General features: G+C 41.8%; 1 protein-coding gene across 3 annotated transcripts; it reads right to left on the bottom strand.

Annotated features, from left to right (window-relative positions):
- Window positions 1–27,082: 27,082 nt before the first annotated feature.
- On the bottom strand, window positions 27,083–102,753 carry LOC126499136 (A-kinase anchor protein 7-like). Of its 3 annotated transcripts, XM_050138200.1 has the most exons (8): window positions 101,660–101,794; window positions 94,030–94,107; window positions 91,678–91,809; window positions 86,963–87,102; window positions 76,011–76,147; window positions 72,482–72,642; window positions 48,578–48,690; window positions 27,083–27,259 (listed from the first exon to the last, which is right to left on the bottom strand). In XM_050138200.1, exons 2-8 carry the CDS (start codon window positions 94,064–94,066, stop codon window positions 27,098–27,100), a joined length of 882 nt encoding a protein of 293 aa, XP_049994157.1. In that variant the 5' UTR covers window positions 94,067–94,107; window positions 101,660–101,794; the 3' UTR covers window positions 27,083–27,097. The 3 variants fall into 3 exon arrangements, with proteins under 3 accessions (XP_049994157.1, XP_049994156.1, XP_049994155.1); XM_050138199.1 differs by lacking the exons at window positions 94,030–94,107; window positions 101,660–101,794 and adding an exon at window positions 102,608–102,753; XM_050138198.1 differs by lacking the exon at window positions 94,030–94,107 and having other exon boundaries at window positions 101,660–101,817.
- Between the last annotated feature and the right edge of the window lie 23,818 nt (window positions 102,754–126,571).

Here is a 126,571-nt window from a genome sequence, read left to right as displayed (position 1 = left end):
TAATAAAGAAACTGCCTCGGCCCTCATAGGACAGAAAATTAGGTAGGCGGAGTAGACAGAGGAGAATGCTGGGAAAAAGAAGCTGAGAGTGAGTCGCCATGATGCTCCCACTCCAGACAGACGCAGGTTAAGATCCTCTCTGGTAAGCCAGCTCATGGGCTACACAGAATTTTAGAAATGGGTTAGAACAATATGTAAGAGCTAGCCAATAAGAAACTGGACCTAGCCGGGCCAGGCAGTGTTTGAAAGAATACAGTTTCCGTGTAATTATTTCTGGGTATAAGCTAGCCATGCGGGCGGCCGGGTGCCGGGGACGCAGCCCTGCCGCTCCTATTTCAACACACACACGCTAGAGAGGAACTCCACTTAACACAGACTGGAAGTAGCAAAATGGAGCAGCCTCTAAAACAGAAGAGGATGTGGAAATATGCTGGGAAAACAAGTCTCAAGAATGAACACACCTCTGCTTCCTGACGCCAGCCTCCCTTCCCCCTTCCCCTCCCATGTCTGCTCTTCCCTGGCAGGAAGCTGCCTGCTCCCTTGGCTAGGTGGAAGGAATGCTAATTCTTCTAACTGGAGAGCTCTGTTCTCAGAAGGGCCATTTACACTCTGCTCAATACGACTGATGGAGCATAAACTAATTAATTCTCAGAATGAGAGCATCTCTATCAGGTTTGTCCCAAATAGTAATGAATCATTACCAGCCAAGACCTTAGCATCTGCTCGCTCAATCAATACCCCTCCAGCCGCATGCTATGAATGTCATGGGTGCTGTTGCCTGGCTGCCAGGCAGCTTGCATCCCCTGGCCCCCAGAGGCCCATTAGTTTTCTGAACAGCAGAAGACCTCAGGCCTGGAAGGATGACAGTGTTAGGAGCACACAAGGGTGCAGCTTGTTGGAGGACGGCTGTGGACATGGTGGGAGGAAATGACATATTTCCAATTCTTCTCATCAGAAAACCTCAGAGCTGAAAAGATATTAACGGTGCCCCCAACCTCTTCTTACACACTCGGGATGACAGTGGGCTCACGACCTCACACTATGCTGTTTTTCATGCCTGACTGTTAGGATGAAGTCACTAATATTTGTACAAGATGCATTTTGAATGAAGCCATTCAATAAAAAGAGGTGAAGAGAAGAGCAAATGGACCAAAGGACAGGAATATAATTAAGCAAGGGATATATTTAGTCTGCAGAAAGAAAAAACAGTCCATTCTACAGAACTTCAAATAAAATTCCTTTGTGATCCAAAGGAAAAGGAAGTCATGACCATATCCAAATTCACAACATCAGTAAGTAGAAGATAGAGAAGTAAATACATGCATGTACACAGACATATGCAGGAGGACACATTATGTCATGATTTGGAGAGGGTCTGGGCATGCCCCCCAAGGGTTCAAGTGTTAGGAGATCAGTCCTTGGTGTGGTCATATTAAGAGGGGATGTACCCTTTAAAAGAACAGGACCTAGTGAGGGTTACTTAGGTCAAGAGGGTCCCTGTCTCAAAAGAGAATGCTTCTTTTTTCAAAACTAATGTTAGCCTGCCTTGTATATTTCATTATAATAAGAAAAATAGGCTAGTACACATAAGCATACACATAGATGATAGATGATAGATAGATAAATAGAACACATAAATACACAATTAACATTAAATAACTTCTTAAGTTAATAAGCCTGTTAAGTTAATAAATCTTAAGTTAATAAATATATTCTTCTGAAAGTTTACACTTAGCAGGGTGGTGGTGGTGCACACCTTTAGTCCCAGCACTGAGGAGGCAGAAGTAGGTGGATCTCTGAGAGTTTGAGGCCACCCTGGTCTACAAGATCTAGTTCCAGGACAGGCCCCAAAGCCACGGAGAAACCCTGTCTCAAAAAACCAATAAACAGGGGGCTAGAGAGATGGCTCAGTGGTTAAGAGCATTGCCTGCTCTTCCAAAGGTCCTGAGTTCAATTCCCAGCAACCACATGGTGGCTCACAACCATCTGCAATGAGGTCTGGTGCCCTCTTCTGGCCTGCAGACATACACACAGACAGAATATTGTACACATAATAAATATTTTTAAAAAACAAATAAATAAATAAATTCTTTTTTTGTTTGACTATTTAGCTGTTTGGCTGGGATGGATGGATGGATGGATGGATGGATGGATGGATGGATGGATGACCAACAAATCAGACAGGCAGCCAGCTAGCCAGCCAACCAACCAATTAACTAGATAGCCAACCCATCAACAAACTAGCTAACCAACCAATCCTCCAACCAGTCAACTAATGAGCCAACCAACCAAGCACCCAGCCAGCCAAGCAGCTAGCCAATCAAGCAGCCAACCAACTAACCAGTCAACCAACCAACCAATCAATTTCCATCCATCCATTCAGGAAGTCTTTAATTTCTTTCTTATTTCTGTCTTGAACCAGCAGTCATTTAGTAGAGAGTTGTTCAGTTTCCATGAGTTTTTAGGCTTTCTGTTGCTTCTAAAGGCCAGTTTTATTTTAATCTGTGGTGGTCTGATAGGGTGCTGGGGGTTATTTCAGTTTTCTTATATCCGGTGAGACTTGCTTCATGACCAGGTATATGGTCAGTTTTGGAGAAAGTTCTGTGAAGTGCGGAAAAGAAGGTATATTCTTTGTGTTTAGATAAAATGTTAAAAAATTCAATGAAAATGAATGCACAACATACAAACTTGTGGGACACAATGAAAGCTGTCCTACAAGAAAAGTTCATAGCACTAAGTGCCTACATTAAAAAAAGAGAGAGATCTCATACTAGCAACTTAACAACATACCTGAAAGCTCTAGAAAAAAAAAAAGAAACAAACATACCTAAGAAGAGTAGATGGCCAGAAAAAAATCAAACTCAGCACTGAAATCAACTAAATAGAAACAGAAAGAATAATACAAAGAATCAATGAAACAAAGAGCTGGTTCTTTTATAAAATCAACAAGATAGACAAACGTTTATCCAAACTAACTAAAAGGTGGAGAGATCTAATGTACATGGGATTACATAGAAATAGACCAGCTCTCCTGAGTAAATTGAGAGTGTAGAAATCATGGGAGAGGGTAAAAGGGGAAGAGGGAGGAAGAGAGTGGAGCAGAGAAAAATATACTCTGCTGTTCAATAAAAAAAGATGGAGAGAGAATATCCAAATTAACAAAATCAGAAATGAAAGGGGGCATAACAGCAGATGCCAAGGAAATCCAAAGAATCATTAAGTCATATTTTTAAAACCTGTACTCCACAAAATTGAAAAATCTAAAAGAAATGGACAATTTTCTCAATAGATATTATTTACCAAAGTTAAATCAAGATCGGATAAACAATTAAATAAACCTCTAACCCCTTACAAAATAGAAGCAGCCATTAAGTCTCCCACCAAAAAATAAATTAATTAATTTTATTTAAAAAAAAAAAAAAAAAGCCCAGGGCCAGTTTTAGTGCAGAATTCTACCAGACTTTCAAACAAGAGCTAACACCAATACTCTTCAAATTATTCCATACAATAGCAACAGAAGAAACATTGCCAAATTCATTTAATGAGGCCACAATCACCCTGATACCCAAACCACACACAGACTCAACAAATAAAAAATTTACAGACTAATTTCCCTTATGAACACAGATGCAAAAAATACTCAGTAAAATACTAGCAAACTGAATCTAAGAACACATCAAAAAGATCATCCACCATGACTAAGTAAGCTTCATCCCAGAGATGCAGGGCTGGTTCAACACGAGAAAATCTGGCAATGTAATCTACCATATAAACAAACTGAAAGAAAATAAAAATGATCCTTGAAGCCCAGAAAGTCTTTGACAAAAATCCAACACACTCTACATGATAAGCATCTTGGAGAGAGTAGGGATAAAAGAAACATACCTGAACATAATAAAGATAATTTACAACAAGCTGATAGCCAACATCAAATTAAATGGAGATAAACTCAAAGCAATCCCACTAAAATCAAGAACAAGTTAAGGCTGTCCATTCTTTCTGTGTCTAGTCAATGTAGCACTTGAAGTTCTAGAGCAACAGGACAACTGAAGGAGATCAAGGGGTCACAAACTGGAAAGGAAGGAGTCAAAGTATCATTATTTGCAGATGATAATGATATCATATGTAAGTGACCCAAAAAAATTCTATCAGGGAACTCCTACAGCTGATAAACACTTTCAGTGATGTGCCTGGATGCAAGATTAACTCAAAGAAATCAGTAGCCCTCTTATATACAGATGATAAATGGGCTGAGAAAGAAATCAGAGAAACAGCTCCCTTCATAATAGCCACAAACAACATAAAATATCTTGGGGTAACTCTAACCAAACAAGTGAAAGACCTGTATGACCAGAACTTTAAGTCTTTAAAGAAAGAAACTGAAGATGTTAGAAAATGGAAAGATCTCCCATGCTCTTGAATGGGTAGGAGCAACATAGTAAAAATGACAGTCCTACCAAAAGCAATCTACAGATTCAGTGCAATCCCTATTAAAATCCCATCGCAATTCTTCACAGACCTTGAAAGAACAATACTCAACTTCACATGGAAAAACAAACAAACAAACAAAAAGCAGGCTAGCTAAGACGGTCCTGTACAATACAGGAACTTCCAAAGGCGTCACCATCCCTGACTTGAAGTTCTACTATGGAGCTATAGTAATGAAAACAGCTTAGTATTGGCATAAAAACAGACAGCTGGGCCAATGGAATCGACTGAAGACCCAGACGCAATACACACACCTACGGACACTTGATTTTTGATAAAGAAGCCAGAAAGACACAATGGAGAAAAGAGCATTTTCAACAAATAGTGCTGGCATAACTGGATGCCAGCATGTAGAAGAATGAAAATAGATCCATATTTATTACTCTGAGATTCCATACTACACCTGCCTGAATGGCTAAGATCAATAACACAAGTGACAGCTCATGCTGGAGAGGATGTGGAGGAAGGAGAACACTCCTCCATTGCTGATGGGAGTGTAAACTTTTACAACCTATGGAAATCCACCTTAGTTCATGAGACAGGACCTCTTGCTGAACCTGAAGATTTCCATGACAACTAGACTGACCTGAGAGCTCCTGAGGTCCTCTCCAGAACTCTGCTTTTGTATTACCCCCCTCGTGTGGGGGGGGGGGTAGGGAGGGGCAGAACACTGACAGAGACAGAGACAGCCCTCTTTGCCAATTTGTTTTCATATGCCAATTGTATACGGCTTGGACATATACAATTCCAGACCTCACTTCCTCCCTACTCTCCTATAGAGTCTTACATGGTGCAGTTTTCATGAATCCTAACCCACATTGGTATTATAGGCAGCTAACAAAGCCACCCTTCAAAGCCTTACTCCAGGACACAAGAACCCCAAAACCCCAGCAGATGCTCACTGGACCTCAGGATCAGTCTGTAATGCTGGTTTGGAACTTTCAGGTGATGCAACTGCCCAGGAGTCACCCTTGTCCCTATAAATAACCCCTCCCCCACCGTGATGATTAATTTTAATTGTCAACCTGATAGGATTAGGAATCACCTTGGAAACAGATTTCTGGGTGCGCCTGTAAGGGTTTATCTAGATTAGATTAACTGGGTTGGGAAGACTCACCCTAAATGTGAGTAGTACCATTCCATGGTCTAGAGTCCCAGACCCAATAAAGAAGAGAAAACAAGCTAAACACAGGCACTCATTTCTCCCTGCTTCCTCCATGTGGATGCAATACAGCCAGCTACCTTTTCCTGCTGCCGCCATATCTTGCATACCATGAAGGCATGTATGTCCTAAACTGTGAGCCAAACCAAACCCTTCCAACCATAAGCCGGAGAAAGTAAACAATGCATTGTGATCCTGTAAGTAACCCACCAAAAACTCCTTGGTTCAGGGAGTAGGACTTGGATGGAATCCTTTCTTGGGTTTATTGGTGCTCTGCTTGGGACAAAGAGATGGCTTTTTCGCATTTGCTTTTTTCCTCTCCTAAGGAAAGGCCATGAAATGTATGTCGAGCCCTGAACTGATCACTAGCCAGGAAAATGGTTAGGCCCAGTTTATCTACCTCTCCCAGGAATGGATGAGAGGCTCCATACCTTAAAACCACCTGGTCTGGGATAGTGTTGTTTTTATTTGGGAAGTGTAAGGTTTAAATTCATTGGTCTCAGACTAGCTGTGTAGCTGAGGAAGGCGGTCTTGAACTCTTGATACTTTTAATCCTCCTACCTCTACCTCCCAAGTGCTAAGGTCACAGGTGTGCACCACCATGCCCAGCAAAGAGACCAATGGCTCTTAATAAAGCCAGGACTTTATCTCTTCTTACTCCAAGGGTTCCATGAAGAAAAATATGGATAAAGGAGGGAAGGCTGGGGCTGAGGCCAGGGCATTAAACCTTTCATCCCAGCTGCATTCTTGCCTCAAAGAGATGTGTCATTCTGATGGAAAAGCCAAGGCCATCTGAAAGAACTAGAGGTGCCCGGCTCATGTCTACCAGCAGAAGGCCACAAGCCCCTAGGAAAAGCCCCATTCTCCCCAACCTCCCTAAGCAGCTCATACTCTGGAAGATTAGTCCTGAGATATGGAGGATGCCGTGCAGATAGTACCCTTTCTTTCCTTGCTTTCTCAAGAGCGCAAATAACATTGCCAACGCCCAGACATCACCCTGGAGAGGAAAGACTGAAACTCTGAAAAAGGGAGCATTTATGTGAGGAAACATGGAGAACTCTCAAAGGGGCCCTTCAATCAGTCCTGATAGGAAGGTCAGAAACAAGAGTGAGCAGGAGAAAGGAGTGGTCAGGAGATGGCACAGTGGGTAAAAGCAATTGTAGAAATGAGTTTGATCCCTGGAACCCACATGGCAGAAGGGAGAATCAATTCCTGAAAGCTGTCTTCTGATCTCTCTCTCTCTCTCTCTCTCTCTCTCTCTCTCTCACACACACACACACACACACACACACACACATTTTTAAGCTGAAGAGTGGGAATTCTTTAGCTCTAGGGAACATGTCTTTTGAAATATTAAGAGCTCCCCTATTGGAAGGAGCTGGTGGAGGCTGCTGTTAAAGACTAGGTTGAGGAAACCTACACGTTTCACAGAGATCTCAGGGGAATGTTATTAGTAGTGTTTGCCTGTTTTATGCTCATGTGTGTGTCAAAAAAACACAACGATGTGCCCAGGATCCCAGAGATGCTGAGAGGGTAGCAGAGACACAAGCAAGTACCTGAGCTGCATTCTCTCTGCTGCCCTGAGCCACCTCCACATCCTGCAGCATTTAGACTCTTCCCCCATCATCTCCCTGAGACTGAGCATGCCTTTCTTTTGATGGATGTTACAGGACAACCTAGATCTTCCCTGCTTTCTACCTGCTAAGGGCATATCGTCTCTCAGAGCCAAAAGCCCCAGAATCTACCAGGACCTCACTGGAGCCTCAGTCATCCCAGACTCCCAGCTTCCGATTGCTACTCCATCAGCATGCTAGACCTCACTCCAAATGGCCTCCCAGGGCCTGAAGGAACACAGCCAAACTCCTCAGCTTGGCATTCCAAACACTCCCCATCTGGTGCCCACCTGCCTTTCCTCTCACCCCCACTATTCCTACATTCTTGATGCCAATCAGGCCTGCCTATTCTCTCTCCCTGAACTCCCTGCATGCAACTTCACCTGCCCACACTTGCACTGCATCCCCTCACTCAGGAGGCCCCCAGGGAAAAATCAGTTCATCCACAGTGACTTCTAACCCCTCCAAAGTTCTTTCACTGGGAAATTGTTGCTAGAAGGAGACTTTTGAAAAGCAGATAGAACTGAGTTCAGATATTGCCTACGAATTGATTGGCATTCAGCAAGTCCCATTGTCTAGGATGCCTCAGGGTCACCTGTAAAATGGGCATGGAATTGCTTCCTTGCTAGATTTGCCCATCAGGTCTCTAGCAGACCCTGACACTGAGAGGGTGTCCCAGAAATGTCGCTTCCCTTTGTGTCACGGTTTGAATCTGAAATGTCCCCTCAAAGGTCAAAGGCTTCGCTGCACACTGTCTGTTTCTGTTGTTGTGATAAAAAATTCCCTGACTAAAGCAGCTTCAGGGAGAAAGGGTTTCTCTTGGATTATACTTCCTCATGGCAGGGAAGGCACAGCACCCAGGAGAGCAAAGCCGTTGCCCAGCCAACCCCAGCAAGCAGAAAGAAAACAAAAGTGAGATCAGATCATAAAACCTCAAGGTCTGACTCCCAAGCGACACAAAACTTCCTCCAGCAGCCCTCCACCTCCCAATGGTTCTACCACCCTCACCAACACCACCAGCTGGAGACCAAGTGTTCAAACATTCAAACAATATCAACTGATGGCTCCGCCCCCTGAGTAGATTAATCCATTGGTGGTTTCATGATTTGATTCATTATCGGGAAAGTGGTAGAGACTTAGGAGGCAGAGCCTAGTTGGAGAACATAGGTCACTGGGGTCATGCCTTTGGCGGATCTTAGCCTGGCCTTTACTGCTCTTTTTTCTCTGCTTCCTGAGCACCATGGGGTCCTCACCTTTGATCTCCCATGTCCTTCCACCATGAGGTTCTGCCTCACCACAGTCCAAAAAAATAAATAAGTAAAATGCTGCCAGCTACTCATAACATAAACCTCTGAAGCCATGACCCCAAATAAATCTCTCCTCTTTAAAGCCAGGCTTTTCCCTAAGGTTACACAGTGCCAGTTTAAAGTGACTAACGTACTTTCGCTGTATTCACTACAACCTTGACTAACGTTACCCTCTTGCCCAGGCAGGCAAGAGGCTTTTCTGTATACACGTCTCTCTCATCTGCTCCAGAAGGGTCATTTGTAAAATGTTAATGACTCCATAAAGCAAGGATATCTTTTTAAAGTCTCTGCTTAGAGCCAGATAAATTTGGAATTGAGTCCTAATCAACTGCTTGATCTGTGTGTCACCAGACACATTACTTAACCTCTCTGAGCCTCCGTTTTGTCATATATAAAATGAAGGCAATAGTGGTAACTACTTCAAGGAATCATTCTGAAGATTAAATACTTGGGCAGTTGGCTTAATAGAGTCTGATTAGTGGACCACACATGAAAACAAGTGGTATGCTTTCCTGAGCTCTGGCTTCACCCATGCCTTGATGAGTCTCCCGTTCCTAATTTGTAGGCATATTACAGGGAAAGCAGCCAGCTTTCATTTTTAATATTTAAACTGAAAGTACAGTGTAGTAAGGGGTCACTTGTTTGTTCCCGACTGCTCAGACCCCCAAAATAATCACACAGAAACTGTATTAATTAAATCACTGCTTGGCCCATTAGCTCTAGCTTCTTATTGGCTAGCTTTTACATCTTAATTTAACCCATTTCTATTCATCTGTGTATCACCATGTGGCTGTGGCTTACAAGCAAGGTTCCATCCTGTGTCTGTCTCTGCGGGGCTACATGGCATCTCACTGACTCTGCCTTCTTTCTCCCAGCATTCAGTTTAGTTTTCCCAGCCTACTTCTGCTCTGCCCTATCAACAGGCCAAAGCAGTTTCTTTATTCATTAATGAATAAAAGCAACACATAGGCAGAAGGAACTCCTACATCAGTACAGTCTGCCTTCAAAATTGTAATTACAGATGCAATGGTATACTCTCCCTTCCTCCTTTGTTGGCTAGGTATCTATGATAGCCAACATTGATTCCAACATGGCAGGATTGAGAATCCTCTAAGACACAAAGCTCTGGGCATGTCTGTGAGAAAGTTTCTAGAGTGGGCTAACCGAGGAAGGAACACCCACCCTAACTGTAGGCGGCGCTATTCCACGGGTGGGATCCTGGACTGAGTAAAAGGGAGAAAGTACACGAAGCTTCATGACTGTGGGTATGTGGTCAGTCACTTCACCCTTCTGGCACCATTACCTTCCACCACAATATCCCCAGAACTGTGAGCCAGAAGAAGCCCTTCCTCATTTAAATTGTTTGCTGTCATTTATTTTGCCACAGCAATGAAGTATAACTAAGACAGAAAATCATCCAATCATCTTGTCATTAGGGAGCAATGTGGCCTTTTCTTTCACCTTTCTCTTCTGGGGCCATTTCTCCTCTCGTGCTTTTCAGCAGGGGAACGAGGATACAAAAGATGGAAGTGTGGATTTATAGACATTAGTACTGGTCTATAAACACAGCCAGTTCTAGCTCCTTCTGGGCACATAATGGGATTATATCTTTCTGTTGCCTTGAAGGTTGGTAGAGTCATGTGACTCAATTTAGTAAATGCCGCATAAGCATAGATTCTACTTGGTTGAGCAGAGACAGACAGAGAGCGTGAACAGTGAGTATTATTATGCTCACTGTCATAAAGCACTATGATTTAGGGGCTGTTTGTTACTTAGCATAACCTAATCTATTTAACCCTGGCCTTTTCTTCACCACTTCTAATAGCAGGCTCTGTGGTAGGGTCCAAAACTCATTTTGGAAACCAAGAATGCGCTCTTCAGAAGACTTCTCAAAAAGGGGGACTATCTGCTACCAAAGGAGCCATCCAACTGTACCTCTGAACCCACTCCTTTCCTGCCCTTGGCTGTCTATCTTAAAAAATGTCCTTGTAGTCAATTTCTTGAATAGGCCTCAACACAATAACTCAAGTGATTCCAAAATATTCATTCAACTCATGAGTGGCTCATGCAAGACTTCAATGTCCTCTCTCTACCTCACTATCTCTGTATGAATTTCCCATTGCTGCCAAGACAAATTACCCTACACACAATGGCTTAAGCAGTATAAACTATTACTGTGCGATTTCATTAGTATAAAGTTTGGGAAGATGTAAGCATATCGGGTCACACATAGTCCTCCCTATAACTTTCTCGTAAAGAAGCAGTCTATTTTGTTGAACATCTACTGTGGTCAGGGCCAGGACCCCCAGGAAGAATATGGTTATTTTGAGTCTCGGATCATTTCTCTATTGTTCTTAGCTTCGGGCAATCATTTGCATTTCTTGGATCACAGCTCCCTTCCTCTATCTCCACAACTTGGAGGCTGAGTACTTTCACCCCATCTAATCTCTCCTACTGCTTCATCTTCCCAGCCCTGCTCTCTGATCACAGCCAAGAAAGGTTTAAACTTCCCAGACTTGTAGGCCAGGGTAGATAATCCAGGATAATCTCTCCACCTCAAGCTCCTTAATTTAATAAGATTTGCCAAGTCCCTCTGGCCACAGCATATAAGATAATATCCACAGGTTGTCAGAGTAAGTACTTAGACAGAAAGGTCATTACTCTACTATCTCTCTAATTGCCTTTTGCATATGTTCAACTAAGCACAAAAATTAAGTTGGCCGTTCCCCTGCCTAAGAAATTAAATAAGAAATAACACGTTAATTTTCTTTCACCCAGAATTTCCCCCTTTATTTGTGTCTGGTTTTCTTAGAACCCTTGACTTGAGGTCAGAAACAGACTTCCCTCTAGCCTATCCCATGAGAAATAAGAGGAGCAGAGTTCATTGTACTCTCTAAGGGTTCCCTGTCATAAGAGAAATTTCTTGAATGTTCAAAAACAGTATAGCCCAATAGAAACAGCATACAGCTTTTAGCGACGGCAGACCTACGAGCTCTGCCCAGTGGAGGACAGCAGACAGCGTGGAACTCTCCAGCCTTTTTTCTCCCCAAGCCTCTGAATAAAGTGCTTTGACTCCGAAAAAAAAAAAAAAAAAGAAAGTAAGAAGTGTCTTTTATTCAAAATAGTGGTGAGAAAAAAGATATTAATTAGACCACAAAGCTTAAAGAGAAAGAAGGCCTGCTTTACCCATCTAAATTCTGAGAAAACAAAAACAGAGCCTTAAGAAATATGCATGCCTTTAAAACAAGGGACACCAGGAAGATGGCATGACACAGCAGGTAGCATGCAAGGAAACCACTAAGAAAAAATTGCCAGTTTCGACGGAAATGTAAGCCAGGAGGCTTGGAGGGCTGGGCGACGGTTCAGTTAGCAAAGCACTTGCTGTGCAAGCAAGAGACCTGAGCTCAGATCCCTAGTGTCATGGAAGAGTCGGGCATGGCGGCATGTGCCTGCAGCAGTCCCGGTGTGGCAAGGCAGAGAAAGGCATGTCCCCTCGGGCCCACTGCTGGTCAGTCTGGCCAAATTGGTAAGCTGTAGATCTGTGGCAGACCTTGCCTCAAAAAATGAGGATGACATCCTACCTTGACTTGACCTCTAGTCTACACACACACACACACACACACCATATGTGCCCATGTGCCTGCACACACACGAACACATACATATATACAAACATGTACACACACACATAAATGTTTGATAATTTATTGAAATAAATCACAAACACTAAGATCTCAAAAGACAAGTTATTGGGCCTGAAGAATATTGGGTAACTATATTCAATATTGTATTCTTTGTGTTTGTTTGTTTAGAGACAGGATCACTAGGCCAAGCCTGTCTCCAAATAGCTACAGAGCTAACCATGATGCTGAGCTTTTGATCCTCCTGCCTCCACCTCCCTAAGGCTTTAACCATGGACATGTGCCATAACGCCTGGTTTATATGGTGCTGGGAATGAAACCCAAGTCTTTGTTCATGCTAGGCAAGCACGCTACCATCTGAGCTACATCCAGAGCTTGATTTCTCTAAGTACATGGGAAAAAAAAAAAACTCAAAAGGAACATTTGTCTGTTGCCCAGACCTAAAAGATGCCACTTCTGCATCTTTGCAGTCAATTTGACACCAAACAAAGGTTCTGAATCGACATCACTGGAAACTGATATGCAAAACACTGTCCTCTGGGTCTGTCGGTAGTGGAACGGAAAGGCTCTAATGCTCCAGGAGCTTCTTTCAGTGTCTCTGTACAGGTTTGACCGACACTGACGTCTGGGACTCACTGTCTCGTCATAACTCCCATGGGTGTGACCCAGCACACCCCCCCCCTCGCGCGCAGCACTCTCCTTCTCGAAAGCTAAAAAGAGATAGAAATGTGTAGCAGTAATTACCATGCACTGTGTAATTTTAGCAGTAATCGGAAAGGGATTTTTTTCTGTAAAGCATGGGGAAGGAAAATAGAACATACCATCCAAAGCATATGTGCATTATGGGAAGGGAGAGAAGGAGAAAACTAAGGCTATAAAATAAATCCCTTTATTTGGCTTTTGGTTTGTGCTTTTGATACAAAGTCTCAATCTGTAATGCAGGCCAGCCTTGAACTCCCAGCAATTCTCCGGCCTTAACCTACCAAGTGACTGGATTGTAGGCACGGGCCACCACAGCCAGCCCATTCTTTTCCCATCAATGCACAACAGGTTTCCAAATCTCAGCTAATGAAGTTCCGCTTGGTGTCAATTTCCAAATGTCTCCTCCGTGGTTACCGGCAGTCTGTTCTTTTCTGCAAGTGATGCCCAACTTCAGCCAACACCTGTGGCCAAAGTCTGTTTCTTTGTTGAGAAATAAATTACATGGGGAAATTTACTTCCCAGCTCAGTGGACAGACAGCACCAGCAGTAGAGTAAGGAGGCAGAAGGCGACTGACAATCACAGCAGGCCTGCAACACTCAGCATTTCCAGCACGCAGCCAACAGCGCAGCACACTGAACACAGTCTATGTGCTAATGCGAGGGGCACAGAGGCACTCAGGGTGAAATCAACTTTGAAACCAAGAAGCTCAACCAGAGCAAGTGAGAAAGTCAGGTCCAAAGGTGGGTGAGTCCTACACTTTCAGACACAGACCTAGAAGAGCAAAGGGAAACCCAGAACTCCCAAGGGATGAAGCAATCCCAGCAGTGACTGTCTACAAATGCTGTCCAGTCATGCTGTCTGCAGTCTGTCCTTTGCCAGTCTTAACAATGCAACTGCAAGATATGTTACTAATTCAAGGGCAGGCTAAATGGTTGGGTGTTAAAACTTTCTTTAAAAAGAAAGAAAAGGCATCAAGTATACTCAATCTGTAGGCTAGTACTTATTCTTAGACAAAGCCCAAGAAGACGTTCCCTTGCTTAGTTCCCACGAACTCCATTACAGCCACCGCCACTTTAAACCGTAACTGACCGCCTGACTTTCCACTAGCAAGGCGACTTGAGAGCACAGCTCCTGTTGGCCCATCTTTGATATTCAATACACAACATAATGCCTGGCACACAACACGCTCTAAATTTATCTGCTTAATAAGCTGAATGAGAAGTTATAACAATCCAAACCGGACTGAAGATGTTCTAAATTGAAGGAGTCTTTATATACACAATAGTTTGCAGTGTTTCCGCTGCCTACAGGGAGCTATGAATGAACCATTAATGCAGGCGGAACCAATGAGTACTGAACACAGTCTGCTAGAGTGGCAACCGGAGCCATTTACTCTCCACCACCGTGCCTCGCCCCACTCCTGCTTTAAGGAGAGCAATGCAAGAAAAAAGACCGGAAACTGGATTTTCACCCGGAGCTGGAGAATGAGAATTTTATTTCGCTAGCATTTAATGAGACATGCAGTAATAACCGAAGTCTAGCTGGAACAAAAGCTGCAGTTTTGCACAGAACAGTTGAAGTTTAGATCCTAATCATAGACAGAACTTGATAGGGTGATTCAGGCCTCGGCTTAAACACCAATGGTGCTCTCTCCCGTCGGAAAAGATGGTCAGCAAAGACATTTTACAAATCCCTCAATGCACTGTTTCAGTACCCTGACCCTCCTCTCAGCATCTGTCGTCATCCCTGTGGCGTGTCCTCCCAACAGAGATTAAGAACCCAGGGTTCTTTTTCTCTCACTAACCCTTTCCTCAAGTCCTCTCTGGGCTTAGAAAAGCCACACACACTTGTCACAAAGCAGTAGCTGTAAGCACCAGTCAGCAAGTACAGTGTGGTCAGGCCAGGTGCTAACAGCATCTCCATGACCTTACAGGAGACTTGGGAGGTCACACTACTCTCCTAATCCTATAGATGGTTTGGAGTCCGTAAGCAATGTGCATAAAGCTGGGTTTTGTAGAACAAGGTCTGAGTCTCGAAACCCTCACTGTGTCCTCCCCTCTGCACTTCACTGGCTCCCTGGCCGTCTCTCTGCTCTTAGGTTCTACCACACCTCACTGAGGTGGAAGAGGACTAGTTTAGCTTCACAACCATGTCTCCTGTGATTTCATCTCATCGTCACATTATTTTCAGCAATATATAAATTCGTCAGCTGTATCATGTATACACACATGCATCATGATGGTTACCCATCTTTGTCAGCTTAACTTGGTTTACAATATCCTAGGAGATGTACTTCTGGGTATCTCTGACAGGTGATTCCAGAGAGGATCAACTGAGGAAAGAAGACCTACCCTGAAAGAGTACCATCCCATAGGCTAGGGGCCTTGATGGAATGAAAGGGGAAGAAAGGAGGCTTAGGGAGATGGTGTTCTTATAAAGTGCTGGCTACACAAACATAAACACCTGAATTTGATCTCCAGCCCCCATGTAAAGAAGCAGGGTGCAGTGGCACACAACTGTAATCGCAGCAGTGAGGAGACAGAAACAGGAAGATTCTTGGGGCTTGTCGGCCAGTTGATCTAGTTGAATCTGCAAGATCAGGATTTAGCAAAAGACTGTCTCAACTGCAGAAGACCCTAACATCAGCCTTTGGCCTCTGTGTGCATGCACACACAAGAAAATTAGTTGTTTGGGTTTTCCTTAGAAGAAAAATAGAAAGCCAGATAGCCCAGACTTTCTCTGTTTCTTGGCTGTCGGGATGTGAGCAAACCATCTCACAATCTATCGTCACAGCTGCCATGCCTGCCACCATGCCTTTCCAGCCATGGAGATGTATATGTCCTCAAACTGTGGTCCAAACTAAATCCTTCCCCCACTTGCTAGAAGCTAGATAGAGCAATGAAAAGGGTAACTAATACATATATGCAACATCAAGCATTGCACAGAAACCCATATGTGCATCATTGCTTCTGAAATGCAGGGTGATCGTGAACCAATCTAAGTGAGATCAGGAATAATGCAAGTCTTTAAAAAAGGTGCTCTGTTATTAGAAAACTGAATATGTTTGCAGTAAGCAATCCACTATGACAACATAGTCTTTTTAATACCAGATGTCAGAAACTATATGCCAAGCATTTAGAAAATATTAACAAACAGTAGTTAGGATAGTAAAAATTTTCATTCATAGGCACCATGGTGATACAATGGGCTAGCTCACACTAACTGGTGGCAATACTAATTTTCTATATTCTTTTTATATTTTTAGATACTTTTACAGTTTCACACATGTATGCCCTGCATACAGAGTCCCTCCCCTCCCCACAAATCTCTCTCTGGCACTCATGTCTATTTGTTTCTCTTTCTGACCCAAGTTTAACCAGGACCATCCGTGTGCCTGTAGGGTTGGCCTCCACTGGAGCCTGGTTGACTCAGCATAGGGTCGTAGGGTGCACAACTATAGACGGTCATTTCCCCTATCCAGAGTCTATGGAAAGGCAAGAGTGCGGAGGCAAAGAGTAGAGCCCTGTGAGCCCCTCCCTGCCTTCTCTGACTGAGTGTTGCCAAGGCTCATTTTGTGTAGGCTCTGTGCAGGTTACTACAATCAATGTGAGTTAATGATTACATTCGTTTTGCCAAGTCTAAGGAATGCTCTTTTGCAGCCCCTCAGCTTATCTCCTGGTACTTACATAATTCCCTGTATTGTTTTTTTTTTATTATTCCTTCTTTGAGAATTTCATACATTGATTGTATTTTGATTACATTTACCAACCACGCCCACCCCTTTCCAAAGCCACCTAAATTGTGTTCTTGTTGTTTTGTTTTTAAGTCCGCCAATTCCAGTTTGTGCTGCCCATACACCCTTGGACACACAGCCATCCCATACAGTGTGGTCAGCCTACCTGTGACCACACAAAAAAAAAACTTACTTCCCTCGACCAGAATGCTATTCACATAGTTAATTTTTTTTAACTGGGAGTTCAATATTTAACTGTTTGAAAACACACTAAAAATGGAAGACTCCACAAATAACTCACAAGGTAATTTAATACTGCATCCTTCCGGTCATGGTGCTTACTCTATCAGAAGAGAATTCCCACTTAGCACTGGATTTTTAACACAGGCCCTCCAAGATACCCAATAAACCCAATAAACTGTTGACTCCAGTTAACAGATGAATGGATTTTCAGGATGGCCTGGACCACAGCTGCCATTTTGTGCCAGCATCCAGACTAACATCTGACACCAGCTAAAATACCAGGAGCCTCACTAGGAGTATCTTCTCAGTCACTTGTCTTGAACCTTTGTCTTATGTACAAAAAAAGAAATGAACCAAGAGTTCCAACTTTCAGATGCTTTTCATATGGATGTGGGGCACGTAACAATGGAATCTCGAATTTTCTCTTCTTAGAAAACACAGTCCAGCTGTGTGGTGGTGGTGCACGCCTTTAAACCCAGCACTTGGGAGGCAGAGGCAGGCGGATCTCTGTGAATTCAAGGCCAGCCTGTGCTACAAGCGCTAGTTCCAGGACAGGCTCCAAAGCTACAGAGAAACCCTGTCTCGAATCCCGCCTCCCAAGGAAAGAAAAAAAGAAAGGAAGAAAGGAAGAAGAAAGGAAACATATTTCATCAAAAAGTATATGAGGACAACTGGGCTATAAAAAGGAATGGTCGTGTTTAACATGTCAAAGGTTGGCTTCTTCAACAACATTGTACTTGCTAAAAATAAGGTGATGCGAGTCCCAGCCAAGCCAGGAGAGTCTTGGTTTTCTTCTTTTATCACAGTACAATAGTAAAAGATCCTTCTTTTTCATTTGCACAATATACCATGCGGATGCTAAATAATATAGCCAATCAGATATTTGTGTTACAAAGGAAACAGCTATCTTGTACTGTTGTCATTAAACTATTTGATAATTTTAAACAAAGAAAATATCCAGTTAACTAAAGTTATCAAACAAAAAAATTGGTATACAGTTTCCTAACTCTTCTCTCTTCTAACATGCTTACGATGGGTTCATCTTATTCAGTCTAAGAAGAAGTAGAAGGCTCTTAGCCACTGCCCTATCGGCCTCTGCAAAAATCACAAAACAGACATTCTTAGATTACAGACTATAAATCTCACAAAATGCTTATCTCCTAGAGATTGGTCTCGGAGAGTATGCTGTATTTTGCAGGTGTGACATTTCTACCTCAGAACTTTGAGGTGAAAGTTAAATGGAGAAGAGAAAAAAGAACTGTAGGATTCCCCTCTATATGCTGTGAATACGTTTTATTACCATTGGTTAATAAAGAAGCTGCTTTGGCCTATGGCAGGGCAGAATAAAGCTAGGCAGGAAGTCCAAACAGATACAGGAAGTTAAAAAGGCAGCATCGGGGAGACACCAGAAGCCACTGGAGGAATACGACACCACAGTGTTACCAGTAAGCTATGGGGTACGTGGCAATATACAGATTATTAGAAATGGGTTAATTTATATGTAGAGCTAGCCAGAAAGAAGCCAGAGCCATCGGCCAAACAATTATAATTACTATTAAGCCTCCGAATGATTATTTCTAAGCGGCTGCAGGGACTGGTGGGCAGGAGAGAAACCAGGCCAGCTGGACCAGATAAAGAAAAGAATTCCAGCTACAAAAAAAAAAAAAGACAGAAAACCAAAGTAGTTTATATTCTGATAGAGAGTATCAAATAACCATTAAAATTAGTTTATTTATGCTGGAAACATTGACCAAAATTCTGACAGTTGTCTAAAGACTACCGTCTTCAAGGCTTTTAGACCCATGCACTGCTGCAGGGCCTTTAAAATGCTTTGCCCTAAGGAGTCTTGGGCAATAGAAGATGTTTGACAGTCCCTCCTTCCAAAGAGCTTTTATACAGGCTGTATTTATAAATATTTACTGGATCCAGACAGTCGTGAAGAGCCCTTCATGCTCTTCCCAAACCTGACAAGTGATTTCTTCAAGTTGTGCCTCAGTGGACTTCCCCTTGCCTTTCGGATCCTCGCAGCTGTCTCAGTCCCCCAGGGGATCTTTGCTCCCTGTGTGAGCAGCTGGTCATTTGAGAATACTGATCCACTGAGTTTGGACACCTTCTAGGTTTCAACACAACTTCATTTATGACATCAAAACCCACACCCAACTTGCTAGAAAAGCCGTAAGTGTGGACTGGCAAGGGGCAGGGTAAAGTCTGGGACGCAAAACTGTTCTGTATCTTGACGGTGATGGTCCTTTCACAGGGAATCTACAGGTAAGACCTCCTCAGCTGCATCCCTAGAATGTGTGGGCTTCACATTACACATGAAGAAACACAGTTTTCTAAGTTGTACATGATGTGGTAGATAAAAACAACTGGGGAAACAGCTCATTATCACACGCTACCATCTCAACCTTGTGCACAATTTCCTCTAATAAAAATTGGGGGAATCTGTTAAGCTTTAGGATGCCAGCCAGCTCATGGCAATACAGGTGAGATTTCCAATCTTCTTCTTATACTGGAAGACCAGTGTGCCACAGTATGGCATCTGCGAAGTCAGGGGATGAGTGGGATCCAGGGATGGAACTCAGGACATCAGGCGTGGCAGCAAGCAGCCTGACTCGCTGAGTCATCTCACCAGAGCTAGTTTCCCAAATTCTGCGTCAAAGTCTGCGTTTTATCATCCATAGTAAGTAAGGCCAATTGTTGTACATACCGTGACAAGTCTGCCTCTTTATTTTCAAGAAAGCGTCTGTCAATACCACAGTTTGTCAATTGTTCAAAAGAAACATTTGGGAGGAAAATGGCTTCTGCAGATTGTAACATTCACAATCACTCATGAAATTCTCTTCAAGCCAATCTAATTCGATACTTATCAGAAATGCTTCATGTGAACTTGCGATTTTTGTTACATGAAGTATTAAAATGACAAAGATTAAGGTGAAGTATTAATTTTTAACTACTCAGCAAAAGTATTCTTATATGAACATGCCTTTTTAAAAACAACTGGACTTGGGGTGGCTGGACAGATGTTTCAGTGGATAAAAGTTCTTCCTCTGCAAGCATGAGAACCTGAATTCAGGCGGCCAACACTCATATGGAAAGCTGGGCATGAGTGAGTATGAATATAACTCAGTGCTGCGGGCAGAGATGGGCTTCAAGCCTGGCCAGCGTAGTAAGCTTCTAGCTCAGTGAGACCTGCCTAGAGGTAACACGGCAAAGAACAGCAGAGGATGCTGGGTGCATGCATGGTCTCTGCATGCATGCATATGTGCTAGAACACTCAGTGCATGTACCACACCCTTGCATCTCACACACAGACATGGACACAGACACAGAGACATGCACACGCATGCGCGCACACACACGCACACGCACACACACACACACACACACACACACACACACACACACACACAAAGAGAGAGAGAGAGTTTTCCAAAAACTAACAAATCTTAAAGTGTTTTTAACTGCACTATCCTGGTTCCTCCTAGTCCCTGCACTCTTACTCATCACAGCTTTAGCATAACCAGTGTAACTGTTGACCCAGTGAGAAGGGGAAACAGTGTCTTATATTTTTATAAAAAATAGCTTTGCCTTCAAGGACACCTTTAGAGTATCTAAGAGACCAACTGTGAAGAGCTGGTAAACCAAAAATATTTTTCTAAAGAATTTAAAACCCACAAAGGTATTTAGCCTGGCAAGTTATTAAAACAGTGACTCATCCATAAGATAAAATGAAGTGTATTTTCTCCTGCAGAAAGAAAATGAAGAGAGTCCGCTAAGGTAGTATCTATCAAGGAATTCTCTCCACTGAGTAGACCGTCAGCAGGCATATGGATATGAGTCATACAAACACTGACAAGCTGAACATGCTAAATGTGTTGTTTATCAAACAGCGGCCTAGCCTCAAGGATTCTAGAAAGCTTCCATAGTATTCCTCTATTTTTTTCACCCAATGGGACTAAACAAAACCCACTGATCTTCTTCCTCTCCTCCTTCCTGAAGTACAAACCAGCGGTGAGTCACACTGGCAGCATGACAGGCTTTTTTTTTTTATTTAAAGATTTATTTTTATATTTTTTTAAGATCATTTGCAGGGCTGAGGGTGGGCAGTGTGGGGAGGGAAGGGGAGAAGAGGGAGAGTGCAGACAGAAGAAGGCATCAAATCTCCTGAAGGGGAACTGGAGTTATCCACAGTTGCAAGCCCCATGGGTATGGGGACTGAACTCAGGTCTGGAAGAACAGAAAATGCTCTTAACTGCTGAGCCATCTCTCCACCCCTGGCAGTACACCTTTCGAGAAGGAGAACACACCCTCCCAGCACTCTGTAACTGGATACAAGCCCAACAGGGCAGCTCCCATCTCCAGGGTTCTATCCTGGCCCCCAAGTCAAACAGTGCCGAAGAGGAGGACACTCAAGTCGGAGAGAAGGGTCCCCAGTCAGAAAGGTCCAACTTCACATGCAAAACAAAAGCCCTTCCCTTTAGCTGAACCGTCACCTGGTTCAAGTACTAGAAAAGCCTAGGTAGAACACAGCCAGCCCTTAGACAAACAGGTGCCGGGCTACTAACAGTAAATGTGAACTGTTACTAACAGTGAACAACCAGGTCTCCAGGAGGAGATTCTCAACCAGCAGTACCTCTGCATTAATTCACTGACTCACACAGAATCCTCCTAGGCGTTCAAGCCTACAGTCTGGACCTGGTACTCTGTTGGTCCACAAGCACCAACCAGACTCAACACACTCTATTCTACCCTGCTTTACAATGATGGTTCAACTCCAAGTCTCAACTTAACAATGGAGCAAAAGCAATAGGAAATATACTTTTATATCCGAATTATGATCCCTTCCTGGGCTAGCAATGTGCAGTATGGCTTGTCTCCAGACACTAGGTGGAGCTGCAGCTGTCTGGAGGTCACATGATCATAAGCACAAACAATCAGCACCCTACACACACTGCTGGGTGGCCAGTGCTTTTCGGACACACACATTTAATACATTACATGAGACGCTCAAAATTTTATTAATAGATCTCAACCCTTGGGAGCGAAAGGTAAGAGGATCAGAAGTTCAGGGTCATCTTCGCTATTATTTAATGGCTTCAGAGACTGTCTCAAAGTGGGTGGGATGGGAGGCTGGACAGATAGCTCAGTTGGTAAAGTGCCTGCTGAACAGAGTAAGCCTGAGAACCTGGACTCAGTCACCAGAGCCCACATAAAAATCTGGTGAAAAGTTAGAAAGCAAAAATTAGTCTCTCCAATGAGTCTCGGTGGGTAAGACAGCCGACCTTCCGGATCTCATATTACTTTGCTTATATACTTTAGTTTCTGATTGTGCATGTGTGTGTGTGGGGGGGTGTTTCTTGGGGGTTTGTTTGCTTATCTTTAAAGAAAGAGGGAAAGAAGAAAGGGCATGGAATTGGGTGGATAGGAAGGTGCAAAGGGGCTGGGAGAGTTGGGGAAGAGGAAAAGCGTGATCAAAATATATTTTAAAACTTTTTCAAAAATTAAGACTAAAAACATCTCTGGGGAGACAGTCAGGCTGATCCCTAGGTTTGCTGGCCAGCCAGCTCAGCCTACTCACTGAGTTCCAGGTCAGTTAAAAAAAAACCCTGTCTGAAAAGAAGGTGAACCACTCTTGAAAATGATAGCCAAGGTTGGCCTATGACCGTCACACAAACACAAGCACATACACACACAAGCCTTTGTGTTGGATGATTTTACCCAATTACAGGTTAACCTGCACGCCAAGGGAGGCTAGCCTAAGCTATGATGTTCATTAGATTATATCTACAAATGCATTTTCTACTTCCAATATTTTCAACTTACCATGGGTTTATCAGGCTGCAACCCCATCACAAAATGAGAGGCATCTGCATGACTTGGAGTATTAAACTCAATGTACTCCCTCAACTATTGTCTCCGTTCTCTTCAGAATCCATTCACCGCCTCAGCATGGATAGTCCTACCCGTGCAACTAGCTCAGACATGGAAACCCAGAAAGCTCCAAGCCTACAGCTTCAGCAATACTGACACTGTTGGTATCACTCAAGGTGTTCCCGGCACTCACAGTGCCTCCCGCCAGCGCTTTCCTCCGACTGCTCTCAAAGTCCCCTTACTCCACCAGCCATCCCTTTTGCTCAGTGTCACTCTCCTCTACCTCATCCCCACACTCTCCCAAAAGTAAACTTCCTCCGCGGTGCCCCATAACAAAGCCCTTGTTGTCAGGCGCACACTCTCTTCCTCTACTCTTTTTCCTCTCCATTTCTCGGAAGTTATCTTAGCTGCCAGTAACAGGGCTGGGTCTTATTCTTCTTTCTATCGTGACATCCAAGAGAAGAGTAACACACTGTACTAGTTCACCAAATTAGTGTTTAATAAATTATTAAGCAAAAAATGTGGAGTCACCCCAAAATCATTGTTTCTATCTCTGCTTAGAGAAGTCATACATAATAAATACTGTCTAGAAATAAAACTTCTAGACCTTTCCAGTCTCACCACTGCTACCCATAAAGTATGTCTGGCACGGACAGCAAACTAGTCTTTGAAAGCCCTAAACTGCTCACCGGTCTTACAAAGGGTCAGTTGCCCTCCCTGAGGAAATGTGAATGCAGCACTCACCCTTGCTGCTGAACATTACTAACACACCCACCTCACAGTAAGTGCCCACACAGCCCTAGGGTCCGTGGGCTGAATTTCATTCCTGCCTACATGAGGAAAATGGGTTTCTTACTTTTTCTTAGATTTAAATTTTAGCTGATAACTGAAGTTAGGTTTGCAAGGCGCTCAATGATAAATAGGCATATTATTATGCAAACCTGTATTTATGAGACAAGTAAAATGTATCTTTTCTAACATTGGAGAGCACTGCCTGCACACGAGGGAGCCTGAGAAAGAAAGCTGTACATGTCCTGTGGACTATGGATGGGACAGAGTGCAGACTGTTCTTCCCACAGAAAGGCCTTCTAGAAAGAATCTCATAAACTATGCTAAATGAAGATGCTTAAAAACAAAGACATATAGGAAATGGTCTGACATGCCCACATATTATCTCTGTAAAAGAAAACAAAGACCTTAGCTCTTTTAACGTGACCAAAGATGGTAAGACACAGCACCAGGTGTATTCCTTACTGGACTTGTATTTGCTTAAGTGAACTAAAAAAGTCACCTTATGTTTGCTTGCATTAATAATAAAAATAAAATGTGCTTTGTTTGCATTATTTTTTAGTTTAATTTTTTTTTTTTTTATATATTTTTTATTTTTTTTTTTTTTTTTTGTGTTGTTTTTTTTCTTTTTTTTTTGTGACTTCTTTTTTTTTTTTATTTTTTTTATATTTATTTTTTTGTAATTTATAGATTTGTGTTTTTTTAATTTGTTCTTTGTTTTTTTGTTTCCTTTTTTTTCTTTTTTGATTTTTATTTTTTTTTATTTTTTTCCTGTTATGTTTCTTTTTTTTGTTTTTATTTTGTTTTTTATTTATTTTTTTGTTATAGGTGTTTGAGTTTGTTTATAATAGTTTTTATTTTTTTTGTCATTTAGTTTTTTTTTTTTTTCTTTTTTGTTTTTTTTTTTTATTTTTAAGTTTTCTGGTTTTTTGTTTTCATTTTTTTATTATTATTATTTATTCTTTTTTTTTAAGTTTTTTATATTTTTTTTTCCTTTTTTTTTTTTTTTTTTAGTTTTTTTTTTTTTTTTTTTATTTCTGTATTTTATTGTTTTTTTTGGATTTTTAAATTTTTTTTTTTTTTACATTTGTTTTTATTTTTTTTTTTCTGTTTTTTATTTTTTTGTTCTGTTCTGTTTTTTTGTTTTTTTTTTTTTTCTTTTTTTTATTTTTCTTTTTTTTTTTATCTTTATTTTCTTTTTTTGTTTTCTTTCTTTTTTTTGTTTTTTTTCTTTTTTTTTTTTTTTTTTTTTCTCTTTTGTTTTTTTTATCTGTTTATTTTTTATTGTTTTAATATATTTATTCTTTCTTTTCTATGGTTTTTTTTATATTTTTTTTTTTACATTTTGTTTTATTTTTGTTGTTTATAATTACTTTTTGTTATTTATTTTTATCATTATTTGCTTCTTTTTTTTGTTTTTTTTTATTTTTTTTTCTTATTTTTTTTATTTTTTTATTTTTTTTTTAGTTTTTTTTTATTTCTAAAATTGATTTTTTTCTTTTCTTTTTTTATTTATTTTTTTTCCTCTTTTTTTTCTTTTTTTTTTTTATTTATTTTTGTGTTTTGTTTATTTTTTTTTTTTTTAGCTTTGTTTATTTTTTTTGTTTTCTTTTCTTATTTTTTTATTTTCTTTTTTCATTTTTCTTGTGATTTTTTGGTTTTTTTTTTAGTTTTTTTTTTTTTTTTTGTTATTTTATTTTTGTATTTTTGTTGTTTTTCATTTTTTTGTTTTTTTTGTTTTTTATTTATCTTTTTTTTTTTTTATTTTTTTTTCTTTTTTATTTTATTTTTGATATCTATATTTTTTTTATTTTTGTTTTTATTTTTTTTTTTTTTGTTTGTATTTATTTTAATTATTATTTTTAAAATTTTTTTTTTTTTTGTCTTTTTTTTATTATTTGTTTTTTCATTTTTTTATCTTTTTTAATTCATGTTGGCATCACTAAAGGTGATGGGAAAATTAAAGTGTTTGTAATAAGTAAAGAACACTTTAAGGGGGCGGTGGTGGCGCACGCCTTTAATCCCAACACTCAGGAGGCAAAGGCAGGCGGATCTCCATGAGTTTGAGGCCAGCCTGGTCTACAAGAGGACAGCCAGGGCTGTTACACAGAGAAACCCTGCCTCGAAAAACCAAAAATAAATAAATAAAAGTACAAGAATTCAAAATTTGTTGAGACAGAATAAAATAGTTACTCTGCGTCAGGAGATGATGGGCTGCGCTATGTGGGGCAGATTGGATGAACATTCCCTACAGCAGGGGGAAGTCCGTGAACTGCTGACCAAAGACCAGGAAAGCAGAAATCTGCTGGAGCCCTTTGAAGGAGGGCTGGTGAAACAGCGCCCCCTACTGGCAACTGAGCTGATGCACACGACTAGTTTTATAATGCAAATCTCACAGGATCTTCAGTAAAATCTACATCCCCTAATTTTTCTTAATGGAGCAGGGAAGGGAATGAAGCGCTGTTCCCCCACTCGAGCCTGGTCTAGCAGTTTCACAGGAGACTGGGAGCGCCAGACAAAGTCCACACTACACAGAAGGATCTGCATTTCCCCTGTGGGCAAGCGTTTGGACCTCAACAAAACCTGACGGAAGCATGAAAATCCTCCCCGAAACAGGATTGGAGTGTTTCACAATACAAAACTCAGACTACATCTGAACCTGCTGGTCCAAGTTATCTTCGGTAGGTAAATGATGACTCCCCTAAAGATCTGTAATGAGGATTTCCAAATAAAATTGCCTCTTAAACATTTTTTAAATCTTTCAAAAAGCTTCAGTACATAAGGATTCTTTCAGGATGTAGGTGGGTCCAATACAGGTTTTTTGTATTTTTTTTTTCACCAGAACTGATGTGGAGAGAAATTACTTTGGCTGAAGAACTTGAAATATTTACACACATTTATCTTCTCGCTTCCATGCTACTTTAAAATCATATAAATCGGGCTGTCTTCAAGTTCAGTTCTTTGCAATGGTGTCTCGCTGGGAATAGTACTTTTGGGTCCGACAGAGCAGGCTCCTGTGAAATGCATCCCCCTTCCAGAAGGTGGGAGAAGGCCTGACTGGTTAAGATGACAGCATTCACGGCACGAGCACAGAGCTATCTGGGTGTTGACCTTTATTTTCTCTCCAAGCATGGTTTCTTTACAGAAGAACCAAAGTCTTGAATATCACAGGCCACCCACACTTCACCTTCCTTTAGTGAAGCTGCCAGAGTCGGGTCACTACCCATGATGGTAGCCAGATACCATAACAGTGCCACCGGGGAGCCTATGGCCATGTGGCCCTCCCTAAAGAAAGTGCTTTCCTTGTGTTCATAAAATAAAATTAAACTGAAACAAATTTTCAGCCAACATTTCAAGACCTCATTATGATCATGTTTAAAGCACAGAAGTATAGAAGCTGACAGAGGACAATTCTCTACACATTTTCTACTTTGCCACTACAGTAAATGGGAAAAACACAGAATTCTCGAAAACAAATAACTTGAAATATTTATTTTAAAAGGTGACGTTAAGAAATAAAAACTAAAGATGTTGAACGATGTTTTCAACGGCACTTACCAACCACAATGGAAGCCTCACAGTGGTAGTAACCATTACTTTGCTTTTTCTTCAGCATGGAGCACAGATCTACCCGGTACAGAATTTCTTCTCCAAATCTGTGGTTGATGAATTGTTCATACAATTCGGGCTCTATTTTTTTCACTCCCTTGAAATGACAAAACAAAATCATGTCAATCAATCATCTTGCTGGGGCAGCCAATTCATATTTCTATCAGTCTCTCAGAACCCGAGACTACATTTTGGATTCAGGACTGCCCCTGGCACTTGAAAACAGATACCACAGAATCTCTGACAAGTTGTTTTTCAAGTCTCCACGCCTGGGATGGGCTGATTTAGAGCCATCAATTAAGAGTGTAATTGGATGTGGCAGCACTCGGGACCTCATACATCTTTAAGTTTCAGAACTAAGAACGTGTGTGATGATTCGGTCCCCAGAGCGACCTCTGAAACGACCGAGATGTGAGGGAACGGTCTTAGAATGACGCGTGTCCTGGAATTTCTGGCGAGGACAAAGCTCTAATAACACTAACTCGTATTATTTGAGCCCTTACATAAAAACCACCTGACGACAAACCTGATTTGAGCTGGGACAGTGAAGCCAGTAGCTTTTCTGCATCTTCCTCCACCTGCCTTTCCTCGTCAATACAGCAGAGGCAGCTGGATGCTGAACCATAGGAGGGGCTCTGGGAACTCCCGTCCTCTCCCAGCAGGAAGTAAGAACCCCTCCCCATCATCATGCAGGGTCTGAGACCTCAGCCTGACGCCCAAGACAGTCTACGAGTTTCACTTTTTCACTAGTTTTTACTTTTTAACTAATAAAAATTTCCCCGTTTCGTTTGCTAATAAAAATTTATAGAAAAATTTAAGTCAGGTCAGGAAATCGTGCGATTTTTGTTCTGTTTCATTTTTCCTATGCAAATGAAAATGACATTTTGCTTTTCACCTGAATATGGTTTTATCCTCAGTACTTCTTGAAAACCAGTTCCATTATTTCAGCAAGTATGCCAAGTCAAAAATAACACACAGATTTGCAAAATGCTTTTGCCTCTGTACTCCACTGTATCATGTTATTTATCCAATAGGCTGCTGCCCATATTTAAAACATGCTTGAGTTCTATGTCTACACAGGCCTCCTGTTCTTAACTGCTCCCCCCCACACACACTAACGGCTCTTCCCAACTCTACCTGCACAAGCTGAAAGCTTTGGGGGGTATCCTTGATAAAATCCAATACCCTTAGTTTTGGTGGAACACTCTGTTGATATGTATTAAGTCCATCTGGTTTACGATGTGATTTAACTCCAGACTTTCTTTGGTTAGATCTTTTTTCCAGTTGACCTATATAGAGGTTAGAGTCAGGTATTGAAATTACTCACTATCACTGCGTTGGGATAATGTGTGGCTTTAAAGCTAACAGTGGTTTTGTTTCTTTGTTTATAAGTAAAATTGGGTGTCCCTATTTCTAAAAAAGTTATGAGTAAATGAAACAAATTTTATGTCCTAAATGTGTTTTTCTGTGTGTGTATGCATTCATGTGTGTATGTGTTTGGATGTGCGTGCGTGTGTGTGTGTGTGTGTGTGTTTGCGTGCGTGTGTGTGTATGTATGCATGTGCATGGGTGCTTAGGAAGGTGGAAAGGGAGGGGCAATGGTTCCTTTGCAGACAACAGCAGACAAAGACAGCTCAGCACAGGTTCTTCAGTCCCAAGACCACAATGTCATCACTGAACAACTGTTAGGTTCTCATTTTCATTTTTACAAAGTGCCATTTTATTATGTTATTTACATTTATTCATTTATTTGGAGGGGCACTCCCTAGTGTACATTTGGAGGTCAGAGGGCAGCTCTGAGGAGTTTGTCTTCTCCTTCCCCATGTGGGTCTGGGAATTGAACTCAAGGTTTTGAAAGCACCTTTAGCCACTGATTCATCTCACTGACCCAAAAGAAATAAGAAAAATATAAAAGTGCCCATAAACTAATTTCCTTGGCTAATCAATTTTACAAGTGACAAGCAGCAATTATTTTGCAAGAATTCTTCACAGCTGACTTCTGATATACATTCTAAGGTGTTGGGTTTTATTAGCAAATAACATGGAATTAATTCCATAACTCATAACTTACACAGAAAGTACAGTTCAAAATGCATGATACCTTGGGAGAGCTTGAAGCTCTATCTCTATCAAAATAAAAAATTTAATAAAGAATCTAGAAAGAGATGAGAATATGCTTAATCTTACATATATATCAGAATATTAGCATAATCTTTGCTCTCCAGAGACTGTACTGGATGGCCTCTCTTTTCTAATAAACATGGAATTTATCTCACCATCTAGCTAAAGCAAATGATGTTTTTCTTTGATAATAAATGGACTGGTCTGTGTCAATAAGAAGACCCCATCTCAAAAACTAAATAAGTTAGTAAAGGAAAGTCATCATTCTGAGGAAATTGGTGACTATATCAAAATCAGGCATCACTAGAGGTAATGCTAAGAAGGATTCTATTTTTGTAAGGAACCTATAGGATTTCCAAAATAGCCTCAGAGGCACCACCATCCAAGGCTGCAGCTTCAAGCTGAAGTGACAGGGGTGACGTCATTCTATGCAGGCTCAGGACCACCAACTAACTCAGCTTTCACTGTCACAGGCCGATCCCCCCCTTCCCAAGGCGCCCTGATGTCTAAGGTAGAAGACGGTGTGAACACGTCAGGAAAGCTCGAAGAAAAGCCTCAAATTGCTAATCCAGGAAAACGCAGCCTATGATAAAAATCTGAGTGGAGATTGCTTCAAGTGCAGAAAGTCTCTATGAGGCTATCTCTAACAATTCCACGCTAAGAGTTCTGTGAACTTGGTGCTTTAAGTGAGCTGGATGATAGTCTAATACTCTTGTTAAGGCTATTTTCCTAGATGTTAACAGGGATGGTGTATGTCTTAAGGACTTCAGATATGCAATGGTGCTCAGTATAAGCACCACATTGGTCATGCACTATAACACTGAAAGGAATAATTGAAGTTAAATACAGGTGTTTTGAGGTAGATATGACAAACATGCATTGTTTACATGTATGAAGTTGTCAAAATAAAAAAATATTCTATTAAAAGTACATGCCAGATATTATATTTTGAAGCGATTACCTAGTGGAAATAGATATCAAACCAAAAATTTTCAAGGCTATCTTAATTATCAGAGATGACTCAAGTTTGCTTCCCTTTAGCCTCCTTTGAGCCACAGTTGGAGATGATCAGTGATGGTCAAAGCCATTTGCTGGCCTTTGGTGCAGCCTGCCGTGAAGCTGTGAGCCATCTCACCGGATTGCAGCTTGGCACCCAAACAAGCCAGCTCCTCAGAGATGCCAAGAGAGCCTGGCAAGTACATTTAGAATTATCTGATGGCTGAATCTGAAGATAAATAATGGAGATTATTTACTCTGGAAGCACGCACAACATCATTTACATCAACTCAATGATATGCATAATTTAAATGTGCCACAGGGTGTTCAGGCTCAGATTACCCAGCGTCTAGATCTGTCTTTAATGCAGTTAGGGACGTGGAATGTGAAAATTCACATTAGCTCACAATCTGTGACAAAGTGACCGTGTTCAGAACAAGGAAACAGTCATTTTATTAGGAAGGTTAAGAGAGTGTTTGTAACAGATGGTAACTTCTTATTGTTCTTTGTTATAATAATCACAATTTACACAAACAGCCTGCAGATAAAACAAAGGAGGGCTTTGTCCTACTGACAACAAGCTTAACCTTCAGGGTCTCTGCTATGTTTTTCAACAGTTTATTACTGAATAAAATGAGCTTTCATAGAAATACATGTGACAATTTTAAAAAATCCTGACACAAACCAAAGCTAAGAATGTAAATTAAGAGGCCAAACCAAACTAGTCTAATCCTTTTGGCATTGGCTGGTTAAAAGGCAACCATTGCAACTATACTTCTCAGGAGTAGGAGAAGGCTGGATTGTTAAATACATATGTATATATATAAAACTCAAAATTATAAAGACATTAAAATTACCATAAGGATTTGAAGGAAACCTCGGTTTAAAATTCCCCATCACCCCACCCCTCTTACTATAGCTACAGTTTCTGATGTTTATCCACTGTGTTGCATCTGCACCTTGAGAGGAACCACTTGCTGGTCCCTGGTACCTCCTCAACTTCTTCCATTCAGAACATCCGAGCAAGCTCAGGTTCACCCTAGCTTGTGACTGCCATGAGAAGACATGTGTCTTCATGGCCCCAGTTACTGGCTCAGGACCAGTGAGGGAATTCTGGATCCAGCAAACACAACCAACCACCCTGGGCAAAAATAGCCTTGCTGTCTTTTCTTCCTGTCGCTCTGGGTCAGGCAATGTAGTTAGTCCTCCACCGACCATTCCCATTTCCTGCTTGACCAAGGCCCTGACATCCCGCCTACTAGTACCTGTCAATAAATTCACAAGTGGAAACAGAAGGAGTGATGAAAACAGACAAAATGCTGCTGCTTTATTATTTTAGCTCAGTCTGCAAACAATGGTGCCTCCCGTCACCTAGCAGTAGTAGAAAATATGAACTCAAAAAGTAGCCTCTGACATGGGTAGGGAGAGCACCCCCCACCTGTCTGTTCCCCTCCCCCACCCATCAACACTTGAGGCAGCGGGGAGAGCTGTCCCCATGACTCATCTGTCAGTGGCAGTGTGGGCGGCAGAGAGATTCTCCCTCACCAAAGCCTGAGAAGGGAAGTGGGAAAGCTGTCCCATTATTCACCTGTCAGGAGGGGGCATGAATGGAGGAGAGACCCCACCCTCAGATGGGAGAGCTGGCCCTAAGGGCCTAAGAGCAGGGGAGCTATCCCTGTCCCTCCTCAGTCGCTGTACTCACAAGAGTGGCCCCTCCACCGTGACTGGGCTACACAGTAGAGCTGGCCCTGAAGGTGTAGGTGTGGGAGAGCTCACCCTGAGGGTGTGAAAAGGGCAGAATTGGCCCCAGCCATTACTCATAGCTGCAAGGGGTGAAGTAGCCAGGATACTGCTGGCGAGCTCACCCTGATGGTGAATACAGGGGAGAGCTGGCAGGCTCACCCGCAACTACCTAGGCCCAGAGCCAGGGTTCTGTGTCGGCCCAGCCCAGCAGCCACCCCATCTGTGATCTGCTGGGACCCAGGTTTTGGGGGGGCGGTACAGTCCTGTGGACGCAGCACTATAGGATCTCCCCAAAACATGGCAACAACAGGGTGTCCAGGAAGAGTCCCAGTGAGGGCCCAGTGTTGACAGTGTAGTAGAGACCATGGGTCTTAAACCAAACCAATGACTCTTCAAGATGCACACCTGCATGTAAAGATGTATAGATAAAGGGATTTGCTTTGTGACTCATTGTGTCACACTGCAGCTTCTGGATAACATTTTCCTTTTTTTCTTTTTTCCTTTTATATCTTAAATTTTGTTGGGGGTGGGAGGCGTTGCGGGCACAGGGCAGAAGCAAAGGGACAGGAGATGGGGGGATTGTGATGCATGATGTGAAAGACACAAAAAAAATTAAAAAGAAAGTTTAAAACTACATAATAAACAAACAAAGAAAAAGTAGCCTTTGACATTAGAACAATTATTATCCCAGATAAGGAAGCTATGTCACAGAGAACTAGTCACTTATGAGGGACACACAGAGCCAGCCATCAGGACAAGTGAAAAACACAAACTAAAAAGAACAGGATGATGCCTGAGCTCTATGTTATTTATTCAAGACATTAAAATCCTAAGACTGTTAATCATTCTTGAGAAACAGCTGTATGCAATCAAGACAATGTCAAAATTAGTTTGGGAGCCTCTAGCGTTCTAAAATGGCAGCCTTTAATACGCTGCATTGATATTAGTAGATCAAGTGATAACTATATGCACACAGTAATGATTCTCGTTCACTATGAATAGGAACAAGAGGGTGAAAGAACTTCTAGGGGCTGGCGCTTAAGGCCACTTGCTCCTCCTTCCAGAGGACCTAGTTTGGTTCCCAGCACCCATGTTGATGACTCTTGACCTCTTGTAACTACCATTCCAAGGGACTTGGTCCCCTTTTCTGGCTGCTGTGGGCAGTCACATACATTCGCATTTATTGACATGGACACACACACGCATGCACACATGCATGTACACACATGTAAGTAAAAATTATAAAAATACATATTTTTTAAAAAGAACTCAGATGTTGTTTAAGGATAGAAAAGATATGCAAATGATCAAGTCCCTTAAGAGAACACCTTTCCTGTTGTAAATATCCAAATAAGTAAAATGCCAGCAGAGACTGCCAGAGTTCGGAGTAATGGTTTCTTGAACACATAATAGTTCTCACTTGCTTATTTTATTTTAAGCCTGAGTATTTACATAGTTGGGGTATTTCAGGCATGCCTTCTCCACGAACCCTCTATTTATCAACTTGCTTTTAGCACTCCTGCTTGTCTGACCTCAGCTCTTTAAGGAAAAAAACACAGACCACCTCTACCTATATTATACACAATATCACACATTTGGGAAATAACAGCAGAAACAGCTGCATAGAGGTAGTGTCTTGACCCACTACTGGCATCTCCCTTTCTCTGTCCTAACACCCTGAAAGGAGCCCAGTGCTCCTTGGCAGCATCCAGTGGCAAGTAAAACAGTCCCCGAGGGAAGGTTATACAAATCCTAATGGGAAAAGCCACTACAAAATCACTAGGAACAAAGCACCATGCTTCCTGGTCCTGGCATCGATCAAAAGAGAGGTGCTTGGCTGTCACTCACGTTTATAGTGACTGGGGCTCTTTAAATGGGCCTGGCCATGTTAGTCACGGGTTAACAGGTCACTGGGGTGCACATTCTCACCATTGCAGGCATGACACAATCCATGACAGAACACTAAGGTGCCCTCATCTCCTGCACATTTTCTTCTCATGCATGCTCATGCTTCATCCTCTTAGCCGATCTCAGTTTCCCCTACCAAGACAGACCATACATACATATGCTATGGGCAGATGCCTGGGGATTATGCTTTCACATGGCTTTGTGAACCAAGAAACAAAGGAGGAGGCCCTATAATGTAGGCATCCAAGAACGACTGCCATAGGACAGCTGGAATCTCCACTCCCCAGGATGAACCTCCAGCTGTTTTCTTGGGTTGGAGCAGCCCTGTGGTCGCCTGGATGGAAGCATGCTGCAGCCTCTTCCTACTGTAATATTGAGTTGGAAGTGTCACCCAGGCCTGCCAAGCTCTTGGACTCCACTCCCAGCCTGCAAAGCACTGACTTTGCCCACAGAGTATTTAGGCTTGTGGGGGGTGGGGGGCACGTGGTTTGGGGTTTGCATGTGCGCTCCTTCTGTCTTCCCCTTGCCATGCTCCTGGCCACCCAGGAGCCGTTTATTAAACACGGGCATTTAATTTAGTCTAATCTGGTTTAATTGGAGTTCTTTGTGTCGGCAGAGCAGCTCGTAGTAAGATTTTTCTTAACACCTACCTCATATTTGTCTCCCTAAGGCTTTGCTTGCTCTTTGGTGCATGTTCTGGAGTGACCAACTTACCCATTCACTTCTAAACGCTAAAAATAATATGCCTCCATCAAAAGTCCCCAGCATGGATGCTCTGTAGACTTATAACCCGATCTAATGTGTCCCAGTATGATAGCATTCCCTGCTAATCTGCTTTCCAACATTTCCAACATTAACTTAAAAAATGTCCAGGACCTGAACAGGTAAGTGATCTACAGAAGACTAGAAATAGGTAATGCAAAAAAATCCCAACACATCGTATTTACCTGGTACTGTGACAGTGGCCTACATATTGCAATATAGCTATATGGTAACAAAATGCATTCTGTATTTAGAGGTCAGAAGTTCAGAGTACAGAACCATTCATTCAAATTAGATTCCTATAGACAGAAACCATAGCACAGGCCTAACTTTAGCAGACACAGTTCAAATGAGAGGGGAGTATCCAGAATGCACACAGAAAACAGTGCACACTGACAAATAATTCAAATGCATCTACAGACATCACTCTTGATACCTTGTAATTACGCAAGAAAGATCAGAAACAAATCGCAGCACATCCTGTTCTGTGTACTCGGTGCTCTCTCCCCCTCTTCCCCTCTGAGGAACTATATCAGTTTCCCAGACTCGCACCCATCACCATTCTCCTCCCCCACCACTTCCTTCATCAGCATCCGTCTCAGCAGAACGTCTTACTTCAGCTAACGCATCCTGCTCCAATTCTGCAGGAGAATTCTCTCTGTGCCTTTAGGTCAGAAGCCCCAGTCTGACAGAGGAAGGGCTCCAGCAGCCTGGCTCTCCGAGATCTGGGTGACAACTGGTGGTGTGCAGATGTACACTGCCTGTCCTGAGAGCCAGGAGCCAAAGCACTTGATGCATTGGGCTTTATGATCACATTTGGTTGGAAATATCCCCTAAATAGCACAGTAAACAAAATGAAGTTTGGTATGGGGAGGAAACAGTAGTTAAATATGGAACAGCCATTAAACATCAAATTCAGCTGGGAGGAGAGAAGACAGTTTATATTCTGGCCATCGGCCTGAGGACAGTGTGAAAATTACGTTATGCTCAGGCTTTCAACATGGTGTCATAGATTTTACCAACAGTTAAAAATGCTGTCATCAGGTTGGCTTCAAGAACAAAACTAGGACCCTGGTAGCCAAGAGTTGTTATCTAGTGCCAGGCCAGGCCTTCTTACACAGTGATGGGGACCTAACTCGGGTCCTCACACTTGCACAAGCACGTGACTAAGCTGTCTCCCCAGGACCTAGTGTTCTGTTTTTAAGGTGTCACTTTTCATGAGAATAAGACTCCAGTGAATCATGACAACAAATTGGCTCATATATTTAGGAACGGAAGTATAATGCCAAGGTAAACTAATTATACTTCCATGTTTCAACCTTCATTTCTGCTCCTATCGGGAGGGGGCTCTCAAGAAAAGCAGTGTTTCTTTCATTGTGTGGATAATTATAATTAACAGCAGTTGGTTGGCTGGTGAGGCTGCCCAATCACTCCAGTGATAAACTGACTACCACACAAATAACTTCAGCTGCTTGGCTTACATGGGACTTCTATTAGCTTTCTGGCCATAGGTGCTCCTCTTTCTCCACCTACCATTCACTTACTGTAGAGGCTTGCCAGTTCCCTACAAGATTTTAAGATTCCATTTTGTCTTTTATCCTTGATTAGGAAAATGGAATTAACTCCCAGATGATGCACATTCCAAAATCCCTGAAATGGCTTTTCATGGGAAAAAAAAATGTTTCCTGTCACACATGGTAAAATTTGAAGCAGAACATTTAGATTTTAAAAAGTTAAAGCAAACATAGCCAATTCTAATTAGCTTGAATACTTTGCTATTATATCTTTTTAATGCAAGTTCTAAAATTCTATTTTAAAAATTAGATTTAAACTAGAACTGTCTATGGTTTCAAATATTACTGACCAAATCGTTCAGAAACACCATCTCAGTTAAGCCTAACCTACCGTCACCCTTGCCTCCCAGACTAAGCAGGGGACCTGCCTTAAACTGACACCCTGAGTGTAGTAGGACTCTGGGGATGCTTGGGTTGGAAGCATTCCTCTGCTCTGTGACACGTGACACAATAGAGAATCCTGAGGGGCCACTGGCTACTAACCCACAGTTGGGAAGGTGACTCCAGAGAGACACCAGGGAGGCACAGGAGCTCCAGGCACAAGAAGTTCAAAGCGCATTTAGACTCTTGACCCAAAGCCTTGTGGACATCACCAGCAGCCTGGCCTCAGAGGGATGCTGTTGGTGAACACGCGCTGGAGATGCCAGAGCAAACTCCAAGCCAGAGAAAGCTGGGCTAGTTGATCCCCCAGCACAAATGTACCCTGCTCACTGCCTTACTTCCTCTTGCAGGACCAGGCCAGCAAGTTTCTCTGGCATTTATCCTTATGGACACAGCTCTCTGCTATTCTATAATGTTTGAGTTCAGAGACTTCCAGAAAGTCTCAGCCTATTAGGAAAAATCTAAAACTAATCACTGCCAAAGGCTCACTGAATCATGGCAAAATTCTGGGGAAAAAAAATACTTTTTGACATTGATTTCTCCCCTAATGCTGTGTATGCCCTTTGCTGCGGTGAGCGCACGTTTTGTGGCATGAAGCCTCCTCCCTTCAGGACTGCATGGAAACTATGCTGGACTCTGGAGTTCATGGTAACTAATCTCTCCTAAAATTCGGATTTATACTAACTTCCATCCCCAGTTGCATTATGTCTGCGCTTGAATTGTTTTTCCAGTTGGGTTAGGCTCTCCTCGGGCTCAGTGGCCTGTCAGTCTAACCTAATGGTAAATTCCAGACCAATGAGAGACTCTGTCTCAAGGGAGGTGGATGGCATTTCTAAAGATAACACCCAAGCCTATACTCTGGCCTCCTCATGCACGTACACAAATGTGCATGCTCCCCCCCACATACACACATAAACACACATGCACACAAGTGATAGTGGTGTCAGTGAGAATGGCCCCCATAGGCTCATATATTTAAATGCTTGCTCCCAAGTTGGTGTAACTATTTGAGAAACAGTAGGAGGTGTGGCCTTGTTGGAAGAGTTATATCCCTGGGGAAAGGCGGGCTCTGAGGTTTCAAAAGCTGGCACTATTCCCAGCCACCTCTTCTCTCTGCCTGTGCTTATAGATCAAGATATAAGCTTTCAGCTACTACCTCGGCACCCTGCTTCACCAGGCTTGCATGCCTGCTGCTACGCTCCCCTCTGTGACAGTCATGGGCTCTAACTCTGCAACTGTAAGCCAAGTGAAACCACAGAAACTGAGCTGCCTTGTTAACAGAACTGCATGCACACGCATGCACACATAAGCACCATACTTTTTAAATTCTTAAATGACATTCTACCAAATTCTAGAGCCATAAAATGATCAGAGAAAACAGGACTTGATAGTCAAACAGATTTGAGGACTAATTTGAAAATGACTATACAGTTGTTCAAAATATTCCCTGCAAGGTGAGCCATCAAGCTCTGTGAACTCACGAAACACCACGAGATTTGCTTGGGACAATAAAACATAACCAGGAATGACGCTTGCACTTAGAGGTTTAAGAAACGTTCAGAGGTTAAGAACCCTTCCATTCTCTTCTTTCTGCACAAGACAACAACAAAGCCCCAGCTGAAGGGAGCTCAGTGGAGGTGCTATGTAAAGACAACGAGCAGAGCCATCTTAACCCACGACATGTGCTAACGAACCTGTTGTAAACACGTGACAGTCAATAAATGGCTGAACGGCAAGCTCCTAAGAGTCGATTTACTTTATTTAACACATCATTGTTGACATCTGCTCTGTCACATAATTCTTCAAAACCAGAAGACATCCTGAGGGAAATTTCCAGAAAAGTGCTATGAAAACACTTGTTGTACATCTCCACTCCACTCTGAAGATTTAATATTAGATCAATTGTGTTATTTCTCTCTAATCTAATCAGGACCAACAAGGAGTCAGTCATAATCCTAGTACTGATTAGCCAATTCTTAGACTCTTTCCTTAAAATAACTTAGCTTTCCGTCTACCATCCCCCATGCTTCTGTGGCGATCAGGCTATGCCCTGCTCTAACTTACTCCACATTGTGTGAAACACTCGTTTTCAAGTTCTATCACGCCCAGGGCAACTCCATTTGACAAGCAGCATTTTCTAGACACCAACAAATACCTACCCAGTACCACCCATGAGGCACTCACTCACATACGACATAGTGCACATAGTCCTAAAAGTAAGAAACCATCACCCACAGCTTAGTAGATTGAGGCCGTATGAGCAAATGGACATATTAAAACCATATCAGAAAAACAGGAGAGAAATTTGAAAGATTCAGCTCGAGTGACCCTGGCAAGTCCCACTGTGGGTGGGAGACCTGCGCAAGAAACAGAACATGTCGTGCGAAGGGACATGGGCGTGAAGTTTTGTTAAAATGGGATCTAGAGGGAGGAAGGGGAGAGAGGGAAAGGGAGGCGAGGAGACAGAGAGCTGCCTCTTCAGAACACTGGCAAGGAGAGAGAAAAACCTTGCCTGGAAAGGGAGGGAGTAATTGAGGGTGGGCGGAGCTTGTCTCTTAAAGGGACAGGCTACTGTCTGGGTTCATCCTGCCAGGTGACAGGCAAGGCCAGCATCATCCTAACAGAATTTATCAAACATCAGACCCTCACCTAGACTCCATGAAAAAATCTAAGGCTGAGAAGTCATGTGACCACCTGGGGTGTGTCAAGGGACTGACTGGCAAAGAGCTTCTAACTGTCCTCCAGGCTACAACTCAGCCCCACCCCACTACTGACGCTGTTGCTCATCCCAACCATTCCCCTGTCCTGCCCTTCATCTCTGTAGCCTCCCCAGTCCTACATCTCACCTTTGCTGTTTAACTCGACTCTGACACCCAGCTCCAGCATGACTCTACACGCTGGCTGAGTTTTCAACAACAATTCAATTGGGTTCATCAACCTAATCACTAAAGATACCTGTATCTGCCTCTGTATCAGCTCCCTGCTTCTTTCCCCCTAGATACTGGACATTATTTTTGTTTGTTTGTTTGGGTTTTTTGTGTTTTTTATTGTTTTTTGAGACAGGGTTTCTCTGTAGCTTTGGAGCCTGTCCTGGAACTAGCTCTTGTAGACCAGGCCGGCCTCAAACTCACAGAGATCCACCTGCCTCTGCCTCCCAAGTACTGGGAATAAAGGTATGCACCACCACCACCTGGCAGCCATTCAGTTTTTTATTAAACCAATCTTAGTGACAAATATTTACAGTGTATACAAACATTATTCTACAATATATAGATAGAATTTGATATGTGTGAATTAAGTGTTAATATCAGTAATTAAGATTGGACTTGTAAGACCTCTGGAGCAGGGAGACTCTCACTCAAGTCTCGGGATAACACGAACCACCAGAAACTCATGAGAGACCATCCTTGCTGCAAGCACACGAGGTTTATTGACAGGACAGGAACCAGTGCACTGGGGCAGAAACTCATTTCCCACACAGGGTAGAGAGTTCGACCGCAAGTAGCTGGGAGAAGGGGTATTCAAGGGAAAAAAAAAACACAACCCAGTAATCCAAAGGGGGCAGGGAGGGCGTCATTGGAAAACTCTGAAAATACTAGTGATAATCACAAGAGGGTAACTCCCTGTTTCTCAAGATTATTCTCAAGGTTATAATCTAACTTTATCTTCAGCTATTTCCTAAAACAGAGTCACTGAACCGGCTAACCTAGATTTTTGGCTCTTCTCTTCCTGCTTAGATTTTTGGCTCTATTTTTTTCTGCTAGAGGGGTCTGGATTTATCCAGGTCTTTCAGACTAAAACTCGTTTTCCTACAACTAGCTGACAAGGGAAACTGAGATCATGTGACAAACTGTATCCAATGAAACCTGCAAAGCCTGTGAATATATTGCTATTCAGTGAATTTTGATGTTGTAGAAAGACTTTCTGGCTGATTCTGGCCCAGAAAACTCTCAACAGTTTCATGATTCCTAAAGATGTACAGAGAGGTTCAAAGTTTGCATTCTGATAGGTTTACTTTTTCACATACCACTTCCAATCATTAGACATTTATATGGAAACAGACAACACGGCAGCCCAATGTGTAAAACTGCATTAGAAACACAAGTGAAGAGAACACAGCAGTGCACTTGGTGCCGAGTCAGTGACATTCTGACACAGGGCATGCAGAGCACGTCATGAGAAATCATGATTCCACATGGCATTGGACTTCATTGGATGTTTAGAGTTAAAAGGTCATCAAGATTTGTTTTTAACCTACTTAGTGATGTAAAAATGGCTCAAAAACAACTAAGAATGGTACATAAGTAAGCCATTAGCATTGGCTTCAAGGATTCAGAGTCTTGAGGAGTTTGTCTGGAGTGGATGCTTGCGGAAAAGCTTCACAAAGTTAATCTGTAGACCACGAAAAAAGAAAAAAAGAAAAGAACAATGTGGGCTATTCTATCCATCTTGTTTCATGGACAGTTATCAGACAGTTTATGTCTGGTCTTTAAGGAACTGGGTGGAGCTGTAGCTGTGCTGTCTCTTGGTTTTCTGATGGAGAACTGGAGAACTTCCTCCTCCTCTGCTCCAGATCTGGGAAGCTTACCCATCCTGTTCCCCATATCAGAAAATCTACCCTCCAACCACCCGACCACTGTGAGTCCTGCAGCTGTGGATGGAGGGGCTTCCTCCCTTTCTGGAGGTGATGGCTCTAGGAGGCTTCTGGGCTCCTCCCACACTCTTCATGCCTTCTTCCTCTGCAGTGGGAATTTGTAGTGACCCTCATCTTCCACCATCAGGGTTGCTTCCCCACCCAAAAGAGGCTTCACACACAGATCCTGCCAGTCCTCGCTGCTTCTTAGCAGACATGCATGTGATTTGGAATCTACTAACTCTCCACCTCTTAGCTTCAGTAAGAATGCAGTGTATATTTTGGCCACGGCTGCATATGCCTATAACTCCAACACTGCAAAGGTAGAAATGGGAGGTCCTTACAAGTTTGAAGACAGCCTGGTCTACACAGTGAGTTCTCAGCCAGCCAGGAATACCAAAGAGATTGTGTTTTTGTGTGTGCTACTTCCCCACGGTCCCCATTGTTATGTGTGCTGCCGGGAGGTTTCTACATCACCTCTACCTTCTAGAACTTAAAGGCGTTTCCTTCTCTCCTTCTGTACATACAAGGAAGCCAGCTGGAGGTTCAAACCAAAACAAAAACCATTCTCTATAAAATGAAATCAGACCATTTGCAAAAATGCTTACCAAGTAGATATTTCAGAAGTAGAGCAAAGACTCACTTTCCCTTATGACTAACCACAGAAAAGACAATGTGATTTTTCTGGGGCTCTATGACAGAGATAAAACAAGATAATTCATGCTCCTTCAAATTTATTACAGAGATTTCCCCTCAAAGAGTAGTAGTTTTGGTGTCTTATTTATAAACGGTTACAGACAGCCACCGCTGGGCGGGGCTGAAGCTTGGCTGGAGTGCTTTCCTAGCATACACAAGGCCCTGGGTTCTAGCCCTGACACCGCAGCTCAGGAAGGCTGGTAGAGACCTATAGTCCCAACAGTCAGGGCCATGGCAAAATGCTCAGAAGTTCAAGATCATCCTTGGCTCTGTGAAAGACCAAGCAGGCTGCATAACCCTGCCACAAACATATCACACACACACACACACACACACACACACACACACACACACACACACAGCAATCAAATCACACAGGGAAAACTACAAAATTTTGAGAAAATGTGCAATCAGATAGACCGCTAACATGGAAAGATACAAAAATACGATGGGTCAGAAAGGGTGGAAGGAGAAGCAAGATGGTGTCGGTGGTTGCAGCGAGGGAGGCATGGAGAGGAAGTGTCTGGTTCAGCCAGTGTGCTATACAACATTTTTATTCCGATCCTGGCTCAGTATTGTGAACCACCAAAGACTCCAAGGACTGGGGTTTCTCCATCCCGTCCACAAACGGCATTTCCACTTTCACTCATCTACACTCTTCTGCTGCTCACTGGCAGGGAAACCATGGCTGTCTCACATCTTCACTGCTCTCCTCCTGATCGTCACCCCCATGTGCCTCACCCGTTCCTGTGCACAGAGCAGCGCTGACCAAGAGCAACCACGGGAAGGCTGTTTCTTTCATGCTTTTATTCTAATGTCAGACACTCTCTGATTCTGTGAAAAGCTGCTGCAGGAAGGTGCTGTAATTAGTTTTTAGGGCAAAGACCCATGGGCTGTAATTAATAGACAAGTAATGTTGAAGACCCGAGAGCTTTCTTCAGTGTGGTCACAGGGGAAGAGGAACAGATAAAGGCATCCGCTAATCCAAGGTCTTTCTTGGAGTACTGACATGTGCTTTAGTTTTAAATAAATAAAGCATTTGGGGCAGGAGGTAAGGGGTATGCATAATGAAGCAATCTTCGTCAAAGTTACTGTCCCAGCTCAAGTTCTACAAAGTGGTCCTTACTATTTGAGGGGACAAGGTAGTTGTCCCTGAGATGTTTACTTCTGCCACTTGTGGGTGAGGGCCTGGCCCTCATGGAGGCCATGAAGGCTCTGTAAAAATTAATGGTGACTTGAAAGATGTTGAAACAAGAGCAGCGGGGCTGCGTCCCCAACACCCCGGCCGCTTGGCTAGCTTATGCCCGAAATAACAACACACAAACTGTATTCATTTAAAGAACTGCTTGGCCCATGAACTCTAGCCCTTACAGGCTAATTCTCGCACCTGGTCTAGCCCATTTCTAATGATGTGTGTAAGCACCCCAAGGTGCGCTTACCGGGAAGAGTCTAGCCTAAGTCCATCCGGGATTGGAGGAGCTTCATTGCGTGCATCTGCCTGGGAAAGCTGAGCATGGCGTCCCTGCTCCAGCAGAGCTGTCGAGTCTCTCCGCGAGCAAAGCAGAGTCTGACCTCACTTCCTCTTCCGCCCAGAATTCTATTCTGTTTACTCCTCCCATCTATGTTCCAAGCCATGAGGCCAAGCAGCTGGTTTATTATAACTTAACCAATGAAATCAACAGATTGATATATGACACTCCCACATCAGAAAGAAAATATTAATTTAGCTCTGTACCCTAAGACACAGCAAAGGAGACAGGCCGACTCAGAAGGACGGTCAGATTTCATACCTTCTGCTTTAGATGGAGTGTGGGGCTAAAGAGGAATCCGTGGTTTTTAGTCAAACATCTGGTAGGGACCTTCCTCAGTACCAGGTAAATAAGCCAAACCTGCATTAGAGTAAATGCTACACTAGTAAATTAGAAAAGCCATAAATCCAGGGACTTTGGAGCTCAGAAAAGAAGGTGTATTTAAAAACAATGGATCCGTGCAGGAGGAGGTCATATTTATGCCTCGAGGAATCCAGATGTGCACTGAGACCCTCCCTGTGTGATTGAAAGTGATCTTCTTCTGCCACCAAGTGTTAGCATACACGTCTAACCCTGCAGGTTTCCCAGTTTAATTCACAGAAGCAGGGGGTCATTGATGAGAAATTTAAATCCAACAGGACTCATTATGAAAAGCAGGGAGGCACACATACTACAGTCTAAGCATGCCAGACAGCAGCGGGGAAAACACAACACCCTGCACTTACGAGGTCAGAGTTTCTGAGGCCAAATTTGTTTTTTGTTTTTTTTTAATTACACAGCACAGTGACCATCAGAACAGTTCATTTTCACAGTATCAATATACCCGGTATAATATCGTGAAATAAAAAATAAGCAAAACTCACATGTACACTGAATAAATTTCTCCTCTTGTTAATAAAGTATGCAATTTCCAGAGAAAGCCTTCGGCTTCCCAGATCTGTCCTGCACCTCACTCAGCTCTCTTGGTGCAGGGGAATATCCACACCAGGAGATTCAAGGGAGGGTTTCTGTATTTCCAAACTTCCAAACCTAACACACAAAACTTCCGGCTCCCCATTTGGTGTTGGTGACTTTTAGTGCATGCAACCTATAAACACGTATCCTTCTGGGAACGGACCCCAGAGCCCTAGGGACTTCTCTACCCCACACTGACCACCACTGAGAATCTTCATGGGAGCTCTTGAGGGGCACTCCTGGAGTACCCTGGAGCACTCCCAGAGCACTCAGGGCCAGCACCAGGCTCTGCCCATGATCTTAATGAGATATTTAACTTTCTAAATATATTGTTACAGCTCCAACTTTGAATTTTTCTTTTAGTTTAACATGGATAATAGTTTTTTGGGTTATTAAAGATGCTGGTGACTAGATGAAAGGAGGAAACACTAACCTCTATGACTGCATCTCCTCTGGTCAGCAGCAGGTGGACTGTCTATCCATCCTGTGGTCTTAGATGCTTGCCTGTGCTGATCTACAACTGTTCTCTGCCTAGTGCATGGCTTTTTTAAAAAACCAATAGTCACCAGTCCCAACAATAACACTACTAGTATCCTGGGAGTGTTTCTATATCACATCCAAAATTATTTGCAGATGTCCTCCTAGAATGTCAAGTGAAATATAAAAGATAGGCGGTGAGATGGCTCAGGGCCACTTGCTGCCAAACCTGATGGCCTGAGTTTGATATTTGGAACCCACAAGGTATCCTATAAATTGTCCTCCAATCTCCATATGTGTGCACCATGATGTTTGTGTACTTACATATATATATAATATATATAAGCATAACAAAAACAATTTTAAATAATACCTTATTAGGTTTCTCCTAGACACTAAATAAGCACCCTCCAAAGTCGTAGAAAGCTTCAGGGCCTCAGAAGCCAGCGGCTTCCCCTCACTCCTGACTTGCCATGGGCATCTGACATGCTCATCACCACTTCTTACTAAATTCAGCTCACCAAGGCGACCTTTCACTGGACCCCAGCAAAATCCTAACCAGGTGAGTAAAAATCCCTGATATGTCAAGGAAAGTTCACTCCATCCTAGAGATAGCAACATCAGCTCTATTCAGAAGCCTTTCTGAAAAACCACTGGCTAAAAGAACATCGGAATCTCAACCTTTACCTCTGAAATGCATTAAAAGACATATTAAGTGTTGTGCAAAGCAACTGCCCAAACAATAGTACCCATTGTAATGAATAAAGGCTCTTTGCTTTTATATATGAGTGTGAACCCCATGGTGTTTTGGGGGGTACCGGGAAATCTGGGCATAACAGCTAGGTGAGGTTACATAGTTCAATCAGGAAACTCAGGTAAGAAGACCTGGAGTTTGAGGCCAGCATGGGCTACACATTTGTGCAAAGATGAACAAAGTTTCATTACCTTCATTCTATAGCATTATATATATTGAACTGTTTATAGTATACAATTACTTTACAATTAAAATAACTTTTAAAATAAAAAATAATAAAGTGCTTGAAGTGCATTGCATCCCATATGCAAGTAGGAAAGGCAACTATTACCTGCTTCTCCCTCTTTTACTTTCTCTTCTGCCTACGCAATTAAAGCCAAGGAGAGTTCAGTTTAGATTCTACTTGATTGGATTACAGGACACCTCAGAAGCTGCTGACGTCATCCCATTGCTGCATAGGAAGGAGTTTTCAGAGAAAAGTAGCATGCAAGTCAGCATGGAATAGATGGGATGTATAGACGGACACCAGACAGACAATCAGAAGTCTCACCTTTTATGTAGGTTTTCAGTTCTCTGCGGTCAACCACAGTTTAAAAGTATTAAATAGAAAATATGAGGAAGAGCTTCCCTGGTGGTATAGACCCGTAATTCTAATACCTGGGAGGTTAGAGGAGGAGGGCCATGAATTCAAGGCCAACCTGGGCAACTTAGTGTGAGGAAAGGGAAGGCTGAGGGGGAGAGGGAAGACAAATGTTCCAGAGAGATAAAGCACGAGTCTTTTTGTTGTGCACCCTTCAGAGCAGCAAAAGACCCTGTGCTACCCCGCACCACCCAGGATGGGAATCATCCCTTTGCCAGTGCAGCCACATTACATACAGGACCCTCCCAATAGCCACTGGTAACCACATCAGCTATCAGGCCAGACAGCACAGTGCGCACATTTAATTCGTACCTTTACATAATAATGGCCCCAAAGTGCATAGTAATGCTGGCATTTGCTAGGCCAAAGATAAGCCATAGTACACTTATCATTTAAGTGAATAAACACACATATGGGGAAACAACATACAGCGTGATTAGTATTATCTGTGGCTTCAGGCATTTACTCGGGATCTTGTTATATCTCCTGGGTGGAGAAGACAGAGTCTATAGTGATTTTTTTAGATAGATTTAATAAAAATCTTTCAATAGATTAAATCTTCTAATCTCTACAGAATGCAATTTGATTTCAAGTCTGTATACCATTCCAGCAGGAACTTTCCATTTTGATTACCAATTCAGACTTAAGCAGCCAGTCCCTGGCATGCAACAGATACCAAATAAATATTTATGGAATCATAATCTGTAACAGATGCTCCTCATCTATAGAAATGAATATGAGTGAATGGAAGTTGGCTGGTGGACAGGACGAACAGGAGACTGAGAATGAGTTAGGTTCTTAGACACAGAGTGGGACTTTGAAACTCAAGGATGTGACTCCCTGAAGTCAGGTAAGCCTTCTGAGTCTCAGGTCCCTGTCCTCTAGTGAGAGGAACTCAGTTCTGTGCAGCGAAGTGCCCAGAAAGCACACAAGAACAGTCTGGAAGGTGAAATCGAGATCCTGCAACATTTCCGCCTCCCTTTGGTAAGTGTCACTGGGTGCTCCCGCCGTAAATTAATATTGTCAAGGCAAAGTAACACTGTGAAATAGGGGAATTACCTTCACCACTGATTTGCCACTCTGGGATTAAATGGGAAGCCACTTGGGAGAAGGCAATCCATTGCAAGCAAAACGAGAGAGACAACGAGTGAAGAAGTGAACGGTCAGTCTACAAGCTCTGCAGGCTTCAAACACTGTCACGTACAATAATCATTTCCCCTAGCATATCTTACAACCAGGCCTCATGTAGATACTGGCGACTTTTTAAAAATAGATATCAAAATTATACAAGATATCTCTTTGAGGGCATCTTTAACAATAGTGCGTAGAAAGCTCGCAAGCACAGGACAGATCAGCCAAACACGTTTTAAAGAACAAAAAGAACTCTGAGCGCTAAACTGGCAGGGGGCAGGTTATACTTAGTAACAAGCACGGCCTTCATTTATAGAGCTGCAAATGAGCCTTAAAAGGAGCAGAAAGAATGAGGAGCAGGCAGTGGACACTGATCTGCATGCTTATCTCAGATAGTCTGGTATAACAGAGGCCAGCGAGTGACATAAGAAACCCTGGGCTGAAATGGAGAAATCAAGAAAACGTGAATGCGTGCGTGCGTGCGTGTAGGGGTAAAATCACCATAGCTAAAGGAAGTTAAAAGACAACTAGTCTTAGCTTGTCACTGTTACCCAACCTTATGGAAAAGTACTCAGGGATGGGGTAGGGGTGTCCCACGGACACTTTAACATCCAGTCTGTGGTATCCTTGTTCCAGGCCCTGAGTGGAAGCGACTATTGGAAGCGCAAAACTGTCTTTTGGAATCCCTGAAAAACCTACAAAAAGTAGAGCCCCAAAGCATCCCTCAACGCGGGCTAGAGCAGAGGACTGCAATGAGCAGCAAGTGAAGAGAGGCTGGCGCAGGAAACCCTGGGAGCTGAAGGAGGCAGAAGCAAGAAAGCAGAACGACTGAACTCTGGCGCCATCTACAGGCTCCTCCTAGGAGGAATCGCAAAAGAAGCAGCAGCCGTCAGGGGTGTCAGTGTGCAAACTACAGCCGGGCAGCAAATCAGGCACGGCTGTAATAGCCTCCTAGGAACACTGAGATCTTTAGCACCCTTGGATTGGAAATGAATTGACCTGAAGTCCCAGGAACAAGGAGTTTAGGGTGCCAAAAATACAAGACGTCACACTCCCAACCATGCTAAAGCCTGGGTGCCCTGGAAAATAAGTCCAACGATACAAATGTGCACTCACCTGCTTCCTGAGCACTGGTGCTTTTGACAGTTTCATAAAGGTCAAGTGAGGCTTAAAACTTCTGCTTTCTCCTGCCAGGATTCCTTTTTCTTGAAATATTCTTTGTGCAGTCTCTGGAGAAAATAAGAGCACAAATGCTCCTGTAACGCATAGTTACCGTTAGTTATTGAAGGGCTGAGGAGCTGCCAGCCAGATACTCCAGCTGAACTACGCTTCAGTGAGAGACCATGTTGCAGGAAGGTAATTGCAAAAGACATCGGACATCCTGCTCTTGCCTCACATGTGTGCAGCCACATACTCACGTGCATGCACTACACACACACACATACACACACACGCACTATAAAATATAGAACAAACACTGTGGGCTAAGCCTTTTGATTGTTCCAGTTTAAAACACACACACGCACTATAAAATATAGAACAAACACTGTGGGCTAAGCCTTTTGATTGTTCCAGTTTAAAACCTTGGGTATGCAGGAGGAGAACCCCAGATGGAGTTGGCCCATCAGCTTTCCAGGGTGAGCAAAAAGAAGCACAAGGACAGATCAAGACAGCTGAGTTCAGAGAGCAGAGCACTTGGGTGTGAGACCCACATCAAGGCCACACTCTGGGGACCTGCAGAGCATTCCCCAGAATACTCAGTCTAAAGCTGTACCGGACCTTTGTGCCAGGAAAATGCCTGGTGCTGGGAAGCACGCATTCCTGAGCACTGGGGGGAGGCAGCGGCAGTGTTTACAAGAGTCAGAAATGCTTCCTCTTCCATTCGTCTGATGGGCTATCCTCAGACAAGAAAACAGAAAAGGGGCTGTGAGGGGACAAAGAAGATAGTAACTAAATGCATGTGTCTTGAAAGAAGGGAGACTCAGGGGGGAGGGGTCAACTACCAAGAGAGAGGGATGAGGAGGGCAGAGGTGCTGGAAGTACCACAACACTGATCTGTCCAGTGACTATGAAGACATGAACTACAGAGCATCCGGAACTACCAATTCCACTTTAGGAACACAAAGGAAAAAAGAAAATATTGGTACGTAAAATTCTACATAGAAAATACTGATGGGGCTGGAGAGATGGCTCAGAGGTTAAGAGCACTGACTGCTCTTCCGGAGGTCCTGAGTTCAATTCCCAGCAACCACATGGTGCTCACAACCATCTGTAATGAGATCTGGTGCCCTCTTCTGGTCTGCAGGCATACATGGAGGCTGAACACTGTATACATAATAAATAAATTAATCTTTAAAAAAAAAAAAAAGAAAAAAAAAGAAAATACTGAAACAGTATCCTGAATGAGCACAGTCTGGATATAATCTCCACCAATAAAGATATAGCTGGTAAATTACCATACAACCATACTTGAAAGACTATTACACAGCTAACAAAAAGAATTAATTAGAGTTTCCCACACTGACAAGTCACATGCTAGAACATGCAAACAGAAACCTGGGATTCCTTGCCCCATGTATGGAAAACTCATACTCTTGAAGGACTGTTCATAAACACCTTTCCAGTTTATCTTTATCCAAAAGTGGCTTGAGGGAGGGTTGATACAACTAAGTAAATTCAAAGAATAAAGCCGAACTCCAAAAAGCAGTGCAGAGGAGATAGTTCAGTGGGCAAGAGCACTTGATTCCCAAGCATAAAGACCCAAACTTGAATCCCCAGCACCCATAGGAGTCCAGCAAGGCTTTCACCTTTGCTATGGGGGTGGGAGCAGAAGCAAGAGGGTCAACCAGAAAAGGAAGTCAATCAGCTGAGCCTTAAAATAGTTTTGGGCAGTGATTACACATACATCACTTTTGAGATAAAAGTTTCCACTCATGTAAAAATTGCATGTCATTTTTCATCTGTGTTACCTTTTACTCTAGAGGGGAGCTCATGAATAATTAAAGAGGCTGTCAATCCCCCTATGTAACACAGAAATTTCCTCAAGCACTAAATTGGAAATCACACAACAAATACATCAGGCATCCAAACGTCAACTCTGGGTGCTTCCTAAATAATATAATTTATCTCAAAGATAAAGGTGAAAAGAGTTGCCTAAGAACAATTTGTTTGAAATATGTTTTGTGGGGTGGTAAGATGTCTCAGTGGACCTGAAGGCATTTGTGCGAAGTGTTGACAACCAGAGTCCAAACATGTGGTGGAAGGCGACAACAGACTCCTGCAGGTTCCTCCACATGCACATACGCACAAAAACAAACACAATCAAATGTTTAAATGCATTTTTAAGAGACTAGAAGCCCTTGCTGAAATTAAAATAATTTAATAAACACTTTGATGAACCTAAGAAAAAGAGCTTCTTTTTTAGATTTTACATATTTATCTTCATATAGGTTTTATTAAAATAAATTCTTTAAAAGTGTGGCAACAATAAACTCGTACTTAAAAATAAAGAAGTCACTAAACATTTTTTTTAAGATTTATTATTTATTGCGCATACAGTGTTCTGCCTGCAGGCCAAAAGAGGGCACCAGATCTCCCTATAGATGACTTGAGCAAGCAGGTGGTTGCTGGGAATTGAACTCAGAACCTTTGGGAGAGCAGTCAGTGCTCTTAACCTCTGAGCTATCTCTCCAGCCCATAAACATTATGTCAAAGGAAACTATTAAACTGATTTTAACAGAATCCTGTATTCTGAATTATATATCCTTTTTTTTTTCAAACCACATATTTCCCTTTCTTCTCTTTGAACATTTCCTAGGGCTGTTTTTATGACAACAGTGTAACTAGAACCTTAGGAATTAGAGTTCCTGACAGAAATACCACACTAAGAATGAAAGGAGGCCAGCCCAATAGTCCGAGCATCAGGAAAACGACTCCTCTTTTAAAGGAAGCCTAACTCTCAGTATCCCTGACCGGCACTCACTTCCTAGCTCTTCTTCCACCTTTCCTATATATTACAACACTTCTGCGAGGAGGCAGCTAAGATAGGTAAAGAATTCCTCTCCCCAATTTTGTGCAAAACTGCAAATACACTCAATTTTATATACATATACTTAAGTAGGTGCATCTGTGTGTAGGTATACATACAGTTATGTGTATATATGCAGACATATACACACAATGTCTCTTCCTATTAGTATAGGCCTGCTTGGAGCCTAGAGCCAAGCTTTACAGCCACAGGTCTAATAAAAATACACACACACAGCACATAGGATATTATCTGATGGTGTCTCCCAGTCACACAAATTCTATTCCTGGGGTAGTCTGAATGAGCATGTCCCCCACAAGCTTATCTATTTCAACAGTTAGTCCTTAGCTGGTGCCACTGTTTGGGGAGGTTTAGGAGATACAGCCTCCATGGAGAAAGTGTGTTGCTAGAGTGCACTTCCAGAGTTTAAAGACTTGGCCCTTTCCAGTTCTCTCTCTGCTACATGTTTGCCATTGAAAATATGAGCATGCAGCTTCCTGCTTTAGCAACCATGCAGGCTGCTGCCATTTGTCCTTGTCATGAAGGGCTCTATCCCTCCAGAACCATGTGTCCAAATAAACTGTCTTCTATAAGATGCGTACTAAGTGCAATTACTCACTTCTGTTCCTGTTAGACAAAAGCTTTTTCTTTTTTTGGTTTTTCGAGACAGGGTTATTTTGTAGCTTTGGAGTCTATCCTGGAACTAGCTCTTGTAGATCAGGCTAGCCTTGAACTCACAGAGATCTGCCTGCCTCTGCCTCCCGAGTGCTGGGATTAAAGGTGTATGCCACCACCACCCGGCTACAAAAGCTTTTTAATTTCACTCAATGCCACTTGTCAGTTCTTGGGATTGTTTTCTGTGCTACTGCAATGCTTTTCAGAAAGCCCTGTGATGGAGGAAGGTCATTGGCTAATAAAGAAACTGCCTTGGCCCAGCCTTTAGGTGGGTGGAGTAAACAGAACAAAATGCTGGGAGGAAGAGGAAGTGAGCTCAGACTCGATAGCTCTCCTCTCTGGGGCAGACGCGATGAAGCAAGCCAGGTCAGACATGCTGAATCTTTCCCGGTAAGGCTGATGCTACACAGATTATTAGAGATGGGTTGATCAGGATATGAGAATTAGCCTGTAAGGGCTAGAGCTAGTGGGCCAAGCAGTGTTTAAATGAATACAGTTTGTGTGTTGTTATTTCAGGGTAAAGCTAGCCAGTGGCGGGAGCTGGGTGGCTGAACATAGCCCGCAGCTCCAACAACAGAATGGCCCCCAACACTGGCCGTTCATCAACAGCCCTGATCTATGCATAGACCTTGAAATGTTATGCCTTATTTTCCTCTAGTCTTTCAGAATTCCAGATCTTCTCTAAGGCCTTTGATCCATTTTGATTTGGCACAGCATATCATGAATATAGCTGTACTCTTTCACGTGTGCCTATCTAGTTTTCCCAACACCAGATATTTAAGAGGCACTCTTTTCCCCAAATATATGTTTTTGGCACCTTTTCAAAGATTAGGTGGTTATAGCTATGCGTGTTTTGATTCCTTGATCCTCTATTCCATGCTACCGAGCTATGAGTCCGTTCTATGCATGGATCTTGCTGGTTTTGCTCCTATGACTCTGTACTGATTTTAAGACCAGTATTGCAATGCCACCACCAGGATTGCTTTGGCTGTGGGGGGAGGTCTTTTGCGTTTTTGTGAATTTCAGGCTTTTTTTCCCCTAGTTCTGTGAAGAATATGATTGGAATTTCGATAAGGATTGTGCTGAATCTACAGCTAAGCATTCATTTTTAAAAAGCCATACAATATTAATTTTGCTGATCCATGAGCATAAGAAGTCTTTGAATCTTCTAGTATCTTCACTCCTTGGTTAGGTTTATTCCTAGGTTGGGAAATAGGTTTTGTGTGTGTGTGCGTGTGTGCATGTGTATGTTTTACTTTGTTTTCATTGTTGTTTGATTGTGTGAAGCTATTATGAATGTGGTCATTTTTCCTGATTTCTTTCTCTGCAAATTCATTATTAGATTATACATTTCTAAAAAGCTTCTGATCGTTTTGTTTTATTTGGAGGAGAGAACCATCACTGCTGTTATGACCAAGCATTGTGTAGATCAGGCTGGCCTGGACGTCTGCAGGAAGATCATGGAGTGCTGGCCTTACAGAACATGCCACCCACCATGCCTCATAAACATCCATGCCTCATATACATCCCACCATGCTTCAGATACATGCCACCCACCATGCCTCAGGTGCATGCCACCATGCTTCAGATACATGCCACCCACCATGCCTCAGGTGCATGCCATCATGCCTCAGGTATCTGCCACTATGATCAGGTGCATGCCACCATGCTTCAGATATATGCTATTATGCCTTGCTAAAACCACTGATTTCTGTTTTTTGATTTGCACCTGGCACATTGCTGAAAGTAGTTTTCTAATCTATAAATTTCTTAGCAGCATCTGGATTATTTAGGTTGTAGGTTTGTGTTATTTACAAGTAGGGATACTTTTATTTCCTCACTATTTCCTGCTCTTATCCTTTCTATTTTGCTCTTTGTCTTGTTGCTGCAGGTAAGACTTCCAGACTATATTAAATAGATCAGAGTTAGCACCACTGCCCCATTTCTGACCTTAGAGAAAATGCTTTCAGATTTTCTCCATAGCATAATGCTGGCTATGGGCTTGTCATATATAGTCTTTATTATGCTGAGGCACATTTATTCCCTTTTAAGGCTTCTATCATTCTGGGATTTTCTGAATCCATTAAGATGAACATGTGATTTCTGTCTCTAAGCCTAGTAATGTACTATATTATATTATTTGCTTATGTTCAACCATCTTGTATCCCCATAATGAAACCAACTTGTACATGGTATATTATATTCTTAGTGCACTCCTGAATTCAGTGTGCAAGTATTTGATTGATAATTTCTATGTTCATGTCCAAGAGAACAACTGGTCTATAATTTTTCTTTTTTGTTGTGTCTCTCTCTATCTGGTTTTGATCTCAGGTAATAATGCTGGATTCAGAAGACAAGTTTATGGTTTATTTCCTCCAAAGGAACACTACCAAACAATAAAGATTTAAGATGAATACAGATATTATTTTCCATTATTACCACCATCCACATAGCAGTCAACAACCATCTATGGCTCCAGTTCAAGGGGATCTGATGCCCTCTTCTGGCCTCTGAAGGCAGCAGGCTACATGCTACACAGACATACATGCAGGCAAAACATCCATACACATTACAATTTTTGTTTCTTTGTTTTTGTTTTTCTTTTTTTTTTCAAAAGTTTTTTAATATTTATTTATTTATTATGTATATAATATCCTGTCTGTGTGTAATGACTGCAGGTCAGAAGAGGGCACCAGACCCCATTACAGATGGCTGTGAGCCACCATGTGGTTGCTGGGAATTGAACTCAGGACCTTTGGAAGAGTAGGCAATGCTCCTAACCTCTGAGCCATCTCTCCAGCCCTGTTTTTGTTTTTCATGACAGGGTTTCTCTGTGCAGCACTGGCTGTCCTGAAATTCATTCTGTAGACCAGTCTGTTCTGGAACTCACTGAGATCCACCTACTTCTGCTTCTTAAGTGCTGGGATTAAAGGCATATACCGCTGCTGCCCAGCTAAAAATAAAATTATTTTTTAATGTTACATTAAAAAACTAGAGTTTATAATTTGCATAAGACAACTGTACTTGATAAATGAGCTATAAAACAGCCATCATCAGTTGTAATGAGTTTTTTACAGATAGCTCTCCAATTTGCTGCAAAGGCTACTCCAACTCAAAGAGTAGTTCAGTGGGCAGAGTGGCTCACGTAGTCCTGTCACTTAGGATGCTGAGGCAGAAAAATCTGAGGGTCAAGTCAGCTTGACCTACATGGCAAGGCTCTCCAAAAAAGAAAAAACTACTCCAAATAGAACTGGCAACTGCAGCTTTCTTAGCCTATCAATCAGATCTGTTAGTATGATTGACGCCAATTTGTAGGAGCAGGCCACTTGTTAGTCCTGGCTGCCCAGAACCAAAATAACCACACAGAAACTGTATTATTTAAAACACTGCTTGATCCATTAGCTCTAACTTCTTATTGGCTAACTCTTACATCTTTATTTAACCCATCTTTATTTAATCTGTGCATCACCATGAGGCTGTGGCTTACCGGGTAAAATTCCCAGCATCTGTCCATGGCTTCTCCAACTCCATCCTTCTTTCTCCCAGCATTCAGTTCTGTCTTCCCCGCCTACCTAAGTTCTGCCCTATCAACAGGCCAAGGCAGTTTCTTTATTCGTTAATGGTAATCATAGCACACAGAGGGGACTCCCACATCACTAACCGTCTTAGCAAAGACTACAGAGATTTGCCTGCTTTTCTGTAATAGGTGAGCTGCTGCTGTTTCCCTGCTTTTAGACTTTCTCCTATAAAATACTGGGAATTAGACCAGGGTTCTGTGTGTGCTGGGCAAGTACCCTGTGACGGAGCTACATCCTGAGCCCTAAATTCTTAAAAATGCCATCTTTGAGTGTCTTTACAGAAAAGCTTTGTAAGGCAAAAAAAAAAAAAAAAAAAAAAAAAAAAAAAAAAAAAAAAAAAAATTCATGCTTTTCACACTGTTTCTCATGAACATGTGGGTCCCGTATCCATAAATAACAGGCACAGTTTGTTTGGAGTAAACATGTGAGCGCAATGGTCAGTAAAAAAATTATTTTATGTTTCTCTGTGTGTGCACATGTGTGTGTATGCATGTGTGTGTGCATGTGTGTGTGCATGTGTGTGTGCACGCATGCATGTGTGTGCATGTGTCTGTAAAGACTGGAAAGGGACATCATCCCTTGGAGCTGGTGTCATAAGCAGTTATGAACCACCCAGTGTGATGTGGGAGCCAAACTCGGGTCCTCTGCAGTCAATGCGCCATCTCTGCAGCACAGACTAGACCTTTAACAATACTGGCTGTTCCTAATACATTTACAGAAGAGCTCTCTTTAAAGAACAAAGTCAGAGCTTACTTAGGCATCTGTCTCTTTATAAGGTCTTCTGAACGAAGTGCAGTTTTACAACTCAGACTAAATAGCTACTATTTTTAGGGTACATATTTTATTAACATAACTTTTGTAAAATCTTTAAGATCGTAACATTCCTAATCTAACAGTGTCTAATTACTGTCTTAATGGGCTCTAAAAATAGCTAAAACTGGGTTGCTGAGTTACCAAGCACTATATATACACACAGTTATAATAACTTTAAAATAGCGTGAGTCATGTCTCTGTTAAGTCAATAATCATGCCTTATTCATTTCAAGTAAGTTTAAAATTATACTTTCAATATAAGATTTATAAGAATAACTATTTTTTTAAATTTCCTCAACTCTCATTTGTAAGCACTGAAAATTAACTTATACTGCAAAATATATTTAAAATGTGGTAGTTTTGATATGTATGCTTTTTAATATATTTTGTACTCTTGAAAGTTACATCTGTTTATACAATGTGTATGGATCCTATCCATCTACAATCTCTTCTCTCTAATTTTCCCTCAAGGCCCCACTCCATCTCCCTCTAAGCTTTATGTCTTTTTAAATTTTTGTTATATGTGTGCTCTTTGTGAATAAACAATAATTCTTCCTTTCTGTGTTCAGAGTCCACAGTCCTGTGGCATGTGATAAGGAATTCTAAAAATGTCATCAATATAAACACAAGGGCAACTGCAGCTTAGTTATTAAAATTCCTCATATTCTGTATGATTAAATTCTAGGGAAAGGCTAAACTCAGAACTTTTTAGGTAACCCCTTCCGTATTTCTTCTTGTTTTTATATTTTTTCGAGTCAGGGTTTCTCTGTGACTTTGGAGCCTGTCCTGGAACTAGCTCTGTAGACCAGGCAGGTCTCGAACTCACAGAGATCCACCTGCCTCTGCCTCCTGAATGCTGGGATTAAAGGCGTGCACCACCATCGCCCGGCCTTGTTTTTATAATTTATTAACCGTAAGCATGAGCTTTCTTCCTAGATGCTTCTCCAATAGTGGCTCTTAGCTGAGATCTTCTGATAGAACTACACAGGTTTTACAGATAACCTGGTTTCAATGTCACTCTACACTGTCAAAACTGTGCAAAAGTACACCTGTTCCAAGATGCTTGGTGGCACATACCTTTAGTCCCAGCACTTGGGATGCAGAGAAGCAGGGGGGTCTTGAGTTCCAGACCAGCCTGGTCTAGGACAGCCAGGGCTACACACACACACACACACACACACACACACACACACACAAACCATAAAAAAACCTGTCTCAAAAGAGAGAGAGAGAGAGAGAGAGAGAGAGAGAGAGAGAGAGAGAGAGAGACACAAATGTTCATGATCGTTTTAATAATGGAGAATGGACTACAGGTTAACTTAAGGACCACTCTTTCTATGGAAAAATTTGAAAAAAAATCTTTTGTTGTCCTAATTTGGCAAAAGTATATAATAATAAAATAAAATAAAAATAAGGGAGTAGCAACGGCTCTTTTTCCCCCTATGTAGAACAGACTGTCCACAGGAACCACACCAAACCCTCACAAGGGACCCAGTGATCAATGACTTCAAAGAACAAAGTTCATCCAGGGCTAGGGAGATGGCTCTGTGAGTAAACTCTTCCTCAGCAAATGTGAGGACCAGGGTGTAAATGCCAGCATCAAGCACAGGCCTAGCATGGCTGTCTGGGCCTGCAACCCCAGCAGTAGCAGGAGGCAGCAGGCAGAGTCCACGAACTCAATGGCTGGCCAATCTCACTGAAAGGGTGAGCTCCAGTGAGACCTGTGTCATGGCAGTAAGGCAGAGATTGACTCATGCGTGACGATTACAGAATTATTATTACTATGTGCACACAGAGTTCAGTAACTCGGGAACCAGTTTTTGTTATTTGCAGAATATGCTAAGACAACAGACACTACTTAGGATTGCCAGAATCATAACATTTTTATGAAAGTTGGGTCAGTAAAACTTATATTCTGAAAATAATATCTTATTTAATCTGAGTTATAAATTGAACTTTACTCAAAAAGAATTTTAAAAAATTAAAAATTAATTCAACAAAAAAGAACTTAAAAGCAGGCAAATGCTAAAGTAAGCTTTAATTTTCCTAAAATTTAATTGCACTAACAGCCTGCTCTGGCCTCTACATGCCCCTGCACACGCATGTGTACTCACACTTTGTGTAGCACACACACACACACACACACACACACACACACACACACACACGTTCATTCATTCAGAGACAGGTAGATTATCAGGATGGCCTACCAAAAGCAGGGTCACAAAAGGGCAGTTCTTAAGCATGTTCCCCACCCTTCCACTAGAGGCGCTATCAGACAGCTTCCAACCTTGGCTCCAGTTTCTTCTCAGAGTATTTCCTTCAGCCACAAGGTACATTTTTTTTACCTTCTCATTTCAAGTGCTGGTGATAGGACCCACACATTAATCAGGAGCAGACAGACAACCAGATGGCACAGGTCCTTTAATCCCTCAAGACTGAGGAATGGCGCCAAAATAAGGAGAAGTTATAATAGAGGTGATAAAACAAAGGACCCATGGAAATAGCATGCTGGAAGTAAAAATGGTCAACCTCAGAAAACCCAGCTTCTCACTCAGGACACTCACCTCCTTCTCTGTTCGGGGAAGTAATTGGAGCCTAAACCAAGTTTACACACACACAAAATTCCACCCTTTGTCTCAACTTCTCTCTGGCTGTCACACACAGCTGTGGGCAAGACAGGCAGATTAAATTTTTTCTGTTGCCAGTTTGGCCGAAATGTAAATAAATTTATTTTTTCATTTTTATAAATATGTTAATGCCTTTTTCTCTTCACAGGGTGACATTCAGATCCAGAATCGATAACTGCAAACATTATCTAAACCAAGCTCACAAATGAAACGTAAACTAGATGGCCTATGGCACACTCTGTTTCACTATGTGGTTATAACAAGAATGTAACTGAGGTCATCATCCTTTTAAAAACTGACCTGTGATGCAGTAATATGTCTCACAACACCAAGTGATTGCTTTCGACGATTTTCAGTTGGAAGATTCTTTCTAATATCAGTGTAAGTTACTATACAATTATGTCACATATAATACAAAAAAATGAATTAAATTTTAGAATCACTCTTCAGTCACCTAAAAAGAAATAAAAGTGCAGGGCAGTGGTGGCGCACACCTTTAATCCCAGCACTTGGGAGGCAGAGGCAGGCAGATCTCTGTGAGTTCGAGGACAGCTTGTTCTAGAGAGCTAGTTCCAGGACAGGCTCCAAAGCTACAAAGAAAACCTGTGACAAAAAAAAAAAAAGTTTTGAGGTGGGAGATTTGACAGCCAGACACAGAGGAAGTCAGAGAGATAAGGAGCCACATTGAAATAATTTATAGATTACTATAAATGGGTTAATTTAAGTTTTAAGAGCTAGATGGAAACAAGCCTAAGATAAGGCCACACTTGCATATTTAATAAAAGTCTCCGGGTAGTTATTCGGGAGCTGGTGGTCCAAAGAAAGACCTGTTACAAAGTACCAGGAGCCTGGAGGTGACATCTCTGGGCCTTGGGTATGATGGATTTGGGGAAATGAGCAGTCTCCCCAACAGAAGCTGACTTTCAGCTAAGCCAAGAAGGCAAAGGGGTATTCTCAGAAAACGTCTGGGGAGCCCAGCAGCTAGTTTACAAACTGACAGATTACCATATGATTACCCAGCACAGACTCTGGAGTCAGACTGCCCGGATTTATATGATAGCTTTGCCACTTAACCAACAAATTACCTAATCTTATTTTCTCTATCAAGTAAGCAAGGGCGTTGATGAGCCCCACCACACAGCTGTACTGCACCTAAATGAATTCCTCTTTGTGAGATGACTGGAGGGGCTGGGCTAAGAGTTCTTACTGCTCTTGCAGAGGGCCTGGGTGCAGATTCCATCACCCTCATCCAGAGCTCAACTCCAGATACAGTGGGTGCAGTGCCCTCTTCTGGCCTCCATAGGCACTTGGACATATGGTACACATACATACATTCAAAGCTCACACACATACAACACAAAGCAAAATACAATAAATCTTTTTAAAATATTTGCAAAAAAATTGTAAAATGATTATAAAACAGCCACAAAGCAAGTTCATTTATATGTCTGCCTGAAAAACAAGTAAATGGAGGAGGGGACAGGAGAAAGGGTCAAGAGAGAAATAAGAGAAAGAAAGCATGCAGAATGATGCATGCAAACAGGCAGAATTGAAACTGCTGTCTCAGGGCAGGGAACACAGCCTGGTCTCTGGTACGTGAAGGAAGTGTGGCAAAGTTGTTCTGACGTGTCCAGAGAGAGCCTAACCCAGGCCATTGGGTGAAGGGTCAGCAAGCTCCTGAGACACCAGCAGACTGTATTTGGAAGTCCAAATCTTCATGCAGTAACACAGCAGCCTAGGCAGGCCCAGAAATGCTGGGAATGGAACAAATTCCTTACAAATTCTTCTCCATCTTGGGGGAAAATGACAGACAAAATAAGAGAGAGCATAATGCTCAAATGAGCATTCCAAAGCCTTTCATTTTCTCTTTTATGAGGAAAATGTACTTGGAATCATTTATCATGCTAACCAAGGGCACTTTTCTCATTTTGAACAAAAATATGCAAAGACCATTACAATTCCAACAGCTAAAGTTTTAGCCATCTCTCAATCTAATAACCTTCTTAACAAAATCGCATTCAGCTTATAAAAATGAACAAAATTCTATACCTATTTCTATGCAAAAAGCTTTTCAGAGAAATTTCCTCATTGCAAATGTAAAGAAATGTCATATAAATTCAGTTGCCTGTATCTTCATAATCCCTCAGGCTATACAGGTTCCTGTTAGAAAAGAAGCCGGTGTTGTTTTACTCTGAGTATCAAGGTAAGAAGATGTGAATCAGGGCCCCATAGGTCAAATAACTGACGTCTGTCCAATAGTCCTTTACAGCCCACAGTTACGAGAACACAAAGATGGGCTCGGTCTCGTCATTGCTCCAGTACAAAACAAGCCCTCAGATCAGAAAAACAGAAAAAATTAGTAACAGCATATCTGCTTGCATAATTGGGGTGGAGGCGGGGGGGGGGGGCAAGGAAACCCAGGACCATCATTTACTCTGTTATGCTGAGAGGGCTCAGAATTCTACAACAAAAGACAAAGAAACACACACAATTTTATTTAGTAGAAGTTTTATGTGACTTGAGACCCTTCATAAGAAATTGAGGACCATACTCTTCCCAACACCCCCCAAAAGCAGGTAAACCTCTGTTGGGAGTGGGGAGTTTCATGCATTTTATGTATATAGTGTTCTGCCTGCGTGCATGCCTACATAACAGAAGAGGGCATCGGACCTCATTATGTGAGCCACCATGTAGCTGCTGGGAATTGAACTCAGGACCCCTGGAAGAACAGCGAATGCTCTTCACCACTGAATCATCTCTCCAGGCCCCCAACCTGTGTGACTTTTAAGGTGGGTTTAATTAAGTGGACAGTTACAGAGAAGAACAATCAGATGGAAAGTGTGACTGATGTGTCAGGCTGGGAGAACTTGGCAAAGCCTCTATGTGTCCCCCCACACCTTCAGAAGAGAGGACATTGTACAAGGACGACAACCTCTCAAACATAAGCCAGACAACCTGCATCCAGGGATGGTAAGGAAACTCTTCCTGAGTTTATAACCTTCTTCAGAGGGTAGGTAGGAGGTCAGAGACCTGTCAGCTTCTCAAATTGAGTCCTTAAAAATGTTCTTGGAGATGGGGAGATGGCTGGTGTGTGACAATTCTATATTCTGTCAATTATGTTTTAAATAAACATTGACTGGCCAGTAGTCAGGCAGGAAGTATAGGCAGGACAACCAGACAAGAAGTAGAGGTGGGTCAATGAGAACAGGAGAATTCTGAGAAGAAGCCCATTCCTCCCTAGTCCTGCCCAGACACCGAAGAAGCAAGATGTGACCTGCCCCACTGAATAAGGTACTGAGCCACATGGCTAACACAGATAAAAATAAAGGGCTAATAATAGGCTATATAAGTTATAAGAGCTAATAAGAAGCCTGAGCTAATGGGTCAATCAGTTTATAGCTTTGTGGTCCTCTGTGTGATTTCTTTGGGGCTAAATGGCTGTGGGACCTGGTGGGAGGACAGAAACCAGGCAGGACAGAAAGTAACAACAGCATCAGAGAAACATTGGATAATGGAAAAGTCTTCTGAGTTAAATCAGCTGATGTATTTCAAGAATGTGCTGACCTCACAGTGGAAACCAGGAGATGTGCTACATTGGGGAAGGGGTTTTGCTCTTGTTTCCATGAGAAGAAAACTATGGATACCATGAAAATAAAGATTTGGCTTGAAAAAGAGAAACTTCTTGAGAAAGAGAAATGACAGCTCATCCACAGAGGTGAAAACCATACAAGTGGTAAGAAAACCTCATAAGGGTTGGTTGGGGCAGGTTCTGTTCTTGTCTTTGCAGGAAAATATTCATCTTCAAAGAGTCGAGAGACCTTGGACATCTAGGTGCCTAAAGGTGAAAAGATCTATCTATCCAGAAAGAACCAACAAGCAAAGAGAAATCTGACTTATAATGTTGTATTATCTGCATAGTAAAATTTGATTATCTGACCGGGTGGTGGTGGCGCACACCTTTAATCCCAGCACTCGGGAGGCAGAGGCAGGGGGATCTCTGTGAGTTCAAGGCCAGCCTGGTCCACAAGAGCTAGTTCCAGGACAGGCACCAAAAACTACAAAGAAACCCTGTCTCTGAAATCAAAAGAAAAAAATTGATTATCTGGACACGTATATACATCTCTACTTAAAAATCAGAGCTGGCAGGCTGGAGAGATGGCTCAGTGGTTAAGAGCATTGCCTACTATTCCAGAGGTCCTGAGTTCAATTCCCAGCAACCACATGGTGGCTCACAACCATCTGTAACGAGGTCTGGTGCCCTCTTCTGGCTTGTAGGCATATACACAGAATATTCTATACATAATAAATAAATAAATAAATCAGAGCTGGCTTTAGTGTTGGACGATGGCTATCCTTCTCTAAATCCAAGCATGTTGTTAAAAGAAAAATTCAGAATTTCTGTTTCATTTCAGGAGCCATCTAGTATGGGACAGAAAGAAGATAGATTTTAATAAAATATTTAACTTTTATCCATGCCCATTTTGTCTATTGTATCTTTCATTGAATATATGTCTATATGAATAATGTTTAAGTTTTCAACAATGAACAGTAGATTTTCCTGCAGTAATCTTTGAAGCTTCTAGGAGGACTATGGGGCCCCACAACAATGACTCCACATGGTTGATATGACGTTATGATGCTGACAGTGCTACTATGAGACTGGTTCTTGGGTACCAGCTTCAGAAATGGTGCACCTTTTTACAGTGCTCTGGACAGAACTCTAAATAAGAACTTGGAAAAAAAAACCCTATTGACTACTCAGAGACCATTTGAAATTATACAAAACAGCAATCTTGAAACTTAACCATCATTTTACTTTTACAGGATCCCATAGAAAGAACATCACCCCCATGACAGCTAAAGCAATTCTAGAAGATGACATTCCCCTCTCCAAACAAAGTTTTTCCTCAGGGTTAGGGACACCATTTTGGGGTTGATTATTACTCGTATAGGGTTGGGAGTTAATGTGGAAATTATGTAGGCCCAGAGATCACAAAATAAGTAGGGAAAAATGAATGGGATAATAGGTAGATTAGTGTGAACTTACTCACACTAATAATAATAGTGAGTAATACAGTGAATATTTGTGAGCTATTATTTATGGACAGTTTATATTGGTATAGATTTTTATAGATTGATACAAATTCAAACTATGTTATATTGATTATGTGCCTATTTCTGTTTACAATATTTTTATACCTATGCAAAGTTATTTTGTCAGATTGTATGCATGCATGTTCCTACCTCTGTTTAAGACATTTTATATAATGATACAATTTTTAGGATCTATTTATCCTATCACATTCCATATTTCTACCTCTGATCAAGATATTTATACATTGCTTACATTTTGAGGTCATTATTCTCCTTTACTGAACAGTTGTTTAAAGATTGTTTAATATTCTGATATGAAGTCTTAATCTTTAAGTTATATAGGTATTAAGTATTATAGGTCAATAGTCATTCATGTTTGTTACACTTTTAGTCAGACTAATTGGGTTCTTTAGATACATAGAGATTGTATTCTGCATAGACAGATAACCTTCAAATACTTCAAAGATCTGTAGATGGCATTGAAATAACTTAGGGTTCTGTTGAAGTGAGACACAATTGCTCCTGGGTAGCACCAATCTATTCCTGAGAGAGTATTGAGCACCAAAGACACTCCACTTGGAGTTTGTTTTCTTCTTGGCACAACTGGCCTTTGGGTAACATGGCCTTTGGCCATGTCTCAACCACTAACAAAGTGTACAATGTCCAGACTGGACAAGCAGGATACAAGAAAAAAGACTGCTAAACCTTGCCAAGACAGGGTAAGATGGTTCTGATATTTTTCCTGCCTTTAAAAATGGTCTGTCAGTTACTCTAGGCCTTAGTCAAAGTTGGTTGCTTCAACATTGCAAATGAGACTTTGGGTGATTGCTCAGGCAGCCAGTTGTCTCTATCATCTATTGCACATTTTGGAAGCACCTTAATTGCAATTCCTGCCTAATCAAGTAATATTATCTCCCTTCTCAGGCTTTTGATGGGGTTGAAGATTTGATAGTCGTATTACCATCCTCTGATGACCTAGCCAAGTCATTTCCAATACAAGACTTAGACTCCTTAGGATAGAATGTTTATTAAAACATTTAGCATATGTTTCTTGCTTAATACTGTTTATGCTGGTTATAATTCTAATCTTATACTTGATTCCTAGTGTATATAGTTTATGTTAGGTTATTTAAATAAAAGGGAGAGGTGCTGTGGGAGCTCCTCTTCAGCCAATAGTCTTTAAGATACCAGCCCACTTGGATGTGGTCCCTTATACTATAAATGAAGCTGTAAAGCATGTTACTTGCTCTCTTGCTTCTGGCTCTCACTTCCAGCTGCTAGACTCAGTTCCTGTTCTCTGTTTGTGAAGAGGACTGTGATCTAGGACAGTGATCTGTGAGTCTCCCCTAAATAAACAACTCTTTATTATACATAATTCTAAACTAGTGTGGGATTATTTTGTAACTTCCGCCATCAATAAATTTATCATTAAAATAACTAAAATTTGTTAGGGTATAAACTGGAGAGATGGCTAAGTGAGTAAAAAGCCTGTTCCACAAGAAGAAGGTCCTGAGTTCAGATCCCTAGGACCTATATAAAAAGTCAGCCATGGTACCACACAACTGCCTTGAGCTCAGAAAAGGCCAATTCAGTAATCATGCATTTATTAAAAGCAGAGACAGGCAGAGCCCTAGAGAGCTCACTGGCCAACATGCCTGGCCAAATTAATGAGTTCTAGGTTCAATGAGTGATCCTGCCTCAAAAAACAAATTGAGGAACAACTAAAGAAGACAAGACATGGAACATCACCCCCCCCACACACACACACACCATACACACGTATATACACCATAAGAATATTCACACACAAAATATTTTAGGGCATAATGTGCTAAATCCCATCAATGTATAGCTCATTACTTTAGACTCTATGTTTAAATGCACACAAGACTTTTCCCCAATTTTATACACTAAAATTCCTAATTACTTCTTTCTTGGAAAAGGTCCCACTGTGTTGACCAAGCTTCTAACTCAAGCCCTTCAAACACAGCCTCCCTAATGCTGGAGTCAGGCATGCACCCAGTTTCTTAATATTCTTTATTCTGATAATCTTCAGTAATAAGTACAAATAGCATCTTAAGGCATTTCCTTTTTATAATAACTGTGCAATTCTTCAAGAACTTAAGCACTAAAACTCCTCTCGATTAAAATTAGATAAATCACACTATGTATACCCTTTCCAAATTCTCCTGCTTTCTATAAAGTCTGACCAGCTCTACCTCCATTGTTCTGAACAAAGAAAATTTAATATTCCTATATAGGCGTGCACACACACATACACATACACAGTTTATAACAAAGATTTTTAATATCATGATAGATGAAACATATTCTTCTGAAAGTTAGAATGTACCATTTAAACAAACAATTATGATATAATATAAAAACAATAAATTATTACACTGATACCATTAGGTAGCTAGTCAGATATTTGCAGGCTTAGAGGCTATTAGGGGGCAGATCCTTGTCTCATAATCAACAGCCTGTATAAACAAAGACCAGAACTATAGGGCTCCATTACTGATAGAAGAATGAGACCTGAGTCATATCTCTGGCCCTGGGAGGAAATATGATATCCTGAACTGTCCTGAAGGTCATGAATAACTATCTAAAATGGTATCATGAGCCCTAACACTTATAAGGGTACTATCTGGCACTTTTTATCTGATAAAAAGAAAGATGTACCATTGACTCTACCTAAAAGGGTCAAACACCTAGACAGAAAAATCAGCCGGGAAGCTGGCTGGTATAGAGACCTTAGAAACCACTGAATGTGCAGACAGGACAGCAGTCCCTTTGACCACTGCCCACTCTCATCTCCAGAGGGCCTCATATTACTCTGTGAGAAGTCTTACCTATGTGTGTGTCTTCCTTGGCTCCTTTCAAAGATCAAGGAACTGAGGGGAGACCAGAGAGATATCCTGGTAGTGATACTGTTGGACCTACATAATCTGATCCTGAAGAATCCCTTTAAAACTAAATCTAGAGACTAGGAATGAAACTCGATAATAGAATATATACTAAGAATTCTCAAGGCCAAAAAAAAAAGGAAATACCAAGGCCTTGCATTCAATTCTCAGTATCAAAAAAAAAATAATCCAATGAATATAAAGAAATAAAATACTGAAAAATGTCTAAACTCTGACTACACGAACACTACCATTAATGGAGCCAACTAAATTCCAGCGCCTGGGGTTCTCAGTGCACTGCTTGATCTTTAACAACTGGCACGGTGGTATACATATATAATGTTAGCAGTTGGGAAGCTAAGACACTAGGATTGCTTTGAGTTCAAGGTCAGCCTGGGCGACATAGTATCTATCAAGCCAGTAGGGGATACAGACCAAATTCTTTCCCCCCCCCCAAAAAAAAACATAAATTATCAAAAATCTGTGCTTCAATGTGTAGATAAATGAAAATCTCCCACGACTACTAAAAAAATCTAGATTTCTTATAAGTATATGTGAAAACTATAAACAAAAGCAACAATACATTACTCACACAAGTTAAAAGCAAGTTTACCATGCACTGATATTTTCCCTACATCTTTCATTTTTTGTAATGTTTTCTGAAATTTTCAGAATATAAATGTCTTTAAGCAGGAGTCTCTAATGCATCTGGAAGAAAGAAAGAAAACACCAGGGCAGTGGCCTTTGCTAAAATGACAAAAGACTATCCATCGGTTCCTGTTCCCATTAAAGCTGGTGAGAGTCCACATTCTTCACTACACAATGGAGCTTTCACCAATGCTGGAAAATATTTTTGTGAGAAGATTTGCAGAGAATGAATGGAATTCTTAATGTTGCAAGCGCCCATTGAATTATTTAAAAGGACAATGACTGAATGACTAATTAGAAATGTTTCAGTGATATTTATATTACAAAAGAAAAGATTTAAGTCTAGCATTTTCTCTTGAGTAGTCAGAAAAAAATAGACTAGGTTTGTTAACCGTGGGCATCAATTCTGGAACGATCTGCCCTCCAAGCTCTGAGAGCTGCCTCCCGTTTGGCCAGCTAATGCTTTTTCCATCCTACTTGGCTTCTAAATGTTACTGTCTGAATGGCTGCTTATATGTACTTCAATTTACCTGGCCCCAGAACAGGACTTAAGATGACGCCAAAGAACTGTATAGCATGGTAAATGATAAGAAAATAAGGAAGACTAGAACAAGACAAAGAAGTGTCCTCTACTCTGAGTAAAATTAACACTTCAGCCTTCTGCCAGCAAAGCCTTTCTATCTCAGGAAGCACACGTTAACCGTCCAATATCATCACGTCAAAGCCATCTGTTGGGGTTAGAGAGGTGACTCAGCAGTTAAGAGCACTGACTATTCTTCTGGAGGACCAGGGTTCAATTCCCAGCACACACATGGCAGCTCACAATGGTCTATATTTCAGGTTCCAGGGGATCCAACATGCTCACATAGACATACATGCAAGCAAAACACCAATGTATATGGAGTAAGAATTAAATATATATATATATATATATACAAAAAGCAAAAAATAAGAAGCCTGTTCTTTAAAAATAAAAAAAAAATGTTAAAAGAAAACAGCTATGATACTGAAATTAAAAAAAAAATAAATCATTGGAACAGGACTATAGCTCTGTTAGTAGAGAATTTGACTAGCACACACAAAGCCCTAGATTCAATCTACATACCCCAGGCACAGTGGTGCATATAAAGTCAGGATAAGTTGTTCAAGGTCATTCTCAACTACATAGTAAGTATGAGGCCAGTCTGGACCACGTGAGACTTTGTCTTAAAACAAAAACATAGAAAAAAATAAAAAATAAAAATAAAAACTTTTATAGTCTGCTTTTTAGGTTATTTAAGATTTACTTTTAAATATATAAATAAACTTTCTATAAATCATAAACTTACAAAGTCTTAAAAAGAAGACAAAACATTTGAAAACAACTTTGCCACATCACTTCCACAGAAACACGGTCTAACATGTGCAAGTAGGCAATTTGCTGATGTCTGGCTTAGTCTAGAATGTATTTCTCACGAGTGGAAGAGATTCTCTCATAACAAATGAAAAGGAAAGGGAAAGAAAATGAGAAAAGCAATTGATAAATGCACCCAACAAAGATATAGTTAAAATATTCTCTCCACAAAAGACTAGCACATCCTTGGGTAGGCTGTTCGCATTCTTACGATCTTGTTGCTTATAAATGATGGCCCACTAGAAAATTAGGTAATTAAATATAACCACATGCACAGTGATTATGGCGGTCACAGGACAACTTGCAGGAATCAGTTCTCCCCCACCATGTAAGCTAAGTGGCTCCAATTCAGGCTTGGTGGCAAGTGCCTTTACCTACAGGGCCATCTTACTGATCTCAATCATCTACCATATTTTCATACTGATACCTTATCTAGTAACCTTACTGAACTCTACAGTGAGCTTTAAACATTTTTTGTCTTTAAGTTTCTATATATCACTTGCTTCTCTTTGTTAAAGTAAAGAAAGAATATTCCATTAGCCTCTGTTAAGAATAACTCCTTTGAATTCTCAAAATTCAATATAGTGTTATCTGGACATCACTAACCCTTACAGCTTTCTCATTTATAGGCTTCTTTTGTTTGTTTGTTTGGTTGGTTTTTGTTTTCATTTTTGTTTTGTTTTGTTTTTTTGGAGACAGTGTTTCTCTGTAGCTTTGGAGCCTGTCCGGGAACTAGCTCTTGTAGACCAAGCTGGCCTTGAACTCACAGAGATCCGCTCACTAGTAGGCTTAACACTAATCTTCAGCCCCCTTGCCCTGTTCTTCCACTATTGGATCACACAGCATCAGACACTGCTCGGCACGCACACCAATCCCATCCCACTTTATTTTACTCTAACAGAAATTAGGAAACACACCATCAGACGCTGCCCAGCTCTCTCTCGCCAGTGTCCGTGTTTTCTTGGTCCTTCAATACATCTGAGTGTAAGGGTCAAGCACACATTAATTCAGCTTCCTCGCTACATTCCATGCTCAGAATAGTACCCAAGGAAGTAAGAAACTATGAGCCCCTGGAATCCATCCTAAACACCCTGCATTGATCTGCCACCTCATCACATACTGCTTCATAAAGTCCCCTCTCCTTCCCTTAACCACTACTTAAAACTTGCACCAACTTCCTACAATTATTGTTTCACTTTCTTTGTTCCCTTATTATATGAATCTCCTTCTACCAATAGTCCTAGGCTTGCAATTTAAACTCAGATAAAACTGGACTTCAGGCTGGGGGAATGGCTTAGGCAGGAAGGCCCTTGGTCGTGGCCTGATTCAATTCCCAGAGCCCATGTAAAAGTGAGGGGAGAAAAGCGACTCCACAAAGCTGTCCTTTGACCTTCACACATGTGGCGTGCCACAAGCAGTCAGTCCCACACCCTGATAGACACACACATGCCCCACATACAGAAGATAACAATAAATAAACTTAGAGATAAAAACTAAACTACTTGAGAGCCCCTAAACATGTCTTGATTTCTTTGCACATATTCTTTCTCTGCCTGGAATGCCCTCCTCCTCTTTGCTTAACCAGAATGCCTTTTGCGTACCTTCAAACCTGAGCTCAGTGCTATACAGCTCCTGTGAAAACATCCTCACTCCGTAAGCTGCTCCTATGTGCCCTCAGCACACCGCACCCACCTCTCGGTACAGACATTACTATGTCCCGTCGCACCCGCTCAACCATTTGTTCCTGAATAAGACCGCTTCTCAGAAGATCAAGAATTTCATTTCCATTTACTATCCCAGGCACCTGCTTTGTTCTTGAAGTTCCCACTAAAGTACAATTCCTTGAGCCTGACATTATACAAAAGAAATAAATTTAGAGGATATAAATTTATCAAAACCTTAGTTAAGATGAATGTGGCTATTTGACCAGTAAAATCAATAGCAAATTTTATATTCATAACTCCGATAAAATTGTTTTATGTAAGATATTTTCCAAGTAAATAATAGAAAGCTTTTACTGAAAAATAAACAGCTCTTTGCTTAAGACAACTGAATGGATAGCACTAGATGAACTTAGGCTATACTAGACGGTACTAATGGCAGCGCGGCTAATGCTTTTCTCCTTTAACAGATAATGAATGGTGAGAATCCTCTGAAAACACGGCCATCACAGAATACTAATCTTAAATACTGTAAAACACACAAGGAAAACCAACAGTGAAAACTGGCTCCCACTCCACCCATCCTTCCACTAACAGTGCGCTTTTGAATATTAAGACACAGAGGTCATATAACATGAAGAATGAAAGAATATCCTTAAAAGGTCACAGACAACTTGGTATTCTTTTTACCGTGCTAAAGTCAACCTAAATAAATATGCATACATAGAGAGAGAATACAGGGAAATAATAGACACCAACTTCAGGATGATGGCCAAATTAAACGGAGGCAGAGCAAGGGAGAGACTGTAAAGACAACAACAGTTCATTGACACCTGGGCTTTCATTTTGGCACCAGATGTTCAGTTACTAAATGACTTCTTAAACAGATAGTTAAAAGGAGAGGGAACAAAGTAGGGAGAGCATTTAAGAGGGAGAGGAAAGAAAAGAGGGGAGAGGAAAGGCATAAGGATATTTAAAAAAAAAAAACTCAAAGATAAAAGTAAACCTAGCACAGACTAAACACTGAAAGTGTGTTTGGACCAAGGATGAGCGGCCCTAGATACAATGGCACAAGGTCACACCACAGGCACTGTTTGTAGTTTGATTATCTATTAATCAAACTCAAAATTCACCCACCCCCAATAAATGTGAGGCCTTTGGCACTCGGGGGGGTCAAATAACAGCCAGAGTGGACGAGGGAGCTACAGAAATGAAAACATGGCTGATCCACTGATTGGCTCTCTGTAACAGAGATGACAATTCCCACAGCGACGGTCACTCATTTGTTCGATATTTATCAGTTTCAATACTTATCAATTATATCTCAAATCTCATGAAAAGCAAAGGGACCCTTTGGACTTACAGTTCATCCTTGAAGACAGTCTAGTGTCTTCTTTAGAAAGCTCCAGAATTAACAGTGTTGTCAAGAGAACTTACCCCACTTTTAGCCGCTACTTAAATAGCCAACCCAAAGCAGTTTGTGTGCAAAGTGAGGTTATGCTGGCTCTCCAAATTCAAGGACACCAAATCTCTATGACAACCACTGGGAAAACACACAGGAGATTTCCTGAGTACAGCGCTGTCTGTCTTACCTGCTATCTCTGTAAGGGTATTAACATGATCTCCATCTGCTAACTTCACAAAGCCAACCTGACTTCGGAAAGTGTCCACACCCTGGAAGGGCAAAGTCAGGTGCCTCCCTTGAAGGATTTCCTCGATGAATGGCTTCAGTTCCAAAAGCGCATCAGTACCACTAGTGAGACACAATATTTTTCAACAACATGGTAAGTAATAGACAAAACCAAATAAGAAACGAATCCAGTTTTTAAAAGATAAATTTTATATATATACTAATTATTTCAAAGTTCAAAATATCTTTCAGATTTAACCTGTGGTTAAAACCAATATTAATTTTTAAATAACTATAGAAGAGGTGAATTAAGTCTTTTCCTAATTATAATTACTATTAAAGCAGATACTTGTGGTGGTTTGAATACGAATGGCCCCCCACAGACTCATGTGTGTGAATGCTTGGTCCACAGGGAGTGGCACTATTAGGAGGTGTGGCCTTGTTGGAGTAAAAATGTGGCTTTGCTGGAGTAAATGTGTCACTGTGAAAGCGGGCTGTGAGGTCTCATATGCCCAAGCCATGCCTAGTGTCTCAGACCACTTCCTGTTTCCTGCTGATCAAGATGTAACTCTCAGCTCCTTTTCCAGCACCATTTCTGCCTGCATGCCACATGTTTCCTGCCATGATGATAATGGACTAAACCTCTAAAATTGTAAGCCAGTCCCAATTAAATATTTTCCTTTATAAGTGTTACTGTGAGGCCATGCCTTTTAATCCCAGCACTCTAGAGGCAGAGGCAAGCAGATCTCTGTGAGTTCAAGGCCAGCCTGGTCTTCAAGAGCTAGTTCCAGGACAGGCTCCAAAGCTACAGAAAAATCCTGTCAAAAAAAAAAAAAAAAAAAAAAAGTGTTGCCGTGGTCACGATCATTAATCATCAAGAAACTTCTGTAAACAACGCACTCTGGAGACCCACTGGAGGACAGCAAATGTGAAGCCAACCTGGACTACATAAGACCTAGAGTACTATAAGACCTCGCCTCAAAAAATAAAAATTAAAACAAATAAACAAAAAGAAATTGCTGACCGAAAAAAATTTACCTGTGTAACTCAAAGTGCTGGGGCTATTCACTTGCCTGCTATGTATGAGGTCCTAGATTCGATCTCCAGGACCTCAGGAAAAAAGAGGGCTACAACTCAAAAAAAACTCCAATTTTTACTAATTTTTTTTAAATAATGATACATTCCAGAACAATTTACCACACACAAGAGCTTTGTTAGGTTGTGCGGAGTGTTCAAAACTGGGTTTGTTTTGGTTTGTTTCTGGGGGTAGCATTTTGAGGCAGGCTCTTATGTGGAGAAAGATGACTCTGAACTTCTGGTCACCCTGCCACCACCTCCCAGGTGTTAGGATGACAGAGTAGGTAAGCATTCTACTAGCTAAACCATGCCCCCAGCCCAAAGTCTAGGATTTTTAAAAATAAAAGTACTAATTCTTACTCAAATAGGACTTACTGTTTCCAATAGAGTCTACAAAAACTTAATCAGGCATTATCTCTTAAAATACAGTCTTTATTAACACGATTTATTGTACTTAGACTCAAAGTATAAGTTTAATTGTACTTGCCAACTAACACTAAATGCTTGTTATAACTGTTTAGCCTATGTTCACTTATGACCACTTTGTGTTTCAAATCTTTATTTCTCTTTATGAGTTAGACATTATCAAGTTGTCCCTGGTTTTAAATTTATGCTCAATTACATCTTGAAAAGCATTCTAGTGGATATACCTTACTATGAAAAAACTTAAACTCACTAGAGGGCAGCAGTTACTTAAGAAAGAAATGAGCATGGACAGTACGGAGAGGATTTTCAAACTTCCTTCTAACAAAACTATCATTGAATTATCCTGTTCCCCCATCAAATAGGTGAAAAAATAGATTTTTGTAGCGCTTTCATATTTCTCAATTAGTCTCCACACGGCTCTGAGCCGATTCCATGCACGTATTTCACGGTCATGTTCTGACGACAACACAGAACTGCAGAAGCATTCTGGAGATGCCAGTATTTCTCCCTGGACCTCCGCACCCACATCCTAAGTCCAATGCCCCTAACTGTATTCAGGACCATAGCCAATTCTGAAAATAAACCTCTACATACACAGATACAACTACATGGACAGAGAAGACACACCCCACCTGTTGTGCTTTTAGAGGACTCTGATTCATCACACAAGCTGTGACTCCTCTTCCTCATCTATCCCTCCCCACTTCCCCCACCTTGGTTTGTCTTCTCTGAAAACCATGAAAGCATTTGTTTTATATGATTGGTAGAGTGGTAAACTGAAATTAAAAAAAAAAAAATCTCTCTTTCCCTCTGTCCTTGAAGGCTGTTGGCTTTCTGTGGGAGGGACAAGAGTCATCGTCTGTGGCCAGTTGCGAATGGCTGCTATGTTTGTTTTCCCTCTCTTGGTCTATCTTTTTCTCACTCTCTTCCCAACCCAAGCCTTGCTTTTCATTCCTCCAGGAGCCATCTGGGCCAAGGCAGAAACACAAATAATCTGCAGTTCCTCCCCGCTTTTGTTTACAAAGAGCCCAAGCTTGAATTTAAGGCCCCCAAACTCCATAGGAGACAGCAAGGAATTCTGCATTCTTGTCATCAATAACTTCTAGTCAACCTTTAGGGAGTGGGGAAAATTGGGGATGGGAGGTGTGGAATGGAATACCATGGCACTAGGAATGACCAAGGCAAGCTGAAGTGGAAATTGTCCACCTCGCCCCAGGAAAATGACAGCTCTGAGGAAAGACAGCCAAGAGTAAGTGCCTACTACATGCTGGGCAACATGCTAAGGGCTCTTGCTTAGCGTTAGCACTATTATTGGGACAGCAAGTTTAAGTCAGACTGCTAATAAAAGGTGGTTATGCCATAGTTCCAGAATCGTCACCTAGAGTCTCATCAATCTAGACTCTAGAATCAGACTCCAGAGGAGTTTGCATAATTAACATAGGCAACACATCTGTGTAACCAAGGAATATCACTGATAACAATGAAGTGAAAAAAATCTGAATTAAGAATATTTATACAAAAACAATAAAAAATTTAAAATTAAAAAAAGAGAATATTTATACAAGCAGGGCAGTGTAGTGCATACCTTAGCCCTAGCACTGGGGCGGGGACCAGAGGCAGGAACATCTCTTAAGAGTTTGAGGCCAGCCTGGTCTATAAGGTAAGCTCCAGGGCAGTCAAGGCTACATTTGTCTCAAAAAAAAAAAAAAATGTAAACAGACTATAGTGGAATGTGTCTGAAACTTCAGCACTGAGATAGTTGAGGCCAGAGAATCACAAGTCCTAGACGACACTTGATACATCAAGTTTGAGGCTAGCCTATGTTACATAAATTAAAAAAAAAAACCTCTGTACAATGACTATCAATCAGGATAATCAGGATAAAGAATATTTCTTTAGAATCTCAAAGCCGCCTTGGGCTCGACTATATTTACTCACAGTAGAGTAATAATTTGGAAAATAATATTCAAGAAAGACACATTACTCACATGTTTACTTCATCTTCATTTAATAACTGCATCACCAGCAAGGTGATATGAAAGGAACCATCACCAACCATGGCTTTGGCCAGTCGTTTATCCTGTTGTAGTATCGTATTTTGCAAGACCTTAATTCCTGCTGTAATCTAATTACAAAGAAAAAAAGATGTAAGTAAGCAAAATTTTTATAAGGCAAATTTTAAATTAATAAGAAAAAATAGTTGGACAGTGGTGGCAAATGCCTTTAATCCCAGCACTCGGGAGGCAGAGGTGAGTAGATCTCTGTGAGTTCAAGGCCAGCCTGGTCTACAGAGCGAGTTCCAGGACAGCTAGGGCTGTTGCACAGAGAAACCCTGTCTTGAAAAACAAAAACAAACAAAAAGAACGAAGCATAAGCAAGCAATTAACAAAATTAAAATGACATCAAAATTCTGCAACCAAACACATAACCTCTGCTTGTTCTCACACTTGCTACAGAGTTGACTGGCATGGCCTGAAACACTACATACATTTAGACAATCACGAGATGTGTGTCCATCTGACGGGCCCTGAGCGCAACACTCTTATTTTGCAGACTGAGTGGGAAAAATCCCCATGGCAGCACCTCCTTTTAGAAATGTGCCCTTGTACTAAGCGTCTGACTCACTAATCATGACCATTCCTAAGAAAAAAAGCTTTATTCTTCCAGAGAAAGGCCAAATCAGCAGACAACATTCCATTTCTGTTAGAAGTAATATTTATTTGTCCCACAGTGAATGGCTGGACCTATTCCTCACAGCTTTTAAGATTCTCTAGGATAGGAGGAATTCCAATAAGAACGACTGCTGGCATTTTTTTCCTAACTTGTGAGGGGGCATAACCATGGAGACAAAACTGAAGGAAACCCAAACTATGACAGTATGCATCCAGGAGAAAGTCCGCAGGCCAGGCTGCTCATCTGTCTTCCCTCTCAGTACCGGTTCCTCTGGAACAGGAAGAGGCAGGATGTATCTCCGTCCTCCATTTCCTGTTAGAGCCACAGATGCTAGCCCAGCTGTAAATGTCAGTGCACTGGAGAGCAATCTAAAGTATAATAGCAAGCCCAGAGAGAGGCCTGAGAGAATTCGTAAAAAGCCTTGGGACAGCAGAATTATTAAGAGAAAAGGAAACGCTGGGCAGGCAATAGAGACAGCATCCAATAAAACAGAACAGAAAGGGAGGGGTGAGGAGAGCTCAGGGCCCGAGCATAGCAGGCTGCTCTGATTCTGGAGCCGCTGTGTTATCCTCAACAATGGCCCCATTATTTGTGGAATGTACTGAGCAAATCATAAGACACTGTCCTGGGACCTAGACTTTCCCTTGAACCAGGCTCCAAGTCCACTGCTTAATTGGGCCCCACTGGTTCTCCTTTGTTCTTGTAGAACCCATTCTGAGTAAGAATCTTGTGAAGTCACTTCAAGAGAAAATCTCCCATCCTTGGTATCCTGACCACCTTCCCTGTGGCCTGCCTTTGTGATTCTGTCAAGCCATGCTTCTTCTTAGCAATGTTCTATCCACTGACTTTATCCCTGTTCCGTGTTACAAATTCCCACTGTACTTTCTGTGGTCAGAACAACGTCCATCTCTCTCCGTGAGGCCATTTCCTAGCTCCTAGCTCCTATACCCATCTCCATAGACCATGGTAAACTGAAACTTGAAAATTGTCCAAGGAGATTAAAAATAGCCTCAACTCTGCTTAAACTGAAAAAGAAAAAAAAAATCAGCAAAAATTGACTCACGTCATTTCTAGTCATTTCTGGTCTTGTTAGAAACACAAGTTAAGCTCAGCCAATCACAAGCGCCCAACGAACATACGACGATGATGTGACTAGGGGTGTTCTAACAAGGTGACCCATAAAAGGCAACTCCGTACATGCAATCAACTTCTTTATTTTACCCCCACGGTTTTCCTATAAATACCTGCCTCTGACTAAACCTCTTTTAAGTCTGGTGTCCCCGATTAACAAACTGTTCCTTATTCAAACTTTTAAAAAATGATATTGGGCCCAAGATTTTCCTCTAAGAGTTTAGTGGCAGAAGCAGACCTCAAAGGAGGACCCCAGGGACCTCCAGGGACATCGAGGCACCAAACTAAGGAAGGCACCAGGTCCATTATAGCTCCAGCAGGTAGAATATGCCTGAGTAAGATACCGACTGCTCTTCCAAAGGTGCTTCCAGGCTGACAACAGCCGAAAGGCCTACGTGGGCTATTCCCATTGTCATTATTCAGTCATGTAAGCAGGAAAACAGATGACTCACTCCCATCGCAGTGCTAGATTACAACTCTTCTCGTTAAACATTTTCATTAAAAACACAGCTTGAGTGTTTCTCTTTTTAATTCTATAAACCTTGCTATTACAAAAAGGAAAATCTTACAAATAAATAAAAACTTCACACACCAAAGTTAACCAGACTCAAAGCAGTAGCATTGCTTACTGGCACTGAAATGACTTCTATGGATGTTCGTCAGAGGGCTTGGTGACCTGCAGAGAAACCTAAGACTGAACCGCAGCCAAACAGTCTAAGAGAATCAGAACAAGATGAGGACCAGTGCCGTCCATGAGTGAAGGCACCGGTCACCAGCCCTGAGGATCTGAGTTCAGTCCCCATGACCCACAAGCTGCAAAAAGAGAATGACTCCTACAAGCTTCCTCTGGTCACACAAGCTAAATAAAATATAACAAAAATAAATAAGAAAAAGAATGCAGAGCCTCATGTCCTTGTGACTGAAAAATGCTATAGGGACAAAGACCAAGAGGTTTTCGCCTCAAGTCTTACCTCAAGAGGTCTTAAACCAAGAAACCCTGATCCTATAGATTTCTGTCACTATTATACAGTCACATTAAAAGAAAAAACACTGCCCATTACGCTACCAGTCTCCCTGAGAAACTATGCCTTTTGGTATGGACACATCGCCATCAGGTGAACCCTCGGGGTCTCGACTGTTGAAAGAAAGGTCAATGCTGATGGGGCTACTACAGTACTCCAGTGACACACACTTTCATAAGCACGGGCAAACCAAAATCAGTGGTGTATCCACTACTGGACGACAACAAAATCAGTGGAGAAATCGTGGAGCCACTACTGGAAGACAACAAAATCAGTGGAGAAATCGTGTACCCACTACTGGAAGACAACAAAATCAGTGGAGAAATCGTGTACCCACTACTGGAAGACAACAAAGCCACCCGCCCTCCTTTACACTCTGCTATAGTAAATCAACAAACCCCTCCATATAAAAAAAAGTGGGAGAGGATGGGGTTCAAATCAAATCCAGAGAATCTCTGTGTGACCAGTTCCCAGGTCTTCTGCACACCACCACCACACCCCCCCCACACACACACACACACAAGCACACTGTGTGACAGTGGGATGGAAAGAGCTTTCTAACCTGAGGGGATGCATAACATTCTCTTTGGAGGAAGAAAACGTTCCAGAGTTCCCTGACCCTCTGAAGTCTGAGGGCTACTCTGTTCTTCAAAAACAGAAGCTGATAAAATAGAAACCCAGACCTCTCTAAAACCCCAGCCACTTATGGGTTTCCTCTTCAACCAGCATAGGAAAAAGTTGAGGTATAAAATATTCAAGTAAACTGGCATTGCTTCAATTGCCCCACTCCCTAAAACTGTAGACAGTCCAAAGACTATCACTGATTGCATGGGGGTGGGGTGGGTGTCAAAACAAGGTTATGTAATAGCTCCTACCAACTGATGCCTGAGGTACTCCAATACTACTAAGTAAAAACCTAAGAGGAAGCAGGTTTCTGTCTACTTATCTGCAATAAATGAAATTATATTTCTAGGATTCTGGTGGTTCTGGACCCTAACACTGTTATCTGATGTGTCTCTGCAGGTTTGAACCAGTTCACAGCAGTGGACCTCTGCGTTTCCTTCTGTGGTATTCCGGTAGATGAAAGCCAGTATTTTTTGCCGTTAATGATCATCTCTACACACAGACTGTATACCCTATGGGTTCACTAAAGGCCCATCTTATCTGTCTCAAGCATTACACTGTCAGTCTTGCAATTCATGGGAAAATTCACTTACTTAACATGCATAGAATCTGATACTATGTTCCCTACCAAAATAGAATCTGAAATAACTCATTTCTTCTCTTACAGCATGTACTCTGACAGCATCAAAAGGCGCCATAGAGAAACTTCAGATCTATCAAGAAATGGTCCATTGCTTAGGTCCCAATCTTGGCTGTAGGAATTTCCCCCTCACATGGAAGAGTAAAGACAGTCCAAGGGTCCCCTTGACTGACAGCTTAGAGGTTACAGAGAGGTTTCTGTGGACTTGGAGAGTACTCCAGGTCTCGGTCCAAATTTCTTCCTGATAGTTTTCCCTTTATATCAACTTATAAAAATTCTGCCAGAACCCTCTTGATGAGAAGATAACTAGGAGCAGGTTTTAGGTCAAATAAAGTTGGCCTCATGCTCATCTTCAGCATTTTAGTGCAACGTCTTGCATGGTGAGATGGTTTTAGACCCTGTGTGTCTTTGAATTGTCTAGTAATTGTAAAACTTAGAAATCAAAAACTGTAAAATGCTTTGAAGACTATTATTTCCATGAAGCCACATGATACTTGTAATATAGGATTAACCTCAAATCTATGAAAATGTAAAAGTTAATCTAATCAAGTCACATATTTCTAACCATGCTTTGATTTTTCTAATTAATTTATAGATTCACTTATATCATCTTAAGACTTTTTAAATGCTTTTTATTCCTAATTACAATCTTTAAAGGACAAGAAAAACACTCCAGAATCTTAACTGCATGTTATTAAAAGAAACTAATTTTTATAGTCACTGTTTAAAATTCTCCAACACCATTAAACCTTATCCATCATCCTAATCCCCTGCCACTGGTGTAACTGCACAAAGTACATCTCTAAACCAATCCTAACAGTGTAACTTAGATGTGACACTAAAAGAAACATCTACAAATAAAAACTTGGCTGACATCTTAGATATTCTACTCGCTGAGTTAACTGGAAAGCACATCCTCGTCTGGTAAATATCACCACTACGTCATAGTCCAAAACCCTACACTGACGCAATTAGAAAAGCCATCTTTACATCTTTGAAACCTTCTAATTAACTCAACATATATGTAAGTTTTAAAAATGGCATAAATTAGCATGCTTCTACAAAAGAGACATGCTATAATCTAGTACACCATAGAAGACTATCTTTGACCTCACCTTGTGACCTTGGTTTTAAAAGTCTTCCAAGTTGCTAGCATATCATTGCTAAGTCTGTTGCCTTGTTAAGAGTTATTAGAATTTTGTCAGGATGCTATCTAGGACGTTGGGGATAACTCATTGGTAGTGTATTGCCTAGCATACATGATGACCTAGGTTTGATTTCTGAGACAAGAGGGAAAATGCAGCCGGGCGGTGGTGGCGCACGCCTTTAATCCCAGCACTCGGGAGGCAGAGGCAGGCGGATCTCTGTGAGTTCGAGACCAGCCTGGTCTACAGAGCTAGTTCCAGGACAGGCTCCAAAGCCACAGAGAAACCCTGTCTCGAAAAACCAAAAAAAAAAAAAAAAGAGGGAAAATGCATGTGATATGCATGCCACCCAACTTTTCTTCATAGCTAAATACTCTCAGGGGCTAGAGAGATGCCTCAGAGATTGAGAGCCCTGGCTGCTCTTCCAGAGGACCTGAGTCAGATTCTCAGCACCCACATGGCAGCTCACAGCCATCTGTTAACTCCAGGCCCAGGGGGTCTGATGCCCTCTTCTGGCCTCTACAGGCACTGGACATGCATGTGATACACAGACATAAATGCAAGTAAAATACACAGAGAGAGCTAAATACTCTCATTGCCTGTCAACAACCATGAAAAGTATTTGAAGAACTAATAGCAATAGTGGAATATAAGTAAAAAGATCAGCCTTAAACAGAAAAGTGTTTTTTCAAATACTTTTCTATTTTTAGGACTGAATTCACTAATCTCCCATAGTTCATTAGGACTAGCAACTTTCACATAACAAAAATGAAGAAACATGACATTAAATGCTTTTAAAAGTCCTGAAGAAAATTTGTCCATTAGCATACAAAAAATCATTCTAAAATTAGTATACTCCTGATTTCAGCAGTATGATGAGTTCTTGCCTGCCTTTCAATGCTGATTTGTTTGTGATAGTTCTGATCATGACCGCCCCCCAAAGGCCCATGTGTCAGCCTTAGTTCCCAGGGTGGCACTTTTGAATGTGACCCCTTAGGAGCCCAGTAAAGAGGTCAGTGGGTCACTGGCGGAGTGTCCTTGAAGGGATTTCCGTACCCAAGTTCAATCCTCTATCTTTTGCCAAGAAAGAAGTTTCGTTCCACCACAAGCTCCAAGCTGTGGTGTTATTTTGCCTTAGGCCCCAAAGTAATGCCAATCCATCAAGGACTGCAACTTCCAAAGCTGGGAGCCAAAATAGCATTTCTCTTTATGAATCAGTAATCTCAGCTACTTTGTTACGGAGACAACATATTACCTCTCATATGCAAGCACATAAAACCACACATGGGCAACAGCCAGATAAATAATTATACAGCCATAGCCATTAAAGAACAAGCTTTATTACAAGCCATCAAATCTTTTCCTTCTCTTAAACTAAAATGTAATTACATGTTAACCGCAAAACACACACTCCTACACTACCAGTTAGGATATTACCTCCCTTCAATTCTAATGTATTTACCAATCCTACTTCTTAAAAACATGAAATGAAAAATTTCCACAACAAAGTATTCTAAACTACTAAAAACATGTTTGAAATCAAAGAGCCATGTAATTCTGAATGCTTTCTCTCTCTCTCTCTCTCTCTCTCTCTCTCTCTCTCTCTCTCTCTCTCTCTCTCTCTCTCTCTTTTTCCTTTAAAACTGGGTGCCAAGAAGCTGAGGCCAAAAGTAGAGCAACTCATTGTGAATGTACTGGCTCCCAAGAGCCTGTTTGCAGGTCACTAAACTGGAACTTGGAATACATTCTTCCATTGAAACAATGTGACAAACAGGCCTTCTTTCCCAGGCCTTCCTACCCAGCCTCCTAAGTCGTTTAAAAAGAAAGTGAACATTAGATACTTTAAAACAGACAAATGAAAAACTCTGCAGAAGAATTGATACATATGTCCTCCTCTTGTCCAGTTCTTACGTCTTCTCCCCATATACACATGTAAGCATGATAAACTTATCTCTCCAGAAAGTAAGTCTCCCAGGACAGCAGCATTAAATTAGGCTGCATTGCCCGTGGATATAAGGTACTCTACCCCACTAAAATCAGTTGTTATTCATATTACATCACAAAATCAGCATTTGTATTTATTACTTTTAAGACTTTGGGGGCTAGAACTGAAAACATTTGTCTAGTATATGTGAGGACCTGAGTTCAAACCCTAGCACCACATTTAAAAAAAAAAAAAAAAGAGTTTTGATTTTAGCTTGGTATGGTGGAAATGTTCTTAGGTCCCTGAAATACAGTAGGAAGGGAAGCTGTGTCTGTAAATGCCAGTAAATGCCAGCACCTACTCTCTCCTGGAAAGCACCCATCTAGGCACTGAGAACACAATAAAACATCTTGTAAGGAAAAAAAAAATTAAACTGCAAGAATGACAAATGACAATCAGAAACTATAACGACCTCTAACTAAGCATTAACTTAGAATGGAATAATAAGCTCTAACTAAGAATGGAATGAGAAGAGGGGAGGCGACCTGGTCAAGAAGACGAGAGGCTCAAAGAGAAAGAGGGACTAAAGTGGAGAAGGTGAGAACAGCCATCTTTAAAGGGGGTTCAGAGTACATCTCTATCCCGGTGTCAATGGGGAAAGCCTGAAGTAAGCAAGCAGGTGGGGTGTGCAACATGGGGCCTGGAAAAAGAAGCATTTGAGGTTAGACCTATCCCCTGACCAAACTGAAACTCAGAATGTAGTCACCTGAACCAGAAGAGTTTGCAAGACTGGTGGCAGGCTACCAGGTCTGTGAACTCTAAGCCACACAGGACTCCATCATCCTTCCTCCCTCCTGCCCTGTGGACCACATCCTGTGAAAAACTGGAAGAGTTCCTCTGCCTTATTTGGCTTGGCCCCTTCTCCCTGCACTGTACCCCACCCACCCCCCCCCACCAACCCTCACTGGAAATGCAGACGAGTCAAGCACTGACAGCAAGGGGGGAGACACCCAAGGATGGATGCAAAGAACAGAGAAGCATGAAGGGAGAAATGTGAGTCCAATGGCCTCCTGCGCCTAGGCATGGAATCTCAGCTCCCCAGGAGGCTGAAGCAGGGAGGTCACAGGTCCAAGGCCAGCACAGACAATGAAGAGAAGTCCTCTCTCAACAGGAAAGTAAGAAAGCTGGGGATACAGTTTAGTGGCACAGCATATTCCTAACATTATGAGGCCCTCTCGATGCAACCACAGGTACAATCAACCAACAAAATGAACTACCTAGTTAAGGCGAAGAAGTGCAAATCAAACGTTGAGAGCTTACTTGGAGGTTCTAGCAGGGGTGCAGCCACTCATATACCCTTGACAAAGACCAGCCCTCCCCTATTAGGGAAGGTCTTTCTTTTTTACCAACCACACAGCTTAGGAAGGCACGCAGTCAGGGTGGTGAGGGAGGAAGAGGCACCTGCCTAGCCATCTGGATCAATCAAATCAATCCTGGTGATCAATGGGCTAACAGGTATCACAAGCTGATTACCCTCACTCATATCTAAACACACTGGGAGACTCTTTAGTGGAATGGTTGCTAAGCAACGAATCAAAACCTGGCTTCTCCGCTAGCAAGAAGTCATGTGTCTTCAGGGAAGTCACTCCAGCTGTCTACCACTTGGTTTCCTCCTGCAGCCTGGCTTCCATCTGCCCACTAAAGCAACAGAGCTTCGCTTCCTGCTCTGGCCTATTGTCCATGTGTACACAGCCCTAAAGCAAGAGGAAACCAAGGCAAACAATGGACGAGCAGCTAAAGATGATGTGCAACAGCTCATACTCTCAGCTGGGTGTCACCTAAACACTTCCAAGAACTACCTTACTGCTAGAAAACCCATCACATAAACCTGAGGTCATTTTTCTCTCCTTAAGGTGTTGTCTCTCTAGTTAAACTCTATCTCAAAGATGGGGTACTTCTTAGAATGAGCCAACAAAACTTAGCTGGTTTTTCTCTGGTGTTTATTTATTTGACTTAAAATTCTTTGCAGGTCTCAGATTATAGCTTAGTGGTAGAGCACGAACCTAGCAAATATACGACCCTGGATTGAATCCTCAGCAACACTAAAAGACTAAAAGACTGCCTAGTCCAGTGGTCCCCCAACCTTCCTAATGCTGCAACCCTTTACTACTGTTCCCCAGCCATAAAATTATTCATTGCTACTTTATAACTATAATTTTGCTAGTTATGAATTTTGTAAATATATATGCTTTCCAATGGTCTTAGGTGATTTCTGTGAAAGGGCCATTTGACACCCAAAGAGGTTGCAACCCCCGGGTTGAGAACCACTGGCCAAAGAGAGTCTGTGGAGTCAGAGTGAGATTCGGATCTGGCCGTGCCCTTAGGCTAAAATGTAAAGGCAGTCAGCCTTGTGGAGGACGTATTCTTCCCAGGTGTTCTCATTCCCACATCACAGCATTAGATACAGTTAGATACAGTATTTTTTTTTTCTATTTAAGACTATCTCGCTAAGTGGTGGTGGCACACGCCTTTAATCCAAGCACTTGGGAGGCAGAGGTAGATGAATCTCTATGAGTTCTAGGTCAGCCTGATCTACAGAGCGTGTTCTAAGATGGGCTCCAAAAGCTATACAGGAAAAAAAAAATCTCAGTATGAAATCACTGACTGGTTCCATTGTATTTATACAACACTGATTTTTCAGATTTTAATAGATTTATACTGAGTTTGATATGCAATCTTAAGTTAGTATAGGTTGAGTATTCCTCATCCAAAAACTTAAAATCTAAAATGATTCAAATCCAAAACATAATGCAAGGGAAATTTTTCATATCTGATATCATCCGGGTGTAGTCAAGACCCAGAAGCACTGGGAACCATGCATTAGATTCCCTTCAGGACATGTGAAGAAGGTAGGATGAGGAACAGATGCTCCCTGTTTAGGCTTAGATCTCACCCCAAGATTCATTATGTACATATAAATACCCGACGAGTCCAAAATACGTCACATTCCTGGTCTCTGGCGTTTTGAGCAAGGGATACTCAACCTACTTAGCAACGAAGAATGTTTAAAGAAACAATACTGCAAAGATACCCATCACATGAAGGCCCATGAAGTAAGACACCCCGTTTCCTATCTTTCCAAAGGCTTCAGAGTCCTCTCCTCCCACATGCTCGCTGCTCTCTGCCTCTCAGAGCCTCCTCCACTAAGCAAGACTTTGGAAATGATCTTGACAGGGGCCTGTGAGCATGGCTTTTAGATCGACCAAATCAACCCTGGCAAGCAGTGAGCCTGCAGGTATCACAACCTGATTACCCTCATATCTCCCTCGTATCTGAACACATTGGGAGGCTTTAATGAAATGATCTCTAAGCAACAAATAATAATTAAAAAAAAAAAAACCTGGTTTCTCTTCTGGACACAAGTCATGTCTTCAGGGAAGTCACTGTCTTCTGTCTACCATTTGGTCGCCAAGGGTCTGACTTCCACCTGGCCATGTTATCATTAAATTTGAAAAAAAAAATTAAATAATCACAACTATTATATAAACAACTTGCTATAACTTAAATGTGAAATTTTCCTACTGGGATTAAAGGCATACAATCTCTGCCTGGCAGAACTAGGAGATTTTAAAATTTAAATTAAACATTTAAATTATGCATTACTAAAATGTTATCAAAGACTGTTAGACTCTCAAAGCAACTGGGCTGACAAACATTTAGTACACTTTAAAGATAGTTTAGAATAAAACTTCATAGTAAAAGGTTCTTAAGAGACTATCACCTTTTTGTTGATGATCGGAACAGACAAGAAATAGTTGGGTTGATAATCTTTCGAGGGTTTTTTCCTCTTCTTTATGTGCTCATTCTTGATGCCTTCATTTTCTTTGCTTCTCTTTGAATTTGCTTGAGGTCCGTCAGTGACTAGAGGAAAACAAAGTGAGAAAGTATCTCACACATTTAAACAAAGACAACAAAGTTGAAAAAGGAAGACGTCATGCAGTGTATATAATAATCAGCAATCATATATAATTGTCATTTTCAAATGTAAAGCAAGAGTCAGCAAGAATTTCCATAAAGAACAAAACTGTAAATGGTTTGAGCTTTGCAGACCACAGGGTCTGTCTTGCAGCTACCTAACTCTGACAAAACAAATCAAAGGATATAGCTGTGTCCCAATAAAGCTTTATTTACAAAAGGAGGTCAGGCAGATTTATACCTTAGGTAGGGTAACAATAACAAGCATTCTCTGCTACATGCCAAAGGGTTGGGTTTTTTTTTTTCTCATTGTTTTTGTTTTGTTTTTTGCTATATAAACCAATATCCCTTCTTAGGCCACCAAGTTCAAGACTATGAGCATGAGCCATTATGTCTGGCATCATGGTTTTTCTACCACTATGAAAGTGGATTGTTGATTGGTTGGTTTGTATTTGCTTATTTCACCCATTCCCTGTGACCTAGCTTCCTTCTGTTAGCCCACTTCCTCCTAACACGATGTCCCACCACTTCCCAGCAAAACTGGTGACCTAGTTCTCAGGCCACTGAGGATATTCATGATCCAAACTGTAGCAAGTGGATCATGTCAGACAGGCTCTAATATAAATTTACAAATCTCTCCATAGGCTAAAGAGGAGATAATGTGAGCACCAAATTGAATAAAAAATTTGGTAGTGTGAATTTTATCAGATATGATCAAACCCACCATTTCATAATGATTCTAAAAAAGAAAAAATTAAAACCAGAATTCAGTTACCTGTGGAGAAGTTAGAGAACCATTATTCTAAAAAATAATCACTCATGTGCACTTGGTACAATTTTATACCCATATAGTGTGTTTGGAGTTTTCTGCCTTTAATCCAGTGCCCTTTGACACACTCCACCTGTGTCACTGTGAGCCACTGTCATGTTTTCTCTCGTTTATAGGATCTTCTTGGTATTTACCAAGTTTATCTGTAGAACCAAAACACAGCATCCCTCTGCTTTCTCACTCCCTGACTTCATTTTCCTCCCAACTTTGGGAACACAGTCTGTGTTCCGAAGCACAGCTTGCTGTTATTCCATTTGCTTGCTTTCACATGAAAAGATAAAAAGCAAATATTTATATAATCATCTAGTTTACCGATAAAATCAGTGACTTGAGGTCACAAAGTGCAAAAAACTTTGGCTGTTTGCTCTGAATCTTTCACCAGATTATTTATAGTAATTTTACTGGTTAGCAAAAAGTCATCCATGGAAATACACTTGCAAACTCATAAACTTAATTTATTATACTTGTTAATTTTCATAATGACTTTAGTAGCCTTTTATTGTACACTGATAAACTTGATGTCAGTGACAAGGGCCATTACTTTCTCAACCGCAGATTTTTTTTTTTAACCAAAGCACCACGTGTCATCTTATGTAAATTATCTAATTTCTCCTCAATTCTACTTATTCATTCAAAAACTACAAAGGAGTGAATTAGAAGAGAAATTAATTTAATTTAATTAAGTACTCCATCTGTTATTGTGGGTTGATTGTTTCCACACTTGCTCTTAATTAAAATGCTGAGAATAAATTAGAGTTTGTTTTGATGTTTCCTTTCTTGTTACTTAAGCAGATAAAAATCTTTCAAGTAGGCTGGGAGTGACTCTGTTCATGTGCAAGTCCAGGACTTGGAAAGGCTAAGAAGGGGAAAGCTACTAAGTTCAAGGCCAACCGGGACTACACATAGAGTCACTACCTTTACCAAAAAAAAAAAAAAAAAAAGTCACCTTAGTCACCCAGTGATATCACAACCATCTGAGTCGGCAGCATTCTCTATGATGTTCAGACAAATAATAATAGCCTAATGGGTCGGCCCACCCTGACATCTACCCCATCTACAGTGCTTGGAGTGACTGGTCCTGTAGAAAGATAACCACGGGATGTCCAAGACTCAGGACAACAACAGGATATCTGAGAGGAGTTTGGTGACTGTCCAGTGATGATGGTGTGCCAGAGGACTTGGACCAGACCAATGACTCACTGCAGGGAACATTCTGTGGGTGGGGCTGCCTGGACAAAAGGATCTACTGAGTGACACACCGCAGCACCCAGTGCCACTAGAAGGAGCGAAGAGGTGTTGGAAAGATGGAGGGTCAGGTAGTGTTGTGTATGTGTGCTGTTTTTAATTGATTTGGGAATGGGGAATTTCTTTGGGGAGGATGCTGCAGGGGTGAAGGGAGGGTATGGAGAGACTGGGAGGTGAGCAGGAATGGGGTGCATGATGTGAAACTCCAAAGAATCAATAAAGAATTACATCATAAAAAAACAAATAGCCTAGTCTCAGAGCATAGCCATTCATTATGCAGGACACATTACTGTATGCAGCATTTGTCTTCCCAACTAATTATATAAAGGACACAGAACATAATTTATCTCTTTTTAACTGACACAGCATAATCTCTGATATCTGTATATACTAAGATAAATCTTTTCTATACAAAAAATTTAGGTAATTTTTTGTTTTATATTTTAAATTTTTCAAGATATGCCTTAACTAGTTAATAGATAATAAAATGGTCATTTCCTCTATCTCAAAATCCCCAATAGTTATATAATAACTCTGTGTGAAGAAGCCCGACACAGTGATGCATGCTTATGTTCCAATGCTTATGAGGGCAGGAGGATCAGAGAAGTTCAGGCCAGTCTTAACTACATAATGACTGTGAAGCTGCTCTGAGGGCCAGGAGACAGTCTCAAAACATACACACATGAACAAAATGAATTTTGAAGACATAAAATGGTGTAGGAGGTCCTTCTGTCTGTGTGTTGCTTTTCTTGGTTAATGAATAAAGAAATTGCCTTGACCTGTTGATAAGGCAGAACTTAGGTAAGCAAGGAAGACAGAACTGAATGCTGGGAGAAAGGGTGGAGTAAGAGACACCATGGAACCATGGAGCTGCCACCACTGGAGATAGACATGCTAAAACTTTGCTGGTAGGCCACGACTTCGTGGTGATGCACAGATTAATGGAGATGGGTTAAATTAAGTTGTAAGAGTTGAGCTCCCGGGGCTGGAGAGATGACTCAGAGGTTAAGAGCATTGCCTGCTCTTCCAAAAGTCCTGAGTTTAATTCCCAGCAACCGCGTGGTGGCTCACAACCATCTGTACTGGGGTCTGGTGCCCTCTTCTGGCCTACAGGCATACACACAGACAGAATATTGTATACATAATAAATAAATATTAAAAAAAAAAAAAGAGTTGAGCTCCCAAAGTCCAGTTGAAAGGCAGAAGAAGGGAGAAGACAAGCAAAGAAGTCAGGACCACAAGGGAATGGTCCACCAGCTGAGGCAGTGTGCCTGTTCTATAGGAGCTCACCAAATTCAGCTGGACTGGGTCTGAATGAGTATGTGATCAAACCGAACTCTCTGATTGTGGCTGACAATGGGGGTTGACTGAGAAGCCATTGATAAAGGCATTGGGACTTCTTGTTACGGCATGTTCTGGCTTTGGGGGACCCTAGTCTATATGGATGCACAGCTCCCTAGGCCTGGATGTGGGGGTGGGGGGAGCCTTGGACTTCCCACAGGGCAGGGTTCCCTGCCCTTTCTCAAGCAGGGTAGGAGAGGGAAGAGGGAGTGTGGGGGAGTGTGAGGGAAATGGAAGGAAGGGAGGAAGTGTAAATAATTGAATGGAAAAATTTTTTTAAAAAGTTAAAAAAATAAAAAGAAATATAATAAATAAATATAAAAATAAAAATAAATAAAAGTTAGAGCTAATGGGCCAAGCAGTGATTTAATTAATACAGTTTTTGTGTGGTTATTTCAGGGCTAAGCTTGCCTGGTGGCTGGGACGAACAAGCAGGCCCTCCTCCTACAATAAAATAAGGATTAACAGCTTCTATAAAGCTGAATTTCACATTTAGGAAAGCCATGTAACTAACTCTCAAATATTTTGTTATGAATCTTGATTTAAATGTGGGCTGGAGAGATAGCGCAACAGGTAAGGGTGCTTGCCACCAAGCCTGAGAGTCTGAGTTCAATTCCCAGGACCTACATAGAGAAGAGAGAGAACCAATTCCCTCAAGTTGTCCTCTGACCTCCACATGTGTTTTGGCATGCACACACTCACACCTATCTACCTACATACATGCAGACATACATATATATCCACACAAACAAAAAGTGTAATTTTTAAAATGTTGCTTGATTGTTTAGAATTGACAATCTAGATGACTATGATCAGTGAAACTAAAACTCTCCCCCATCTCCTGTGGGAAGCAGGCTGGGCTATTCCTATCAGCAAAATGACTCCCATTCCCCATTCAGCGGCAAAGAACAGCAACACCAAACATTTTCTGGATGTTTCCTGGGTTTCTAGCCAATTTGTGATCTACGAGTTTTGACAACAAAGAATCAGATAACGGTTAGCACTCAAAAGTATGACAAGTATTTAAAATGAAATAAAGATGAAGTGCATGACTAAATGTACTGTCCACCGCTTCTAAATATTTGTTTAAATAATACAGTACTTACTTCCACAATCATCTTGAATATCTACAGTAGCAAACGGCATGTCCGTCAGAGAGTCCACAGTGCTGCCTTCTAATTCCCCTGAGACTTTGTCTTTGCTTAACACGCTTTCACATTCATGGGAATTTATTTCTCCTATAACAAACCAGAGAAAGAAACAAAGATTATCCATTGTTGAACTCCTATCCAGAAACCAAAACACCTCAGCTAAGCGAACAATATATAGCATCCTGCATGAAGAGAAGCTATGACTTGCTCTTTTAGCACAGGCTTGTTTTTTTGTTTGTTTGTTTGTTTTTCGAGACAGGGTTTCTCTGTGGTTTTGGAGCCTGTCCTGGAACTAGCTCTTGTAGACCAGGCTGGTCTTGAACTCACAGAGATCCGCCTGCCTCTACCTCCCGAGTGCTGGGATTAAAGGCGTGCGCCACCATCGCCCGGCCACAGGCTTGTTTTTAAAGGTGCATTGTGACATTAAACAGTAAGCTTTCAGGGCTGGAGAGATGGCTAAGAGGTTAAGTGCACTGGCTGCTCTTGAGAGGTCCTGAGTTTAGTTCCCAGCAACCACATGGGGGCTTATAGCCATCTGTACTAAGATCTAGAGCCCCCTTCTGTCATGCAGGTGTACATGCAAGCAGAACACTGTGTATATACTTAATAAATAAATCTTTAATTTAAAAAAAAACAGTAAGCTTTCTAAAGCTTTAGTCCTTTTCTGAAGTGCAGTGTTCAATCCGGCATAGATGACAACAGAGAAAATCTATAATCTTCCATCTTTTAAAAGCCACATTTTTTTCACATCTTCTGGCAACAAATGGCAACAAAGTGTTCACTTGTTTATTGTGTCTTCTCATGTTCATTTTCAGTAATGTTAGCTATATAGGGAACTTTAAAATGTATCGTTTAATGTTTTTATTAGCATATATTAATTACACATTACAGGTTTCATTATGACATTTCCATACATGAACACAGTGTAATTTGATGACGGTCACACACACATAGACACATGCACACACACACACACTTTGCCCTCTCATTCCTTCTCACTCACATTTTGTGTTCTAATCTCTATAAGCTCTAGTCTTTTTTTTTTCTTCCATAAATTCTTCCACTCCACCATTAAACTTAACACTGGGAATCAAGTTAAAAATGCTTGAGGCGGCTTAGTGGGTAAAAGCTCCTGCCGGGAAGGTCTGGCCACCTGAGCTGGATCCCCAGAACCATGAATGGGGTAGAGAAAACTGATTCTGATTGTTTCCTGACCTCCATCCATAGGTCACAGCACACATATCCTCCCACATATGCAAGAGATTGTTCAATACATGGTTCTAACTATGCATTTATGAAATTCAGCTATGAGATCGAATCACCCTCACAGTGTTTTGTAACAGCCCTCCCATGTCATGCACTAAGTCACACTTCACATTTGGTCTTTGTCTTCTTGTTAGGGGTGGAACAGCCACAATGTTGTGGGTGGAGGGCTTAGGAAAGGAAGACTTCAACTGATAAAGTTAATGCCAAGTTTACCTGTCAGTTGTCTCCCCGGTACCATTATTCACCACACCTCTACTGACAGACACAAATGTTATTTGGACTGAAGAAAACCCAGGAATACTTACATAATTTTCACCCGGTGTAATCAGTGAAGACCGACCTGCCCCGAAGACTATAAAAGAAAACATGCATTTCCTGCTGCTGTAATCCTCTATTTTCAAATGCAATAATTGCAAAACACATTTCATTAAGAATATGGCTTGCATGCCCGGAGAGATGGCTCAGGGGTTAAGAGAACTGGCTGCTCTTCCAGAAGATCTGGTTCAGTTCCCAGTACCCACATGGCTCAGAGCAATCTGTTAATTCCAGTTCCAGAGGATCCAACACCTTCTCCTGACTTCCAAAGGCACTGTAAACTTCTAGTACACAGACATAAGACACAGCAAATGAGACAGACACACAAAATAAAATAATAAATCTGAAGGAGGAGGAGGTGGCTCCTTACAGGGCTAGAGACATGACTCAGTGGTTAATAGCACTTGTTGCTCTTCCAGAGAACCTGGGTTCATTTCCCAGTGTCCAGCTCCAAGCACCCACATCTGAAAGCTCACCCACTGCCTGTAAACTCCAGTTCTGGAAATTTCACTCTCTTCTAGCCTCCTTAGGCACCTGGATACTCCACCATACATACATTCAGGAGCACTTGTGCACATAGACACGTGTATGTACAAACATGCACATATACACACACATGCACACATTATAAGTAAATCTTTTAAAATATAAATGTATATATAATGTGAATGTGTGTATATGATATACATACATAATATACACATAAACATATATAAAGTGACTTACTTACTCTGGGAGATAGCTCAGAAGTATAGTACCTCATATGAACAAGGCCCTAGTTTCAATCTCTGGCATCCCAAAAATCTAAATAAATAAAACAAAAAAAAAAAGAATATTGTCTGCAAACTGGGACTGCAAACTTCTAATCCTAGTGATTAGAAGACAGGATGGTCTCAACTTCAAGTCCTTCCACAGCCTGAGTTCAATGCCAACCTGAACATCACTAGTCTTGGTTTTAAAAACATAAACTTTAGAAGTAAGCAAACAAACAAACAAATCATAAACTCTAGCTCCTCTACCTTCTCCTCCTCCAGACAGAAAAGAAGTAAAAAAGAAGGCTGGAAACAGATCAGTGGCACAGAGCCTTCCTAGCAAAGTGTAAGGCCCCAGTACTCTAAGAAATATATGTTATATTTTACAATATAATAATTCTCATAATAGTTCATAGTTAATATGCATACTAAAATACAAATTTTTATTACAATTTGAGTGATTTCTAAAATTATTCAAACACACCCACCCAACCTGTTTTCTGGATTTTAAAAAAAGGATAGTACCTTTCCCAGTCATGTTCAATATCATAAAGACACTAAAAGTGTTTTCTTAATAATGCTATTTATACAATTCAGACTTTAGGAAGTATGAGTGTGCAGAGGTTTGAATGAGAATGGCCCGCATAGGCTCCTATATTTGAATGCTTTATCCCCATTTGGTAGAACTATTTCGGAAAGATTAAAAGTGTGGCCTTTCTGGAGGAGATACGCCACCAGGAGTGGCTTTGAGGTTCCAAAACCCATGCCATGGCATTCCCAATGAGGGTGCTCTCTCTCGCTCTCTTGCTCTCCCTCTTTCTCTCCCTCCCTCCTTCCCTATGTTTCTCTGCCTCATGGTTGTTGTCTGAACATATAAACTCTCAGCTACTACTCCAGTGCCATGCATGCATGCACGCCTGCCTGCTGCCATGCTCCCTGAGAGAGATGATGGTGCCATGCACGCCTGCCTGCTGCCATGCTCCCCGAGATGACGGTGCCATGCACGCCTGCCTGCTGCCATGCTCCCCGAGATGACGGTGCCATGCACGCCCGCCTGCTGCCATGCTCCCCGAGATGACGGTGCCATGCACGCCCGCCTGCTGCCATGCTCCCTGAGATGACGGTGCCATGCACGCCTGCCTGCTGCCATGCTCCCTGAGATGACGGTGCCATGCACGCCTGCCTGCTGCCATGCTCCCTGAGAGAGATGATGGTCATGGATTATTCAGCCCATGAAACCACAAGCAAGGAAGGCCCCCAATTAAATGTTCTCTTTTATAAGCTGCTCCTTACAGCAACAGAAAATTAACTAAGACAGAGTGTCTGGTACATATATGTTCAACAAATTTTAGGTTACTATAAGTCTCCTTACAAGCTCAGAGTACTTGAAAATCATGAGACTAAGTCGAATGTTAGCTTTCTGCGTGTATAGTAGCATTTTAAAAACACAAATGCAGCTTAAACTTAACAGTTTGAAGAGATCAATATGGATCTTGAATTTTCACAGGCAGCTCCATGTAAAGGACCATCACCCACCAGGCAGCTTATACACACACACACACACACACACACACACACACACAAAATCTTTCAACAAAAGAGCACTTGTAAGCCAGGCACAGGAATGCACACATGCCTCTAATCCTAGCACACAGAAGAACGCTGAACTCAAAGCTAGCCTGGGCTACAGACTAAGACTGCAACTCAAAATAACAATATCAATGGTAAAGAATTTTTAAAGTGCTTATACAACTAAACATATTACCTATACACTATTACCCATAACATACATGAAGACTGAATAAAAATCAGAATACAATTAAACATATCGCCTATAAACTACTACCCATAACATATGAAGACTGCATAGAAATTAAAATGAAAGAAGTACATAAACCCAACTATAACTCTAATTTTTTCTCTATCCAAGCATTCAGTGACAGGGCACAGTCCCAATATGATCCTAGCACGCCAATACTATTTCCTTAGTCCATGTGTTGCACGGAAAGTTCCTGACTCACAATGGCTTCAAGTACAACCTCTCAACCCCATGATGGTGCAAAAGTTGGCCATCATTCCTACTACTGTGACTGAAGGGCAGCTCTCAGAGCCAAAGAGGCAGGGCATGTGACGGGTTCAGGCTCTCAGAGCCAAGGAGGCAGGGCGTGGGGTGGGTTCAGGCTCTCAGACAAGGAGGCAGGGCATGGGGTGGGTTCAGGCTCTCAGAGTCAAGGAGGCAGGGCATGGGGTGGTTTCAGGCTCTCAGACAAGGAAACCGGGTGTGGGGTGGGTTTAGGATCTCAGAGATAAGAAGGCAAGGCATAGGCTCTCAGAGCCAAGGAAGCCGAGCATGGGATGAGTTCAGAATCTCAGAGGCAAAAAGGCAGGGCATGGGGTTGGTTCAGGATCTCAGAGCCAAGGAAGCAGGGCTTGGATGGGTTCAGGATCTCAGGCAAGGAGGCAGGGTGTAGGGTAGGTTCAGGATAGCAGAGCCAAGGAGGCAGGGTGCGGAGTGAGTTCAGGATCTCTGAGAAGGAGGCAGGATTTGGAATGGGTTCAGGATCGCAGAGACAAGGAGACAGGGTGTGGGGTGGGTCTCCAGAACCCACAGAGTCTGAGGGATGTGGTTAGAATCATGTTTTCTCTGTTCAACTTTCCTTCCTGACAGCTATTCGGGAAAGCAGTGAACATTCATTAGAAATGTTCAAATTTTGGGTGTTGACTCTTCCCAGACTAGGCACATGAGGCATGGTCCCCTCTTGTGATGTTGGAGTCCTAACTTCCAGGTAGCCCCATGATCTTGAGATAAAAGACCCAATACTCTAGAGGGGACTTTGTTGCTAAGCAATGATGTTCAGCAGGCCAGGTATATTTTAAGGCCTATTTTCCCCTTACAGCATTTGCCGCTTGACAATGAACTCTTACAGCACTGATTCTTGGCAATATACAAAACAGAGGAAACTGGCTTCTGGGTTGTCATACATTCTAAAAGCGAAGAGAATAATTAAAATAGCATGGTGATTAAGTCATTCTTTAAGAAGTCCTTAATCGGGTTTAATTTTTGTATCTCGTAAGATCAATTAAGCATCTCCACCAAGCAAGCAAAGCAACTGCTAAGGGAGTCACTTGATGAAGCCAAGGGAAGACTCTCATAGCAGCCCCAAACTCATCAGGATCTGGATCCCACCCCAAGCCAATCAGACCAGGTCTACAGTGGAGTAGACCAAGTCAGCCTCCACGATTCTTTAAAAGCTTCTGGGTGATTCTACAGTGCAAGGGAAGTTGGAAAGCTACTGCCAAAACTCTCACTTTTCCTATCCCTTGATCCTCCTCTAAATGATGGATTTCAATAAGGTATGATCAATCACAAAGTAAAAAAGCCACTAAGGGTGCCAGCAATCCAGTTTCCTTCCAGGAACCTAGAGATCCCTTTGGCCACACCAGAAGGACATGACTCTATTGCTCTCCACTTGTCTGTCCTCTCCTTGAGATTCTAAACCAAAGCGATGAAACAACCTACCACTTTAATTAGGACACTTGGTGAAAGTGGAAACTTCCAACAATTATCAGCAAACACGGTACCCTCCTCTCTGTTCCTTCAGTGCCCCTTTGATTCTTCCACTCCTAGCACAGAACCAGCTCGCCGCAGGTACCCTACAAATTTTTACTGAACGACTGCACAAAGTACACACCTGGGAGTGGTTCCTAATTCACTGTAGTGCAGCCGTATTGATACCCATGAAAAACAATGGTATTTAACAGCAGCCTTTGAACACGGCAGGCTCCCTCATTTTCACAGAATGAATAAAGGGCACAAAAATAACCACTAAGAAATGGGGGTGGGGGATGCAGCTTAGCCAGAGTGCTTGCCTAACACGCCTGGCCCTGGGTTCAATCCCACACACCAAAACCAAACCTAGGAACTAACCAATACAAGAAAAAAAAAGGAGACATAATATGATTTACTCTATAGCATTCTGCATCTTTTGTCTGTGTGTACGTTCGCTTTCTTGGTTTTGGTTTTGCATTTTTTGAGACAAGGTCTCCTAAACTCTAAGCTGGCCTCAAACTCACCATGTAGCTAAGGATGATCTTGAACTTGAATTTTCCCACCCCACTGTAATTCTTAGGAATTACAGTAGAACACAACAATACCCACCTACTTGTCATCATTTAAAAAAAAAACACATTAAACTCAAAAGCAATAATATATCAAAACTGACAAAAGAACTTAAAATACAAACTATCTTCCATTTTTAGAGAATAGAATTATTGCATACAAGACTCATTAACTCCAAAAAGAGAATGTCACTGATGACTTTTTTCTTTTCTTTCTTCTTTATGACACTTCTTTCTTCTTTATGACTTTAATTTTGGGGTTAGCAAATTATTGGGTTCTACTATGGCATCTTCATCCATAGGTATTGTTGTCCTTTGCTCATAATGGTTCACCCCGCCCACCTCCAGCTGCTTCCCCATCTTCCTCCAGTTAATCCTTCTCTTTCCTGTTACATAGGTTTCATTAGTCTGTACTGTCTACCACCTTTAGAATCCCTTCCTCCCCATCACAACCCCCTCTCTAATTCCATGACCTACAAGCACACATATATAAACATATATAATTTTAATTCAGCTCCCACACATGAGAGAAAATATACAGGTATTTTTCTGAGTCCTGTTTATTTCTCTTAAGATAATTAAAATTTCCAGTTGCATCTATATTTCTGCAACTGTCATGACTTATTTTTCTTTACAACTGCAAAAAATGCTTTCGAAAAAACTGCCTTAAAACAGTTGATCCTTACGCATGTAAACAATAAATTCATTGTTTTGACTGCTATGATGTTGCTTAAATATGCTGGGCCTGTTACATATATATAACCCCAGATATTTGGGGAGCTGAGACAGGACTGTAAATTTAAAAGAACTCTATACAACTAACTTAGTGAGATTTCTGTCTCAAATTAAAAGTTAATGAAGCTTGGGATATACCACCATGGGACAGTCCTTGTTTGCCCTTGTACCTTGTACCAGGCTGAGATTCAACTCTACACAGTAAATAAATAAATGAAGTCGCCTAGGACAGGCATGTTGAGTCACACATGCAACCCCAGAACTTGGCGGGGCAAAGGCAGGAGGATGGGCTGTCCTAGCCTGAGCTAAATGGCACAAAACATTTTAAAAAGTCACCCAAATTTTAATATGTCATTATTTAAAACAAAATTTATCTTTTCCACAAATTCAAATAACCACAGGGATAAATGTTACACTAGTAACAAACATGAATCAAAACTGGAAACTAGCATTATTAATACTAACCAACATTCAAACAGGAGCGTTAGGCCAGGCACACTCAGTTAGAAGCATTTTGGGAAGTAACTCACTTAATTTATACAATTATGCTATCAGGGAAGACTATTCTTACACCAGCAGATGGTTTAGTAACTTTCCCAGGAGGACATAGGTTCAGGAACTGCCATCTGGATCAAGTGACTCTGTCACATGACCCACAATTTCCAGAATCAACAATGCCCTGTGCCCTTACCATATACTGGCTGCAGCACTGTAAACTGAGGCAGATCTTTCAGAAAGCAATGTGCCAATAGATCAGGGGCAAGAAGAGGGTTGAAAAATCTGGGTTAATATCATATACACTCAAATAAGACTCCTCACAACCTTGCTTGAAGTAAAAGGACAAGGGGAGAGGAGGGGGGGCAACATAAATGTCAAAGAAGAGAAACACTGCATGCTCATTCTGGAGACTCTGGTGATCAACAGTAACAGTTATGAGGGGCAAGTGTAACAATAGGAGAAAGATGATTAAAAAAAAACAAAAACAAAGCAAAAAAAAACAGATATATGGGGGCTGCTGAGCTGGCTCAGAGGTTAAGAGCATTGGCAGCTCTTCCAAAGGTCCTGAGTTCAATTCCCAGCAACCACATGGTGGCTCACAACCATCTATAATGAAATCTGGTGCCCTCATCTGGCCTGCAGGCTACATGCAGGCAGAACACTGTATAAATAAATAAATCTTACAAAACAAAACAAAAAAATATGTGGTGAAGGGTCTGGCTCTTGTAGACTTAGTGAGCACAAAGTCCTAGGTTTGCTCCCCGCATTACAAAAATAAACAGGAGATTAATTACAAGGCAGAGGGGAAACTGCATGCTCTCAAGATTTACAGTTAGAAAAAAAGAAGACTAATGGCTGAAAAGTACTTCTGAATGCTAAACACTTTCCAACGGCTGTACAAAATTTTAAATTGAATATTTCTTTTATAAGAAAAACCATGAACGTGTATATTTAAAGTGTCTCCTAAAACCGTACACCGACGCCCAAATATTCAACTCATAGGTCCACTTCAGCCAATGGGATCGTCAAAGTCAGGCGGACAGTAAACATAAAGACAGATTGCCTAAGTCATACAAAACAGGCTTCATATCTCAACAATGATACACAGCCCCGGTAAGCAAGGCTCTCTTCTAACCCCCGAGCTAAATAGCTATAGAAAGGGCCTGTCTTTCATTGTGGCCCAGCTACTCCGATTTAGCTAAGAGCAGCAGCACAGCAGGTCTCCAGAAATGTTTAAACTTCAAGCTTCCCCATCTTCATCCCGAAAAGGAAACAATCTAAATGATTAAGGAGAAAATGCCAAAGCAGTGCAAATTGCCAAAGCAGTAACAAAGCTTAAAGTGCAGGAAGGTACTTCGACAAGCACTTTAAGCTTTGTTACTATATGGAAGAGACATAAAGCCGTGCTAACAGCATCCTAAACTGCCAAGCCACACTGTGTAAATGGGCGGGAAGAGTCCTCCCTCCTTCCGTATCTGCCCTATTAACCACGCCCCTGCACCTCATTAAAAAAAAAAATCATCTCAAGCAGCGACACTTTGTATCTTTCCACTCACATGAAAGTTATAAACACATTTACACTATTTACCTAATTTATATTTACATATTTAGCATGTTTGTACAACGTATTTTAATATTCTTATGCCTTGTATACGTTTATATACAATGATATAATGATCTTGATGAGCACCTTTTTTTCCCCCTAATTCCTACCCAAATTCAGCACATAGCAAACGCTGAGCCAAGCTGAAGTCCCTTCTGGGCGCCAGTAGAGCTCGTTCCCATACCTCGAATAAAACCCTAAATGATACAAGATGGTGTTCAAACATTTCTATTTGCCATAAAAAATAAAATGAAGATTTTGGCTTTTTTTTTTTCTTGGTTTTGTTTACTGCCCCAACCCAGTAGGAAGGGGTGTGTTGCAAAAACTTTGGGCCATGGGTCGTCACGAGATCCTAAGAGATTTACAAAAAAAAAAAAAAAAAAAAAAAAAAAAAAAAAACTACGACTCGTGGGATCACACCCCTCGCCACCCGCGGTGTGGGGAGGTGCATCCAGACGCATCCGGGCAAGCACATCACCCTGACCACCGGAGTGCACCGGGCTTCAGGGTCAGCACAGAGTCGGATGCAGGAGGGGGAGGAACGCGAGGGGCGTGGGGCAGCGGGAGGCCTGGGAGGCGGAGCAGGGTGGCAAGCCCGCCCCACGGCAGAGGCGGCCCGGGGCGCGCAGGGCGGTGCGCTCGCTCTCACCCGCAGCGGGGCGCTCCATGGTCGCGGCGCGGAGGAGACGAAGGCGGAGGCCCGGGGGGCGAGGGGCGGCGGGGGCCCTGGCCGCGGCGGCCAGGCCTGCGGAGGCGCGGAGCCCCGCAAGGCGCAACATCCCCGGCGCCCGCCGCTTTGGGAGGAGCCGGAAGGGGCCGACCCGGCGGGGCGCGGGAACCCGGATTGGGGCCCCGGCCCGAAAGGCGGGGCCGTCCCCGGGGCCAAGCTGGGCTCCGACCTCTGGCAGCCCTCCGTGATTTCCTGCGGCGCGGCCCTTCCCGTCCCACGCTTCGAGGGGCGAGATTGGGACCGCCTGAAAGCATTCCTTGGCCTGTTGTCTCTTGAGAACCCGAGTGTTTGGTTTAGCCTGGAGCTTTGAAAACACAGTTCTGATTGCAAAATATGTGGGAAGAGCGAAATGTACAAGGTCTTGTACGCCGCTATAAAGAGATGCTTTATTTAGTTTGCTTTACCCCCGCCCCCCCCCAAAAAAGAGGAAGAAGGAGGAAAGAAAAACCAAATTGGGACGCAGTCTGAATTATTTTTTTTTAAACAGCAGTATAATAGTTACAAGTCGGAATAGCTCGATAATTGGAAATCATCTACTGAGTTTTGCACAACAGGTTCCTTCGTATCTGAGTAAAATAGAAGCGGAAGCAATTTAAAAAAGTAAAAAAAAAGTAGGATAGGAATGCTTTTTACCTTTTTACAAACTACAACTGGTTTTTCCCAGCTAGGGACAAATGGTAGCGTTTTTGGGGTTTGGTTTTGGTGGTGGAGGTTGGTTGATTTGGGCCTGGGCGTTGTTGCAAGCAAGCAGTTAAACATAGTTGATACAGCAAAAGTTATATTTTATCATGCCGAGGGTCATCACGCAAGGTTCATACTCCAAATTCCTAACTACGGTCCTAAGCTTATCTCCTCAAATCTGCTCACCTGTGGGTCTCAGCTGAAGGTAAGGTCCAATCTCGAGCAGAATGTCTCTGATTCTGGATCCTGGGGGAGACTCTCCAGCCGCAGGGCAAATCAAGGTGGGTGTCTCCAAATATGCAGAGCAGAGCATTGCTCTTGGTCTCTGCTTAAATACTGTCCAGTGGGCGGTGTGGCATTCTAGTCTTGTGTCTGGTTGTCTTGATATCACTGAACTTTGGTGATACTTCTTAAGCAATTTTTCTATGTCTAAAGGGCCTTTTTTTTTTTTTGCTATGCTCATTACAGGGTTCTGTGTAATGTTTTCCTCTTTTGTGTTTTTGAGGGACCCACTACCCGGCTCATAAATAAATCCCACACAGAGGCTTATTCTTAGTTCTGAATGCCCGGCCTTGGCTTGGCTTATTTCTTGCCCGCTTTTCTTAACTTAAATTATCCCAACTACCTTTTGTCTCTGGGTTTTTATCTTTCTCTGTTTCTGTATGCCTTTCTTGACTTCTTTCTCCGTGGCTTGCAGCAGTAGCTGACCCCTGGTGTCCTGGTCTCCTTGTTCTCCTGCTCCCTCCTGTCTTGTTTTTCCTTTTGTTTATCCTCTCTGCCTGCCAGCCCCACCTGTCCTTGCTCCCGCCTCGCTATTGGCCTGTCCCCGCTTCCATTAGACCACCAGGTGTTTTAGACAGGCAAAGAATCACAACTTCACAGAGTTAAACAAATGCAGCATAAACAAAAGCAACAAACCTGGAAATAATACTCCCCAACAACTGGGGCTGTATGATATAATTCAAGAAAACAGGAAGCTGTAGTGTTAACAACAAATTGATCCAGCCCACTGGGAGAACACTTTACTTATCATGAATATGTTCTAGAAAGGACATGGAAACAAAGAAGACCCCCACATAACTACAGCAACTGACACAAGCTGTCTTAGCGGGACACCCTTCGTCACCACACTCCAGAATTGTGTAGCTGGAGTTTGAGACCAACCTGGGGGTGCATAGCAAATTTCAGGTCAGCTTGACCTATATAGTGAGACCCTGCTTTAAAAAAACAATAATTAAGAGTTGACATGAAGAGTACACAGTGGAAACACTGAAAGGGGGTTCCTATGACTTTCACTGAAAGGGGGTTCCTATGACTTTCACTGAAAGGGGGTTCCTATGACTTTCACTGAAAGGGGGTTCCTATGACTTTCACTGAAAGGGGGTTCCTATGACTTTCACTGAAAGGGGGTTCCTATGACTTTCACTGAAAGGGGGTTCCTATGACTTTCACTGAAAGGGGGTTCCTATGACTTTCACTGAAAGGGGGTTCCTATGACTTTCACTGAAAGGGGGTTCCTATGACTTTCACTGAAAGGGGGTTCCTATGACTTTCACTGAAAGGGGGTTCCTATGACTTTCACTGAAAGGGGGTTCCTATGACTTTCACTGAAAGGGGGTTCCTATGACTTTCACTGAAAGGGGGTTCCTATGACTTTCACTGAAAGGGGGTTCCTATGACTTTCACTGAAAGGGGGTTCCTATGACTTTCACTGAAAGGGGGTTCCTATGACTTTCACTGAAAGGGGGTTCCTATGACTTTCACTGAAAGGGGGTTCCTATGACTTTCACTGAAAGGGGGTTCCTATGACTTTCACTGAAAGGGGGTTCCTATGACTTTCACTGAAAGGGGGTTCCTATGACTTTCACTGAAAGGGGGTTCCTATGACTTTCACTGAAAGGGGGTTCCTATGACTTTCACTGAAAGGGGGTTCCTATGACTTTCACTGAAAGGGGGTTCCTATGACTTTCACTGAAAGGGGGTTCCTATGACTTCTTTTTTTTTTTTTTCCATACCTGTAGCATCAAGAAGCTGGTAAAGAAATGCAGAGTTCTTTACTGGATATTCACAGTGCCAGCCTCTTTTGTGCATTTAAGATTGTGTGTGTGTGTGTGTGTGTGTGTGTGTGTTTTGTTTTTTTGGAGCAGATTATCTAATCATAGAGAAAGAACCAAAAATAAGTAAGGGAGGTTGAGGCAGGAGGATCTTGAATTCAGAGGCCAGCCTAGGCTACATGGGGAGTTCAAGATCGCCTGGGCTGGGTAGGTTAGGGACTATGTCATAAGAATCACTTGGAGCTGAAATCTATTTAGAAGCCACAGATAGGAAAACGAGTCTTTGCCTTTCCCTCTTCTGCCGGGAAGTAGAACAGACGTTTCTCTTAGTAAGGATTTGTTTTTTCCATTTTAGAGGTATATTTACATGATTGGAGAGTAGGGACAACAGACTAAAACATGCAAAATTAACATGCAAAAGAAGCCAGAAGCCAGTTTGCAAAGTCTAAAGCCCCACCTCCCACCCCGCCACAAGGCTTTGTGTAACAAACAACATAATCCAGAAAAAAAAATGCTATACAAACCTGGGCGAAGTGGGTGCTGCCCCTCATGTGTGCTCTGATGCTTTGGGGTTTCTTTCCTCGACTCACAAGCCCACTCCTTTATTTCCCAGTGTTTCTATTTCTAACCCTGTATCTGTGGTGCATTGGGATTGGGACACCAACCCAGCCATATAGATTGTAATCTGTCCTGCCTGCAAAATGTGCTGGGACAATGAAGGGTCAGAATTTGTGGGAATGACTAACAATAACTGGTCCAATTTGAGGTCCATACCAAGAAAGGGAGCCCATGTTTGAAACTGCTTGGGTGAACAGGAATCAGGGACTGGATATCCCAGAAACCTAGGATAGAAAAGAAGGGGGGGGGGAAATATTCTTAACAATATTCTGCTATATTCATAGATCTGATACCTAACCATCATCAGAGAGGCTTCCTCAAGCAGCTCGTGGGAGCTGATGCAGAGACCCATAGTCAATCCTTAAGCAGAAAGGGGAGGCAGAGTAGTCGAGTACACCAGGAAAATATGTCCCACAGAATCAACTAAGCCGGGAGCAGGGTTCACAGGACTCACAAAGACTAAAGCAAAAATAACAGAGCCTGTGTTGGTCTATCCTAGGTCCTCTGCAAATACGTTATGGTTGTTAGCTTGGTGTTTTTGTGGGTCTCCTAACAGTGGGAGTTGGGTTGTCTCTGACTCTTTCACCTGTTCTCGGGACCCTTTTCCTCCACCTGGGTTGCCTCTCCTGGCCACTGATATGAGAGTCTGTGCCTAGTCTTTTTGTTATACCATGTTCGGTTGGTATCCCTAGGAGGCCTGCTTATTTCTGAAGGGAAAGAGAGGAATGGATCTGGGAGAGAGGAGGTAGAGGGGGCTGTAAACCCCTCAAGGCTTGTGAGTGGCCATGCTCTCTCCCAGGCTATTCTAAGGGTCTTAATGGCTGGTTCCAGCACTTCAAGACCCAGGCAGCCAGGTTCTACTCTACAGAAAAAAAAAAAAAAAAAAAAAGCCCAAGATCAGGCCACAGAATCCCACCAATCCCAGGTCACCCAGAAAGCTCCATCCCCCCCCCCACAAGAAACCCTTTATAAAGCCTGCCTCCTGCTCAGTTCTTTGCTGCTTCTCTCCCAAGCAGAGGCTGCTAGCCTCTTGTGTCTTTCCCAATGAATTGCTTGTGTGAGGTTTTTTGTGTGTTGTGATTCTGGGGTATTCCTTGGCTCCTGACTGCCCGAATACCTTTCTCTTCAGAACAGTAACACTTCCGGGGAAGAGAGGGAGGTGTTGAATGAAAATGGCCCCCATAGGCCCATAGGGAATGGTACTATTAGGAGGTGTGGCCTTGTTGGAGTTGGTGTGACTTTGTTGGAAGAAGTATGTCACTAGGGGTGGACTTTGAGGTCTCAGATGCTCAAGCCAGGCCCAGTATCTCACTCTCTTCCTGCTGCCTGCCAATCTGGATGTAGAACTCTCAGCTACCTCTCCAGTACCATGTTTGTCTGTGTGCCACCGTGCTTCATGTCCTGATAATGGACTAAACCTCTGAACTGTAAGCCAGCCTCAATTAAATGTTTCCGTATAAGAGTTGTTGTGATCATGGTGTCTCTTCAGAGCAACAGAAACCCTATCTAAGAGAGGGGGAAGGAAACTGGGAGGAGTAGAGGGAGGGGAAGCTGTGGCTGGGGTATATTGTATGAGAGAAGAATTTAAAAAACAAAAACAAAAAGAGCCTGGACTAGGATGCCCTGTGAACTCAGATTCAAGGGCAGGCACTAAGCGTGCTTTTCCTTTTCCTTTTATCTATTTTTCAGTTACTGGCCAAGGTCTAAGCATGCTCTCTGGCTCTTTGGCCTTTCCCACTGTTTCTCTGACCTCCATACCAAATTTAAAAAGCATGATTTCTCTTAGCTTCTCTTCCCAACATCAGCCAGGATCTACAGCTTCTCTGCTCTGGTTGTTTTTCTCTCCGACTCTGGTGGCTAGTCTTATGTCAGCTTGGCACACAAACTAGAGTTATCTGAAAGGAGGAAGCTCCTTGAGATAGTGCCTCCATACGATTCACCTGTAAGGTGTTTTCTTCATTCATGGACGATGGGAGAGGGCCCGGCCCATTGTGGGTGAGGACATCCCTGGGCTGGTGGTCCTGGGTTCTATAAGAAAGTAGGTTGAGCAAGTCAGTAAGCAGCCGCGCTCCATGGTTCTGCATCAGTTCCTGCCTCCAGGTCCCTGCCCTGTTGAAGTTCCTGTCCTGACCTCCTTTGATGATGAACAGTGATGTGGAAGTGTAAACCAAATAAACCCTTTCCGCCCCAATTTGCTTTTTGGCCATGGTGTTTCATTGCAAACAAACTCTAATTCTAAATTATTCTGTTAAATAAACTAAGACTCCAGAGGGAACCCTGGGTTGCTTGGTACTATTGTTTTCCCATACCAGAAAGCAGAGAGCAGAGTTTCCCTGTATAACAGGCTTTACTTAATGCCTTTATTTACCATGCATTTGCTGGTCATCTTCCCACAATGTGCCCTTGCTACCCTCCTCCCCAAAGTCTAAAGCCTCTTTTCTTTTGTTTAGTCTCTTTGCACTTTGTCATCCTGTGTTATGGTAAGGTCTAGGTAGTCTCGGTAGTCTGAACAAGGCTGAAAACACAGTAGCTGCTCAGTCTTCAAGTATGCATGTCTCAATCTGGTATACACACAGGATTCCTAAGAGCCACTGGTCTTCCATCCACCTTGGGAGACTAAATTTGGGTCCTAATATCATCAAAGGATTCAGCAGTGGCAACAACAAAGTAGATGAACTTGCCCGAAAGAGTGAAGACACGCCACCAAAGAGCACTAATAAACAAATAACTAAAAATGAAAAATACCCTTCTTCCATCTCCTTTATTTCAGGCTGCCAGCAGAAGAGGAAGCTCACTTTTATGGTGGGTCTCCCCACTTCAAACATTATGATCAAGAAAATTCCTCACTTAGGTTGATTACAGATCCATTCAAGTAGGCAACCCAGATCAACCATCTTGTGAACAGAGTGGCCCCTGCTGTCCCAGGGGGCAGAGCTACTGTAATGCTGAGAAAATGTGTGACTCCTCAAGAGAACAGTGCCTGGACTCAACCCTTCCTCCTGGGCTGGGTGCCCCACCTTTCTACTTCAGTACATCTGTGCTTGCCCTGGAAATGTCTCTTACCATGTTACTGTTTCCCACGTTAGTCCACCCGAAGACAGACACTGCGATTTCAAGTCTTTGTGTTACCAAGTACACAGAGGTCACTCTATGGGTATTTATTTAAGGAATGGGCAAAATCTTCAGATCTATTTTGTAACTACTCATATTTATCAAAAGTAACTAATTCAGCACACCCAAATGAGTTTCAGAAAGAAAGAGAAAAAGGAGAGAGGGAGAAAGGGAAAAGGCAAGGGAAGAAAGAAAGGCGGGAGGAAAGAAGGGAAGAAAAAGAAAGGACATCATGAGCAGCCTTAATGTTTTTAAGCTTCTCCAGACTGAAGCTAAATATTAGCTGCCACTGGCATTTGCAATAAAAGTCTCTTGGGTCTTTCCAGTTATATCTGGTCATCTCCACCAATTATATCTGGTATTGTTGATGAACTAATCCAGACTGCCACTCATTCCCAGAGTTCGCCCCAGTGTGTGCTCCTGATCTAGCTGACTCCATAAAGACATCTCCCACCAAAACTGTTACATGCTCATTTCCAGGGCCTCTATGGATTCTCCCGGTCTCCTTTGCAAACCAGACCAATTCTTCATGATACATTGTGTTCTACAATAGCACAATCAAAGGTGTTTGGAGCCTCTGAGAGTTACAGAATTTGTTGAGATAGTAAGTTCCTTGGAACACACCCAGCCTTTCTCTTTCTGTAGGACAGTACACTGTCAAGATGGCTACCCTAGATGGGTTCGGGTTCAAATTCTTACATGGTTCCTGCAGCAAGAGCCACCATGGACCTTTGGAACTTGGTGATAATTGGCTCTACCATTCTCCCAGACTCCTTTCTCTAGATAAGGCCCTCACTTCTATTTTAGGCTATCATCCTTTCCCTGTGAACATTCACGAGAACAGTTTTTCTAATTCTTATTCTAGAAACTTGCTTGTCCTCCATATAATGACAGATGCAAATGCTCTCAAAGGAGGGTGAAGTCATACAGCTTTACAAGGCATAGTCAAATATCAACACTACACTAAGTCTCTTGGTAACCAAGGGTGACTCAGGACGACATTCCGTTATGTTGGAGGGAACCATAAAACATGTTCTTTTTTTAACATAACAATTTTAAGATGTCTCCTACCATCACCCCCTCCCCGTTTGTCTCGCTGCTGAGAATTTAACCCAGGACTTGTCATAGCCTAATCACCTGCTCTACTACTAAACTACACCACTAGCTCCTATCTCTTTTTAATACTATTTTTTCAGTAGCCATGCAGTTAAGAAAAGTCTGATAATATTAACTATTAGAATTTGAGTTTTTTGGGAAGAGGGGTGGGTTCCAGACAGGGTTTCTCTGTAGCTTTGGAGCCTGTCCTGGAACTCGCTCTGTAGACCAGGCTGGCCTCAAACTCACAGAGATCCGCCTGCCTCTGCCTTCTATGTGCTGAGATTAATGGTGTGTTCCACCATGGCCTGGCTAGAATTTGAATTTTTAAAACTATTTTCAACAGTTCTAACTACAAGTCTAGAATAGTCCTGTTCTCGTGAGTCATTTGTGTTGTTTTATAGAAAAATCTTTAAATGCAGGAGAATTTATGGAATGAAATAAAATATTAATCCTGGCCTAGAAATGAAGCTCTGAGGTAGAGAACATTTGGCCTGCATTTGCAAGGACCCCCGTTCAGTCCTCAGTCCTCAATACCACAATACATGATATAAATAAGAAATATTCTGGAGTGTTATTGATGCACTGATGTAGAAACATATGTTTACACATACTATGACTGCATACATTTCATAAAAATCATATATCCATCATTGTAGCCTGACTTCTAATTGAACAACATATTAGAAATAATTTCTCATATCATTTAGTAGTCTTCTATATTACAATATCAACTTTATATAAGATACATAATATATTATATTATATTATATTATATTATATTATATTATATTTTCACTTTACTGTTGACTTAATTATTCAGCCTCATTTAATTTCATCTCTGATGTGGGAGTCTCCTCTGTGTGCTGTGATTACCATTAATGAATAAAGAAACTGCCTTGGCCTGTTGATAGGGCAGAGCTTAGGTAGGCGGGGAAAATGGAACTGAATGCTGGGAGGAAGAAGGTGGAGTCAGAGAGATGCCATGGAGCCACCACCAGAGATAGACGTGCTGAAACTTTGCTGGTAGGCCACAACCTCATGGTGATGCACAGATTAATGCAGATGGGTTAAATTAAGATGTAAGAGTTAGCGAATAAGAAGTTAGACCTAATGGGCTAAGCAGTGATTTAATTAATACAGCTTCTGTGTGATTATTTCGTGTGTAAGCTAGCCAGGCAGCTGGGAAGAACAAGTGGCCCACTTCTTTGCAACACATCTCAGTCCTTTCAATGATAAATTTTGTCATTCTTTGAATATATTTTATTACTTTTTAAAAGGTTCTCTTTTATTATTTTTAATTATGTGTATGTTTCTGTGTATGTGTGTATAAGAATGCAGTTTCCCTCCAGGCTGGTAGAAGGTATCAGATTCCTGGAGCTGGAGTTACAGGCTGTTGATCTGAGTCAATGCAGATGCTGGAAAATGAATTCAGGTCCTTTTATACACGCTCTTAACTCTTCTAAAATCTCTCCAGCCCCAGTATTTTCTTTCTTTTTCTTTTTTCTTCAGTATTTTATTTCTTAAAATAAATTCCACAAAGTGGCTTAATAGATAAAAGATCATGACTATGTATAAGGTTTTTGAACCATATTGTCAAATTAACCACCAAAATGTTCACGCAAATGTATATGCTTGCTCAATACAGTGGCCCACACTTGTAAGCCCAGCCCTGAAGACCCTAAGGCAAAATGACTGCCACAAGTTCAGACCAGAGCAGACTACATAGAAAGTCCAAAGCTAGCCCTGAACTCTATAGCAAGATCCTGCCCATCCCCCACCAAAATTACAGGCTTTTGGAAGTTCATTCAATTCTACCACTTTGATGTTCTTCCCTTATTTTCATCTACAAAGTGCAAACAGTTATTTTAGCTCTTATTTATTTGATTGTTAATGAATCTGAATATTGTTTTGCTGGGTCTCAGAAAATGTTCTACTTTGAACTTCAACAGCAAGGCCCTGGGGAGCAGCAAGCGTCAGGAAGCGCCTCCACTGGTCTACTTATCTAAAAACCAGATCTGCCAAAGAGGAGCCAGGTTGTCTTTAGCCCTCCAACGGCAACTTTATTAATCAACGAATATTAAACTGAAATCGTAATGGAGAACCCAAGCATTCATCACTACAGGAAATTTTCTTCCTTACCCGTCGACGTCATACTTTGAACCTGCCTCATCACTCAGTTCTCAGTTCTCTTCCTTTCTCCTTTGAGGGGTGTTTCTAATTATCTGGTCTGTTTATTGTTTATTTTGGTTGGGTTTTGCTTTGTTTTATTTTGTTTTTAGACTAGCTCACCCTTATCCCAAGCTAGCCTCCCACCCACTGTAAAGTAGAGAATGACCTTGAACTCCTGACCTCACAAGTGCTGAGATTGCTCCTGTACCTACCACATCCAGCTCAGGTCCTTTTATTGAGTTTTATATAAGTTCCATAAATATCTACATATTAATATATGTGTCTTTGCTCCTATAACTTGTCTATTATCTTTCATGTTGGAGAATCTTCAGAAAATAGAAGGGACAATATTTGACTCCTAGAGAGTCATATGCATTTGATAGTCACTTGTATGTCTTTATATAGAAAACAATTGCTTGTTTTTTTCTAACTTACCTTTTGCTTCTACTTCATAAATCTATTCATTAATTGATTTTAAGCTGTGGGAGTTTTTGCTGTTGTTTGTTTTCTCTTTTTCTTTTAGAGACAAGAGCTAATGTAGTCCATGCTAACTTCTAAGTCACTGTTTAGCTAAGGATGACCTTGAACTTTTGATCCTCCTGCCGCTACCTCCCAAGTGCCACGACTGCACGTGTGCACCATCACCTCTGATTTATGTGGTGCTGAGGATTGAACCCAGGGCTTCGAGTGTACCAGGCCAACCGTCTACCAGCTGAGCTACATGTCCAGCTCAATAGTTTGTCATATATATAAAGGAAACCTTTGTTTTAACTTGTTCTTTGGTCTCTTTTCCTTTCTTTCTTTTCTTTCTTTTTTTTATTTTTCCTAGACAGGGTTTCTCTGTAGCTTTGGAGCCTGTCCTGGAACTAGCTCTTTTAGGCCAGGCTGGCTTCGAACTCACAGAGATCCACCTGTCTCCGCCTCCCAAGTGCTGGGATTAAAGGCGTGCGCCACCACCACCTGGCTGTTCTTTGTATTATAAACAACAGTTTTATGAAAACTTGATAATTTATTATTTTATATATTGATTTCCTTAGAGTTTTTATAACTTTGCTCTGATGACTTAGTGTTTTCTCTTTACAATTTTTTTGTTTATTTTAATTTTTATTACATTAATTAATTATTTATTTATTTGTGGGTGCACACACTATTCAAGAGCTCATTCTCCCTCTTTACCATGTGGGTTCAAGGGAAACCGTCGAGCTTGTCTGTAAGCAACTTCACTTGTTAATCCATTTCCCTAGTCTGTGTTTGTTAGATAGTTTGATAACAGGATCTTATTCTAGCCCCGCCCAGCCTCACACTCACAGCAATCTTTGTGACTCAATCTTCTAACACTGAAAACACAGGCATGAGCAACACATCCACTAAAAAGACTCTTATGCTTTATTCAAGTGCTCACATCTCACAATTCATTAAATTGCTTTAAAACACTCATGAGAAGCAGGAGAAAGAAGTGGGGAGGGTGAAACCAAACACTTAGGGTACAATGCAAGTGGCGTAATGGGGTGAAACCTCAAAACCTTGCTTACTTACGCATCCTGAGTTCGCAGCACCCTATCAGCTTCCCTGCCCTACTGTATTGCTATGAGGGCCAAAGCTGAGACGTGTTCATTTAGGAGGATGCTGAGGCAGAGACTCAGGGCATCCACACGTTCAGTAAGCACTCTACCACTGAGCAACAACCCCAACTCCAGAATTGGGATTTGACCCCAGAGACCCATATGGAAAATGTTGCCAAAGTCACTATAAAACATTACTCAACCAGGAAAACACAAGAACATGTCTTAAATATCCCCAAGTCCAAGGACACAGAGATTCTATGCCAAGGTAGTAAGTAGCGCTAAAGGGAGGTGATCTAACCTTTGGGAGGTATGGTCTGATGGATGGGAGTGAGGTCACTGAGGTGTACCTTTGAAGGGGCCATTGGGTCCCAAAATTACCATTCATTCTCTACCTGATCCCCTCTCTCTCTCTCATTCTCTCTCTCCCTCTCTCTCTCCCTCCCTCCTTCCATCTATCCTTTCCTCCCTCCCTCCCTCCCTTCCTTCCTCCATCTTTCCCTCCCTCCACCTCTCCCTCCCTCTCCCTCTTTTTTTCTGGGTATGTGTGTGTCTCCCAGCTTCCACAGCATCATCAGCCTTCCTTCACGGCACACTCCTGGCCATGAGGCTGTATGTTCTGCCTCATTACAAGCCCTAAAGCAACCAAGCCAGTTGACCATAACCAGAAAGTTGCAAAACCATGAACCAAAAGAAATAGTTTCTCCTTTAGATTGATTTTTCTCAGATATTTTGTCACAGACACAAAAAGCTACCTAAAATGTGTGGCCATGGGTCCTCGAATATATATAGTACCTCGGGATGATTAGATTTTCTGGATCCTTCCATTCCTTTTGTCATGTCTCTGCATTTAACATTCCTGTGTTTAATGTAACTACTTATATATGTGCTACACATATTAGTTCTACCATCCCATTCTTTTTGTCACTGACCAGGCTGGTATCCCCAACACAGTGTGACCGTGGTGCACATCCCAGACTCTCGTATGGTTCTCCTACTGCTTCATTGGCTGATGCTTTTCCAAACCTTTATAACTCATCTTGAATTTCAACTTGGCATCAGAAAAACACCAGAAAATTTGGTTTTAACTTCTGGGTTTCATTTCTTTTTCCTGGTAGTGAATGGCTCTGATTCTCCTTGTTCCTAAGGTAACAGCAGCACAAGGCAAAGGCTGTTTACCTGTCTAGATTTTCCTCTTGGTCTTAAGGCTGGGCTTTCTCTACCCACTTCTATCCTTATTAAGACTCTATCTGGAGGATCTCTTTATCTTTTTCCTTCCTTGACTATCTCAGTTCATTTTTTAAAAGGAGGGGGAAAATTGTCTCAAGTGAAACTTCCAAAGAGGGACAGATTTCGGCTGTCGGTTTACCTGATGGTCTCACCCCTAGGCCTATCAACAGGTCTGAGCATTTGCATCCTCTTTTCCATCCCTGAAGATGGCATGGCCATTTTTGCTTTGTGAATTTCCATGGTGGTGTAGGAGGGTCTTATTTCTATGTGTTGCTTTCATTGGTTAAATAAAGAGACTGCCTTGGCCTTTTGATAGGACAGCAGCTTAGATAGGCGGAGTAGACAGAACAGAATGCTGAGAGAAAGGAGGCAGAGATGGAGAGCCGCCATGGAGCCAGTTGCCAAGTCAGACATGTTGAATCTCTCCCGGTAAGCCACGACCTTGTGGTGACATACAGATTATTAGAAATGGGTTAATCAAGATGTGAGAGTTAGCCAATAAGAGGCTAAATATAATGGGCCAGGCAGTGTTTAAATGAATACTGTTTCTGTGTAATTATTTTGGGTGTAAACTAGCGGGGGAAGCCAAGTGCTGGGAACACAGCCCGCTGCTCCTATTACAACACCACAGTAGCTAGCCACGAGAAAGCACTGCTTTCTTTCCTGTCCCTAGGACTCTTGCCACATATATAAGCAGAATGACCAACTATCCTGCTGGGCTTTGGACCACTGAGTAGGTGCAGTTACATGCCTATACCACAGGTCTGGCTAAGAACTTTTTGCTAAAAATGTCAGTTTCAGTGCGTTTAGCTTGTTATTTTTTGTTGTTTGTTTGAAACAGAATTATCCAATACTTGTTTTGGACTCCCTAAATAGTCAAGGATAACCTTGAACTCCTGACTATCCTGCTTCTACTTCCTAAATGCTGAGATTTCAGGTGTATTCCCCACATCCAAGTTCTGTGATTGTAGGGATTTGAACCAAAGGCTTTGGGCATGGCAGGCAATCACTCTACCAACTGAGCTACATTTCCAAGCCTGAGCTGTCAGGTTACTTAATGGAATTAGGTAGTAAATTCATCTTATGGTAAAGGAAGAAGACACTGAAGGAGGACTCTTTCCAATATGGAAGGGACAGGTGCGCACGGAGCCATTGAAACCATTCCTGTGGTTAGGAGCACCCCTGGCTTCAGACTTAGACAATGGGTATATAGAACTAAAATGACAATCTGAATGTTTTCTATGTATAATTTTGTTGGACCCTAGAGTCCAATCACTGAGGAGAAGTCACCCCAAGAGACCATCTCTCACATCACAACTGATGTAAAAGCGTGAGGATTTTATTAATTCTGTCATTACAGGGTCCCTCGGCATTTGAGAAGCTGAAAGACCCTGAATGACTGGTACAGACTATTTTTAAAGAAAAAAAGCTACAGAAGGAAGGGCTTTAACTATTATGATTGGTTTGTTCAAAGGGGCTATTACCAATAATTGGCTGGAGAGTGGTTTCCAGATCAGATGAGGTAAGGGGGAAACATCTGAGGGTCACTTTGCCCCTTTCCCAGGGCCTGACATCAGTAACTGAGTCAACACCTAAGGGTTATCTTGCCCCTATTTAATAGAACATTCACAAGGACTCAGGGAGACGATGGAAAGTTCCCAGCATTTCAGTACGTGTGTGGGCAATTGTTAGGTCCTTGGTTCCCAGGGGAGGGGGGGGGTAGCATTACTGTCAAGAGCTCTCAGAGTTGTCAAAAATGGCTTCAGAGTTCTACAATTTGATTGCCTAAACAGTAACTTTTTTCTTTTTTTCATTTCTACTTTTTAGGAGAAAGTAAGAAAACCACTGTGAGAATTTATATCAGGAATATTGACTCTTGGTCAGACAAGATGGCATTTTCTTATGTTAGTGGTTTTGCTACTCAGAAGATAATGATGTCTTATATTACTTCTTTAAAGTAATAAAACTATTTTTACTTTATATATTATTACATACATCACTTGTTCTTTATTATTTATTCTGCGTATTATTTATTATATATAAATAATCTATTTTTTTATTTATTTAGTTTTATATTTACTTTTATTTCCATCCAGGCATATATTCTTTCATGTCTGTGGTACAGAAAATTGAACCAGGGCTTTGCACATGCTAGGCAAATGTTCTACCAGTCAACTATAGCCATCTTTTTACTTTCTATTTTGAGACAAGGTCTCACTAAACTGCCCCAGACTCATTGCATAGCCTAGCTTGGCCTTCAACTTTCATCATCATCCAGCTCCAACCCCTTAAGACTGAGGATGGGAGCCCTCCATGACGAGACTTGATTTTCAATCTTTATTTTTATTCTCCAGAGTACTTCATTTTCTTGACCACATTCTGAACAAATGCCAGGTTCTCGGATTAGGCTTAGCAGCTCTAAGAAGGTTTCTTGTATGTGCTTAATGCTGGGGATTAGCTCCTCATTCAACAGTTCATTTTACAAGATTGCCTAGACCAATGCTATGTTTTCTGGCCATTTTTAGTGTTATTAACATCATTAACTTACTTGCCAATAGATCATTCTCCTTTTATGATTTTCTAAATTATTGTTTGCTAAGATGTTATAGACATTAAAAGGACAGGGTTGAAAAGCTTAATCAACCACCTGTTTCTGGGTCACTGGGGCTGTGTACTGTGTAGTTTTCATCAGTCAAGCCAGAAAACTATGCAACTGGTGTTTAAACTCTCATTACCCATTTTCAAGGTTATGATAGTTATTTATTCAAAAAGATATTAACCGCCTAGTAGAAGGTTAGTGACTGTGTTGGCACATTTTGTTTCTTTCACCAGTTTGTCATCTCACCGGACATTTGGCATAGGTAGTCCTTGTTTTTTTTAATATTTGTGACCAATAGCTGAAACAGAGGTTATGTAGGATTGGCAAGATGAATCCCATTTGCATTCTACACAGGGCATAATTGACAAGTATACTATGAGATTTTCCTTGAATATTAAGAATTAGGAGGTATAAGAAATGAGGAAGAAAGGGGACATTTAAGAGTAGAAGATTCAGATAGAAGGAAATTGGGGGAAAACTTGAGTCTATTCACTCTTAGTTAGAAAAGTCTTCCTTAGAGATCATGGACTCTTTTAGAGACCTTGAGTATTTTACAATTACTTTATTTTTATTTTTTCCTAAGTATGACTGATAGGCGTGGTCGACCGGTAGTTAGAATTAACCAGACCAGCTCAAAAACAATGAATATAATTTAATAATTGGAAAATGGAGAAACTCACACGACCGGGGTCTAGAGAGCACGCAGCCAAGAGAGGCAAGACAAGGGAAGGGCACCTGGATTCCCAGGTCCTTCTTCCCTGGCCCCAGGCAGCCACACCCTAGCCAAATGTAATTGGCTGAGCTTCCCCATCATATGACAAGGTTTCAAATCAAAGAAAAGCTTTCTTTCACTGTCTTTTAATCAGTTGTGAAATAAGCACCAAAATAATTGTAAGCAAACTGAAATAGTCCCTTCAGCAAACGTATTTACCCAAGATCCTCTGATCTCTTTCAATCTTTGTCACATCGTAGCAGATTTCATAGAAACAATACAGAATACTATTTACATCGCCTTCATTGAGCAATTTTTCATGTAGCTGTTTCAAGTAGTTATTTTGTTTTGGGTTTTGTTTTTACCTGAAGTGTTATTTATACTAAATTATAATGGTTTTATTTGTCACTTGCTGTTTTTCTTCTCATCCTCCTTGTTTTCTCCTCCTCTTCCTCTTCTTCCTTTTCAGTGCTAGGAGTAGAACTTGGGATCTTGAACACTCCAGGGAAGTATTCTGCCACTGTTCTTCCACTGAGCTAGACCCCTAGGTTCCCCAAGTTACATTTTGTCACCATCACTTGTTTAACTGGTCCCCAGATCATTAAGATGTGGGGACGACTGGTTTTCTGGTAGAATGCCTTTGCAAACCTGGATTCTCCTGCATTCTTTGTATGGCTTTCTTGAAATACGTCCTGTGGGAACCTAACTTTTCAAGCTCCAGTTTCTTTATTATTATTATTGTTTTATTATTATTTTGAGACAAGTTTTCTCTGTGTAACAGCCCTCTCTGTCCTTCAATTAGATCTTGTAGAGCAGGCTGGCATTGAATTCACAGGGATCCACCTGCCCTCTGCCTCCCAAGTGTTGGGATTAAAGACATGCACCACTACCGCTCAGAGCAAACTCCATTTTAGAAAAGGGGCTTCGTCTTAAGCCATATAATGAGCGAGGCCGATCTCAGCTCCAGAATTGTGCTGTGATAGTGGAATTTGAACAGATACCCTGAAAATAGCCAATTAAGGAGCTAGGGAACAGGATCATAAAATTTAACGAGGTTCAGGTGTTACTAGGCGGCATCCTGTCCTTGAAGATACCTTGTCAGTTATTAATGGCTTTATGTTAGGGTTTTTGTCCCCCAAAACTGACCAATGGTTTCAAAAACTACCTTACTCTATGCCTTCCTTACCCAATCGGAAAATGACAGGACATGAACTCCCATTGATTACGGTGTTTCTCCTTTAAAAGTTCTCCCCTCCCCTAGATCACTGTCACACTTTATGCACCCACTGTGCTGGGGTGCTGGAAAGGTGTGGTCCAAACTTAAGTTTGTAAAATAAAGACCCTCATGTAATTTACATCGGAAACCCTGGCTCTGTGAATTTATTTGGGGACCAGTAACTTTGGCATAACAGTACCGAAAGGACATTCATGAAGCTAAGTGAAAAGTTCCATTTTTATACCTTATTTTTTAGGATGAAAAAAATAGTACTATAAGCCAGGCATCTAACAAGTTCATTCCTGTAGCCCTAGCACTTGAAGGCTGAGGCAGGAGGATTGCTGCAAGTTTGAGGCCAGTCTGGGCTACATGGTAAACTTCAGGTTAGTCTGAGCTACAGTGTAAGACTTTGTCTCATCCTGACTTAATAAAAAGAAAGAAAGAAAGAAAGAAAGAAAGAAAGAAAGAAAGAAAGAAAGAAAGAAAGAAAGAAAGAGAAGAAAGAAAAGGAAGGAAGGAAAAAAAGGAAGGGGAGAAAGGGAGGAAGGAAGGAGGGAGGAAAGGAAGGAGAGAGGGAGGGAGGGAAGGAGGGAAGGAAGGAAGGAAGGAAGGAAGGAAGGAAAGAAAGAAAGAAAGGAAGGAAGGAAGGAAGGAAGAAAGAAAGAAAGAAAGAAAGAAAGAAAGAAAGAAAGAAAGAAAGAAAGAAAGAAGAGAGCGAGAGGGAGGGAGACAGTGAATCACGCAGTCCATGGTAGCCTTTGTGTAGCTGGGGACAGCCTTGAACTTCTGATCCTCCTGCCTCCAGTCCCCAAGTACTGGTATTAGAGGCATAATCTCTTGGGGAAATTTTGTTAGAACAAAGCCATTCTAAAGCTGCCATTAGCATCACCGGTTTGTCTCCTGACTCAGGAGGAAAGACACACACCTGGTGTGTCTTAATAGCCCTTTCTGGAGCCACACCTGTGACTCCTCCTTGTAGGATTAGCCCTGGATTAGTTTTATTGCTGCTTGAAGAAAGACCGGTTTGCAAGCAAAGCGGGGTTAGAGTCCCCTAGTAGTTTTGCATTTGTGGGGAGACTCCTTTCTCCTTTCTGCCAATCCCATTGTCAGTTTTAGCTCGTGTTTCTTCTGGGCTCCCTCTGCACACTGCACCTTCAGCAGCAATCGCTGTCCTGATGGATGAGACCATTGGTTAAAGTGTCAAGGATTTGGAGAACTGGCTAGTAACACTGATTATTACTAAAAGATTAAATTTATAAATATACAATTGGTTCTAATGAAACCAACAGTGCTTATGAAACCTTTAGACAATAAGCCCAAGAGTGAGCCTTTGTTACTTGGGGAACTGGGTGTGCGAGCTCAGGCCTGTTATCCCGGTACTCAGGATGCTAAGGGAAGCGAAGACAGTGAGTTAGAAGCAAGTCTGCTGTACACAGAAAGATTTTGTCCCCAAACACAAAGATAGATAGATAGATAGATAGATAGATAGATAGATAGATAGATAGATAGATAGATAATTTCATCTTAGATTTTTTTCTTAAATATAACAATATGTTGTAAAATAATAGTGATATAGCTATATTACTAAACCTAAGTAAACAGATACATACATAAGCCTAAGCAAATCCCCCCAAACAAAAAGTAAATATGCAGTTGCCTAGGTGAATGTGACTGCTTACAGTTGCAGGTTCTTTTTGGAATGACAAAAATGTTCTGTAATTAGATTTTTACATTAGCCACACAATCATATAGATGTATGAAGAACAGAAGAATTGTATATGATCTGCATGGATGAATTCATGGCATTGAATTATATCTCAATAAGCTAATGATTTCCAAAAAAAAAGATTGTGAATATATGAAGCATCACTTTGTAAAAAAAAAATCACTTTGTGATTATTTTACAGCATTTTGTTTTTATCTGGTCTCTTGAGGTTACATAGTAAGAACGTAGGATCAAATTGTATGTAATATTAAAACCACAGGGATTGTTTGCTACAGCTAATATCTTGTTTATATCTTCCTACGAGACAGCCAGATGGCAGGGAGTGATAATGCCATGCCCTAATCCTTTAGGAAGACTAGCTTTCTTACGCTTAATTATCTGGACTGTTGTAAGGAATGCCATATGTATCAAATGTTATATGATAAATGTAATTCTAAAAGAGAAAGAAAAATGTAAACAATAAAATAAAAACATCATGATTCAAAAGAACTTCATGCCAAGTAAAATGATTACAATATGGTATATAAAATAATTTAGTTACTCATCTGATTGTATTCTACTCACAAATACCTACTGGGTACTATTGGAAATGAAAAATGAATTAGATCCTGTTCCTGCACATAGAAAATGGAGATCCACTTAAACATTTAGAGATTAAAAATGCTTAATTTTTTAAAAGTTTCTTGAGCCAGGTTCTCACTATGTTGCCCAGTCTGGATTGAAAGTTATTTAGCTCAGGCTGACTTAAAATTTGATTTTCCTGCTTCCATTTCCTGAGTGCTGTTATCACAGAAAAGTACCCAGAATGCCCAGGATGGCATTTAATTTACAGTACTTAAAGTTTTTGAAATGTCACCTAGCAGTGGGTGGTGGTACACACTTTTAATCCCAGCACTCAGGAGACAGGAGCAGGTACATCTCTGTGAGTTCAAGGACAGCCTGGTGGTCTACAGAGCAAATTCCAGGACAGCGAAGGCCACACAGAGAAACCCTGTCTCGAAAAACAAAATAAAAAAAACCAAAACAATAAAAAATCTTTTTGAAGTGTCTTTAGGAGTGACGTTATAGAAGCTGCATTCAGCTTTCATGGTTATTAAAGTCCAAAAAGTTTGAACCATTTATTTTCATGTAGAAATCAGGAATATGCAACAGACTAAAATTAATATTAGCTTGAAAGCCCTGGGGTCATTCCTCCCTCCCTTCCTCCCTCCCTCCCTTCCCTTCCTCCTTTGTTTCTTTCCCTTCTTCCCCAAGCCTCTTCCTACCCTTCCTCCCTCCTTCCCTGTTTTCTTTCTTTCTTTCTTTCTTTCTTTCTTTCTTTCTTTCTTTCTTTCTTTTCTGTCTCTCTTTTCCTCTCTCCCTCCCTTCTTTCTTTCTTTTTTTATTTCTGAGTATTTATTGTATACTTGCGTGTGTGTACAGGTTCACATGCCTGCGTATGCACAGGCATGTAGAGCTTAGCAGGTGACAACGAGTATCTTCCTCCGTTGCTCTCCACCGTACACATTAAGGCAGGGTCTCTCCCTTAAATTCAGAGTTTGGCATTATGGCTAATTCAGCCAGCTAGTTTGTTCTGGGGTTTCCATCTCCACTTCCCCTCTACTTCCCTCCTGCTGGGATTACAGATGGTATGCCACATCTGCCCGGCATGTATGTGGGTTGCGGGAATCTGAACTTCGATCAACACTTACATATCAAACACTTTACCCAGTGAGCCATCTCCTCAGTGTGTCCTCTCTTTTGACAGGGTCTTGCTGAGTAATGCAGGATGGCCTTGAACTCATGATTCTCCTTACTCAGCCTTTTATGCCCTAGAGTTGCACCAATGCCATCACACACAGCTAGAAGTTCCCCCTCTTGAGTTCACAGATATACCACTGTGGGCAGAGAAAGAGGAACAGCTTCGGCCTCTCCTCTGCCTTCACATACAAGCATGTGACACTTCAGGGGCCGAATCTAAACTATATTTAGAACCCTGCTGGTAAGGAACAATGGGAAATATACCTCTCATTTATCAGCCCCTGACCTGAAGGGAGAATATTGGTGGGGGAGGGGGGCAGGGGAATGACCCAGAAATGGTGTTGTCAACAAATGTTGTGTTACTCATTATCACAAATCAGATTGTTTTCTGATTTCCTGAAAATACAGGTAATTTCCTGAGACTATGCAAGGTCCAGTTTGGGTTTGTTCCTTGACGGTGGGGGATACAAGCGGCAGAAACGAAGCTTTTGCCTCAGCTCCCATCTTGGCGTGGCTTGATTCATAGGCGTCCTAGGCATTTTACCATGTTGGCAGGCCCTGAAGTTTATTGGAATATTATTTTCCACCTTCTATGACATGTCTTCAGAAACACAAAGAATATTCATACATTCCCATCACTTGCTCTAGTCACCACGATGTCAGCAATGCAGTGGGCCACTATGAAATCCCACGGATCCCTATATGTTATCACAGTGACAGAGAGCTGGGGAACTAGCCCGCCCTGACGCGGGAGCCGTGTGCCAGGTCCATTGTTTTGTAGGAAGCAAGGAGTTCCTGGAGGATTGTATTTATTAGTAAAAGACAGCAGTCAGAAAACTAGATCCTCCAGACTGAGAATTTGTGTTGTAAATAAAGAAAAGTTATGGAAGCACATGATTTGACTGTTTTCATAGTTCAGGAGCAGATGGCCCTGGGCAGGGGGCAGCTCGGTAGGTAGGAATGCTTGGTGCTCAAGCAGAAGAACTGGAGTTCAAATCCCCAAGACACACATAAAGAGTCAGGTGTGGCCATGTTCATCACTGTAACCCCAGTGCCGCAGAGGAGCAGTGCAACTTGCTGGGTGTCAACTAGGCTCCAGTTTCCGTGAGAAACCCCATCTCGTAGAAATAAGGTGGACAGCGATAGAGGATGCCTGACAACCTTCTGTAGGTTCCACATACACCACACACACGCATGCACGCATACACATACACACACATACATGTACACGTGCACACACATGCACGCATACACATACACACGTGCATACACACATGCACACACATACGTGCACACGTGCACACACACATGCACGCATACACATACACACGTGCATACACACATGCACACACACATACACACACACGTGCACACACACACAAGCTTTAAAAACATGCCCATCCACTATATAAGGACTAAACCAAAGATCAGGGAGACTTTTGCAGAGTTTAGCTGTGATGTTCTGAGCCAGCTAACACAGGAAATCATAAGGTGTCTCTGGATAATTGTTTCTATTAAATAGTAGACTTATCTTTTGGGAATGATTCAAGGGTAATTCCGCTTCATGTCAGCAGCTATATGAGGCTTCCCTTCTGAACGTATTGCTCATTGCGATATGGTCTCCACAAGAGGTGCCCCTCCCCTTCCCATTGCATAAACTCTTCATGGGAAAGCGTGTCGTCTCAAACACGGACATGCTTCCTTTAGTGCATCACTAAGCTCCATTCAAACATGAAGAACGAATGTCTTCTCCCTTGGCATCTGTCTGAGGTCATACAATACCTGACACACCAGAGTCAGTCATTTTCCTGATAAACACGTGTTAAACCCATACCATGATATATACTAGATTTGTGATAAAATAAAATAACTTACTAAAAACATTACCTATCACAGATTTTGAGTGGCCTAGTAAAAAAGTGATTCTAGTGATATATGTATTTTTTTTAAAGTTTTTTAAGACAGGTTTTCTCTGTGTATTCCTGGCTGTCCTGGAACTTGTTCTGTAGATCGGGATGACCTCGAACTCACAGAGATCCACCTGCCTCTGCCTCCCAAGTGCTGGGATTAAAAACTTGTGCCACCACCACTTGGCACATGCAAATTCTTTGGTTTTTTTTATTAATTATTTCTTTTTAAAAAAATTATGTGCATTTTGCCATGAGTGTCAGGTCCTCTGGAACTGGAGTTACAGACAGTTGTCATGTGGGTGCTGGGAATTGAACCCAAGTTCTTCTAAAGAGTAGTCAGTGCTCTTAACCACTGAGCCACCTCTCCAGCCCAGCACATATACATTCTTATTGCTACTAGTTTTGAGCTAGAGTCTCACCAGCCTGGCCTTAAACTCCTTACATAGTGTGGATGACCTTGGACTCTTGACCTTCTTTCATCAGCCCCGTCACGGTTGAGATTACAGGGATCCATCACTACCTTACACTTAGTTGATACTGACTATAGGACCCAGACCTTCTGCATACTAGGCAAGTTCTCTACCAACTGAGCTACGGCCCCAACCCACAGACAGAAATTATTATCTTCATTGCAAAGTAACTTAAAATGTATGGGTACCTAAGGCTAGCTAGTATATGAGCATCCTGCCACCAGCTAGTCGAGGGGTCAGGGATAAAAAAAAAAAAAGGTTCTGCACATGGCCATATGTGACTACTTTAAGATTTGAAGGGCCAGGAGTCTTTGTGGCATTTTGATATTAATTAATTAATTTTTGAGGTAGGGTCTCATACAGCTCATGCTGACCTGGAATTCAGGTATGATTGTGGATGAATTTGAATCTCTGATCCTCCTGCCTCTGCTTCCAGAATGCTAGAATTACATACATGTGCCATGTCTGTCCAGTTGCAGGTGGTTCTGCGGATCAAACCCCAGGGCTTCATACATGATAAGCAGGCACTCATCCAATGGAGTCACATCCTCAACCCTTTACCACAAGTTAACTCTTCCTTTCTGAAGAAAACCAGTCAATGACAATAGGTAAATGAATGTGTGCGACTGTCTCCTATTAAGACTTTATATATGGACATAAATTAGAATTTTATATGATTTTCAAGCAACGAAAGCATTATTCTTCTTATTCCACTTACAATGTAAAAGCATTCTTATCTTGAAAGCCATACAAAAGCATCAATAGGATTAAAGGTATAACTCGCCCTTTGAGTGCTTGCCTATCTTATAGCATGCGAAGCTGTAGTTCAATCCAGCAGGAAGGAAGGGAAGCGGACAGACAGCAGGATATAAATTGCTAGTCCCTGACGTAAGAGATTTGTCTTCTATGTGAAGGAGAAAACAGTGGTCGGTGGAGATGAAGAACCTATAGGCAACGTGGTGAAATACCAAAGTAAAGAAGTAACAAGTATGTAACATATTTTCACAATAAAAATTCTGAAAAATGGTATTTTTTATTTATTTTATATTACTTTATTTGTGGTCCATTTCTGGATGAAACCAACCTAGCGCTCCTTGGATGAGCAATTTCAGCTACTAATAGAGAAGGGTGCGAAATATCTACCAGCTTAAAGATGGAAACAAATGAACAAAGCCAGGCACAGTGGAGCATGCCTATAATCCTGGCACTCAAGGGGTGGAGACAGGTGGACCAATAATACAATGCGAGCATTGCTTCATGACAAATCTGAGTCCAGCCTAGACTACAGGAAACCCTGCCATAGGGCAAAGACAATAACATGATGAATTCGAGTAGTCGAATTCCTTTCTGCGCAGCTTTCTGTACTTGGTTACAATTTTTTTTTTGGTTTTGGTTTTGAAAATAACTGACCTTGTTTTTCTAAAACAGTGTATTTCTTGCAGACAGCCTAAGAGATAAGAGGTGAATGACTTGTGAGCTGTCAGCGCTCTTAATACAGCCCACTCTAACCACCAAAGGCTTGAAACAGAGGATCTTGGATTGAGGGCTGTGATTGGAGCTGGGAGTGGGCACTGGAATTCACAGGCCTGCAGAGTCTCCACCAACTTCCTGCGCTGAACATTTCCAGCGTCGTGTCTCACGCCCTCTCAGCATCCTTTACTCTAGTCATTGTGACTGGCATCTTCATGCAATTGTCACCGCAGAGCCCTTTGCCTCGGGTGTATTGTTTGGGTCTCTCTTAAAGCATGGGCTTCCCTGACTGAGCACATAGGAAGTCTTCAGGGTCCTATTTAACACTCACAGGCACAGCAGATGTTCAGGAAGCGTGAAGGTACTGACTGCGCTATGGAGTACCTGTGGTTGCCTGGGACGAGAGCCAAGGAGACAAATGCTGTCTTCTGCCATTCCCTTGTGTGTGTGTGGGGGGGGGGGGGG

The sequence above is a fragment of the Alexandromys fortis genome, unplaced genomic scaffold (assembly GCF_014885135.2).
Source record: "Alexandromys fortis isolate MF-2015 unplaced genomic scaffold, M_Fortis_MF-2015_v1.1 scaffold_14, whole genome shotgun sequence".
Taxonomy (NCBI): domain Eukaryota; kingdom Metazoa; phylum Chordata; class Mammalia; order Rodentia; family Cricetidae; genus Alexandromys; species Alexandromys fortis.
This window is presented reverse-complemented; position numbering and strand designations above follow the sequence as displayed.

Coding starts and splice junctions, on each gene's coding strand:
- LOC126499136 (XM_050138198.1), bottom strand. CDS start 101,789: ATGTTGCGCCTTGCGGGGCTCCGCGCCTCCGCAGGCCTGGCCGCCGCG. Junction 76,148..86,962: donor TTCCGATCATCAACAAAAAG/GTGATAGTCTCT, acceptor CTTTGTAATTAG/ATTACAGCAGGAATTAAGGT. Junction 72,643..76,010: donor AATGAAGATGAAGTAAACAT/GTGAGTAATGTG, acceptor GTGTCTCACTAG/TGGTACTGATGCGCTTTTGG.